This window comes from Podarcis bocagei (genome assembly GCF_964188305.1).
Source record: "Podarcis bocagei genome assembly, chromosome: 3".
Taxonomy (NCBI): domain Eukaryota; kingdom Metazoa; phylum Chordata; class Lepidosauria; order Squamata; family Lacertidae; genus Podarcis; species Podarcis bocagei.
The window spans coordinates 437,239-581,417 of NC_138127.1; the positions used below are offsets into that span (position 1 = coordinate 437,239).

General features: G+C 41.6%; 4 protein-coding genes and 1 long non-coding RNA gene across 22 annotated transcripts in view; 1 reads left to right on the forward strand and 4 right to left on the reverse strand.

The window, feature by feature from the left end:
* Window positions 1–1,706: 1,706 nt before the first annotated feature.
* LOC308584485 lies at window positions 1,707–6,198 on the reverse strand. 2 transcript variants are annotated; one of them, XR_014006822.1, is made up of 3 exons: window positions 5,316–5,496; window positions 3,245–3,351; window positions 1,707–1,817 (listed from the first exon to the last, which is right to left on the reverse strand). It is a non-coding gene; the product is annotated as an uncharacterized lncRNA (long non-coding RNA). The 2 variants fall into 2 exon arrangements; XR_014006823.1 differs by lacking the exon at window positions 1,707–1,817 and adding an exon at window positions 6,077–6,198 and having other exon boundaries at window positions 2,958–3,351; window positions 5,316–5,440.
* A 3,394-nt stretch (window positions 6,199–9,592) lies between these two features.
* TASP1 (taspase 1) lies at window positions 9,593–76,514 on the reverse strand. 6 transcript variants are annotated; one of them, XM_081189166.1, is made up of 14 exons: window positions 76,465–76,514; window positions 66,869–67,085; window positions 66,136–66,203; window positions 64,082–64,150; window positions 53,136–53,256; window positions 52,593–52,677; window positions 50,698–50,777; window positions 46,288–46,394; window positions 40,986–41,105; window positions 38,120–38,198; window positions 30,940–31,050; window positions 20,882–20,992; window positions 19,943–20,016; window positions 9,593–10,987 (listed from the first exon to the last, which is right to left on the reverse strand). In XM_081189166.1, the coding sequence occupies exons 2-14, from the start codon at window positions 67,011–67,013 to the stop codon at window positions 10,895–10,897; spliced, it is 1,263 nt and encodes a 420-aa protein (XP_081045292.1). In that variant the 5' UTR covers window positions 67,014–67,085; window positions 76,465–76,514; the 3' UTR covers window positions 9,593–10,894. The 6 variants fall into 6 exon arrangements, with proteins under 6 accessions (XP_081045292.1, XP_081045291.1, XP_081045293.1 ...); XM_081189165.1 differs by lacking the exon at window positions 76,465–76,514 and adding an exon at window positions 68,557–68,712; XM_081189167.1 differs by lacking the exon at window positions 76,465–76,514 and adding an exon at window positions 67,946–68,477 and having other exon boundaries at window positions 19,943–20,013.
* Window positions 76,515–85,037: 8,523 nt separating this feature from the next.
* Window positions 85,038–115,379, reverse strand: ESF1 (ESF1 nucleolar pre-rRNA processing protein homolog). Of its 3 annotated transcripts, none has more exons than XM_081189076.1 (14): window positions 115,282–115,379; window positions 111,711–112,353; window positions 109,373–109,776; window positions 108,523–108,636; window positions 107,709–107,809; window positions 105,374–105,526; window positions 103,605–103,713; window positions 101,665–101,803; window positions 98,266–98,427; window positions 93,782–93,903; window positions 91,132–91,222; window positions 87,382–87,449; window positions 86,508–86,654; window positions 85,038–86,052 (listed from the first exon to the last, which is right to left on the reverse strand). In XM_081189076.1, exons 2-14 carry the CDS (start codon window positions 112,321–112,323, stop codon window positions 85,771–85,773), a joined length of 2,505 nt encoding a protein of 834 aa, XP_081045202.1. In that variant the 5' UTR covers window positions 112,324–112,353; window positions 115,282–115,379; the 3' UTR covers window positions 85,038–85,770. The 3 variants fall into 3 exon arrangements, with proteins under 3 accessions (XP_081045202.1, XP_081045201.1, XP_081045203.1); XM_081189075.1 differs by having other exon boundaries at window positions 111,711–112,356; window positions 115,282–115,376; XM_081189077.1 differs by lacking the exons at window positions 85,038–86,052; window positions 115,282–115,379 and having other exon boundaries at window positions 86,619–87,066; window positions 87,359–87,449.
* A 69-nt stretch (window positions 115,380–115,448) lies between these two features.
* On the forward strand, window positions 115,449–126,295 carry NDUFAF5 (NADH:ubiquinone oxidoreductase complex assembly factor 5). Of its 4 annotated transcripts, XM_081189196.1 has the most exons (12): window positions 115,461–115,769; window positions 117,145–117,185; window positions 118,934–118,997; window positions 119,455–119,502; window positions 119,605–119,708; window positions 121,079–121,118; window positions 121,919–122,116; window positions 122,569–122,629; window positions 124,957–125,040; window positions 125,801–125,883; window positions 126,047–126,136; window positions 126,170–126,295. In XM_081189196.1, the coding sequence occupies exons 1-11, from the start codon at window positions 115,560–115,562 to the stop codon at window positions 126,134–126,136; spliced, it is 1,023 nt and encodes a 340-aa protein (XP_081045322.1). In that variant the 5' UTR covers window positions 115,461–115,559; the 3' UTR covers window positions 126,170–126,295. The 4 variants fall into 4 exon arrangements, 3 of the variants coding, with proteins under 3 accessions (XP_081045323.1, XP_081045322.1, XP_081045321.1); XR_014006799.1 differs by lacking the exon at window positions 122,569–122,629 and having other exon boundaries at window positions 115,449–115,769; XM_081189195.1 differs by having other exon boundaries at window positions 115,462–115,769; window positions 126,047–126,295.
* A 2,760-nt stretch (window positions 126,296–129,055) lies between these two features.
* The window catches only part of SEL1L2 (SEL1L2 adaptor subunit of SYVN1 ubiquitin ligase), a 42,962-nt gene continuing 27,838 nt past the window's right edge, over window positions 129,056–144,179 (reverse strand). For 2 of the 7 annotated variants that reach the window (XM_081189112.1, XM_081189111.1), the window contains 9 exons: window positions 141,351–141,428; window positions 139,402–139,464; window positions 138,843–138,930; window positions 138,601–138,749; window positions 137,372–137,537; window positions 137,209–137,283; window positions 132,144–132,313; window positions 131,160–131,288; window positions 129,056–129,192 (listed from right to left, as the gene is read on the reverse strand). In XM_081189112.1, coding sequence (XP_081045238.1) covers window positions 129,073–129,192; window positions 131,160–131,288; window positions 132,144–132,313; window positions 137,209–137,283; window positions 137,372–137,537; window positions 138,601–138,749; window positions 138,843–138,930; window positions 139,402–139,464; window positions 141,351–141,428 — 1,038 coding nt within the window. In that variant the 3' untranslated portion in view covers window positions 129,056–129,072. Of the gene's footprint in view, window positions 129,193–131,159; window positions 131,289–132,143; window positions 132,314–137,208; window positions 137,284–137,371; window positions 137,538–138,600; window positions 138,750–138,842; window positions 138,931–139,401; window positions 139,465–141,350; window positions 141,429–143,420; window positions 143,490–144,179 lie in introns of all 7 variants that reach the window. The other 5 variants (XM_081189114.1, XM_081189113.1, XM_081189109.1 and 2 more) reach the window with 4 other exon arrangements.

Below are 144,179 nucleotides of genomic sequence, written 5' to 3' on the forward strand. Positions count from 1 at the left end.
GATAAAACCCTATGAAAGTAGATGGGAGGGAGGAATAGCCAGGGAAATCTGCGATCAAAGGCAAGGAAGGTTAGCTCCTTGCTTTCTCAGTGTTACAGCATCATTGTTCTTCCATATTTTTAAATACATATATATACACATTTTTTATAAGCAGACCTCCATGCATCAAGGACTATCTACAATGAGCTGGCAGGAAAATGATGTGTTATAAACATGAATTAAAGTGACCATTAAATTTCCTCTTCAATAGGAATTCGTTTTAAGCTTGTCTTTGCTTATGAATTATTTACAAAGAATGCTGTTTAAACTTTTGCTCTGTATGCTTTCTCATAACCTAAGGCAGATTGCCTAAAGCAATTTCTATCCTGTTCCTCTTTTTTAAAAAGCTGCCCTTAAGATGGCTACTAATTATTATTGTGGGAAGGAAGCAAGAGGGACATCAAATTTCCAGGACAGGCACATATGCCTAATCTGATTTTTACCTATAATCAAATAACCTATGATCAATTCTGAAATATATTTTATTTTTATTTTATTTTATTATTATTATATTACCATTTATTACATGCCCTTTCCCTAATGTAATAGGGTGAATTACAACAATTAAAACTCAACATTGAATTGTTTCTGCCCTGTCCCCCTTTCTACAGACACCCATTAAAGTCCTCAGGGTGCATCACTGTATTGACACTTAATTTCATCTGCCCTTTTGGAAGACCATGAAGTTGAACTGGGTCATTGTGGGACAGTCAGTTCATTCAACTCCTCAGCTAGCATCACTATTGATATTTGAAAGTGATAATAAGAAGTTACCACAGAAAGATAAGTTAACGCAAACCCAACACCTGCAGGCACCATGCACCCATGAAGACTGAACTCTCATTTAGAAAAAGTAAGTCTCTAGCCCTCCTAGGATGTTATGGGGTAAAGTGTGGAGGTAACTTTTAAGTGATTCATGTAAAATGAGTGTGGTGTGGTTCCTGGTACGTTACTGAGGAATGCTCCATGATGGTCATAGACACCAATAGGATTAGTCATAGAGTGTATGTGAAAGAGACCTTCATAATGAGGACCAGCTGGACACAGCTGATTTCCAAACTGTAAGCAAACGGTCACTTGGGGTGGTAGTCTCTCTCATTTTGGGTTCTGTCCTGCTTCCCATGGCAGCCATTTTGTGTTATGCCGCACTCTGCAGCAGCCATCTTGTGTTATGTGTGCCCCCAGGACTATCAAAATTCAAAACATGACCATTAGCCAAGAAGGTTGGTGATCCCTGGGTTAACCTTTATGATTGCCGCAAAACAATTAATTTGCAGGTCAACTTGAAAGAAGCATATGGGGTTGACCTTGACTTCAGAGAACAGTAGTATTGTTTCATTACCTTTAAAAGCAAAGGAAGACAGACTGTTGGCACCACCAGACAAGCAAGGAAAGGCTTATTGAGTTAATAAGGCATAGCATGCTTGGGACTGTGTGATTATGCACTGGGTTGTACTCAGTGTCAGAATCGGGGGGTCAAAAGGCCAGCTGGCTCGGCCCCAGCTGGTCTCCCTTCAGCCTTGCCGCTGAGGAGATCCATAGACCTCTGCTCTGACGTGCATCAGTGACTCAAGCTTGCAGACTTGAGCACACTTTACTCAGCAGTGTAAGCTGCGCTACAGAAGAGGCTTGAGGCTGTAGACACATACTAAACTATGCATTTATTATACCTAAATCAGGACAAAGAAAACATGGCATCTCTCCTTGCCGTCTTCTCAGAGAGACTGAAAAGCAAATGCAATACAGAGCGGAAGTTCCGCTAACGCCAGCAATCTGTGCTGGAATGTAAACAGGCACGTGACATGTAACAAAGGGCAGAATGGAATTCCCAACATTCAGTGCTATTTTTCTTGAAAAAGAGGTGACAGAACTCACCATGAATGCCTCCTTTCTCAATATCACCCACCTGAGAGGTGCCGGAACTGAGTTCCAGTGAGTTCTGGCTGAAAAAAGCCTTGGTTGTACTGTATGTGTTTTCTTTGGTTGGTGGTTGTAATTGAAAAAATGAATAAAGAAATGCTAAAAAAGGGAGAGGTCAGCATTATTTGACCTATAGGAGATATTAAATGTTGCACTCTCCATACTTCCTCCACCAAAATAGTTTTTTGTATCATGGCAGGAACTATTAATATTTTGAATGCTAGCATACTTAGCATGGAATACAGAAGATTCACTCAGCATTTCCAGAAGTATGAAAAAGTAGCTGGTTTTTAAGCAGCAATTCAATCCAAATTAAAGCTAAGAGCCATATCATCTATATAAAATACAAATGTGCCGAAGGAGCAGGAGTTTGCACCAGAAGAATGTTCTCAAAGTTTCGTTATAACTTACTTCGCTGAATTGGCAAGAAGAATAACTGATGACATCTAATGAGAATATGTAGAATATGGGCGTTACTGGAGGGAGTCCTATTCCAAGAAATCAGGGCTGCAATCCTGCTGAGCTGTAGCTTGGGCAAAGTCTGGGAAAGGGTGTAGGGCACAGGGAAGACATGCAGCCAGGTATGTCTTGGAAGTTTACACTAGTTAATTTATGCCTAGGTATCTCTGTGGAGGGGATGCGGGTGGCGCTGTGGGTAAAACCACAGTGCCTAGGACTTGCTGATCGTATGGTCGGTGGTTCGAATCCCCGCGGCGGGGTGAGCTCCCATCTTTCGGTCCCAGCTCCTGCCCACCTAGCAGTTCAAAAGCACCCTTAAGTGCAAGTAGATAAATAGGTACTGCTTTATAGCGGGAAGGTAAACGGCATTCCGTGTGCTGCGCTGGTGCAGGCTCGCCAAAGCAGCGATGTCACACTGGCCACGTGACCCGGAAGTGTCTCCGGACAGCGCCGGCTCCCGGCCTCTAGAGTGAGATGAGCGCACAACCCTAGAGTCTGACAAGACTGGCCCGTACGGGCAGGGCTACCTTTACCTTTATCTCTGTGGAAATAGTGCATCTCTAAAATTTATATTATGCTGATACAAAATGCATCGCAGCCCAAGCATGCTTTGGAGAGTTTGCTTATACAGTACTCATGTCTCAATATAATGTAAGGTATTTCTCTCAGCAGTGCTTTGGGCTACCATTCTACAAAAATAAATGACTTGTGTAAATGTGGCATATTGTTAAGTATTTCCTAGGGTGGCAGTTTCAGGCAACTATGTTATGCAACAGGTTGAGGAACCAAACTAGAAAATAGATCCAAGAAAGACAACCTCGCTCACCTCTCACACTGCTTTTGATGCCAAAACTGGGTGTTTTAAGGATGTGGCTCCATTATACAGCTTTAAACATGAACAAGCTGTCTGCTTGCATTGCCATTAGTCATACCCTACATGGAAATATATACATTTTTCAACACATATGAAAACTTTATGGATTTCCTCAGTATGACTTTTCAGGACTAGTGAAAAGGCTAATGGCCAACTGGCAGCCAGTCATTATTGCTCTTGGCACTTGGCTGGCAGAACAAAGCAAAGATGAGATTGCAATGGATGTAGGTTTATGAGACAAGAACTCAATTCACCGTCCAGATTAATATTTTGAGTATTGTAATACTGGTGACAATTATTTCAACATGTATGCAGCCGATCAGACATGATGAGTTTTGAAAGCTTTTAAGTCAAGGATTGTTCTGAACTCCCTGTCATGGTCAGGAATTGCCAACTTGCAGTCATCCATGTTTCTAGACAAAATGTTATTTAAATACAATAAAACCTGTAATTAATGATGTAAAGGTATTAGAAAGCAGGAGGTCAAAATGGCAAGCAGAGGGATACAACTAAACACCCATTACCCAAAGATGAGTCTCACTGAACTCAGTGGGATTTAGTTCAGAGAACACACATATAGCAAGTATTGCAGGGTAAATGCTTGACCTGTTGCAGCTGGCTATGACTAGTGATCGAGCAAAAGACAGACACATCTGCAATAGTGGGCCTATTTGCATCCTCAACAATGCCGTTCCTTAGCAAAGCCTTCCTTCTTTCTGGACAGCAGCAACAGAATGCAAACTAATGGTTGGAACAGAGATACTTTGACAGTGCTCTATGTCAGTGTTTCCCAACCACTGTTCCGCGGCACACTAGATGTTGCCTGGTGTGCCGCGAGATGTTGCCTGGAGGGAGGCGGGCGAGTCGGGCGGCGAGAGGCGGGGCGGCGGCGGTGAGGAGAGGCCGCCCAGCGCGGGGCTCTCGCCGTCTGCCTGCCTGGCTGCCTGCGAGCTCGGCGGGCAGCGCCTCTGTCCGCAGCGCCCGCCTCGCGGCTCTCATTCCCTGCCCCTGCCAAAGCTCACCCAGCCAAGCCGCGCTCTCCTTCCTGCCTCGCTTTGCTGCCTCCCCCCCCCACCCCCAAAGCTTGGAGGTTCCCCGGCAAGGGGGAGGGGAAAAAATTGAAACTTACACTTTCGTGCGTCCCTCCCGGCATGACGCTGCGCGCTGACGTCACGGGGCTGTAATGGTGGTGTGCCTCGAGATTTTTTTCATCAAACAACTGTGCCTTTGCCCAAAAAAGGTTGGGAAACACTGCTCTATGTATCTATATTCTTTCAGGGAGGGTGAATAGGAAGAGGAAGCCTTGTAGAGCTTATTTTTAAACTTTTGAGTTATAAGTTCACTCTAAAATTCAGTTAACTTCCTTGAGAGTCACAGACGTCTGCCTCTATGCAGCTCATTGTCGTTAAATGCAGTTTGAGCAATAACAGTTTTGCCAAGCTTAATGCTTTCCAGGAAAGAATTAGGTAAAAAGTCGGTGTTTCAATTTGGCTAAACTTTGCAAGCCACTTTAAGATCTCAACACACTGCAGAAGTTGGAAACTTGTAATTGTTTTACTGAATTCTGTTAAAACCAAACTGAGTATATGTTTTAGAGAGCAAGAGAAAACGGGGGAACACTGGGTTTTACCCATTGCTAGTAACACCTCAAAGTAGACCCATTAAAATTAATAGACACAACTAACTTAGGTAAATGAATTTCAATGGGATTGACTGAGAACTTAGCTGGATGCATCCCAGTGCATCTCAAATACATCTGAATCCAATAACTCATCCAGTGATTACTTAAGAAATCTAGGTCTGCATCTTTGCAACTTGCAAGACTGCTCTCAGAAAGAGGACATGATGTGCTTCAGGGGAAAGCTCAATCAAGCATAGTCAACCTTGTTTTAAAATATTAGCTTCCCCCTCCCGTTAATTTTTCTTTTGGATGTAACAAGAGCAGAACCATCTGGAACGTAGTTAGCGCTCTGTGATTTGTTTCTTACTTAGTTGTGAGCAAAAATGTTTCAAAATAACTCACACGAAAAAGGAGTTTGGACTGACATGACCAATATGCTGCAAGGAATCAAAATTTGGAGAAGGGTTATTTTCCCATCACCGGTGGGCTAAGCATATCAACACTGAACTGGTCTCAGGTTATGTCCTCTTTAATGGAAAGAAAGAAAAAAGACACAGTGTTTATAGTTTTTATTCATTAACAAAATCAATGACTACATGACTACACTAAGCAATTTCAAAACATAACATCTAAACATCATAAAACCAACAGCAATTTGAGAGGTAAATGCATATTGGTGGAATCCGTAGCTGCTGTAGATGTCAGTATTATATTGTTCTGTAGTTTATCCAAGGCCTTGTGAAATACTGCTGTCAATTACCGCCCTGAGAAAATACTCTGCTTTTTCAAGGCATAGTAAATGGCTAGCCTTCATTTAAACTGGCTTCCTTTACTATGGTTTCAGCAACTGCAGCTGGTTTCCCTCCCATTGTGGTAATTTCCCCCACAGTCATTACACACTGGTCACAGTGAACCACCCTCAGCTTGGCTTTCTAGAGTACTGCAAACACCAACATTACAATCCTTCACTGTGGCTCTTTGCCAGTTTTATATTTAATCCTTCCTCCTCTTATAGGCTTTAGAGCCTGTCCTTTTTTCATGCTGAAAAAACTGCAGGTGATCAAGTTGCAAGTTGATGGTGTATTCCAAAACGACAAACCCCATATGGCATTATAATTTTAAAGCTAATGTTCCTTACAGCATGGCACCAAGGAGCAACTCACCAGCTAGGAATATTCTGGGCAATTGTAGTCTTTCTTCTTCCAGTCAAAAGGTGTTGCATACAGCTGAAACAAGCAGGCTAGAAGAGCTGTAAAGAATACTCCCAGACCACTTGGAAGTAACTGCATTCTCTTAAAAGGTTCTCCCAAATGAATACAGTAATCTTAAAATGGGCTGAAAATAATATCAGGTCCCCTCAGACACACACCTGCATTTCCCCACAAGTAGCATACACTTATTATGCAAACCTCAAGGAAGCTCTTAACAGTAGTCTCCCTATCATTCACATGAAAGATTAATATTCATCCTAAAATTCTCTTTGCATTCTATATTACTTCCCTTTTATAACACGCTACATTATTATTGTAGATGTAATAGCAGACAGAGCATGGCCAAGCCTTGTTAAGAAAAACCAGTTGGAAATTATGGCTCCAACCTGTCTAGTGCATGACTAGTCTAATTGCGTGTTTGATTAACATAAATCAACAGTTTACAAGCAATTTGTATTTACATGCACTTCATCTATTGCCCTTCCTTTATAATTTCAACCAACAAGTGTGTAATTTCTCCTTGGACAATATCAGTTACCGCCGAGAGCCAAAATTACATGGTGCCAGGGACTCCAGAATTCATTTATGTTGGAATTCATTTATCTTTGATAATCCTTTCTTGTTCCTAAAATTAAAAGGCACACTCTGGGCCGATTTCTCAAGGGAAACGAAGCCAATAGCAATTTACCCAAGATGCTAGTAGGAGCAGTTTAGGTGAGGAACCCTGGCCCATTCATTAGGCTTTAGTTCACACCACACCCTCATTTGACATTCTAACAGTGGCAGTGAAATCAGCACTTGCAAGGCTTTGTCAGCAAGAATTTAGTGTTCAAATCTCATCGTGCTAATAATTCATTTTTATTTCTCAGAATGCTACACAGACCAAGCCTTTCAATCTGGATCACTTACTGCCATTGTTGTTGTTGTTGTTGTTTAGTTGTGTCCAACTCTTTGTGACCCCATGGACCAGAGCACGCCAGACACTCCTGTCTTCCACTGCCTCCCGCAGTTTGGTCAAACTCATGTTGGTAGCATCGAGACCACTGTCCAACCATCTCGTCCTCTGTCGTCCCCTTCTCCTTGTGCCCACAATCTTTCCCAACATCAGGGTCTTACATAAAACTAAAACATACATAAAACTAAAATCCCAGGATAAAGTAAAAAGAGAGAAGGGGTCCCTGGAATCCATAGCATAAACAATAACAAGACTCGGCACATTTAAAAAAAGGTAATCAAGGTAAATGACACCTGGATGGTTAAGTCCAGTCAAAGGCGACTATGGGGTGCGGTGCTCATCTCGCTGAGGGAGCTGGCGTTTATGCACAGACAGTTTTATGGGTCATGTGGCCAGCATAACTAAACCGCTTCTGGTGCAATGGGACACCGTGACAGAAACCAGAGCACACAGAAACACTGTTTACCTTTAAAAATAAGCATATATTTCCCTCTGTTATATTGTACATATAATGAAAGAAAACCAAACAATATTAATCAAATATCTACCTTGAGTTATTCCTTGATTAATATTGTTAGTTTGGCCTCTCTGTATCTTTATCAGTGTACAATATATGGAGTACAATATAGTACCTTATATTCTGGATCTTTGTAACTGTTCATGCTTTACATATACAGTCATACCTTGGGTTGCAGACGTTTCAGGTTGCGTTTTTTCGGGTTGCGGACCACCGAAACCCAGAAGTACCAGAATGGGTTAGTTCCAGGTTTTGGCGGGCGCGCATGCGCTGAGGCGCCAAATCACAACCCGCGCATGCGCAGACGCGCCACTGTGGGTTGTGAACGCTGCGGGTTGCAAAAGTGCATCACACGTGTCCTCCTATAAAATGCACGAGGACAAAACCTTGCTAACACTAGGTGAACTCTGTGCTATCTTCATTCATCCTCTATGTATTGAATGCAATACTTAACATGGTACCAGGGATTTTTTTCAGCTGGAACTCACCAGAACTCAGTTCTGGCACCTCTCAGGTGGGCATCATTGCCATTCTAAGAAAACGAGGGGAGCGTTCATGGTGTGTTCCGGCACCTCTTTTTCTGTAACTACATGGTACTTACTAGAAACCCATCAGATCACCTGCCACCAAATGTGCTTTGTAGACACTGAGATCATGAGATGGTAGTGCTCAGATAGAAAATAGGTAGATTGATCAGCGGTTGCTCAGTGGAATTCAAGCCACTGGTCCTTTAAACGTGGCATTATACAAAGCTACACCATCAGTTCTCTTCAAACCTATCTTGAGACAATCCCGCATGCAAGATTATTTTGTAAATAAATGTGGAGCGTGGTGGAGATTTCTGGGAGAAATGCTCTAATTGGTCCTAAAGTGCAAAGGGGGAAATTGCACCTAATTGCACTTGGATGTAATTCAAGCACCACGCCACAGGAACAGCGTTGACTGGCTGGCTACCCCAGGTGTGGGTAGTCAAACCCTCGGTGAGTTAGGGATTTACCCTGCATGTAAAGACAGGCTCTGTCAGACTGAGTGAACAAGACTGGCCCTGTGCGGGTTGGTAGCTGGCTGAAGAACAGAGAGCAAAGGGTAAACTGACAATTCTTACAATGGAGGGAAGCAAGCAGTAGTTTCCTATCTCCCACCCGTATGGATCTCTATTAGAAAACAGTCTCATGAGGTTATCGCAAGAATGAACAAAAAACGGTGCTTTGTGTATTAGAAAGTTTAACAATGGAACCAATTCCCTTTTTTCACAGGTTTGATGTGCGATCTCTGCTGCCGGGCATCTGGCTACTATGAATAAATAGTATCTGGAATCATGAGTGAGAAACAGATTGTGCTTCCTTTGTCTAGAAGCAGGAATGTTGGGGGTAAAAATTGTGAACCTGCAAACAAGACTGTGGGTTCCCCCTCCCCCCTCCCGCAGGGTGAGCTTCCCAAACATTTGCTTTTCATTGTCTATGCAATCTGGTTCCAGGCTGAAACCTGACTATCATTCCCTCTCCTTGCACCTTAGGCAGGCTGCTCACTTTGAATTTCATTTTTTTATAGTGCATTATTTTTAAATTGCGTTCCACTTCTCCTTTCATCAGGCTCCAGTGACCAACACAAAAGCCACCAATTAGCACTGTAACACAGCCCTGATTTGAAGAAGGGAAGTTAGCTGTGTGATTGACAGAAGGTTTAGCAAATCAGTGCTGTGAAAAAATGGCATCTTTTCAGACCAGACAAAAATGGTTCTCCCTATGCCTGTTTCTGGATGAGAAGATAAATGTGTGGCATTGCTGCATTGAGCCCATTTCCAGATAGGTTTAGTGCTAAAGTTTTATGCATCTAGACACACCCAAATGCAGTTATTGTGGCACAACTTGTAGTCTCCCGTGATGAAGTTTAGCAAACCAGCAGACATCATGTTCAAATACGTAACTGAAATAAAAGATCAAGAAATATTTCTTACCACTGAGATTTCATGCTTTACATATCAAATAGAATGAACCTGATTAAAATCAGTTTTTAATAATGTTTCCTTTCAGTTGTGAAGTTAAACAGTGATGGCACATCAATTTGCCAAGGAAAGTTGGTTGTGGGGTTAAGAATATGTTGGATGATACCAAGCAATTATTTCTAAAGGCTGCATATAACATCTTTCAACACAATATAAAAAATCTCCAATAAAATTCCCTTAGTCTATTTTGACAGCTCATCAAGTACTCAGTAAGATTGTTCTAAGCCATTATATCCCTGTAAACATGCAAACAATTAAACAGCTGAAGATCCTGAAACAATAAGAAAAATGAACTCATATCTAAGAATCAAGTATATAAAATGATGCAATATCATGAATTTTGGCTGTATAAATTCTTCAAAAGGCCACTTGTAACTCTATATTCATAACATGTAAATATAATTGCAGACATTTATATACCTTTACTACAAATTTGGAATTTAAAGAACTGACGAAGAAAGGTAGAATTAGGGTCCTCTTCATCATCAATTTAATACACTTTACATTATTTATCCAGTAATATCATGTTTATTTCTACACCATTCTCTTAAAAATATATTTAAACCAAAGAATAATATTGACTCTTCCAATAAACTTTGTTCTTATTTACATTCCAATATTCCATTATAAACAAAGTAACGACTTCATGACTGTACGTTATCTTTACAGAGCCTTTCATAACATATAACAGCTTGAAGTATGCAATACTTAAGCCAAAAAAGTACCATCAACTGAATAGGGAAGAACAAAAAGTCAGGCCATAGTCACCTCCAAATTGTTTCACTGAAACCAATCACTGTTTATATATATTATATGCGAAAAGAACATGTTTAAGATACCACTGGACCCACTGAAACTATTAAATAATGTAAAGAGCATTTGGTCACTTCTGTATTCCAAGTAGCTCAGAAGCCTCTAGCTTCACAATGTGAAACAACAACATTTGCTACTACTGCACAATTTTTAACCATTTCCCCTTGGAATTTTAGGGCATTATTTTCTTATAGGCTAACCGATTAACACATAAAAATGTTTCGTAACATTAAATTATCCATACATTATTTTCATTTGCACAACTGGGAACAGAGTTTCTATTCCACTGGGAGACAAATTCTCATATACATTCAAACAAAGAATATAAAGCTACAGCAGCACTTGTTTCAAGTTAGGGTGCACGTGGTTGCAATAAGGAGTATAAAATGAGAGTAAAATCCTCAACATCTGTTAAAACACCAAGGAGCTTAATATACATAATGGATTTGTGCTCTGCTTGCTGACCAGACAAGGAGCGGTTCAGCTTGCTGAGCTCTCCAGCCGACAGACTCCTCCTTCAATTGCCACCGACTGCCCCGCCACAGCTCCAGGGGGAAGTCTTGAAATGTGGGTCTGCAGAGAAATTGGTGAGAAATCAGGAAACAAGAGAGAAATTGGTGAGACTTCAGGTAGATTTTAAAAAACCACTAGACAAAAGACAAAACAATAATAGATAACAAAATTATCATTCATTAACATGAAGCCTCAGATACAGTAGTACCTTGGGTTACAAATACCGTATTTTTCGCCCTACAAGATGCACCAGACACCACAAGACGCACCTAGTTTTTGGAGGAGGTAAACAAGAAAAAAAAAATTCTGAATCTCAGAAGCCAGAACAGCAAGAGGGATCGCTGCGCAGTGAAAGCAAAGAGATCTACAGCAAACCTTTTCAGAACTAAAATACCCAGCAGATGAAGTTAGACAACAGATCAACAGAGCCAGACTGATACCCAGAGAGAACTTGCTGCAAGACAGACCCAAAAAAGAAAATAACAGAACACCACTAGTCATCACATACAGCTCCCAAGTTAAAACAGTTCAACGCATCATCAGAGATCTACAACCTCTCCTGGACTATGACAGTTCTCTTTCTCAAGCTCTGGGAGGAAGACCTTTCATTGCCTACAGACAGCCACCCAATCTTAAACAACTCCTAACCCACAATAATACTACAACCAGACTTAACACGGACACTGGCACCAGAGCCTGCAATAAACCCAGATGCCAACTTTGCTGCCACATACACCCGGACAACACCATTACTGGCCCCAACAACATCACACATACCATCTCGGGACTATTTAATTGCTCATCGTCTAACATTGTGTATGCCATCAAATGCCAACAGTGTCCTTCAGCTCTCTATATTGGACAAACAGGCCAAACCTTACGCCAAAGAATAAACGGACATAAATCTGACATCAAGAATCACAAAACAGAGAAACCAGTAGGAGAACACTTCAATCTCCCAGGACATTCTATACAAGATCTCAAAGTAGCTGTTTTACTACAAAGGAATTTCAGAAATAGACTGGAAAGAGAAGCTGCTGAATTGCAACTCATTACCAAACTTAAAACAATGGAGAGACCTGGTCTGAACAGAGACATTGGATTCTTATCTCATTATACATGACTAAACCATTTCTCACCTTCCCACCCCTTGCCTTTTCCTGTAAGACCTATTACAGTCGTTAAGAGTCGTCAACAGGCTCATCAGGCTCATCTCAGCTATCTGCCAATCTCCGATTCCCACCACCCTTCTGAGTAATACCCCTCCCCACCTTCTCTATATATAGAAGGATCTGGCAACTTCTGTTTCAGTGTATCTGAAGAAGTGTGCATGCACACGAAAGCTTATACCAAGAACTAACTGAGTTGGTCTTTAAGGTGCTACAGGAAGGAATTTTTTTATTTTGACTATGGCAGACCAACACGGCTACCCATCTGTAACTTTTCTTTCATGTTATGATACACTTATTTGAAGTACTAAACAACTTGATCCCTCTTCTCGCACACAGACTAGGATGCTTTTGGTTAAAAATCAGCAAACATGAAAGTTCAGGAGGTGGGATATCAGCAATAGCTCATTACTAATATATACTTTTGCACAAAGGGAATATTACTTTAAATGGATGATTCAGCGCTAATGTTTCAAAGGATGTCTTCCTATGAATGCACTCATGAATGAATCAAGATGGTTTTTTGAGAAGGCTTGTTGTGAGTTCTAAGAGTTGCTGGCATATATCAAACTGTCCACCTAACACTGTACACAAGTGGCAGCCAGTGTGATGTCAACACCCATTATCCCTAACCATTAGCCATGCTGAATGGAGTTGATGGGATGCAACATCTAGAGGAGACCATCTTGGTTACCTCTGGCATAGACCAACCTTTACAACCAGACATTCCACTTAATGTTGGAAAGGAATCTAATAATGTCTCAACACAATGAACATTTGGAGAATATATTACTCAGTTCCTGGAAAATTGCAGGTTTTTTTTCAGTAGCATTTTTCTGGCTACCACTGTGCTGAAAACAAGGGACTTGGAGAGAGGTGAAAATATGGGCATAAAATACATCAATGGGCTTTAGATTTATGGTCTGCTAATGGGTGAGTAAGAAGGAAAGATAATCAGAGATACAAATTATATACCAGGGAAGAGGTCACAGAAATAGGTCTGGATTGATTACGACGTTACACAGGTTTGGCTCTGCCTTCAAGAAAAGTCTGCTGAACTGAAGACAGGTGTCTGTGCTCAGCAGATATTCTCCTCAACAGATCCCTAGCTAGTCAAGCAGCCTGCTTCTGGCCAAATTCACACTATTACATCTGCACTCTTAAGAGTTGCTGCCACGGGCATCGTGTGTATGTGTCTTTTAAGGGACTGAATCGAGTGAAAGATTATGAGTCATGGAGGTGGGGAAAGTGCCTGTATGAATTCGACAGTGCTTAGTTTATTTTTTGGTTGCTATTTTGTTAACGTTGTTTTATAGATTACAAATGTACTTTCTGAATCCTATACTATGACTTTTATTGTAATTTTTCTGTTTTTTAAAAAAGTTTTTAAAAATATTGTTTTATAGATTGCTAACTGTTTTACTGATTATTTGTTAACTATTCTGTATGATTTGTGTTGCATTTGTGATTTTTTATTATGTTATTGTTATTTATTGCTTGTAAGCTGCTTTGTGATTCATGTGAATGAAAAGTGGCATAGAAATATAATCAATCAATCAATCAAAATCAATCAAGTCTAGGACCCAAGTTCAAATTTCCACTCATCCATGAAGCTCAAGGGATGGACATGGGCCAGTCATACACACAGAAAATTGTTGTGAGAATTGGGGGGGGGGAGCAGTGGGGAGAAAAGAACCGTGTATGAGCTCCTCGGAAGAAAGTAATATATTATACAAATGTTTTCATTTTATAAAACAAGTTGATAGAATTGTGAGGAACAGTGTTGAAATGAAAATCCATTTTGCTTGCTTTAAAGCTACAATAAAACTAGTCACCGGTATGTCTCAAGGCAGTCACGATCATTTTAACAGTATAACTGGGTCACAGGGTGTATCCCAAATCTTGAAATCAAAGGAACACGTGTCTCTCCCCACCCCCCACAAAAGGACATAGGAACCTTTTAATTTTTAGACAATGAAGTTTTTCATAAATGAGTATTAGCTAATTTATGGACACCATAAATAGTTTGAAACAATATGTTCATACAGAAAGCAAGCTATAAAGGAATACTGCATGAACACATTACACAGTGGTACACACATATTTCAGCAGTTCTCCTGCCATATGGCAGAAATGCAGACCCCCATTATGTACATTCACTTACGTTTGTTTACTACACACAGGCACTGGGCTTCAGTTATATATTTATAGCACAAGAACAAAACATTCTTGTATAAACTAATGCCAGTATGTTGCTAAGAGCTGGCACAGAGTTCTCAGAATAGAGAAAAGATTATAGCTTCTTATATTGTAGAGATCAGAAATGAATCACATCGACATATTTCACAAAACACATAAAAATACAAAAAAATAAGGACGGAAATGTTTTTTTTTTTTAAAAAAAGCATCTTAAGAAGTCCACTGAGGAAAATGCACATATATGAACTTTAAGGCTTGCATTTGAAGAAGCTTAAGCTATCACAGCGAAAAGAATGGCATTACTAACAGTTGTGAAAAGTATGATTTTGCCAGTTAGCATTCTCAAACCTAAGCAGGAATAACGATTGTATCCCATTTGCACACAGACACCTGCTTGCGCAACACACTCACAGTCTCCTCTCCTCCTTGCACAGCCAGAGAAAGGGGTATTAAATGCAGTACCAGTATTAAATGATATCCCAGCCTTCACCCTTTTAACCACCATGTGTACACAGTGGCTTCAGCCCTTAATACACTTGATGGCAGCCATCAAGGGAAGGGAACCAGGAGGCGATGCAAGGCTTCATTCTGAAAATTGGCAATTACTATCTGCTGAGAGGTGGCAACAAAACACTACTGGGGCCCTGACAGACGTGGGAATTCTGCCCACATCTGGCTTCTGAATGCATACTACAGCTGCTCATTGAATTGGTCAATGATATCAGGGTGCAATGATATGAGGGTGCAAAATCCTTTTGGAAGGCGGGCGGGGGTCGTCACACCAACATTCATTGAAAACACTGCAGCATACAGATTTTTGTTTGTGAGTTTGGCTTTTATTTTCCTTTGGACCAAAATTTAAATCTACCATTATTAGAAAATGGGGGGGGGGGATTTACATTTGGCAATAAAATATAGAAGCCAGGCCTAAGGGGTGATTCAAGGCTTCAAGGCACAAATTCAAAGTGTAAGGAATAGGTTTAAAATTGGCAGTTGGATTTGGAGTGTCTTCACTGACAGAATTCAAAATTTAGACTTCATACGAGACTGACTAAAAACATAAATCACCATAAATCACCATAAATCACGATTATATTCCAAATCTGAATGTATCAAAATTTCAGAGTCCTAACATCTCTGGAGAACATGCATTTGCAAAAGTGTTACTTGGATACCAGCCAATTAGCTACAGGTGGCAGGTGTTACTATGTCAAGAAGCTGTTCTATTCCACAGCATGATAAAATTACAGTTTCTTTTCAGAACACTTGCTCTGCATATTAAAGAAAGAAATGCCTCAAACCCGTGGCTTCTGACGTTTTTAGATTTTCAACAAGCACCAAGGTATTTTTTGAGGCGGGAGAAGGAAAAGGGCACCGGTACCAGTTCGACTCTTCTCATACTCATACTTTAGGGTTGCTATAAGCCCAAACCACACCACTGCTAGGTTGGCAGAGTCGTGGTAACCGCAAAATGCTTTAAAAATCCTAAAGGGGCCAATTCATTTTCCCTCCCGAACTCTCCCACCATACAGCCCTATAATAACTTAGTAGCCTGGAATACTGAGTGAGAGATTTTAAAAACTGATAACTGGGTGGGAAGGAGAGCGAGAGTAGAGTGCTGGAAGAGGAAGATGGATATATTTAATATCTACATTGATGTCAATGGAGAGCTCTCTCCCCTCTCTGGGGAATAAAAAATAAAATAAAAGTCTTGTTGATGACAACCAGGAAATGATAGCTATATGCCATCTATATAAAAATGGAAGAGAAAGAACCACCTCAGTCTGCTTCACACAGAATATATATATTCAAGAGCAGGTTGCGCTGTGGTCTAAACCACTGAGCCTCTTGGCTTGCCGATCAGTAGGTCGGTGGTTCAAATCTGTGCAACGGGGTAAGCTCCCAGCTTCTGCCAACCTAGCAGCTCAAAAGCACACCAGTGCAAGTAGATAAATAGGTATCGCTGCGGTGGGAAGGTAAGCAGCGTTTCCATGCACTCTGGCTTCTGTCACAGTGTCCCGTTGCGCCAGAAGTGGTTCAGTCATGCTGGCCACATGACCTGGAAAGCTGTCTGTGAAAAAACGCCGGCTCCCTCAGCCTGAAGCCTGATGAGTGCCGCACCCCACAGTCCCCTTTGAAGAGGGATGCCCCTTACAAGAAAAAAGCCCAATGAGAAGTAAGCCTATTTAGTGTTCTCACAATGCTGACTATTGGGGAGATGGAGAGAAAAGTAGCATTGGAAATATGTGGAACGGAGTGGATGGAAACCTGAACAGTAGCAGCCTACACTGCAACAACCTTGAGGAAGCGCCCCAACTGTACTTCCTTAAAATTGTGTTTTAGAAATCTCTGATATTTCCAAACAAACAAGAGGGCTACAGTTTAAACACAGATATATGCTACAGTCCTACGTAAACAAGCTTGGAAAGAAGCACTAAGGCAACAAGTGGAGCTTACTGCTCAGCAGATCAGATTGAAGGTGTTAAAGCATGGGTAGGCAAACTAAGGCCCGGGGGCCGGATCTGGCCCAATCGCCTTCTAAATCTGGCCTGTGGAGGGTCCGGGAACCAGCGTGTTTTTACATGAGTAGAATGTGTGCTTTTCTTTAAAATGCATCTCTGGGTTATTTGTGGGGCATAGGAATTTGTTCATCCCCCCAAAAAAAAATATAGTCCGGCCCCCCACAAGGTCTGAGGGACAGTAGACCGGCCTCCTGCTGAAAAAGTTTGCTGACCCCTGTGTTAAAGCTTAGGTGAAGCTGAGTGAGGTCCACCATCAAGCACACAAAAAAGTACAGCGAGGGATTGCATTTCTGCTATTGGCAACCACGTAGAGCATTTAACAAAAGGAACAAGAGCCCACCCCACAATAATAAGCACTTGCCTTCCTACCACCCATACATGAACCCACAGTGAAACTGCACCACGAACGCTTCCCTCAGGCACTCACTTATCCCTCTCTATAATCTCCAAGAAGATCTGAATCGGACTTCTCCAAATGCCTATTTCAATGCTGTTTTCAAAGAAACACAGCACTAATTTTAGGAAGCGTTGCCCCGAAGGACAGAAATGGCATGAAAGCGAGCTGTACTGAACTGTAGCCCAAAATAACATTTCCACAGGCAAATGGGTTGCTTCCTCCCAACCAACCATTTCCCATCTTCCTTCTCAAAAGTGTATTTTAAGACAGACTAAATACAGTTGCTGGAAAAGAGTGTGGTTACAAGCTCAGAGAGCTACTATTTTTTAATCGAAACCTTGATCATTAGCCATTTACAGCCAGGCTGCTCTTGCTGTCTACTTCTATTAAGCCAACCCAAAAAGTAACCGCAGCCAATGGACAAACTGCTGGGTCTGGTGCTATTCTATCTGGTGGTTGGTCAAAAGAGAGAGAGAGAGCAGGCCCATGGAAAAACACCTCATGATGGCAAGTGCTACTCTTGAAGGCAAACCTCCAAATAAAAGGGAAATCCATCAACAAGATCTTGTAGCACAATCTGTTGCCTATTTTCTTAAAAACAGAAGTTCCTAGAGCTTCTTTCAGATGCACTACATCTAATGCCAAAGCATTGCATACTAAGCAGGCAACATATAGAAAAGAACAGTCTTTTAGCAAACACCAAATATTATTTTAAGGTACCAGCTCTTCTTTTTTTCTCGTGTTTCGCATCTATTTTCTGCTGGCACACTCAGCACTTTTATCAATATATGAGTACCAGCACCTTGTTTTATACAAAAAAGCACTCTCTTGGTTCTACATGCCATCTTTAAGTTTGTCTCAACTCCCAAGAACACAGAAATCCATCTTTTACAAGAGCAGTTGGTTTCTTAAGCATTAGCAGTTAAGTGGTCATGACATTTGCGGTTTACTTTCTGGAAAACATTTGCAGCCATAGGCTCAAAAGAAAGAGAAGGATTAACTCTCCTAAAGGAAGGTCACAAGCATAATTTAAAAGTGAACCAAGAAGAGCAGCTGTGTCTGTCAGCCCAATCAAAATTGCCAGCTGGAGAATTTGCCAGCAGTATGATAACAATGCACACCAGATGTCCAATGGAGGTTCTGCAAGTAGGAAAAGATCTCTGGGCAAACTGAGCTATTAGCCTTGTTAGCATCAATGCCTCATAGGCTGCCTTCCAGCCACATACTACCCTAGGACTACATAAAGTTTAGGATTATAGTACTTCTAATCTAACACTGAACTTGCCTAGCAATAAAGCAGTAGTAGCACTAGCACTCCTCTCTCCCAAAATACTGACTCTCTGGGAATTAGGGAGATAAGCCATTTTTCTTGGCATAAAGACATTTGGATGCAGGAAACTGGATACTGTGAGGTGTCATAAGGAACAAGGGCGCAGAGTGCAAGCTGAAGGATTGACATGTCTTCTTTTTCTGAATCTATATCAAGTGTCATAACACAAGTCCAGAAGAGCAAGGCATCAAAGCGGCAGATTCCTTTTGATAAGGAATATTTTTATTGTATTTTTTTGTAAAATGCCATAAAATATTCACATATGGCTAAATCAGCAACTGAACTGTACTAGTTTGGCTTGCAATATGACTTGTTAAAATAAAAGCTTGAAAGGAAAACCTGTCTCTTTAACTTTACTTCCTCACTGAAAACACCTGATTAAAAAGCAACCCAGACATAGTTGTGTTGCTTGTATCTAGACCATCCAATGGGCAGGCTTATTGTTCCTTAGCTTTCTCAGAGGCAGGCTTAACTTTCCACCCACCACTTCCATCTACTTACAAGCCATTGAAACTTATTTACATTAGTTTCACTTCATCAGTGCATCTACTTTTGCTTTATTCCATAACTCTGATCCCAAAAGTATTTAGAGGTCAAAGATCTGAATGCAACTTTCAACTTGACAAAGCAGAAGGAGCAAAAGGAAATGCTCTTGCCATTTTTTTAAAAAGTGGATTTGCTGAAGAACACTATTCATTCTCTATTGCTTATAGTCACTATTTCAGGTATGCTAAGCCGGAAAGAAGCCCACTCAAGAAATCATGGCCAAGCATAATTTGGTAATTGGGAGCACCCTGTGGCCTATGGTATGAGCAACTTAGGAAAAGGGGATGGTGCATAAGCACAAATAAGCACCTGTGATCATTGAACAAATAGCATGGCCATGATATCTGAACTGGGCCAAAGCTTGGTATGGACATGGGAAGATTAAATCCAAATTCAACCAGGAAATTTACAACACTTCAGCATCCTTTATTTTTGTTTTGGTACAAGAAAATGATAGGGAGAAAACACACCCTAAGATAACCACAATTTTTTACACACTAAGTCAGGGGTCAGCAAACTTTTTCAGCAGGGGGCCAGTTCACTGTCCCTCAGACCTTGTGGAGGGCTGGACTATATTTTGGAAAAAAAAAATATGAACGAATTCCTATGCCCCACAAATAACCCAGAGACGCATTTTAAAGAAAAGCACACATTCTACTCATGTAAAAACACCAGGCAGACCCCACAAATAACCCAGAGATGCATTTTAAATAAAAGGACACATTCTACTCCTGTAAAAACACGCTGATTCCGCGGACCATCCGTGGGCCGGATTTAGAAGACAATTGGGCCAGATCCGGCCCCCAGGCCTTAGTTTGCCTACCCATGCGCTAAGTATTATTTGTGACTTACCTTAGCTTTGCCATCTTGTGCTGACATATACCCGACACACATGCTCTCTGTTGTATGACTCCACAGGAACTCTACTATGGGTTTAAACACAACAGTAATGCTTTACTTATTAAGTGTAAAAGATGAAGAAGACCTGCAGAAGGGACATGGAAAAGACTTAAGAGCCTCGGATAGAAGGTCACCAGGTTAATGGACTAGATGGAAGGGATAGAATGACTGACAAAACCCGAGACCAGGAAGAAGAGACGATGGATGAAGATTGGAAGAAAGTTTAAAAATTCATTTAGAGAATTAGTGTAAAATTAACGAGTGTTAGAAAAATGCTGGAATGAAACTATTTGGGCTTTAATAGAAATACTATAAGGAATTATGTATAAATAAGTTTTAAGTTTTAAGCTCTAGGGCTTTTTATGGTAAGATAAGGTTAAAATAAATTAAGGTAATTTAATGATAGAATATAGTGAAAGATGGAAAGGATTTCCTGAGATAATTAATAATAATAATAATAATAATAATAATAATAATAATAATAATAATAATAAATTTTATTTATATCCCGCCCTCCCCAGCCGAAGCCGGGCTCAGGGCGGCTAACAACAATCAAATAATCAGTCAAATAATCACACAATCTAAAAATATTTCATTATAAAAATTAATTAAATCAAATTGATGGCAACCAATTAAGCAAAATTCTGAGCAGGTTGCCAGAGGAGGGAGTCAGGCTGCGCCCTGACCAAAATAATTAGAATACAAAAAAGGGAGGTGTGAGGAGGTCGATGAAACAAGTTAACGAAAGATAAACATTTGGGAATATTGGATTGTAATTTGTTGACATCCATTCATTTTCCCCCAGCTCTCACAAGCTGTAGTTAATGTAATAGATCTAAATTAAAGAACTTAAAAATAAGATATTCAGTAGGGCTTTCTTTGCACACTTACCTAGTAGAGACTGCTTATCCTGTGGAGAGTTCGACTCTGCAGAACACCGACAAGATCGAAGAACTATCACACCTCCGAGAACACCATCCTCATTGGCTAGAAAAGGTGAACCTGGGTAGAAATTTGGGGGGGGGGGGAGAGAACCATGAAAACAGATTTTTTTAAAGCGCACTATATAGTACGAATTACATTAATGTCCTCAGTTCCAGAACTTCAGAACTTTTCAGGCATTTGCCTCCATATGCTTTAAAACAAGTAGCATTTTTCTGCGTATCTGAGGGGGAAAAAAATCTCCCTTGTCTGCTGGTGGTCCCATTTCTCTGTCCTTCAAATCAAATTAGACCCATTACATTTCTCATTAGAGGAAATGATAAAAGATACACTTCATGTTCAACCAGGAGCCTTTACTGCAAGGCGCATGCTAATGCATGTGGTCATTACCTTCCCCAAGAGGCCAACATGTGTCTCCCATATGTAGAATCAACCACCTCACTCCTGTCCAAGATTGTGCAGTGCAGGTTACTCAGTACACGTGCAAAGTTAAGAGCTTGTTTGTGTTCCGGTGTACCCTGCACCATATAGGAAAGGGAGGAAGGATCCAATTAAGCCCTATAGCAGAGGTGGGGAATCTTTTCCAGCTCAAGGGTTACATTTCCTCCTGGGCAAACTTCTGGAGGCTGCAGGCAAGTGGTGGGCGAAGCCAGAGACAAAAAGTGGGTGGAGATTCTTAACCTCTGTACACCAAGGAGTACTATATAGCACATTCGAGCCATAGAGAAGTCAGAGGTTTCTGCACACACATCTCTCCACCCAGGCAAGCAATAGGCAGTAACACACTTCAAATACACATTCCAGCCATCTGAGTGGGTTGCCCTAGGGCCATGGAGCAGGGCCATTGGTGGGTATGGCCTCAGACAGAGGAGTGGCCTAGACGACAAAATTAGGCCCAGGGGCTCCCTACAGAATCCCATCCCGTACTGGCAGAGGCATGGATCACTCACTCAGATTGAAGCATTTCAGCCACTCTTCAAAGCATTTGGAAACATTCTGTTCTTGTGTTTTCAAAGAAGAATAAGCACGCTACCACTGAAGTGACAATAAACAGCAGTTCCTAAAATACTGGGACTTCTACGAGTTGCAGTACCCACTACTAAAGAAAGCTGGCCAAAGTCATCCTGTGCTTTCCGTGCTGAGAAGCCCGTCAGAAACGTTGGCAAGAGAGCAGAAAACAACTGTCTGACAAATGTTTCCTTTCAAATTCAAAAAATGCTTTTTTGAAAAAAAGGTGCTATACCAGAAGCTGTAATTATTTTTAAATTAGCCAAATAAAACTTATGCATTCCCCTTTTGTGTGACTTGAAATTAATGTCATACGCTTTCAGAACGTGGAAAGTATTTTATGGTTTAAATATGACCTAAACATCTTAAGCCACAAGATTAAATGCAAATGTAACAAGTTAGTTAAGGCCAAAAAGTCTTTGATCACACATTTGCTAAATGTTTATTGCCCTAAATATTGAGCAACAACAGTGAAAGACAACCATTTCATTTATTTTTACTTGAGAAAAACGTACGTTTTTGACAAATTTTTTTAACCTCAGACAAAGATGTGTTCTTTTATCATAAGGTCTTTGAGTACTTTGCACAAAGATGGTACAAAACACTGAATGTGGATCCTGTGCAAAAGCTACTGGAGGCCAAGAGACCTTGAGCAGCAGCACTGCCTGAAACAGAGTTCAGTCTCTACACCCATCCCAAAGGAAGGGCTCAAGGATTGTGGTATCCATTCCACAGACTGTCACACTCTAGCAGAAAAGTTCCTGAGATTCCACAAATCAATTAGCAATTAGTCAAGTAAATATTAACACTATAATTTTTTGTGGGGTGGGGTGAGGCTAGAAACATCAATCTAGGTGGCAGCCCAATCAAGTTGTTTAACTAGCTCAGGGGTCTGCAACCTTTAAGACAAAAAGAGCCACTTGGACCCGTTTCCGAAGGAAAAAAAAAACTGGGAGCCGCAAAACTCGTCATTATAAAAATAACTTTTTTGTCACTTTTTATTATTATTTCTTTGTTTGACCCCTCAGAATTACTCCTCCTCATAGAAATAAACGTTAAATTAACAAGTTACCTTTTCTTGTGTGTGTGTTCTTCACTCCCCTTCAAAACAGTGACCAGCGTACATGCCCCCTTTTAATGCAGTGACCAGCGTACATGCCCCTTACAATGTAGCGGGCGGGCGGGAAGGTGACGTCGGGACGGTGTGTGACTAACGCACACACCGCCCCCATGCGACGTCACAGCCAGTACAGCGCCCACCACAGTGGGGAGTGTCGGGGCGCACAATGCGCCTCCTCCCCTCGCTAGTATCCGCCCCGGAGCCGCGGCAAAGGTGTAAAAGAGCCACATGCGGCTCCGGAGCCACGGGTTGCAGAGCCCTGAACTAGCTTGTCCCACTGATTTCTATGGGACTTTAAGTGCAACTAACTTTACTTGCTTTATGGACCACTATCAACAGATGTCCTTCCGCTCATGGAAAGATTGCTTTACACCACACCAAAAAAAGTGAAAACTTAGGGCCACACTACAAGTGAGTGTCATATGGTTAGCCTGGGAGTGCAAGCACTTGGAGGTGGGCATTAACCTTTTGCTCCCTGCTGCAACTCTAATCTGGAGCAGCCCCCCAACCTCTGCTATTTGCATGGGCAACAGTGCTTGTACTGGAGCCAATCTCTTCACCATGCGGGAGGAATGAGAGATTTTAAACTTCAAGCCTCTAGCTAGAACAACCAAAATGTGACAAAGCACTGTTTGTTTCATGATTGCTGCAAGATATGTCTGCAGTACATAGCTGGGTAGCTAAGGATATGAAGCATTAATCTTAGGGATATAGTTCAATCTATTTCAGAAAGCCATGAGCTAATTACTACTCCAAGTAACATCTACAATTAGTTTCTCCAATACTGGTGCTTAACTTTTGAAGAGCACAGTAATCGAAGTCAGTTGAAGGCAAAATGTTTAACTGATAAGCTACCTTTCACAGATAAAAACTCAGCCGCTGAACAGAACCTAGGAACCAATGTGAGCCTAGCTCACAAACAGGAACTTTGAGGCCGGGCCTGACAAATAAGGAGTACTCCAGGCTCCGGGACCTTAAAAATGGGTGGGAAATATGACCTATCAAATGAACACAAAGACCCCAGGAACCCCCTAACCTTCCCTAAGAGTATCTGAGAGACCTAGGAGATTTACAGTAATAGAATCATAGAACTGTAGAGTTGGAAGTGATCCTGAGGATCATCTATGTATCCATCCCATACGGGGATTGAACCTGCAACCTTGGTGTTATCAGAACCACACTCTAACCAACTGAACTACCCAGGCATGTCTGACTTTTTCAAGGGAGGTGTTCTGCACAATTTTTTATGGCCAGCTTTATGAATCAATATACCTGCCCACCCCTCCTCAAAAGCCAAAGAGGGAACTTACTCTGGTTACAACAATTTCGAGAAGGCTGCAGCAACCTGCTCATGGGCTTTCCCTTCATTCTGGATTTCTGAAGATTTAAATTTATCTAAACAGATTGCAGGTTCCGCCCACCTTCAAAAACGAATTTTTGAATAATGCCCAGCTGCCCCAGCATGACCATTGGTCAGAATGGATGGATATTGTAGTCCAACAAAGTCTGGAGGGCATCAGGTTGGGGAAAGCTTTAAATACTAAAAACAAGAAGACTTCAAATACAACTTTTAACGTTAATTAACAATTCCGACATATAAATGGATAACATAACCAAGCTATCATGCTCTTTGCCATCTATCATGTTACTAGTCCTTTGTTTATGCTCCAGGCTGCAATGAATTTTCAACATGTTCTTCCCAATTCTTTTTTAAAAGCAACATTTCCCCTCCGTAACTATTTAATAACTAACATAGCTGAGTAACGTTAATTACTACGTGAATTTTATTAGGTTCATATTCAATAAAGAAATTCCTGGGTCCTAACCTCATTCTTACTTTTTCTAGTGCAATAAAGGAAACTTTGCAACATGTCATTTTCATACCAAAGCATCTTTACTGTGTAAGGGGAAAACATGTACCGCGTGATGTGCGCCTACACGCATGTGAAATTACTTGAGACGCACCATCTCTTTCCTGGGAAGGAAAGGGGGTGTCAATAAAGGAAAATCCATTTGTGAAACATCTTGACACTTTCTGAATTTGGGTATTTGCTAATATAAATTGTGACTAGGAAGGTCTTGTAGCCAGGACCATCAAGTAAAAGAAGTAGCATAGTACTATGCGGAAAGTGAACAGCAGTTCAAGAATACTTGTCACTCCATTTTTCGAATTCACTGAAGTTTTTACTAGCAGTATTTTGAGACTTTGAAGTTTGAAATATAAATATTTCTACTACATTTCAAGCTGCATAGTAACATCTAAGCCTGTTCATAAATAAAGATTTACTCAAAAATACACACACATAGTAAACAGCAACCATGATTTGCATCAACAGGGTGGTCAGAGGGGAAATGTTACCCAGATTTGTGTTGGGGGGGGGACACACCCAACTCTAAACTTTTATTGAGAAGATTACATTATTTTCTGGAGGAAGGGATGCAGTAGATCTAGGCTCCGATCCAAAAAGGAACCTCATAAACATGGAAGGGCAAGAGTTTTTACTTTCTGTACACTTTTCATAATAGCAGCTAATGCTGCTGAAGAGATAGGCCAGTGTTCAGTTTAAAAGGCAGCCACCCTCCTCAGTAGTGAGTACCACTGTTGCTTTTTGTAACTGCGAATCATCTGTGTATGCTTTCAGTCTGGGGACAGGAGAAATGACCTGGAAGAGGGAGAAGAGAAGCAAGAGATGCTGATGCCCACAGCATTCTCAAAATTTCTGATGTGCCCAAAGGTTCAAAAAGATGCAACATCTCTTGGGGACTCATTTGAGCCAAAAAGCAGGGTAGAAAATTGACGGCAAAAAAGCAAAACAAACCAGTAGTCCTAATGGCATCTCCAAGTCCTAAAGGAGCTCTAAAGGATAGCAGGCAAAATAATCCCCCCACCCCAATGGATCAGCACAGCTGTCGAAACAAGATCAGAATTTTGTTTCACCTGACTAGTTTCCACTTCATATTAACAGAAAATGAGTTCTTAGGTTTGATGCTGGTCTACATGTATCAATCAGTGCACACATAAAACCAGTTAATTTATTGTACTATTTGACTCCTTGGTATCTACCACCAAGAACAGACTGCATGCCATCCCATTTAGTTTTATTATTCTCACACACAGATAAATACAGGCGTCTCCTCACTTATGCACATTTTGACTCATGTGCGACCGCCTATATGCACAGTGCTGGGAAATAAAGCAAACAATTTAAACTGTAAAAAGGCACAAAAACGGCAAAAATGGTCCGAAAAGAGCAGGGAAACTGCAAAAATGACCCACAGCCAAGCACTAGGAAGTCTACCTCTGAATCAGAGCCAGGCCTTTCAGGGTACCAGTCTACCCCACCCTCCTTGCCGTTGTTTCCACATTGTCCTCTCCAGCGATGAGGACGATTGAGAGCCTCCATTCACGCCAGTCTGGTAAGTGCTGCTGCTTTTTAAAGGTTTTTTTTCATGAGGTTCCAGGCTTTTAGAGGGTGTTTACAGGCTTTTTAGATGGTGTTCCCCACTATTTAACATATACACGCAGTACCTAGGAACGTAACCCCTGCATAAGTGGGGAGACACCTGTATTCACATACAAATTGAGTTTTCTGTCATAACTTTATGAAACATGAATGTGGATCAACATACTGCAATATTAAATTGGGTAAGTAAGAAAAAGTGTTTTTCTTCTCTGCAGTGTCTGTTGTCAGTCTTAAAGGCTATACGTTATATTGTATGTGCACAGGTGCAAATATAACATCCGCAAAGCAGTATTTGTGCTAGAAACTGTTCGAAAATGTTTTCAACAGCCTCTACAGTGTCTGTAATGCAACAAATGCCAAAAGTAAGTCTAATAAATTTATACGGATCACCAGTTTAGTTTTCATCCTACAGAACTGTGTACACAAATACTTTCTTTTAAAGAAAAATGGTTGGCTAAATGTTATCAATTATCACACAAAAATATTGCCTTTATGCAACAGCAATATTTAGTTGGGACAACGCACTGTTTAGATGGCATATGCTCAAGGGAGAAAGAGGATCATGCCAATAATTCTTTGGTACCAATCAGATTCCAAGGTTTTGTTTTGTTTGTTTTTTAGAACAGCTTTAAAACCAAGTTAGATGGAAACAATCCAAAAATTCAATAGACCTTTGGCTCTGCTTGCATGGCAACAAGCAATGGGGTACAGCAAGGAAGCTTTCAGTGGGTTTTGAGACCTACTTAACAGTACGCTTTGGCGAGGTGGGGGCTGGAACAGCCAGGTCTCCACTCAAAGGTTTTTCCTTTCCATGTTAATGATGTGAATGCATGTGTTACTGTTTCTAGGTCAGAACTGAAAACAAAGTGTACTTTTTAAACTAGACTTTATAGGGTTCTAAAGTTCCATAATCAAAAGGCTTCAAGCTAGCTAATGAGTTTCATGGAGAAAAATGATGAAGGAATTTCCATTTTCCTTTTTAAAAAACAATTCGCTTGCGTGCCCATGATAATGTTGGAAAGGATGCTTGGTTCTGCATGCATGTTTCAGTATGCCTGAAGTTCCATACTTACAATTTAAAAATCATTTTGTACTTTCAGAGTATATTGAAGAAATGAAAGCATTTTCTTCAACAAAAACAAACTCACATGTTAGCTACTGTTAATTAGGCGTCCTGCACAGAAACAAATAATAATAACTTTCCCTGCCACTGGTTAACATTTCCCCCTTTTTTATATCATCAAGGAGGTGGTACAAGAAAGGAAACAGGGTGAGCACTTCAGGACAGCAGAGAAAGCCAGTAAGAAGGTTTTGATTGACAGACCTAGACTAACACCCACACCATATAGTTAAAGCAATCTTTTACCACTTTAAGATTTGTAGCTTCACCCAAAGAACTGTAGGAACTGTAGCTTAAAAGTGCTGGGAACTGTAGTTCTGTGAGAGGGTGTCCTGGCTAGGCGTCATCAACCAAAAGGAAAGGCTGCTACCCAAAAACTATATGGACCTTTGATAGGTCTGTTGCTCTCCTCAACGCTTCTCTAGGGCAATTTGGATTCTCCCCACACAGAATTACAGGGTGGGGCATCAACAATCAGCTAGCTGATAGGACCTCCTTCCTTCTCTTGGTTAAAAAAAAGTATATCTGAAGGTAAAGGACTATTTAGAACGCTTCCATCTGTCTATGCCTGATGAATGATGATACCATGGGGACAGCAAGACAGCTGTTTCATTCTGGGGTTGGGGCAGCCTTTTTTGGCCACAGAAGCAGCCACCACAAAATGATGAAACTGCAAGGAGAAGATTCAAATAAATACTCCCTTTGCAAAACAATGCAAGCATTAAAAAAAAAAAACCACACGAAAAAACACCACTATCAGGTTTCCAAAGGTTTAAAAGTACTTTACATGCAATTCTACACATATTTCCATTGTTAGCTTCCCAATCTGCCTGCCTGCAAAACAGGATAAACATTCCACAAGCTGCATTCCACAAACTTGGCTGAATTTGAAAGGACTAGACGAGTTATAAAATCCACTGTTCTTTATGAAATATGCTTATGTATACAGAATACCATTTCCACTCTGCATCAGACCATTGTGTACATCATCCTACATCTTCATTAAACTATCTGTATAAAAAAATAAACAAACCAGGTATTCTACTGTTAATCATCATTTGTGTCCTCTGCAGTGCTTGCTATAAATATCAGATGACAAAAGGCCATCTGCCACTAATTCTGCCCATCACCTTAAAAAAAAAAAAATCCAGATGTTTAAGTCAGGTATTCCTAAGTGGGAAGAAATATTCCCAAGCCTCTGTGGATATCTGAATTATGAAAAAAAAGTTGGGGGGAGAAGGAGCATCAGCAGAAGTGTGGTGGAAAAAAGCTGTATTCAGCTGCCCTTGAGGCCAATATTTTCAGTTCTGACTATCCTTTTCAGTTATTTCTTGCCGAGCTATTATTTCTCTAAATATCTGTACTGTTATAGTAGACGTTTTAATGTTACCATAAAGCATGCTACTTTTTTAAAAAAAATAAAATTTGAGAACAAGTCATACTGTCATAAGAAGGCTATTAGCCTATTTTATTCACAGTTATTTCATAGGAGAGGGAAAACCTGCATCATACATTACACCTCAAGCAAACTTTTGTATCATTTAAAATCAACAGCAGGAAAGTTTTTAAGAAAAGAGCTATTCAGCATATGCCCAGTATTTTTGCATAACCTCTTAGGTGTACTTTTGCAAAAAGTTAGCTGTGCCGATTCCAAGAAACGGCAGCGTTTAGCAAACCATATGCTGGGGTTTCAGAATTCTTTGGACCCAACACTGAAATATTCTGTCTCTAAAAAGTTCCCTTTCAACATTTCAGCTAAAACACAGTAGGGCTCCCCCCACCTTCACACAAGGTTATCAGCACAGAAAGGCATGTGTTGTACTTTAAAAGGCTCTAAACATCTCTTTCATAAACATTCTTATAAAAATACAGTAGTGTTTTGTGAAGTAGTTACTGGGGAGGGAAACTATTCAGGATGTTGTTAAAATTACATCAAGGTCTTAATCAAGTTAAAGAGCCATTCACTTTTCCATTGTTTGTTTTGGTGACTAATGTGACAGAAGATAAACTAGAGGTTAGGACTATCTTAGATTTTGCAAAGAAGGCAGTTTTCTTTTTTAGGAGCCCTCATATAAAACAAGAGCATTAATGTCCTTTTAATCATAAATAAAACACTTATTTCCAGGAATAATGAGAGCCAAGCCAAAACAAGATCATTCTAATTCAAACACTGCTACTATGACAAGAAATCTACTCACTAATCCTCATTCGGTCAATTCTTGAAAGGGCTTTTCTTGCCTAAAAACTAACGGCAAACTTTCAACAGCAAAAGTTGCCCATATTTAGCAAGCTATCCCAAATTGAAAATAGAAGTACTGGTAGTCATAATAGTTCAAATCAACGAGAAGTTGGTTGAAATGGTTTCATAGAAACATTCTTCATCCATATTTTCAACACATGCACACATCCCTTCAACATAATCCGTTACAACTTTTGAGTAAAATTTCATTTCTATTAAGGGCTTAGGATTTTGTTGCGAACCTCTTACACATTCAACCACCTACACATTTTCATTTTCAAACATCCACACAACAAAGCAGGTGGGATCAAAGAATCAGAAGCATAGCACAGAAGAAAAGGTATTGAAGTAAAAAAAGTAGGAAACACAAAAGCCACCAAGATGTTCCTCAATATTGCCTATTTATATCTCTCTTTTATACTCTGAATTATTTCATGTATGCATTATACACACTATAACTATCAGCTTGTGTCACAAGACCCCCTAACATACCAAAACCATTTCTGCTGCAACAGGCTTACGACAAAAACAACAGAGTCTTCTGGAACTCTGGAGTTCAACCTTCCCCCGCCCCCAATAGACTAGACTGCACTGCATTGAACAGGTATTAGTCCCCAAAAGCTAAAGCTCTAATCAATGTGTTACTCTTCCTGGTGTCACAAGCCTCATTGTTTTTTGCTGCAACAACAGAACAACATGGCTACACCTCTGGCAAGACTCACCTCACTTGATCTATAAAACATTTACTAAAAACTGCCTGTGCACAGTGAAAGGTTTAAGTGAAACTGCTTGCTCTGCAGATGTGAAGCAACACCTGTCTCCATCTAACACAGAAGGTGAGCTCCATTAATGCCAATAACCAGCACTATGAAATACTGGCTTCTTGGTGTTTAAGGGAGCATGGGGACATTCTAAGAATACCCACTTGAAGCAACGCTAGGAAGTTTGTGAAGTGGAACACTGGTACAAGTGTCACTTTAGGGAGGATCAGAAGAAAAGTAGACAGACAGCAGTTCTTAGCCTCTTCAGAGATCTGCTAACAAATCTTGTACTTACTAATAAACTTGTTTTGCATAGTTTCTAGTAGAGCCTGATGAGCATCTTCATTTTGCAAAGCACACGAACATTCTCTGGCCAATAAGGTCCGTACAAGGTGCTCCCCACAACCTACACAAAACATTAACAAGCATGGTTAACCTATATCTGTACGATTGGGGAAAGCACTAAACACAAATTTTGGGGGCAAATCATTGCAATCTTGTCTCTGCGCAAATCCCAAGAAAGATTTCGAAAAGTTAAGACATATGAACAAAGCAGGAAAATAATGCAAAGGAAAAGAAAACATTTAAAAAGTGAAGGCATCAGTTTTATTCTATATTAACTCATATTTCACAATGACTTAGGATTCTACAGCACAGTGAAGGCTGTTGTGTCAAGTACAACCCAACAGGCTTACTTTCAAGAAAACGTCTACTTATTAAAGTGTTTGATAATCCTTCTCTCATCCATGCCTCCCCTAACCTCAAGTTAAGACCTTTTTTTATCGATTAACTGTCAAGTCCAATTTATACAGACACTCAAGGAAGCACATAGTTGTGCATCAGTTAAAGATATACCAGTTTTAGAAATACAGAAATCCTTTTGATGTCAGAATTTTCACAGATTGGTTAGGGGGATTGGTTAAGAGCCAGTATAACTAAGTTTAAGGCAACATTTCTCTTCTCACTCACCTCAACCAGATGCCATGAAAGCCATTAACTGGAAAACCCTCCTATTCCCATTTTAAAGGGTTAAAAAGCTACACCCTAGGTCTGTACAGTGGAAACTCGGGTTTCGAATGTAATCCGTGACGGAGGCATGTTTGCAACCCGCAGTGTTCATAACCTGCAGCACCGCGCCTGCGCGTGACACGATTTAACACTTATGCGCATGCACGAGTGCGAAACCCGGAAGTAACCCTTTCTGGTACTTCCGGGTTTCCTGCGGTCCACAACCTGAAAACGCATAACCCGAAGCGTTTGTAACCCGAGGTACCACTGTACTTTTAATGAAAGTAGGGCAGAACATTTTCCAGAATGGTGTCTGACTCAAGCACACCAGCAAGCACCTTTGCTTTGTCATTTCAATATATTTAGTTATGATTTCTGTGATTTTTAAGACCACAGATGCTCCTAATCAACTTTATTCCCAATGCCATTCTTAGGACAGAGGCTTCATTCAAGGTGGCAGATATTTTTCAGCATGAATGCTGGTAACAACAATGATAGCTGACTAACATAGTGCTTGTGGGGGATAACTGTGCAACAATGGGCTCAGACAGAGTAAAGGTGAACCTGTTTCTCAAACTGAATGGAACAGACAGGATCCCAGAAATTTAGTCAGCCGCAAACCTTGGATTCAGCAGTAAGAGTTTGCCAGCTGTAATACACCCAGTCATCTCCAAGTTTGTTGGCAGACTTCAAGGAATTCCAGAGCACAGCCGGGCAGCAAAGACACACCCTCTGACTTTACCAGCTGATGGCAGATGAGCAGAAAGATATTTTATGCTGATCATTTTTGCGCATTCTATCCATAAATGTACGGCTGGTAAAAAAAAAAAACCTCTGTATGCCACAGAAAACATGTGTGTTATGGCTTCCTCCCTTGTAAATGCTCTACCTGAGCTATGACTAACTTATATGCTTTAAAAACAAAATAAACCTTGCATGACGACTTATTTCTACCACATATGCAACACAGGAGTGTCTCTAAATACTGGCCTCGCTCTCAGATTGCACCAAACCTGTGTCTGAACTATACCACTTCAGACTCCAAGTGCTCACGTAACTGAACTCTCTCTCCACACATAAAACTAGGGTCTAGACTTCCCGGACATCATTTTTGAATGGAGAATAATTCAGTTGTGTGAGCCGCCACCGGTATCCCAAAGTGTCTGCAGAACTGGATTGTCTACTTTCAATACAGTACTGCACTAATATGTTAGGAAAATATTTTTATTTGGCAAGGGACAAAAGAGAGAGAAAAGAAACACGCCTTTAAGTTAATTTGGCTCATAATATACTGGGCTAAAAGGAGAACACACACCAAGATTGTTTAATCCCCATAAATTCAGCCAAAAATTCACTGTTCCAACTGACTTCTAGCCATTAAAATGGATTCAATGTGAAGGACTTGCACAACCCCAGAGAAAGACTCTGGAAGTCCTTCCAGATATGACCATAAGGTATACATAAAGGATAAGAAACCACCAGGAGAAGTTACCCAGATTTGAAAATGATGCTTTTGGAATGGTACCTGAATGAGATGTATTCAGGTCGCTCAAAACAGTTTATTTTTACCTGGCTTTCTTTCCTCTCCTCCCCTCTAGATTTCAAGTGCTCTGGGTTGGTTTACACCATATATTTCCTCTCACTTCAATCCTTTCAGCAAAACCTGTGAATTCAGAATTTGGCCTGTCAACTTGCCAGTGTTAGGACTGTTTGGCAAAGGCTGCAATCCTAGACACACATACCATAATGGGATTTTCTTTTAAAAAATGGTTAGGATTGTGCTGAAAGTTGCATTACCTTCAAAGAGGATAGCCATATGAAAAAGAGGACAGGCCTGCTGCATCTTTAATGGTTGTGTAGAAAAGGGAATTTCAGCAGGTGAATCATGTCATGCAGTTGCCATGTCTGTTTTCATCTGAACATCCTACCTCCAAGTAATATGGAAGGTTTTGCTTGGATTTTATTTCTCTGCACTGCAAATGAATAATTTTGCTGTGAGGTGTTTCTGTGCACTATGTGCAATGTCTATACCTGAAGGATTGTCTCACATAAATCCAGTTGGTCACTGCACTCTGCAGGCAAGGGAGGATCTTCTACAGATACCATATTGTCAGGAGATCCATTTCACACCATGTAAGGATCAGGCATTTAATATCATCGCAACTACCCTTTGGAAATTCTTCCCTTTTCAATTTTAGACAGGCACCGTTTGTTGTCTTTTCAGCACCTACTGAAGACCTTCCTCTTCTAGCAAGCCATTTAAGGCAACACCTTTCTCAGTCTGGATCTGTACTGGAATTTTAATGATTTTACAGTTGTACCTCGGCTCTCAAACGCCTTGGGAGTCGAACATTCCAGCTCCCGAACAGCACAAACCCAGAAGTGAGTGTTCTGGTTTTTGAACGTTCTTTTGGAAGCTGAACGTCCGGCGGGGCTTCTGATTGGCTGCAGGAGCTTCCTGCAGCCAATCAGAAGCCGCACTTTGGAAGTCGAACGTTTCGGAAGTCGAACGGACTTCCGGAACGGATTCTGTTCAACTTCCAAGATACGACTGTATTTGCTTGTTGTTCACTGCCCTGGGCTCCTTTGATAGGGATATAAAATTGAATTATTATTTCAGTACATAATCTATGCCGCACCAGCCCAGCAAAGTATCATTGGAAAGCCCATGACACACAGCCTTAGATCAGGGCAATGCCACCTCTTCTACTATCTGCCTCTGAACTTTATTTACTTGAGGCGTCCCACAAATGTAGAACATTTTATGCTACAATTGTGTTTTTTTAATCTGTTGGATTTATTGGCCACTTTACTGTTTTTATTTTTTTATTTTAGCTGTTGCTGGTTTGACTGCTTTATCTGCTGTATTATCTGACTATTTTATGCTGTTCTAAGCTTTGTTTGTTCTTGTCACTTTTTATTGTTATTTGATAATTTTATTCTGTCATAAGGTGCTTTAAACAGCAATTAGACAAAAAAAATAGGTAGAGGGTGTACATTTCAGAAAACAAGTAACTATTAGGTATATTCAAACTTCCCCAGATGATTTCGTATTTCCCTCACGGGGCAAGCAGCAGATAAGTGTGTGTGTGTGTGTGTGTGTGTGTGCACATTCAACACCTCGTCCCCCAGCCACCACTTTAATCAAACTGGCAGCCCCGTGTGGTTTCAACCCGAGGAAAGAAAACCTTGTGGATCTCCTGCATAATGTGGAGTTTGGTTCTCATTTACTCATTATAATGAGTTGCTTCCAAAGTTGGAGGAAGCATTTACAGGCACAGTGTACATTACAGTAGTCCTCAAAATGTATCTAACATCTTTTGCTTTGCCATTATTAAGCCAGGAAATCATTTATAGAGGGCACACCATTCAGTTCTGGCAGTATTTCAGGTATTTTACAATGAAACACTGAAAACATGCAAAGTTTAACTGTTAACAGTGTAACCCGCTTTATCAGTTTCCATGACCATTTACTACCACATGTATTGTTTCTCGTTTGAGCTTGTCACAAAGCCCAGCACCTACACCATGCTCTCCCCCAAGCAGATTTCTGCACTTTAAAGTAACCACAACAAGAGCCTTAAAAAAACCTCAGCATAGGATAAAGTAAAACATTACTTATTATTCCAGCCCTGCACCTCAGAGTCCTCTAGCAATGGAATAAAGATGGCATAGCAAAGAACTTCTGTAAAGCAAAAGGGTTTCAGAGCAGCATGTCACAGAAACTGTTTTCTGCTTCTTTTGATGGGCTTTCCTTTCAAGTCAGGAAATTAGAAGCAGGTGTGTCAGAGGGCACCCACATTCATACACCACACTGAAACACACACGTTTTCAATTTTCAAACATGAAAGCAACTCCTATTGAACGGAGGGAGAAATGAAAACCCAAGCCCTCTTTCTGCAAGCCATATGCAAAAGGCTATGGGGGAGAAAGTCAGGCAGGGCAGCATGTTAATAGCTCGTGAGCTATTGTTAGATACTCTTGCCGCAATAGCAAAACAGCTCTGGAATCTAAACAAAAACAGAACTGCACACAAAGACATTAAAATTGTTATCTGCTATGCAACACTATTAAAAAAAACAATCAGCATTGTATACTACTTCAGAGGTGGCACTCATTAGTATATCAAAGCTTGCTATGTAGTATTTTGAAAAGAGTTTCTCAACGTAGCATTTTAAGTCACAATGATAAATAGTAAATAATAAATAAATAAAACCACACACGTGTACATACTATAGTATCTCCCTATTCTCCCTGCTGTTTTCAAGGAACAATTCTTGTTAAAACTCTCTTCTCCTCTCTCTCTATATATACATATGATACTGTAGATGCAAACCAATTTTGAAAAGATTTCAACATTGTTGAAAGATAATTTTTGGAATAATGCAATTAGGAACAAGCATGCTGCTTAAAAACTCTGGTAGGTAGGAAGAAACTCTGGTAGCATGATTTAGATAAATCAATTGTTATTTTACTTGGTTGTCAGGAGCTAACAGAAGGGTTATACCGATCATTATGATTTACAGTGGTGCCCCGCAAGACGAATGCCTCGCAAGGCGAAAAACTCGCTAGACGAAAGGGTTTTCCGTTTTTGCGTTGCTTCGCTAGACGAATTTCCCTATGGGCTTGCTTTGCAAGACGAAAACGTCTTGCGCTTTTTTTTTAAAGCCGCTTGAAGAGGCGCAGTTGCGACGGACCGTGCTCCGCAAGACGAAAAACATCGCAAGACGAAAAGACTCGCGGAATGAATTCTTTTTGTCTTGCGAGGCACCACTGTATGCAACATAGAGCAGCAGGGGGGAAAGACAGGTCACTGTCTTGACAAGTTTAAACTCTACAATATGACAGTAAGGAGTGAAGAAAAGGAAGCAAGAGAGAGGCAAGATATTTAGAGTATGAGATGGTGTTACTACAGTAGTGGAAAGAAAGCACAATTTGCATTCTAACCCCCCCCCCAAAGAAAACCTCTACTAGAACTACATTTTAAATGAAAATCTATGACTAGCCTTGTTCAGGATTCCTAACAATATAGACTGCATTATCCCTCATATGCAAAGCAGACTGCTGCAACCTACAGGGCAGTTTCTCCTGCAAATTCCAAAGATCTCAGAAGCTCACTCTGCAGTAACTTGGAACAGGGTTTTTAGTGTGGCTGCCCCTATTCTACAGAATAGAATTCCCATCGAGATACGACAAGCACTCACCCCTTTCTTCGCATAAGTATTAATGGTTACATAAAGAATACACATTCCACGTGGCTCCTTAAAACAAGTTACGGTACTTCTCAATAGCAAGGAAGATAAAGCCAAAGTTAATTTTCCATTACAGCACCTCCAAATTTTGAAATGAGTTTATTAGGAACCATTGGTATAGTCAGTGCCTCTCCCCACTTTTTGTGTGTGTAAAATACGAGCTGTTGGTACTCATATCTTGATAAAGCCACCTTCAAACCATGGTTTAAAATTACAATTAAATCAAGGCTAACTAAATTGGGGTTCAGAAATAAGCGATATACAGAAAAGGTAAGCTTCCAATCTCCTTCTCATGGCTGCACTGGAAAAGAAGCAAAGGGGGAGCACAAAAGTCCAAGGTTTGCTCATGCAGTACTAATCATTTAGTTTTGCGTCGTTAAATGCACAGATAAATGTTTCATAACTATTTGTTCTTTAATCTGGATCAAGCATGATTTTTGCTGCATTTTGCATGTACCGTATTTTTCGCCCTATAGGACGAAATCTGGGTGCGTCCTATGGGGCGAATGCAGGCTTTCGCTGAAGCTTGGGGAGCGAGAGGGGTCGGTGCGCACTGACCCCTCTCGCTCTCCAGGCTTCAGGAAGACATCCGCAGCCTAGGCAGCCCTGTGGGAGGTCCCGCAGGGATGTCTAGGCTGCGGATAGCAGCCTGCTTCCCGGAGCGTCGGGCGCCCTGAAAGCAGAGCGCCCGGCGCTTTGGGAACACATCCGCAGCCTAGGCAGCCCTGCGGGAGGTCCCCGCAGGGCCCCCCACGCTGCGGATAGCAGCATGTCGCCCGGCGGGTGGGGCGCCCTGAAGCAAAGCGCCCCTCGCGCCGGGCAGACATCGGCCAGCCCCACAAGCTCGGGGGACAGCAGGGAGGCGCAGCGCCACCATCCCGCTGTTCCTCGACCTGGTTCGGTTTCCCCGACCTGCTTTTGGGGGGGGGGGGGAAATAAAGGAAAAGTTTTTCCCTTTATTTTCCCCCCAAAAAAACTAGGTGCGTCCTATGGGACGAAAAATACGGTATCTGTATATCAAAGTTTATCTGCACATTTATGATTATGGTAACAGCATCATCTTCCCATTAATGTGAATCTGAATAAGTAAGATAATGGAAACAGTAGAATCTATTCCAATACTTCATATAGGTTCATCCATAAGAATATACTTCAAATAGCTGTATATAGAAGGAAAATATGTTCCGGTGAAATATTTGTAAGAACAGCAAATACCTGAGGTACTCACAGCTGTAGAGTAAGGATTCTGAATTCCCAAGTTTTCAGCCCAGCACCCACATCCGTAAAGAGCTGCCTGACAGAAGAAGAAAGAGAGAGAACTATTTGCCCATTTACACCAAGTAAAACGTTTGGGTAAAGAATCATTTCCTTTGTTTATCTGCAAAAGGTGCCATATACCTCTATTTTGGTAAGAATTGTATAGTCAGGTCTTTCATCCATGTGATTCAAATGGATGGCCCATTTTAGATATAATAATCTCAGTCCAATGCAAGCAAGTGGTGGATGATTCTATGTTAGGTCCATAGAATACAGATGAGAACCCATTACCAAGCCTACATGGTAACAGTGGTGAAGACAGTGTATAAACCATACTTCCCTGTCATCACTGCATCTTCAGCATGCCATCTTGTGGTGCTTTTTCCAGGAAGTCTGGGGGTTTCTCCAGCTTGGCCTACATAGAAATGTGAAAGTACCCTCAAGGGCACGCTGTAACATGTTCGCTAAGTACTTTGAATTCAACTTGACATGGATGCCACTAGTTTTGCACTTCAATCCAGGGAGGTATCCAGAACACTTAGCTGGCCCTTCCCTCCTCATGCAGCTAGCAGAGGGGGATTAACTAGTTGGATCCAGGCAGTGTTAGAAACTGAGATACGAAAGCTAGGAGCTAAATGGCACCTTAAACCTAGGTTATGGGAAAAACAACGGAATGTCTAGGCATGCTTTTTTATAACAAGAATACAAAGCTGAAAATGAATGAACTGCAGCTAAATTATTATTTTCACATGTTCTAGTCCTTCCCCTGCCCACCTGCCCAATTTTTAAAAGAGGGCCTCTTCTCCAGTCTTCAGAGAGTAGCTGGAAGTGGGGAGGCAGAAAAGGGTCCTCTTTCCTTGCACTCTACAGTTTTAATCTGAAATCTTAGGTGCAGTACTGCGCCCAGAGCTCAGAAACTGCTCACGCTAATGAAATTCCTTGTCGCAAAATGTGCCTAGAACAATGGGAATTGCAAACACTGGATCCAGGGAGTGATAAATATCTTAGAGAGAAAGAGGGTGATCCCTGGCACCCTGAAATAAGCAGTTAAGAGACCACTCCTAAAGGAGGTCTCTCCAAACCTTGAAAAATGTGATCATTGTAGGGCGATCACAAACACCCTTTTTGAGCAAGAGGCTCAAGCAGTTGGTTGCTGGACAGCTCCAGGAACTCTAAAAATGGTACTGATTATCTAGACCCATTTAAATGTGGTTTCAGGTGTCACACTCTGCAATAAGTCAGTTATGATTTTGCAAAATCAGAATCTGAAAATTTTGTGAATATACTCAAGTCTTTTTATGAAGGTTTCGACCTACGTTGTACTATTAGTATTTTAAATGTAATGAATTATAAACTGTATGAATGAGAAAGGCAAATGATTTCAAACAAAAGTGGGCTCTGCAAGAGCCAAAGAGGGGAAGTAAGTTGTAGCTGCTAATGGCGCTTCAAATAAATAGGACTTTGCCTTTAAGCAAAACAATCAGATCAAAGGAAAAGAACATTCCTTGGACGATGAAATGGCATGTTCTAGGGTGCATGTGTCCATTTGCCTAGAGGCACTCTGATCAGGCCAAAAGTTTATGACCTGTAGTTACATATCAACAAAAAGTCTTCCAGTCCAAGATAATGTCTGCAATCAAGATATCAGTCTAATGCCACATATCAAGAGACTAAGCAAAGTGTAAGAACTCTTGGCACTTGGTCACTCCTAGGATAAAAGCCTGTGAAGTAGCTGAAGGAGCAGTGGGAAGCTTCCATCACCATCACCCAGCTGCCTTCACTTCTCTGTGCTGCTAGTCTGGACATCTAGTTAGATAAAGCAATGACCTAACACGTGGAAGATTGGGAGCCCTGGAATACTATTACCAATAATGTGTTTAAGGTGTTTTTGCTGCTTTTTTTAAAAAAAATACACAAATTGGTACAATTGCTGCTGGTCTCTCTGATTTCCTATTCTGCAAGACCTGCCCCCTGCTTTGCTGGCCTATTTCCAGCTTCCTGGGCAGGTGGGGCCCTGACTTACTCTAATTACAAAAGACAATGCTGAAGGGCCCAGAGACCATCTTAACTGCGCGTTCTGCTATCAGGATACTTTCCAGAAGAGGAACTCTGGGTGTTATGGTCAAGAAAGCCCTGTCCCATGTAGCTACCAACAATACTTCAGACAGCAGTGGAATGTGGAACATCTCAATCAGCAAATCAGCAGTATTTTATGTACCCTAGACCCATACCCTCGGATTGCGGGTGGTACTGTAGTCTAAACCACTGAGCCTAGGGCTTGCCAATCCAAAGGTCCGCAGTTTGAATCTCTGCAACAGGGTGAGCTCCCGTTGCTTGGTCCCAGCTCCTGCCAACCTAGCAGTTTGAAAGCACGTCAAAGTGCAAGTAGATAAATAGGAACCACTCCAGCGGGAAGGTAAACAGTGTTTCCGTGCGCTGCTCTGGTTTTGCCAGAAGCGGCTTAGTCATGCTGACCACATGACCCGGAAAAACTGTCTGCGGACAAACGTCAGCTCCCTCGGCCAGTAAAGTGAGATGAGTGCCACAACCCCAAAGTCATTCGCAACTGGACTTAACTGCCAGGGGTCCTTTACCTTTTCTTTTTTTTTACATAGACCCATACCCAAAATTATGATTCTGCTTATGATATCGAGCTTTTGGCTGATTCCCACTTACAATGATTTATCATGTAGAACACAGCTTTCTCATAAACACTACTTTTCCTAAGTTGTAGAGAATGTCACCCAGCCAGTTTTCTCTTTCACAGCAAGTTGGGAACACAGGGTAAAATGCAACTCAACATGAAAGCCCTACTAAGACCTACCTGACCAACTCGTCCAGGGTGCTTCAAGGCTAAGCCTCCACTGGACACTGCAGCAGCGACATTTCCTTCCTGGTCAACAACAACTGCTCCAACGGTATCCAGTGTTCCTGAGTCATTCTCCTATGTGACAGGGAAACAAAGACACTGAAAACATACAGACTTGACAGTATTTTGATGCCTCCACATGACTGGTTCACAGAGCCAGCAACACAGCGTGGGACCATTTATATCTCTTCACTCAGCCTGGATCCATTCCATATCCATTCTTTAAAATCATATGCCAATGTAATTACTATGTAGCGCTTCTATCCAAGGTATAAAAATATACAAGGGAGCAGGCTTTTTCAGCAGTGGGACCACAGTTAGGGAATAGCTGCCTTTACATCCCTGCCCAATCGTCAAGGTCTTTGGGGGAGTCACTCCTAGTGGCAACCCATGGCTTAGATGCAGACATTCAGCTTCTTCCCTATCGCACTTCCAGTACCTGAAGACTTCTTCTTTTTTCTTTCAGCAAGCATGTTAATCATAGAATTATAAAAACATAGAATCATAAGAATCATCTAGTCCAACACTCTAGAATGCAGGAGTTTCAACCAAAACATTCATGACAGATGGACTGTCACAAAGTTCTTCCTGATACTTAGTCAGCATCTCTTTTTTATCTCTATTGTATTTGTGGAGTTTGATGTACATGTCTTAGAGACAGCTAATTAAGAAGTATATAAATTGTTGAAATAAAATAAATAAAATAAGGAGGTTCACCTGGGGCTATCATTGCTATTATTTTTCTTTACCTAGGCATTAACAGATTTTACTAATTTAAAATGAGAAAAAATCTGACATTTTATTGTTCTTTTATATTTATTTTGTGCTGTATACCGGCACCATATCTTAAATATGAACGGTAGTGTAAAATGTGTAAAAAAATAAAGCAAATATCCAATAGCTGTTGTCTGTACTCAGGGGCTAAAGGAAACTTATCCATTAAAGTTATTTCCCTTTACTTGTCAACCAGACTTCCTGTCTGATCTTCCCACTGAAAGACAATGCCAAGTTGCCCATTCAAATTCATGCACAGAGAAGAGCAAGGCATACCTCCCTCACTGCTGAATAATGTTAGAGGTGGAAAGTCTGTGGTTCTCCAGATGTTGTCTGGCTACAGCTCTCATCAGCCCCAGCCAGCATGGTCAATGGTCAAGGATGATGAGAGTCCAGCAACCTCCTGAGGACCAAAGGTTCCTCATCCTTGTGTTAAAGAATCAAGCAGGCAAATCCCTGGACTTGGTAGACTTTAAGTTCAGTACAACAAAAATACAGTGGTACCTCACAAGACGAATGCCTCGCAAGACGAAAGGGCTTTTGGTTTTTTTAGTTGCTTCGCAAGACGATTTTCCCTGTAGGCTTGCTTCGCAAGACGGAAACGTCTTGCAAGTTTGTTTCCTTTTTCTTAACACCGTTAATACAGTTGCGACTTGACTTCAAGGAGCAACTCATAGAACGCGGTGTGGTAGCCTTTTTTGAGGTTTTTAAAGACTTTGGTGATTTTTGAAGCTTTTCCAAAACTTTCCCGACACCGTGCTTCGCAAGACGGAAAAAATCGCAAGACGACAAAACTCGCGGAACGAATTAATTTTGTCTTGCGAGGCACCACTGTACTCCAAAAGGGCTCACCACAGTTCTTCCTTTGATCTGAATGACATTAATGCCAAGTGAGAATAAAAAACAGTAAAACTAAGCTGTTCTATTTTGCCAGAGGGAGGCTCAAACTGGTTTTTAAAAGTTAGAAGGTTTATTACGAAAACATTTGAGAACCATTAACTGAGATTAAAGCTCTTGTAGCTTGTGGGCATAATCGCATTCCATTCAAAAGAATACACCCATTGCCAATTAATTAACCCTAATCACCCACAAGCTCTGTCTTCACAATCAATAGCAAAAAAGTCAGGATCACACACTCACTCACCTTTATTGGACTGAAAGCATGGAGAGAGGAGGTCTCTCCTTTTAGAATTCTTTAATCACACAGACTTGCATAATTTTCAGAATGTGCCCAAAGCAGTAATTGTTACTAAACGTTATTCAGCCTCTCTATTAAAGTTAATGAGGCTAATGGAGGAGTCTTTAGATCAACTCTACAGATGGCTAATCTAGTGTATGCCAAAACAGAGCAAAAGACACACTCTTGAACATCATACTTATCTCTCTCCCACACAGGAAGTAAAAATAATAATAATGGGTTAAATAACAAGGTGCCTAGCATGAGTGGAAGGGGACCTGGATTCCAGTGGCAACTCCATTTGCCCATGCCTGCAATGGTCCCAGTTTGCCCCAACTCTCAGGAGCTGCTTTTTTGGGGGGGGGAGGAGGCACAGAGAGGAGGGCTAAGAAAGTCCTATTACACAAACAGAATTTTGTTAACAGTTGTTAAGATGTGGGTTAAACCACAGAACCTAGGGCTTGCCGATCAGAAGGTCGGTGGTTCGAATCCCCACGACGGGGTGAGCTCCCATTGCTCGGTCCCTGCTCCTACCAACCTAGCAGTTTCAAAGCAGCTTCGAAGTGCAAGTAGATAAATAGGTACCGCTCCTGCGGCAAGGTAAACGGCGTTTCCGTGCGCTGCTCTGGTTTTACCAGAAGTGGCTTAGTCATGATGGCCACATGACCCGGAAGCTGTATGCCGGCTCCCTCGGCCAATAAAGCAAGATGAGCGCCGCAACCCCAGAGTCGGCCACGACTGGACCTAATGGTCAGGGGTGCCTTTACCTTTAAGATAATATAACGTTTCCATTTTAATATTACAAAGATAGGAAATGCAACACAACTTTATAATTTTATTATTAATTGATTGATTATGTATACCACCCTTCTTTGCCTGAAGATCCTTGGGGACTTCACAGCAGAAAATCAAGCTACAGTAATCAAGCAAAACAATCTTACCTTCACCCTTAAAAGTCAAATAAAAGAGGCAGATTTAAAAGGCAAACTACCATGCTCCCCCCCCCATCAGCTATTTCACATGCATGACCACCTCTCTCTCATTCTTGTCATGTGAACAAAACATACAAAATACTGTGGCTTGAATTCTGAGTTCTCATGAGCTGAATACCGTTCATGGGACACTTCCAGTGAAGTAAGAGGGGGCAAGAGACTTTACTGATTTGTCATCGCCTCTGCAGCCCACCCACCCCACTCCCCACCCCGGAAACCTGCTCTGGAGGGTAAAGGTAAAGGTAAAGGTAAAGGTACCCCTGCCCGTACGGGCCAGTTTTACCAGACTCTAGGGTTGTGCGCTCATCTCACTCTAGAGGCCGGGAGCCAGCGCTGTCCGCAGACACTTCCGGGTCACGTGGCCAGCGTGACAAGCTGCCTCTGGCGAGCCAGCGCAGCACACGGAACGCCGTTTACCTTCCCACTGGTAAGCGGTCCCTATTTATCTACTTGCACCCGGGGGTGCTTTCGAACTGCTAGGTTGGCAGGCGCTGGGACCGAGCGACGGGAGCGCACCCTGCCGCGGGGATTCGAACCGCCGACCATGCGATCGGCAAGTCCTAGGCGCTGAGGTTTTACCCACAGCGCCACCCGCGTCCCTCTGGAGGGTAGGGGGACCCAACAGAACAGGAAGGAAGGTGGGATACTTGACTACAAAGAGAAATATCCTTCCTTCCCCAACTGGCAGCCTCTACCGGATTATAGTTCCTTCTGTGAACAGAAGGAGTCATTCCATTTGCAGAAGAGTAACTGTGGATCAAATCCTGCACCAGTGTCATAAGGCAGGGGGAGAGGAAGGGGAAATTCCATTGGTCAAAGAAATCTCAAATATTTAAGAAGACAATGTAAGTCTAACACAATAATTAAACAATTCATTTTTTAAAAAATGAGCTGTTCAGTCTGTTAACAAAAGACATTTGGAATCCAGTTACTTATTTATTCAATTATCTAAATCACAGCTTGCGTTAGAGTACATATACTACTATGGAGTTCACAAGGCAATTTTAAAACCTGGCTTCAATTTCCAAATTATAACTGGAACATAATTATCTCACTATGTAAAAATGAATTTACGTACACTCAAAATTATTAAGCACTAAAGAAGCTATAGTACAATGCAACAGAAGTTATTTCATGCTCTGCTAGAAACTGGTCCCATTTGCATGTAATGGTAAGCCAAGACTCACCCAGGAAATTTCAAGTGGTCAGTGGGGACAGGGACACGGGTTTGGAACTGCTGCCTTAAAGTATTGTCAAAGTTCCCTCCAAATCTCAAATAGCAGGTTGGTAAGTCCATGTACTGGCATATGTAAGCATTGACTTGACCTTTAATATATAAATTGTACTGAAATCCCTCTTTCCTTAGTTTTATGTTTTCAAGGCTCCTAGTCTTTTTGGATATAAAACGTAAGCAATACTCCAAAGACATGAATTTTTACATATGCTACTGTAACTTGAATAGTTTTTTGTTTTGTTTGCTTTTGTTTCTCCATAAAGAGAGAAACAGAGCAAGATGTTCTACAGTACACCTCATTTTTCCTTTTTAATTACTGACAGCAAAACTATATTCAAAATATAGTTGGCAGCAGGTAAAAACTACAGTGCTCAAATGACCACTTAGTGAAGATAAAAACCCAGCTATGATTTTTCTATAGAGGACCATTCTGGGCCAGGTCAATGCTGGGTAAATGTCCAGACATGTTTACCTACCTGGTATTACAGATTTCATCCCCTTCCAGATCCACAGAAAATGCTTTAAAGTGAGAAACGTTCACCAAAATCTTAAACTGGAGAAAATTTTTCAACAGATATTTATCTTTTCATGTTTGTATTTGTCATGCACATTCTGAAAAAGTGAAAATGAATAGTAAAATATATAAACAAATCATAATGGTAAGGCACACTTATTTGTTCTGCAAACAATAGTAGATTCCTTTGATAGTTCTGTTTTCATATTCCCCTAAGACGAGGGGGCAATTACTTATGACATATTGGCTATGAGTACAAGTGGTTTATCCTTTGTACATAGGTTATGTTCACACAGAGATACACCATAAAGCTGCTCCCAAAGGCCATGGAACTCTCCAGAGCAGCCTTCAATGAGCCAGAAGGGGAAACTGCTGGAAGGACAAATCAAACACAAGCAAGCATGCCTGCATGCACACCTCTGTTTCCATTAAAATATAATGATAAATAATACTGCAACATAGTGTTGACTATCAATTCACAATAGCAACAAGAACTCCCAGAAACTTCAGTCCTTGTCACTGTAGTGATTTAAGGTTGACCAATAGTTTTCTGAACAGATACCAACCTTTTCACTTGATTGTCTTCTTTTCTTCAACTGAAAAATATCGGTTTCCACCTTTTCCGCCAATTCCAGTTTCCTCTTGTTCCTCTTAAAAGCTGCTAAACTAAGTCCTATAAAATATTTAATGGCATTTTAATTACTTAAGAATTAAACCAAGGACACCTTCTTTAAACACTACACTTTGGTACTGGCAACAATAGCCCCTACTCAGATCTATGTACAGATTATATTTCATCATGTCCACTGAATAAGCATGGATTTATGAACATCAAAAACACAAATTACTCAAAACTTGGCCTAGCTGGCATGTTGCACTAAACCACAGCTTATTTTAAACTAAGGTTTAAAGCAAATGAGCAGGGTGCACACTGCTCTGAACTCCCTGCTTCACTCTTCCCTCTGCTAATCATTTGCTGCAACAGGGAAAACTAGAGACTAGCCTCATGTTATGTGCAAAACCAGTGTTTTTAGTTTGCTTCTTGGCTTCTCAATCATGGTTTGTGTAGGGAAAACAAATCACAAGTGCTGGATCCCACATAACCCAAAGCCTGTCCAATTCCTCCCCAGTGTGAACAAAGGTTAGCAGGGGGAGCAGTGAAGCAGGAACTGTGGAACAGCATGAACTAGTGTGCTGTTCATTCACATTAAATCACAGTGAAAATGTGTAAACTAGGTCATTGATGAAATGCATATAAAAGCATTCACTAATTTTATTCTCAAGGAGCCGAGGCTTGCTATCTGCCATGTTGCTGGCTTCCTGCATAAGGCCAGAGGAGCTGGTGTCGAGTACCTCAGCTTGTCTACTGGGTTCAACCTCACTATTGCTGTTGTTGTTTAGTCGTTTAGTCGTGTCCGACTCTTCGTGACCCCATGGACCAGAGCACGCCAGGCACTCCTGTCTTCCACTGCCTCCCGCAGTTTGGTCAAACTCATGCTGATAGCTTTGAGAACACTATCCAAGCATCTCGTCCTCTGTTGTCCCCTTCTCCTTGTGCCCTCCATCTTTCCCAACATCAGGGTCTTTTCCAGGGAGCCTTCTCTTCTCATGAGGTGGCCAAAGTATTGGAGCCTCAACTTCAGGATCTGTCCTTCCAGTGAGTACTCAGGGCTGATTTCCTTCAGAATGGAGAGGTTTGATCTTCTTGCAGTCCATGGGACTCTCAAGAGTCTCCTCCAGCACCATAATTCAAAAGCATCAATTCTTCGGCGATCAGCCTTCTTTATGGTCCAGCTCTCACTTCCATACATCACTACTGGGAATATCATAGCTTTTCGTATACGGACCTAAACTTACCCAAAGTAAGCCACTTCCTCTATTGGAAGTATTGAGCAGCATGGCTCTCCTTAAAATGTGATCAACTCTAAAATTTGTGTTGAATATAATTGTTCTTAATTTCTCTATCTTATAAATAAAAATGCAATACAGGCAACTCCCCGTTTGCACAGGTGCTGCATTCTGGGTCATTTCGCGCTTGTGTGAATTTGGAAACTTGTTGAAAAAGCCTGCAAGCACCCCATTCGACTCTCACTGCCCCACATCCGTTCTGCACTTTTAGTGACATTTCAGTGAATTTTTTATGATACTTCCGGGTCACTTCCAGGGGCAGCACTGTGAGCATGTGCATGACCGTGCACATATCGTTTCCGCCTAAAACGGGAGTTGCCTGTATAAAAAGAATGCTAGCCAATATAGAGGGCAAGGGTCTGCAAAACTGCTCTGCTTTGCACAGAGGATTCACAGAGAAAAATCTCAAGAGGATTCAAGCAGTCACTCCTACATTTATGTATCTAGCTTACTTATTTCATTTCTTTATTTCATAATGGAACTCACAGAAACATACAGGTCTCCCATCAAGATACTGACCAGGCCCCTGCCTTGCTAGCTTCATCATGTGCCTTCAGAACATGCACTGGGATCATGGCTGTGGCCTTACATTAAAAGGAAAGGTTGCCACCTTTCAAACTCTTCTAATCATCTTCATCGGTTGGGTAGCCAAAATAGTGCCCTCCAGGTGCTATAGGATTACAACTCGCATCATCCCTGACCATTGGGATTGATGGGAGGTAGTCAACAGCTGGAGGGTACTGCATTGGCCATCTATGGCATTTTGACCTTTTATCTCAACACAAACTCAACTTTATTCTAACAAAAGTGGGGTCAGCAATCATGGTTACACTGTCTAAAGATGATTAAAAGACTCTTAGATGGAATTTACTCACAGGGAATTTAAACATTATGTAAATGAATACACACTTGTTTATTTTAAATTATATTTTACCCTACCTTCCCTGCAGATAATCAAGGCAACTTACAGCCTATCAACATTTGCAGCAGCATTAATAAAACGTACATGCATGAAACAGTGAAAACTTCAAAGGATGCTGAGGATATTTCTCCCCATGAGCAATGGGATGTCACTCCATCTTCAAAGGAACGCTTTTCTTGATAATAGACCTGTTTGAAGTTAGGTGTTGACTGGCTGCTTTGTGGACACACACTGCTTGCGATGACATTTGCCAAGATCGGGAGGGCAATCCTTTTGCTCTCTACGATGGACAGGGTGCCTATCAATTCTCTATTAGTATGTCACCCTAATCTATGGCACTTAATGTTTATGTGAAAGAAACATTATAAGACTGAACACTCCTTTTGTGTTTCCTTTGATAAGCTTGAAACTGCTAGCTCCTCTAAAGAAATCTCTTTGGTTCAATTGTTCTTTGTCTCCAAATGGTTCAGATCTGTCAGATTCATCACTTGATAGCTGGTATCTGCTGCAGATCACGTAACACAGGACAGAAGTAGACGGTGGAAAAGCTTACCTACATAGTGCATGTACACTCATGTGAGCTGTATCCTGACCTTTGTGAATAGTCAGGAATCAGCTATCTGTCTGGATACCTGTGGAGGGAGAATGGCAACTACCAGCAGCAGGCCCTGAAGTGTAAGCTGGCTGGCCTGTGTGTCAATCACAGATATTATAAATTCTTCCCATGAGGGGTCTGAAGAAATAAAGCACAGGGAGTCACACAGAGTATATCTGTGCATTTAAAACAATTATATTTGTTTTAAATAATCCGAATATTTTTCTGAACTAGATGAGCAAAATTTATTGATGCACAATGATGGTCACTGGTTTGTTCCAATGACTTATTTTATATGTAAAAATCAGTATGCTTCTGCTTGTTTGAACTTTAAAAAAAGACTTATCTTCAATTAATGTATCAACCCATTCTTTTTTTTAAGAGGAAGATTTTTTGGCCACCTGTTGGAGACATGGTCTTTTCAACTGGTGATTATGCAAGTTTTGTGAAATTACCCTCTCAAATTCAGATTGGTCAAAAATTTATTATTAAGTCAATTCCCCCACCACCCTCAGCCATGTACAGTGGTACCTCGGGTTAAGTACTTAATTCATTCTGGAGGTCTGTTCTTAACCTGAAACTGTTCTTAACCTGAAGCACCACTTTAGCTAATGGGGCCTCCTGTTGCCGCTGTGCGGCCACTGCACGATTTCTGTATTTATCCTGAAGCAAAGTTCTTAACCCGAGGTAATATTTCTGGGTTAGTGGAGTCTGTAACCTGAAGCGTATGTAACCTGAAGTGTATGTAACCCAAGGTACTACTGTATTCAGTTTAATTATACTCTAAATTTTCAGAAACATTATTCAGATTCATTCTAATTGCAGTGAACTGAAATTAAGCAGGATAGGCTTCACTAGATATCCGACAATTTCACAGGCCATGAGCAATCACCATGTCTATTTCACCACCAGCATTAAAGCAACAATATTGTCTGGAATCACCAAAACAAATTTAGAAACATGATAAGCCCTAGAAATAGTTTTAAGTGCAATCACAGCAACAACAAAAGAGTATGTTCCTAATCCTCAGAAAAGCAATCTGGCCAATCATACAGCACCCTCTAGCAGTCATTTAATGGAGTGTACCAAAAATGCACTGAAGTGGCTGAAGCGGTACTGTAGCTTCCCTTCTAAAGCTGGCTGGGGGTAAAATGATTGGCAAAAGAAAGATTACAAAGCACAATAACTAGAGAGTCAGCGAGAGTAAGCTTGTTTAGCAAAGCTTTTAGGTCAGCAGCTTATAAACTGCGTAACCAAGGAGAGGCAGAGATGAAAATAATTAAGAGTAAGTAACTGAAAGTGAGACTGACAACATACTGAAGCTGCTGAAGCTTTTCAAATGCTACAGCACCAATTACACTATTTAAAACCTCCTTAGCTCCAGAGATGATATTTTGGCTGTTATGCAGATAAAAATCCAGTGTGACTACGATTCTTTAATCTGAACACTATCCAAGTGTTTAGCGGCCTAGATCCCACTGATTTGATTGTTTTCTTGATTGTGTGCCTTAAGTTTCTCAGAAGAAGAATTCCTAGGAACAGTTTACTCACTTGTTGCCAGGACACCTGGAGGGCAGGCAGGTATCCCGTGATCCACTGCCCATCTGAAAGCTCCTTCGCCAACTAAAAAACTAGCAATGAGGAAAACAAAAGGGGTGGGGAAGACAAACTTTGACTAGGGATGTACTTCAGGTAAGGTTAGCTGCAGCTTAATTACATGTTTATCATGTCAGGAAACTTCACAAACGTAATTCAATTTACAGGTTTAAATGAAGTGAATAACCCCATACGTGATTACTCAGAACTCTGCCCCTCTAACCTCATTGAGGCTGACTCTCTAATAATACAGCCTTCCCCAGGCTGGTGTCTTCCTGCTGATGCCAAACCCTCATCACCAGCACCTAGCCAGCATAGCCAGGGGTCAGGAATGATGGGAGTTATAGTCCAACATCATCTGCAGAAAACCAGGCTGAGGAAAGCTAGTCTAATGTTTTGGGTTACAGCCTAATCCACCTCTTCAAGTTAAGAGGCGCTGGTCTTTAGCCTTTATTTCTGGAACGTTTAAAACGAGGTGGAAACTAGGAATTAACAGTAAAAAAATGAACACAGAATTATTATGAGAACTTCTGTTGTTACAATAGGCATAACACAGTCCTAAGTAATGAAACAATGAGACGTTCCACTCCCCCCCCCACACATATTCAGATCAGTTGCTCCCTACAAGTTGCTGCATTTCTTATTTTTGTAAAATGAAACAGCAACAGTTGTCCTCCTGTTTGTTATTGACTGCACAAGGCTCCAAAGATGGGTGTTGTGATTCTTGTTCGCATGACTAGCAACAACGAATAGGTAGCCAATTATTTAGGCCAGCTACTATTGCAACTTGGTTAATCATTGGTTATTAACACAGCACACAAAAATGTATCCTGTCTATCTTAAAACCTGCCACATACCAATTACCCTGGAAAAGCCCAGATTTTTGTATTCTGAGAAAAAGTAAAAACCATTTCATAATACCCCCTGCATCTTTTTGCCACTTGGTTGTTGCCTCTTCAAGAGAGAAAAACCCAACTATTTCTAGCCCTCTGTGAAGAGAAGTATGACTGAACATGATCCCTGTTGAAAATAGCATTGGGATATGACATTGTTTTACCCCTAAGGGTCAGGGGCTTCAAGCACTTTAGGCTCTATACTCTATCATGTCCTGTCTGCTAAGCTGAAAAGATCTTCTCCTTTGTCAACATTCTATATAGACTGTTGAAAAACTTATTTCAACCTGATTTCTCTGGCAAGATTTTTCACCTATTTTTACATTTATAGGTGTATAATATAGCATGTAAGCTAATCAGCTTGAACAGGATATTCAGACCATAGTTAGGCTATTATTATTATTAAAAAATTATAATAAACTTCCTTATTCTTTCACACTTGAAAATTATTACAATTGTAGCGAATGTGAATAATTATAGTTCACCTTCAAATCTATACAAAAATTAAATCAATGTGAAACCATTTTCTCCTCAACAAAAATGAGAGCATATGCTGAAAGTTTAAAACTCTGGAAGCAAAAGGAGAGCACAAATGTAACATTTCACAACAACAAGCTATGTTTAGCTTTGAGGTCTGATTTATTGGATTTTTAATATTTTGAACCCGAAACATCAGAAATAAAAGCTTAGCAGTGTAAATATCTGCATAAACAACCACAGAGGAAGAAGTTCAGACTTACAACAGAATATTAAAGATAAAAGGCAAAGTTATGCTATTTACAGCTGTAATAAGCGTGCAAGATGTTCCAAGATCAACAACAAAGCCAGTCCTCATCTTAAAAGCACGCTATTACTGATGCACACTAAAAAGCATCAGCCTTCTTTTAATAAGAGTAACTTTCAAATATTGTATGCATTACTGCCCCAAATAAGAAACAAACAGAACAAAGTAATTACCAAGGTGGAATTCTGCCAGCAGACAGCTTTCCTTTCTGCCCTTCACACAACAATCTATTTGCCACGGAAACAGGATTTTTGATTCCTAGGAACAGGAAGAAAAGACATTTAAGGAAATGGTCATGCAGTACTCCAGATAGTTTTAATTACCTTGTATTTAAACAAGTTATTCGGGGGGGGGGGAGTTCATTTATTCCTTGGCTTTGCAATTAACATCTCAAAAATAAGCCTTATTTTAGCACCCCAAACACCAGAGATGTCAAATTAAAAACAGAACAGAGACTGGATAGATGAAGGCAAAAACCTTAAACTAATAACACAGAAAGGGTGAAAACAAAACATGGCTAATAGCCATCAAACGATTATTTTGCACAATGCCTAAAAACATATGGTGCTTGCTCTTCGTCACAAGCAATACTATCCATGTAATAGGATTTGAAGTAACATTATGCACCATGTTTATAGCGTATTAGGGCTCCAACTACATACTCAAATATCTTTTTGAATCTAAACATTCCGTCTTCTAGAGCTTGCTCAACATACCACTGAGAGCTCCAACTGCTCCAAAATTGAGTGATTTTCCATCCATGATACTGGCATCACATTCTATTTCACCCAAAAGGTTTAGGTTAGACCCCATTCCTGCATTAGTAAAGGGTGAATCCTGTAAAGAAATGTAAAGAAAGAATGCATGAAGGCAAACCATCCATAATTATGCAGATTATCAAAGGAGTTAAATGATGAGTACTGGGGCCAATTGGCCTCCCAGCACATGCTGTTCATCCCATCAACTGAAACTCAAGTTTCCTTACAGGAGAGAAGCCAATGAAGGGTGCAGAGTGAAGAAGAAGATGAAAAGAAATGGCAGGTGGAGAAAAAAAGCAACTGTGCTTTCTGCCTTAAAGAGGGCTAGGATGGGAAGTATTCGAGACACTTTCTGCAACAACTGAATTATGAGACCAGAGAAACAATTTCAATGGATTCCAAACATGAAAATTGGCAGAGCATACGAAGAGTGTGAACTTGGGGGCGGGGGGGGGAGAGACTCTGGTAACAAATGCTAAAACTGCATCATTATTTTAGTGTCAGACTTCATCCAATATACTGGAAGTAGTTCTAACACATAAACATGCATCCCTGCATTATCCACCAGAGATTTCGTCTCTCTCTCCGGGCAACAGTATGCCAAATATAACCTAAATAAATATGGGAAACAAAATGTGTCTGTACCTGTGCCTGTAGAGAAAGACAAAGATAACCATGTATAGGCAACTCCGTTAACATGCACTGTGACCCAGAACGCAACCCCCGTGCAAACGGGGAGTTGCCAGTGTACAGTTTACCATAGATAAAAATAATTCTATTGTTCCAGATAAAAATGAAGAAAAAGACAACTGCTTCTCAGTATAGCAAGAATAAGTCTTGTTCATGCAGTTTCATTTAGACTTTTATGAATAAATTTAAGCTTTACATATATGCGTGGAAAGTAATATAGGACCTCACACACCGTGCAAACATGTGAAGCATGTTAGAAAAGAGGCTCCAAAGTAAACTGTCTATATATAGTTGTGCAACCAGAAAACCAAGGATGTAGCCAGAAATTAGCCAAATCTGTGCATATTGTCCAGGATCCTAACTGTTGCATTTATAGTGGGGGCTTCTCAGCCACTACTCTTCCAGTAGGAGGAGGTAGTTGGGGGTTAATAAAGCTGCCACCACAAGGAAATTTGCAATTATGGACATTTTGCATCATGGTGAAGAGATATGGCCACCAGATATGAATTGCCTAGAAGAATTTGAATAAGGGTCAGTAAGGTACACAGCTGAACACAGGGCTGTGTGAAACATTTGGGGCCTTGCAAGCTGGATGATAAAGTTATGCGCTTAATACCTCTAAAATAAAGGATAAAGTGGTTTCTCCCAACTCCACAAATTTGCCACCCTATTGTTTTCTTTCTTAACTAGCCATTTTATTATCACATTTACACATCTCATAAAGGCGGTGTGGCTTAAGAAACAAGTCTGTCAAACTACTCATATGGAAGAAATTCTCATTTCCCCAAAACTACAAAGCAAGTAACATCTTTGAAGTGTGGAAATAAAGAGTATTTGTCATCATAACCCTTACGTAGGCCAGCAGGAATCAGATAATCCACAGCTATGATTAAAGTACTTTGGGTTAGATCCAGAGCAAGTTAGTCAAACTCTGTCCCTATTGAAATCAGTTGGACTTCTCTTAGCCATGCCTAACTTTTCACACATATTTCAGTGGAACCTTATTGCAACAAACTTAACTGGTATCCCTTTTACTAGAAAATAAACCATATAACACAGAACAGTCAGAGGATGTTAATTATTCCAGCTACAAACATTCAGTTCCATAAAAGACCAAACAAAGCCTTGAAAGCAATGCCATTTTTAAGATGAGGCCATTAATCTGCCCAAGTTGCACTGTCATTTCTCCTCCTCCTTCCATCCCAGCCTCCAAATTAGGGAGTAACATTTAAGGACACAATTGATTTCATTTCTTAAAAAAAACACACAACAACTTTGCATTCCCTAAGCAGTATGCAAAACACACACAATCCTCCCAAACAGAATGATCATGGGTTTGTTCTGGTGTATAAGCAAGATCAATCCATCACAACGAGAGAATAAAGATTAAAAACATCAGCCAAAGCATTTGTCAACCAAGTCTTCAGAGCTTAAGGCATAGCTTATCACACTGAGAATGAGAATTATGTCATCACTGACTTATTCCCATAACAACTGCAGTTGATAATTCTAATCATATAGTGTCAAAATAAATTTCCCTCGTCACATGTACTATCGCTTACATTTCTTCAATATTTTCTATCCAATATTTATTTGCAAATATATCGGCAGTTTCATAACTGGGCTCAGTGCTGTAACACCTCAAGAAGTTTCTGAATTCTGAGATTCCAGCACAGCTTTTCTTTGCGTGTACGTATCATGGTAAGACATAGCTAATTGTTGACTGGGGACATGGGGCTTCCCTTCCCTTGTGCAACTGGAAGTAACCATCAACAATCCCTAGCTTAGTGTTCTGTCTAAACTGGAGATATTGGTTTGGTTTGCTTCAAACCAACTACAAAGAGTAGGCAAGGCTTGTTCCTGCCTTCATGTTGTGGTTTGTTTGGAGCAAAACAAAACCACAATCCATGGTGCAGACAGAACGCTAAGCCAGTGTTTTTCAACCACTGTTCCGCGGCACACTAGTGTGCCGCGAGATGTTGCCTGGTGTGCCGCGAGATGTTGCCTGGAGGGAGGCGGGCGAGTCGGGCGGCGAGAGGCGGGGCAGCGGCGGCGAGGAGAGGCCGCCCAGCACGGGGCTCTCGCCGTCTGCCTGCCTGGCTGCCTGCGAGCTCGGCGGGCAGCGCCTCCGTCCGCAGCGCCCGCCTCGCGGCTCTCATTCCCTGCCCCTGCCAAAGCTCACCCAGCCAAGCCGCGCTCTCCTTCCTGCCTCGCTTTGCTGCCTCCTCCCCCCCCACCCCCAAAGCTTGGAGGTTCCCCGGCAAGGGGGAGGGAAAAAAATTGAAACTTACACTTTCGTGCGTCCCTCCCGGCGTCACGCTGCGCGCTGACGTCACGGGGCTGTAATGGTGGTGTGCCTCGAGATTTTTTTCATCAAACAAGTGTGCCTTTGCCCAAAAAAGGTTGGGAAACACTGCGCTAAGCCACAGATCATCAATGCTCCCACATGCACTACGGAAGGAACGAAGCAGCAGCAGCAGCAATCTCCACACTCACAGAACCATTAACTAGGTTTACCATGATATGGAAACTGGGCCACTATGTGCTAAACGTTGTTTCAGTGGCCAGTTTGATTAACACCTGCTTGCTCATGCACAGGGCTAATATTACATATACTGCCTAAAGACCAATCATTAAATAATTACAGTTATCTATCTCTCTATGAACTGTCAAAAACAAAATCTCAGGCCTCTGGGACATATGAAGTTGTTGGTTTTAGATATATTTACATACATTCATACAGAGAGAGAGCTTCTGCGAAAACAAATCCTTACTGTTGCATTTATGAGACTGTGTACAAACCTATTGTAATCACAGTAATAGCTAGCTAGCTGTGTCCACTGAGCACTTCAGCCTCCTTCAGGAAAGACAAAGCTACAAAAGGCTCTAGAATACAACCTACTACATTCCCAAACACCTAATAGTGTGGCTGAACTAGGAGCCAGAGGCACTTTGTGGTACAATACAGAGACTCTATCACTATAAGCAAGCACTCTCTCATTTACTTATTGTCAGCTCTTTCTCAAGCACTCAACTGGCTACTTACAATTATATGAAAAGAAGCCAAAGGGGGGCAGAGATCAATAAACTGTATTTGTTTTGGAAGTATATATAAATACTAACTTTTAAAAATGTGGTTACGTAATTGGTCTCCCCAGTTTGGAGAACATGTTTCCTAAAAGTGTCAATAGGCAATGATCATTAAGACCTGCAGCATTAATCTTCAAAAGTTGTCAAGTGTCAATGGAAGGAAATGACAACTAAAAGGAGAGAGTTTCTGCGAGCAAAACAGACAAGAGGAATGCGATGACAGAGATAATGAAAGCACATGCATAAAAGCATAGATGTTGTGGAGAAGACTTATGTTAAGATACTGAAAATATAAGAATTCTGTGTACAATGACTACTTGTTTTAGATATTATTTTCCATAAGCAAATATATATTTATGTTTTAACTGTCTATGATCTGGTCTGGCTGGATTCCAAGGTGAATGTATCTCACTCCATGTGTCTTGCGTAGATGTACTAGAGGAAGAATATAAAGAGAGAAACCTACTGCTGTCAGTACATGATGGCAGACAGTACTTTAAGGAAAGTCTGGACTCAGCAGAGCAGCTGAGGGACTGACCTGGAGACAGGCCCTGGGAACATCACAGGATTGTAGAGTTGGAAGGGACCACAAGGGCCATCTAGTCCAACCCCCTGCAATGCAATAATCTTTTTGCCCAACATGGGGCTCAAACTCACAATCCTGAGATTAAGAGCCTCTTGCTCTACTGACTGAGCTATCCCACAACATCAGTAAATTACAGCACCATATGAATTTCTGTTCTCTTCCCATTTCTGTTCTGCACAACCCAAATTACAACTTTTATTTATCTCTCTACTCTTGCTAGAAGTGAAACATTCCTCAAAACCAAACTGCAGGTGGTATTTTACATCTGTGAAGAAACACTGAAATGGTTCAATAAATTAAAGTTACACAAATAACTGGCAACTAATTAACAAGCAAAATAAGCAGATCAAAGGTCTGTGGCCAATGCAACGAGGCAACTTCTTAAATTAGCACATTTCCTCAGATGTTCCAAAAAAACAAAGATATTCTTTTTATGAAGATCAGTATGGAAGCCTTGATCACAGTGCTGGAAACAAACTCATAATGGCAATTCAAAGACTCAGTGGGTTACAATATGCCATGATTAATGGTATACTGGATTGAGCTGGAGGAGTGTCTCTGGTAAGGGATATATTCTCTGTCCCAGAAATATCTCTGTATTGTTTGAATTAAGCCTTTGAATAAATTATGGCATTGATGTAAAACAATTTTCAGATATCTTCCCTTACCAAAAAAAAAAACACAAAAACCTTTGTAAATTCACGTGGCTTAAAAACATCAGTTAACTAAACTGTGGAAGATTGTAAGTTATTTGGAAGATAACTCAGTTCATACAAAAGCAACCTCTGCAAGAGGGTACTACCCTGCTTGTTGATGTAAGCTCATGTCAAAGTGTTGTCAGTACAAATCACAGGCGCATTCCATAAAGAACAAAAAAGGCACCCAAAGCCTGTTTAACTGTGGTCCCGCTTGATGAGGTGGTAAATGTAGGACTCACCAAGGGTAAAATCAACACTAGCTGCCTATCTCTGGGAAGACAATAATATCACTTGGTGGGGTAAATGCGGGACCTACTGCAATTGCCACTGAGGAGTGAAGGAGTTCATTTTCACGATAATGGTGGTCTTCCTTGATGGAGTAATGCAGGACCCTGCCAGATCCACCAAGCAATAAGGGTGCTCAGTGTCCAACAGTGGTAGTCCTGCTTGATGTAGTAATGCGGGACTCACCAGGAGGCCAAAAAAGAACCAGGAGAAAATGACTAGGGAAACCACCACCACTCCGGGAAGTAAAAACAAAGAAAGGCAACACACAAGGTGTGGGTGGGTGTTTGTGGGGAAACACAAACATAAAAAACCAAGAAGTAAACAACAAACCTGACAAACACAGCAAGGGAAGAGGAGGAAATAGAAGGAATGAACTCACAGCAAACAGAGGGAAAAAGGGAATTTTCGCCAGATAGGCAAAAGACCTGTCCTATTCCATCTAAGGCAGGAAGATCTGGAAGGCATGACGACTCCTCCCTGCTGGAATAGGAGGCATAAGGAGAATGTCCTCCAACACAACAGAAATTCACAGTAAATAACATTTTCGCTACAAACACACAGCGTGCTCCTACTTCCTCTTTTCCCTGATAACAAGCAGGGGCAACAAACCAGGATTCTTAGATTAACATTATATTCAAATGAGGAATCATGGTCTGTTTCACTTCAAACAAGCCATCCTCTGAAGCCAAGGCTCACTGCTTCTGGTTTGAGAAAAGCACAGCACAATTCCCAAGTGTGTTTCTAAGCCTTTGATTGTGGTTGTTGCTCTAACTTATTAGCACGGTGCATCAAAGTTGATCTCCATGTTCACAGTGAACCACTGACCATGCCTTACTAGGATGAGCGAATGTAGTCTATGTCACATAACTGGGCACTCAAGTCATTATTATCTGAATTTATTAGATGCCTTCTCTTGCCACGGCCAACTCAAGCTATCCTGTCTTGATCATGTCCACGAAAGTTGCCATAGTCTTCCACTTTTGCTCCAACCAGTCCTTACATCATCATGGTGATTGACCCTTTCCAGTGCTTTTTTTCTGGGGGTACACAGGGGTATGAATGCCCCTAAACATTTTGTGCATCTTTGTACTTTTGTCCATTTACTGTATTTATTTTTCCCAATTTGAACTATAAAATGGTGATTTTCTTGAGTCAAAATGAGAGTACTCTTAAACATTTTTTTAGAAAAAAGCACTGACCTTTCTATTGATAGTCACCACAGGACAAGCAACTTGGGGGAGGGAGTAGATGCCTTACTAGAAAGGGTCCTTGTTGGAAAATGGGAGTGGCAAACTGATGAATTCAACAAAAAAGAATCTTTTGGTATGTTAAATTTTAGGCTATGCTTTGAAGCCACTGTGTTTTAATCACAGATAAAACGTTAGGGCATCATAGGGAAAATGTCACTCACACCACCCAAAATAGTCAGAAAAAGAATAACGCCTAGGGAAAATGGTCTTTTCTCTACACCTTGTCAATTACCATCAGAAGAATGAACTCAAATATATCATTTAAATACCAATGGTACTAGCCCAGTGATGTAAGACTACCCATGCTTGTGAAAGAAGGTAGGGAATGATTTGAAAATCTCATTTTATGAGCTGCAATCATTAAAATAAAGTCACATTTAAAATGTGAAAGATCTGCTAGGAATTTTTATCACTCTTTTATAGCAGCAATGCATGTCACTGCCGTCTCTAGTATTCTTCAGCTTAGACTTTCCAGTCCTCCAAAACGTGTCAATACAATATTCATCTGTTAAGAAAACAGATGAGTTCTCTTTCACTCGGAAAAAAGGAGCGAGAAAAAGCTAAGAGAAATGGCCACCCACCCACAAAGCTCAGCACAAAACATTTTTCAAATAAAAATAAAAAATAAAAAATTAGGCTAAGCAACGACCAAAGCAACACACTCTGCAATAGAGCAGGCGTAAAAAAAAAATCAAAAGTACTCCAATAGAGAAACTGTCTCAGCGCTACTTTCTTGAAAGATAATAGCATGCACTTGACTTGATACTATATTTTATTTCAACTGAAATTATTCACAAGTCCTCCCTTTATTTCTACAACAACAAGAACAATCTTGTTGTGTTTAAACAACAGCAGATAACTGCAGAACAGTGATCAAATTTATCTTCTCTGACCAATCTACAAAATATCATGAGCAAGGCAAAACTTTGTATGTGATGTCTCTGGGAATGCCAAGAAAACTGACCAATTATGCAGGCTGTCCTGGGCATTCCAACTCCAGAAACAATACAGAGAAATTCACATCTGAGTAAGGTCCACATAAAAAGGGGGGGGGGTGGCTTTTCAGTTTCTCAGGCCAGATCCTTATTAAGATTGGCCTTGTGGGTCAAATTTGACAGATGGGCCAGGTCACTCACTTATATATCACACAGCATTATGACATCATATGATTGACAGGTGGTTGGAGCCACCCACCTGTTAAATACACAGCTGTGCAAGTCTTCCACATCCCTTTTAAAACTCCTGATCTCAGAAGTTAAAGAGGGGAGTGCAGGGAGACTTGCACATGCTATAAGACAAACCCCATGCTTCCATTTCAGCCTGAATTATGAACACAGGGACTGTCTTAAAGCCTTTTGCAGAAGTGCTGTTGGAAGTAGTCACCCCCTTTTCTTTTAAATGGAGAGGAGAGCTGCTTCAAACTGCGTTTTTGAGACGTGCTTTAAGGCAGCCCGTGTTATCCCATTTCAGCTGAAACAAGAGCAGCAGGGCTGCTTTACATCACTTCTCAAAAATGCTGCTTGAAATTTCTCCTGTGAGCAGGCGGCAGCAGCAGCAGCTGCCACCCACCCACCCTCCCTCCCTCCCTGTTACAGGAGAAGTGCACAAGGTGCTTCAAGCATGCTTTGAGAAGCACCTTACTCCCCGCAGAGAACAGGCACGTAGCCAGTACAGGATTAAGCTCTGTCCTCCTGCCTGGCTGACATCACCAGACACATCAGCTGATGCACGGGTGAGTGTGGTTTGCGGGAAATGGCCTTGCAGGCCACAACTGGCCCATGGACCTTCCCCACACCTGACATAGGTCTAATAGCTAATACTTCCATTTCATCTTAACTAGAATTAAGCCCTTACTTACTGCCCAGTACTGAGGAACTTTCCTGGGAAACAATCTAGAAAAATAATAATCAGAAAGTGAGTGAGTGAGTGAGTATGTGTGCTGGGTGTGCATCCTTAAGGAACTTCCTTAGAAAAGAAGCAGATTTCACAGAACTGATGAAGAAAAGCATGTTCCAGTTCTCCGTCCACCCAAATATCTGGAACTCTGGATTTGCACATTGGTCGGGATGCAGGGGAGTTCCCACCCACAGCATTAATATTTGCAGCTTGTGCTGTCCCGTTAAGTACCCATCGCTGATGTTCTAGATTCCTTCGTGCTATATTTACAAATATTCATCACACTTTCTGCTCGCACTGAAGGAATATAAAAACACTTAATTATGTCCTCATCTGGCAAGCACCTGCAATCAACATCAGCCACTTTAATATTAGGAAATACAGCGGTCACTGACAACTAAATCACAGCAGATTATCTTCTCAACATGCAAACTGCTATGTCCAATTCACAGAGTAGCTGGCTGCATTTCTGTGAAGTCACATCGTCTGGCACAAGGAGCTTGCACAGAAAGTGAGCAAAAATCAGCCAGCATACCACAAGCAAACTGTCTACTAGCTCATAAAAGATCAATAGAAACTCCTGCTCCTTGACAAGTCTTTGAAGTGATGCCTCTTGGACTGGCTGGAATCCTGTGTAATCGACAATATGTAAACTCAGCAGAACTGAGTGGGGAGCAGATGGGAGGAGACAACTGCCTGAAAAGGCACATCATCTTTCCCCCTCTTTCTCACATTCAAACAAAATCAGATGATTTGTAGTCTACTCTGTAGAAGTCTCTGTAAAAAAAGGGTGTAAAAATAAAAAAGGTAACCTCAGTCAGGAGCTCCTTATGCATTCCACTACATTCAGAGACTTTCCTATCAATATTACAGGTACTGGTAGCAACATTGATAAAGGCCCTGATCTGCTATCGAGGGAAAGTTCCTTCCCAATTCAACTCCATTAAGAGCTCATATGTTTTCCTCCTACCAGTTGTAAACCCTTGTTTATTCACAGTTTCCAAGATTCCCTTGGAACAGAGAAATAAAGACGAACTATCAAGAATTGAAAGAACTCAAGCCAGATCTTTCCAAATATGTTTTCCCCCCAGCAACATCTGGGAGAGCCAAAGGTTCCCCACAGCTGGACTAAGGAGCAAGGTGGGGCACCATGCATATTCTAACTGATATACTTCAGCATCCAATTAAGATTTAAAAGGCAGAGAAAGACATGCAAGGGAGGAAAGGTAACCAAGTTAAAGAAAGTGGATTCTATGGGGAAGTTGTGGCAAAGCCATTCTCATAGTAATGCTTATTGCTAGGCCTACAAATATATTTGGGAGAAGACTTAAGATTGCTTCCCACCATTGCCAACATGGTCACAGGTATGGACTACCACTGAATAAGACCAAAGGGAAGGAAGAGCATATAGAAAAGAGCAGGTAAGGTGAAGCAGGACCACCAAGGGACAGAGAGAGGGAAGAAGCAGAGACCAAGGAAAAGAAAGCAGACAAAGCTGGCTCGGAAAGGAAAGCTCTGTCTGGCATTCACCCATCTATTCAGAAATAACCCATCTCATCTGCAGTATCAATTTCCATGCACATGCCAACCATTTGATGGCATATTCATAATAATAGCTAAAGGTTTAAAGCTTAATATTTCAAATCATAGTTAAGAGACAGTGAAGTACCTATACCTCCTACAAAACCAAAGCTGAGTGGCCAAGAGCTGATATCAGAAATCATTCGATTAGGAGCTAATTCGCTCTATGTAATTACCCTGCACAACCGCAGGGACTCAGAACATTTTCACTTTCAAACACAATAACCTGACCTATGGGACAACTGTAATTCCAGTACTGTTATCCGTTTAGTTATTCATGCTTTTTAAGTTCCTCAGAAATACCAAATGATATTCTACTGCACTTTTTAAATTTAACTAAAAAAAATGTTTGTTTAAATCATACCACATATTTAGGGTAGCAAGATTAGTTGTTCAAGGTCTTACCTAGGGAATTAATGTGTTGTTTTGTTATGGCATTGTCCCTCATCTTATGAAAACAGATGCATGTCTTTATTGAAAGCACATTAGGAATTACTAGTTGCTCCCCACAACGATTAAAGCAGACATTAAGGAAGCAAACCCTAACTGCCAAAGAGAAAACAACAAAAAGCTGAAATGCACCCAGAGTGATAAGCTCAGCCACCTTCCTTTCCACAAAAGGAATGACACCTGCAGCAATAAAAAGCAGAAGCAGACAGAAAAATGAGGAGGGAAATCATAATTATATTAAAATTGCCCTTTTACATATGAAAGACTTCTAGCATTGGTTGCAAAGTTAATGCATTTAATATAGGGCAGCTGAACAGAAAAACGTGGTCAACAAACTGAAACCAAAAGAGTGAATGCCTGAATAAAGAGAAGTACCTCTAGTTCAACTAGCGCTGCAGTCACTGCATCTGTTACAAGAGCCCCAGCCTGTAGCTTTTCAATTGCCTAGAAGACAGAATTTTTAGGATATAAAGTTTTGCCTTTTATTTTTTACGTACTAAATCTTCTATACAGAAAAGGCCAAAGAGTCACTTGGTCCCGAGACAGACATTGCAAAACATAATTATAATCAAGAAGGGTGCAGGGCAGGGATGGGGAACCGGTGGTCCTCCAAAGTTGCTAGACTTCATCAGCACCAGCCAGCTTGGCCAATGGTCTGGGAATATGGGAGCTGCAAACCACTAGCATCTAGGGGTTCCCCATTCCTGGTGTATGGAGTACTCTGAGAGGGGAAAGAAAGGATCTAAACACTTATTTCACTATTATTAAATAAAGGCACCACATAATACCAGTAACTCTGACTACATTGTACTTCACATATTAAGATAACACTAGGACATTAAAATACCAACATTACCATTTACACAGATAAAAATGGAATTTCCCCCCAGTTTCACTGCATGAAATAGGAAACAAACCAGTCAATAATGAGAAAATAATTTTCAAATTATGGATTTGTAAAGAAAGCATACTTCTGTTCTGAAACAGATTTCCACCACACACACACTGCATTAACCTAATGCCACACTGTGGGCAAAAAAGATGTTATAAGGCTTGCTTTCAGATTAGACATTTGTTGGTTTTCTGCCCAGAAAGTAGAGTGAAGTGAAATTCCAAACACAGCAACTAAAAGCAACCCAAACATCTAATGGACTGGGAAGGGGAGAGGATCTACAGGGAACATCTTCCATTGATGTTCTAACATTTGCACTGGCTTACTACAGTCATACCTCGGGTTGAATGTGCTTCGGGATGAGCGCATTTGAGTTGTGCTCCGCAGCAACCCAGAAGTAACGGAGCGCGTTACTTCCGGGTTTCGCCGCTTGCACATGCGCAGACGTTCAAAATGACATCGAACGCATGTGCAGAAGCGGCGAAACGCGACACGTCTGTGCGCAGACGTGCCATCGCTGGTTACGTTTGCTTCTAGATGTGAACAGGGCTCCGGAACGGATCCTGTTCGCATCTAGAGGTACCACTGTATAACACTGAAGACACATCTGAAGATTTTTTATCCAACAGGGCTCCAATTGACAGAGATTACCTCTGGCCCTTCCTCACTTCCTATCATGATTTCTACAGGCTGTTGAGCTTGGGTTCCTAACAATGACACAAGGAGATATTCCCAATTGTTATTCCCCAATTTGAGAATTCCTTCCCTCCAAGGGGTTCAAGAAAGCCCAAGTGAGAAGAAATACAAAATCCCACTTCAACTCAGAAAAATATTTTTATGGTTGTTTCTAAGCAAGTTCTAAATATGTAACTATATAAATAAGGTTGAGATTTTAAAACTCTAAAAACATATTAAATAGTGATAAAGCTGAAGTTAAAATATAAGAGGCAAGGAAGCTGGTTACTCTTTAGTCAGTGCAACGCCATCTAGGTCAGATACTATACCAAGCGTAGTAAGAGAAAAAATGGAAATAAAATAGTTAACAGTGTAACCATATGCATGGCTACTCAGAAGTAAGTCTCACTGACTTCAACAGGACTTACTCCTATGTACATATGTATAAGATTACAGCCTATGTAGAGCTAATAAAAAGACAATTTGTGAAGATCCAAAGTTCATCAAAAGCATCTTGCAAAATGAGAAAATTAAGAAGAGCAGAAAGATCAAGGCATTTCAAGGTGTTGAAGCAGCTGAAACACTACACAAGTAACATAAGCATTCAATTTTTTTCCTTGCACAAGATGATGACTTTCTCAAGTATTGTGCAGAAAATTAAATTTAAAAATTAATTTTAAACGTTCAAAGTTGCTATCAGGCAGATGACATTTTTGAATTTATAAGTTATATATTTATGGGAGGGGACATCCTTGTGTATACATACAGAAAAGAGTAGCATTTCAATTCTGTACTTCATGAAGAAATACAGCAACATGTTCCAAAAGATTAAACACTTGCTCCAAAACTAGCAAACTCTTACCTTCCTACATGCTCTTTTGCACACATGCTTATATTCTTTGGCTTTGGATTCAGAATGATACCCTGCACCTAATATCAAGGAAGATTTGAAGGGAAGAGGGGAGAGAAGGGATTAATTCAATTAGTTAGACCCTCCCACTTTATCTAAAATTAACGGAACTAACCTTTTCTCACCAATATAAAATACAGCCCAGCTGCTTCCTAAAGCAAACAAGCATCCATCCCATTGAAAGTTCATTCATACACACTGCCATCAGTGGGGGAACTGCCTCCACCTAGTGCAATCCAGCAGTATAAGGACATGCATGTGCACAGTGCAACCTCAAGAACAGGGACTGAACATGTAGGTCTTCAGCACTCAGTCAGCACCCGGCCTTCTAGCAGAGTGCCAGCTGCATCAGAAATACCCACACACACACCTAACGCTAAAGTGTGAAACTGCACCACCAGGCAGAAGCAGCTCCCACACTGGGCCACAAATGTAAAAGGGGCCCAATACAGTTTTTGTTTTCAAATGAGAAAGTGCAGAAGAATATGACGTTAAACATAAAATGAGATGTCTCCAGCTCAAATGAGAAGTGCAAAGATATATGCATCGTACTTCCTATCTTAAATGAGATGAAGCATAGCCCTGAATGAGAGCAAATTCCTGCATATCAATTTCTTCTCTACCCCCCATCTTCCCCCAAAATATTATACACAAATTTCCTATAGGACACTGCACATGCCTTCACCTGCATGGACAAGTACAAATCCCACTCGTCTCCCTTTCTGAGCTTGCTTTGCTTCGTGTTCTTTCACCATCTCCCCTACTGCAGTGGTGTGTGAAGATCTGGAGGGTAGAACTTCTACTGAGCTTATCCCCTTTTCCATGCTCATACTTCAAGGTTACCATCTTCTGTGGAGAACAGCATACTTCCATCCAAGAGAAAACACAGCTGAGGACTCTCCCTGAAAACAAATGAATAAGCATACAGTATAGCATTTTTCTGTCCATGGGAGATTTCATGCAGTATATTTTTGTGAAGGAACTACCATTCCATGTAGGATGACCACCCCTCTCACTACAAAAACAATTATAGGAAACACCAGACAGTAGCCTACATATGTGACAACACAGTATGATACAGTCGTATCACATATCTGACTTTTCTATTGTGCTAATAGGCTGGCCTTTAAATAAAAACAGAAATAAATATAGAGAGCAGTTAGTTTTTTAAAACTGCCACAGAAAACTTTTAGGTGCCTTTTTAGTTTGATAATTCTAATGGGAATGTTTTACAAATGGAACATCACGATTCTCTCAAATAAAAAACTCAGGTGACCTATCAATTTGAAAATAAAACTGAGGCACCCCAAAATAAGGGGCTCCCTTCCCCTTCTGAAACTCCACCTCTGCCACAAAACCCGAGTATTAGAATGTTAACTATTTCAGCATGTCCTTTTAGGATCTCAAAACCTACCACCACATTTTGTCAGTGAAGTGCAGCAGAACATTATTAATGCAAAAATCATAGCATATTTTATTGAAAAGAATCATAGAATTAGAGAGTTGGACGGGACCTCAGAGGTCATCTACGCAGGAATCTGTCTCCCATCCAATTTGAAACCATACCAGAGCCTGCTTAGCTTTGCAAATGTAGCGGTAGCTTTATTGCTGGACCACATATATTCCTTTTTACATTAAGCCTCCCCTCTCTCGCACACACACTGGGAAAGGTGGGAATAAACGCAGCACCATCCCCATCTCATCACACCCAGAGGCGACTTCAACACAGGCCAGGAAACCTTCTCAAGCAACTTGGTCTTACTTAAGCTCAGGAGAGCTGCCGGGCGCAGCTGGGCTCTAAGCAACCAACAGAGACGAAGGTGGTGATGGATGGTCCACATGAATGGCCACAAATCGGGGGGGGGGGGCTGGGAAGTTCCTCAGTCACATGGCAGGAGAAATGTCAACCGCCATCTCTACTCTGAGAGGGGTGTAGCGGGAAAGGGCTCATCCACGCGTCGCTATGGCAACGGGAGCCCCTGCCTGGGACCCGAAGGGAGCAGCAGCGCCAGGACACGGGGCGAAGAGTCGCGGCTTCGGCGCCTCACGTCCCCCAGGAGAGGACCCGCTGAGGCCCTGAGTTCAAGGCGCTCGGCTCGAAGGCTCCAGCCTCGCTTCCACCCCTCAGGGACCGCGGACGAGGTTCCCGCGCAGCCCCGGGGCCCGGCGCGCCCTCCTAAGCTCCGCCCTCCAGCTCCCCAAGCGCTGCCCTCCTCCGTCAGCGTCTGGAGACTGGGGAGCGAGCGACCCAGCCGCCGGCGCGACGAGGCCGGGCTGGACCTAGCGTCGCTCACACGCGCGCGCGCGGCCTTGCGTCGGCGCGTGGCGGGAACGCTGGCGCTGCCTGAGGCTGCGTTGGGAACACTCACTCACCCGCCCGCCCGTTAGCGCGGGCTTGCGGTTCTCTCCCCGGCGCGCGCATGCGCACCCGCGCCGCCGCATGTTTGTCGTCAGCCGGGCGCTTGTGCCTCGGCGAGAAGGGGAAACGCTAAGAGATGCGGCGGTTGGAGGTTGGAAGAGAAAGCCCGACAAGCAAGGTTTTTTTCGGGCGTCACCTTGACTTCCGGTTCCTGCTACAGTGCCTCCACCATATGCGGGGCCAAGAGTGGCGGAAGTGCTGCTGGAGAGAAATCGACGTTAGTTTAACAAGATGGTAGTGAGCATCTTGCTATATGTATATTTATTTATATCTCGCCTCCCCCCTCCGACAGGACTCAAGGCTGCTTGCAAATGAAAACAAGAATCATTTTTTTAAAGGAAAAAAATCCCACGGTTTAAAAACAATACAAAACTATACACATACTGTTGTGAATTAACAAAATAAATCCTGGCAAACTGGGAATATCTCCTCACTCACCCAAGTTTAAGGTATTCCATTTCAGCTGAGTTTCTTTTTCTTTGAGAAAATAAGTGGCTCACGTAAATGTAAACTTAAGTTTTAATCATATGTCCTTTTAAAATGTGGGGTTTTATTGGGGGGCGTTATTAGGTTGTTTTTCATGTTGATTATATATTTTGTGGTTTTATATTTTGATTTTGTTCTGTGAACCTCCCTGAAACCTTCGGGTATAGGACAGTATATAAATTCAATTAATAATATAAATAATGAAGAAAACTGACAAAATAACATAATTGGAGAAACTAAATACAATAACATGAGGCAAGAAACAAGAGGAGGCAGTTGGTCCCTCTTAAATGACATTCTCAAATGAACAGAACAGAACAGAACACACACTGAAGGGAGAGGCCGATTCCGGGGCAAAACACACAAGTCCCACCCACCAAATATCAAACATTCTATTCAAATTAGGCCCCAGTGTTTTCCTTACACATACTGTATAAAATCTGTTTTAAAACATACAAATAATTACTGTTAAAAAAGCAGCCAGTTCCCAAAAACCTGTTGGAACTCTGGAGTTCCAGAGTCTGGGAGCAGCCACCACTGAGAAGGCCCTGTCCCTCATCCGCACAAAGCATGCCTGTGTGAGAGCAGCAGGCCCTTCCTGAATATATACATTTTTGAGCAGGCTCTGGAACAAACATTCCTTCCTTTTCCTTTTTTATTATTTATGATTTTCAGTTATATACATTTCAATAGTTTTACAATCATTTTAACATTTCAAAACTCGACTTCCTCCTCTTTCTGTGGTTCCTTAAATTTAGTTTTTATCATTTCCTGTATATTCTAAATTACCTTAACTTATACTTTTATTCATCTACTTTAATTATATACTCTTATGAAACTGCAGGTTATTACAATAATCCGGCCAATGTCCTTATCTGTTTACAATTTGTTTATAAATATTCAACAAACCATTTCCATTCTTTTATATAAAAAAACCTTTGTTATCTTGATTTCTTATTCTTCTGGCAAGTTTCGCCATTTCTGCATAGTCCATAAGTCTTTGTATTCATTCTTCTCTCGTCGGGACTTCTTTCCATTTTGGGGCAAATAACATTCTTGCCGCTGTAGTCACATACATGAATAAATTTCTATATTGTTTAGGTAATTCTTCCCCTATAATTCCCAAAGGAAAGCTTCTGGGTTGTTGTTTTTTACAAATCTTATTTTAAACATCTTTTTCAATTCATTATATATCATCTCCCAGTAAGTTTTAACCTTACAAGACCACCACATGTGATAGAAAGTACCTTCTTTCTCTTTGCACTTCCAACACTTATTTGATTTTGATTTATACATTTTTGCCAATTACTCATTCCTTTTTCAAAAGAGCGGAAAGGGGACTTTCCTTCACTGGATAAACTTGTCGTACCATCCAACAACGTTCCTCAGATGAAAATAGGGACATTTCTTACTCCCTGCCCCCCACTCAACTGACCCTCCTCAACCTCCAGCATGGTGATAACAGCAGTAGAGAGCAGTGCAAGTTTGTTTTATGCTTCTCTCTCAGCCACAGCCTAACACCCAATAATGCTATATGGATATAATACCACTAGGCAGGACTGGAGAGAGAGAGAGAGTATCTCAAGCCAATGTGAGGGTAGGTGAAGTCATTTATTCTTACAGCATTATCTCCTTTGACTATTTCTTGCTTTAGCTGCACACACAACATACATTTAAAGCACATCCCACCCTGAGGGCCTCGGACGTGAGATCTCCAGGCTGATAGTTGACAGACTGAGGGACATTTTTGGGGGATCGAAACCGGGAAAGGGGGGGTGAGAGTTTTGGAATCCAAAGGGTGTATAATTATATGTTGTCTCTCTGTTATTTTGTTTTGTAATTAATATAAAAATTGGGAAATTTGTGGAAGGGAATTTGGGTCGACCTTAGAAAAGGGTGTAAAGAATGAGTATTGTTGTTTAAATTGAGGTCTATAAGTTAACATTGGTTAATTAAGATGAATAATAATAAGGCAAAAGTTGGGGATAAGAACTTGCTGAGCTAACTATTGGAATTGGAATACAAGAAGGGGAGGTGTGGGGAAGTCAGGGAAAGATGTTAAGAAAATAAGGATCCGAAACTATACTTGTTATTTGTGTTGTGTTAGTTTGTGTTTTTTGTGTTTGTTTAAAAATTTGTGAAACTTTAATAAAAATGTATATAAAAAATAAAAAAATAAAGCACATCCCACCCTAAGGATTCCTAGGAACCATGGTTTACCCAACACAGAGCTTCAGTTCCAGGAACCCTTATCAAATACAGCTTATGAAGATCACCCTCAGCATTTGGTCAATGAAGTGACAGTATGGCTCCATAGTGTCTTATTTTAGGGTCTTTCTTTTATTTTATTTTAACATTAATTACCGGGGGCTTCATTACCAATTTATTACATTTATTTCCCACCCTGGCAATGATTCTAAGAAGAAAATTTGAAATATACTCGGAGTCGAGAGTGGATTTCATGCTCTTTATTCAGCTCATAGTGGTGAGGAGGAATGAAAGTTCCCCCCAGAATGTCTGTTTTATATACATTATTTACACAATGGGCCCCGCATGATTGGCTAATTCCGGAATTCTCCTGTAGGCCAATCAGGTTGTGGATTCACTTCCACCTGGAGCTGGATTGGGTGGCTCCTGTGGACCAATCAGACTGCTGCATTCTGGGTCCTGTTGTTCTAGGACCAATCAGACTGCTGCATTCTGAATCCTATTGTTCTAGGACCAATCAGACTGCTGCATTTTGGATCCTATTCAACTCAGTACATAACAAAATTATTCCCGTCAATTTTTCTTCTTTGCTCTGGAATACATTACTACAGCTATTGTCATGACCATAGTACTTGTAAGAGGTGGAATCAAATGACTGTATCAAAAAATTGGTTGTGTACAGTTGCCATGTTCTGAAGAGGACACATTTTCTGACTTCTACTTTTAACCATGGAGCACTATGACGACTCTACCCATGAAAAAGAGGATGCGTCCTGGAAAAAGAGGACATAATGTCTGCCTGCTGCTTGCATGTCAGAGAGAGAAAGAGAGGTACGGTATGTCCTTGCTACAACCCCCACTTCATCTCAAGACCTATTTGTGATATGCACTGTATTTCTGGGTTCCTTTGCAGAGCGATTAAGGTCAGTTGCCTTTCTCTAATGCAAACTTTCCACAGTCGCCCTCTCAAATGTTTGGACAGGCCCTATGAAGGGCATTGCTGCATCAGCTCATTAAGTCTTTTGCTCACAAGAAGCTACGACAATGTGGTGCTCTAAGCAGCACAGCTGTCTACGATGGCCATATGTCCTACTTAACAGAAGACAGACCTCTGTTTGAAGAACTGCCAGGTCCAAGTCTAGTGGAAAGATAAGCAAGTAGAGCAGAAGCCTTGAAGTTGCCCATCAACACCAGACTGAGCAGGCGTACGCGGCTGAGTTTTTAAAGAGTCCACATGACATTATCCAAAATGTGTGTGTATCCTTTTGTTACAATATACCACTGTCCGATGCATTGTTTCTCAAACTAGCTTCACACAGACTGTACAGTGGGACCTCGGGTTAAGTACTTAATTCGTTCCGGAGGTCCGTTCTTAACCTGAAACTGTTCTTAACCTGAAGCACCACTTTAGCTAATGGGGCCTCCTGCTGCCGCCGCGCCGCCGGAGCACGATTTCTGTTCCCATCCTGAAGCAAAGTTCTTCACCCGAGGTACTATTTCTGGGTTAGCAGAGTCTGTAACCTGAAGCGTATGTAACCTGAGGTACCACTGTAGTTCCTAGTTTGTCCTTAGCCACATGGCCTTTGCATGGGGTTGAGATAATCCCTGTCAGGTCAACACCCTCTGCTGTGTGCACAAACCAAAATGAATTGAATCTGTGCAGATGTGAACAGCTGGAGGGAATAGAAATAACTCCATACAAAAACTTGTTCTTCCATACAAAAACATAATCTCACCTTGGGAAACTACCTCTGAAAGAGACAGGTTCTAGCCCTTCCCTCTCCTTGGCATATGCTTGTTGTCTATGCGTAAAGGATTAATTTCTTATATTTCTGTGGAGGAGCACTAACTCCTGTGAGCCTCCATCTTCAGTCCAAAGATGCTATGACCCAGACACAGGTCGATCACCTCCCTGCATATACAGGATGTTGGAAGATAGCGGTGCTACCTCAAACAATGAGAAATAACACAAGGGGTGCTGGTGATGCCATATTTGGTTGGCCTTGGGATGAGTGTGAGGTTCATGTGTTTTTGTTAAACATCTGGTTTAGCTCCCTCAAATTTTGTTGGATACTTTTTGCATTAATTTTAAATTGGAACTCACTGGAGACAGGGCAGGCTAGAAAGACAATGAAATGAAGAGAGCAAAACCAGCAGTGGGGGCAGGCAGAGTCCCTCACTTGTTACCAAAAGCAAAAAATTTGATCCTTCCCAGCAGCTTTAAAAGGCCTGGAGGACATGTCTGTTCGGAGCTGCTCCTTCTCTACATGAAAGGGTCCCTTGCCTGATATCCTGCCAGCACAAAATGCTTTCTTCAGCTAGTCGCCTTCTCAACATGACCAAAACGTTTCAGCTTGCTTCCCTGGATCAGCCAGAATCGCATTCTTTATAGTTCCCAGTTGTCTTAACACCCACTCGCTAGTCCTTCCAGTGCACGAACCGCAGCATGGCAATGTAAAATGTGATCTTGCTCTGCCCCTTGCTTTCGCAACTCTAGCTCTGTACTAGGGCCAAGCCAGAAAAGGGGGGGGGGGAGATGAAAATGCTTGAGGCTGGAGTTCTCCTTTATTTCCACCCACTGACATTAGCAAGAACGGCTGCATGTATGAAACATCTAACCGCAGGACGTCTGGCAGTCCAGCGCTCAATTTTCATGCTACTATATTTGTTGCTGAGAATGCCCCTACAAATCACCTCCCCTCAAGAGAGCTGCGGTGAGGGAAGGATTTGTGGTCTCATGCATCAGATACAGGTACCCCAAGCCGCCCTCTGATTCTCAGCATGCCCACAAGATGATTCTTGGTTTTGGGAATGTGTAGGAGTAGGAAGGGAGATGCTGTGACTAGCCCTTGCAACAGGGATGGGGAACTTGTGGCTCTCCAGATGTTGCTGGCCTCCGTTGATCACCCATGGCCATTGGCTATGCTGACTGGGGCTGATGGGAGTTGGAGTCCCAAAACGTTTGGAAGACTGCACATTTTCAACTCCTGCTGTATACCCTGCTCATTGCATACAGATAGTGTTATGTACTGAGTTGAATAGGATCCAAAATGCTGCAGTCTGATTGGTCCTAGAACAATAGGATTCAGAATGCAGCAGTCTGATTGGTCTGCAGGAGCCACCCAATCCAGCTCCAAATGGAAGTGAATCCACAACCTGATTGGCCTACAGGAGAATTCCGGAATTAGCCAATCATGTGCAGCCCATTGTGTAAATAATGTATATAAAGCAGATACTTTGGCGGAACTTTCATTCCTCCTCACCACTATGAGCTGAATAAAGTTCATGAAATCCACTCTCGACTCTGAGTATATTTCAGATAACATATGAAATGGATATACCAGCACAATTCCTGAAGGAAAAGCAAAAATCAATGGAGGGCTTGGGGGCATTCTGCCTTCTACAGTACAATAGTTTGGGGGCAAAGTTTTGGGGGACTATTATATTATTCTCCTGGCTCAGTCAAAGCACAAGAGGGAAGAGGCCAAAGACGCAGCTCATATCTTTCCTGATAATGGATGGTACTTAGTAGACTAACTTCTGTACAGTAGTACCTCGGGTTAAGAACTTAATTCATTCTGGAGGTCCGTTCTTAACCTGAAACTGTTCTTAACCTGAGGTACCATTTTAGATAATGGGGCCTCCCGCTGCCGCTGCATGATTTCTGTTCTCATCCTGAAGCAAAGTTCTTAACCCAAGGTACTATTTCTGGGTTAGCGGAGTCTGTAACCTGAAGCGTCTGTAACCTGAAGTGTCTGTAACCTGAGGTACCACAGTAGGGAAATCGACCTCACATGGGGCCCACCTATGTGATGCCCCTGCACAGATCACTTTGCCAGATTCCCATCCCCTTTTGTGCCTGTAGTCTATTTATTTATTTGCATTTATATCCTGCCTCTTTCTCGAAGGAGCTCAAGATGGCCTGCCTGGTTCTCTAGCTCTTCATTTCTTCCCCAAAATGACCCTGTGAGGTAGGTCAGGCTGAGAAGCCCAGGGTCACCCATTGAGCTTCATAGCCAAGTAGGGATTTGAACCCTGTTCTCCCAAGTCCTAGTCCAACACTCTAATCACTGCACCACACTGGGTCTCTGTACAGATGCCATTGGCTGCACATACATCAGGGCAACAGCATTCACTGAATGAATGTACGGTTTTTCTGAAGAGGCCCATAGTATTCATTCTCTTGTCACAGCATGAAAAGCAGCTTGGAAAGAACCAAGAGGATTCAGAGATACATGACCCAGTACCCCAGCTGTGCAAATTATTAAGAAATCTTAATTATATTCCATCAACAAAGCGACAACTACATGTATGGTTGGTATCTGTCCATTGACAAATTTCTCCTACGGTCTTGTGGCTTCATAGGGAAACATCAACATACAAGAGTTTACTAGGACAAAAGGTTTAAGTTCAACTTACCATATTATCAAATCTTTTGAAAACCATTTGGCTGTTATAGTAGGGATTCTGATTACAATCACAGTTATATAACAAGTATTAAATAATAATAATTAAATGAAGTGTGAACATTTAAAGTGAACATAAAACACAATTATTGTAATTTAAAGTAAAACTATAATATAACTAAAGATAAAATTCAAGTTGACAGGTACTGTAACATTTTCAGCTGCTCGTTTTCTTGTTTTGTTTTTTAAAGAAAAAATCTTCAATAGCACTGTTTATTTAAACTATGTGTCAGCATGGCTTAGCTATGTTATTTTTGGAGGCTACAGGAATATGAAAGGGAATAAAAACCAACTGTCGCTGTTGATTGGAAATAATAAATTTAATTCTGGAGGGCAGAAATAATAAAAAACATGCATGCCTGTTTATCTCTGCTCGTCTGATCTTTTTCTTTGTGTTATTAAATAAATCAAAACCTCTTGTGGTTCCAACCTGTAACATAAGATCTTTAAGTGCCTGACTTACACATTCAGCAATCACCACTATGGCTGCCAACCTTGGAAATGGCTTGATACTAATTCACCTTTTAAATGTGTGCACGCACAGGGTTACTTTTTACTGAGCTTTAAACAAATTCATTAATAGAGTTATGTAGCCACTACTTTTCTCTGTTTCCTGACTTAACAATGAAACAAGAATCTGCCTCTTTATGGTTGGGGATGAAGGTCTGTGTGGGGGTACATGTTCAATAAAATGTTACCTACCATGCTGAATCTTTGCTGACCTGATGGCCACAATTCTCATCTAAGTCTTGTGTGTGTGCGTTTCTTTGTGGCTGATTAGCTGCTCTCCCTGTGCAAAGGTCAGAGGGGGCAGGGTTTCTGTTGAGGCAGGTGATTAGCTGTGGGAGGAGCTTATCAGAGCTTGCAGGGCAGTGGCGCACGCCTAGTGGTGCGCGCAGTTCGATCCATCTTTTAGATTTAGGGGAGCTAGTCTCAAACGTTTGTTGGGGGAGACCTAGGTTTATTTGTGGGGGGAGTTACCGTATTTTTTGCACCATAACACTCACTTTTTTCCTCCTAAAAAGTAAGGGGAAATGTCTGTGCGTGTTATGGAGGGAATGCCTACGGGTGGCATGCCTACGGATTTTCCTCCTCTAGAAACTACGTGCGTGTTATGGTCGGGTGCGTGTTATAGAGCGAAAAATACGGTATTTGTCCTGTCTTCACGCTTTTTATGATGGAGGACCGATGTAGCCACCCCCAATGACACATTCTCAAGATAGAGGGGAAGGAAACAGCTGCAGTCGCCTGCGGTTCCTGCGCAATGTTTGCCATCTTGCCAAAGGTTGCAGGCAGCTTTACCTGCAGCAATTGCATATTGATTGCCCTCTTAAAAAACAAAGTCCAGCAACTGGAGGAACGTGTAGCTACACTCCAAAGAATTAGAGAGCTAGAGCTCTTCTTGGAAGCAACAGAGCACACAGTCTCCACCAAGGAGGAGACAGGGGACTCCCCTGAGAAGGAGGCTAGTTCACCAACACAGGAGCCAGATATATGGAGAAACGTGACTCAAAGAAGTAGGAGGCCCAGGGTTCGCTCTGATTGTTTAGAAATACACAATCGCTTTGAGGTCCTCTCCCCTAGCATGGAAGACGAAGAGCAGACTCCATTTGAGGATCTCTCCCTCATTACAGTCGATCAGGTATGTGAAGACGAGCAGCAAAGTCAGTCCTCAGGGAATGTGTAGGCGACCTTGGAACGGACAGCTCACGGAAGAACCCCGACCAAACCTAAAAGGAGGCGTGTAGTGGTGATAGGGGATTCCCTACTGAGGGGAACAGAAGCAGTGATCTGTGGGCCTGACAAGATGTCTCGGGAAGTGTGCTGTCTCCCTGGGACTAAGATCCAAGATGTAACTGAACGACTGCAAGGAATCATAAAACCCACTGACAAATACCCCCTCCTCTTGGTTCATGTGGGAACCAATGACACTGCAAGCAATAGCCTCCAGAAGATCAAAAGGGACTACGAGGCTCTGGGCAGGAAATTGAAGCAATTAAATGCACAAATTGTCATCTCATCTGTCCCCCCAGTTGAACGACGTGGCCCAGGGAGAGAGGGAAAAATTGTGGAAGTGAGCAGCTGGCTTCACAAATGGTGTAAACAGGAACGGTTTGGATTCTTAGATCACGGACTGCAGTTTCTTGAAGATGGACTTCTGGCAAGCGATGGGCTGCACCTCACAACGGTTGGGAGAAATGTTTTTGCCAAAAATCTCAGAAACCTCATCAGGAGGGCTTTAAACTGACTAATGTGGGGGAGGGAGACAGTGCTCCTGAAGGTAGGAGTCTATCAATTGATGAAGATGATCATCCAAATATCATAGACCAAATGGAGCAAACAGCACGCAGACCTAGTGGTGGGAGGAAAAAATCCTTAAATAAGAGACACGGGGGAATGATTAATGGACTTCAATGTCTGTACACTAATGCGCAAAGCATGGGAAATAAACAAGGTGAGCTTGAGCTCTTGGTACAGCAAACTAAATATGACATAATAGGCATCACTGAAACCTGGTGGGATAAGTCCCACGATTGGAATGTAATAATGGAGGGATACAATCTATTTCAGAGAAACAGACCAGACAAGAAAGGAGGAGGAGTGGCGTTGTATGTCAGGGATGTGTATACCTGTGAAGAGATCCAAGATTTAGAACCTCAAAGCCAAAGTGAGAGCATTTGGGTCAAAATTAAGGGAGAGAAGAATAACAGTGACCTCATTGTGGGAGTTTACTATAGATCCCCAAGCCAAATGGAGGACATAGATGATGCCTTCCTGGAACAGATGGCCAAGCATGCAAAAGGAAGGGAGATAGTAGTAATGGGGGACTTCAATTACCCGGATATTTGTTGGATGTCAAACTCAGCCAAGAGCATAAGGTCAAACAGATTCCTCACTGGCCTTGCAGACAACTTCATTGTCCAGAAAGTGGGAGAAGCAACAAGAGGAACAGCCATTTTAGATCTGGTCCTAACCAATGTTGATGACCTGGTTAGTGGGGTAGAAGTGGAAGGATCATTAGGCGTGAGTGATCATGCTCTTCTGAAGTTTACTATACAGCGGAAAGGAGCAGCCAAGCATACTAGGACTCAATTTCTTGACTTTAAGAAAGCCGACTTCATAAAACTTAGGGAAGTGCTGGGTGAGATCCCATGGACAGTAATACTAAAAGGAAAGGGAGTTCATGATGGCTGGGAGTTTGTTAAGAGGGAGATAGTAAAAGCACAACTTCAGGCAATACCAATGAGACGGAAACATGGAAGGTGCCTAAAGAAGCCAGGGTGGCTATCTAAAGAACTTTTAACTGAGTTAAGATTAAAAAAGGATGTGTACAAAAAATGGAAAAGGGGGGAAACCACCAAAGAGGAATTCAAACAAATAGCCAGCACATGTAGACACAAAGTCAGAAAAGCTAAAGCACAGAATGAACTCAGGCTTGCTAGAGAGGTTAAAAGCAACAAAAAAGGCTTTTATGGGTATGTCTGTAGCAAAAGGAAGAACAAAGAAACAGTGGGGTCACTCAGAGGAGAAGATGGTGAAATGCAAACAGGGGACACAGAAAGGGCTGAACTCCTCAATGCCTTCTTTGCCTCAGTCTTCTCCGATAAAGAAAACAATGCCCGACTTGAAGAATTTGGAGCAAATGATTCAGCAGAGGAAACACAGCCCAGAATAACTAAGGAGACAGTACAAGTATACTTGGCTAGTTTAGATGTATTCAAGTCTCCAGGGCCAGATGAACTGCATCCAAGAGTATTAAAAGAACTGGCAGATGTGATCTCAGAACCACTGGCAGTCATCTTTGAGAATTCCTGGAGAACAGGCGAAGTCCCGGCAGACTGGAGGAGGGCAAATGTTGTCCCTATTCAAAAAGGGGGAAAGAGAGGACCCAAATAATTACCGCCCAGTCAGTCTGACATCAATACCAGGGAAGATTCTGGAGCAGATCATTAAGCAAACAGTCTGTGAGCACCTAGAAAGGAATGCTGTGATCACCAATAGTCAGCATGGATTTCTGAAAAATAAGTCATGTCAGACTTACCTGATCTCGTTTTTTTGCCAGAATTACAAGCCTGGTAGATGAAGGGAACGCAGTGGATGTAGCCTACCTTGATTTCAGCAAGGCATTCGACAAGGTGCCCCATGATATTCTTGTAAAGAAGCTGGTAAAATGCGGTCTTGACTATGCTACCACTCAGTGGATTTGTAACTGGCTGACTGACCGAACCCAAAGGGTGCTCATCAATGGTTCCTCTTCATCCTGGAGAAGAGTGACTAGTGGGGTGCCACAGGGTTCTGTCTTGGGCCCGGTCTTATTCAACATCTTTATCAACGACTTGGATGATGGACTCAAGGGCATCCTGATCAAATTTGCAGATGACACCAAACTGGGAGGGGTGGCTAACACCCCAGAGGACAGGATCACACTTCAAAACGACCTTGACAGATTAGAGAACTGGGCAAAAACAAACAAGATGAATTTTAACAGGGAGAAATGTAAAGTATTGCACTTGGGCAAAAAAAATGAGAGGCACAAATACAAGATGGGTGACACCTGGCTTGAGAGCAGTACATGTGAAAAGGATCTAGGAGTCTTGGTTGACCACAAACTTGACATGAGCCAACAGTGTGACGCGGCAGCTAAAAAAGCCAATGCAATTCTAGGCTGCATCAATAGGAGTATAGCATCTATATCAAGGGAAGTAATAGTGCCACTGTATTCTGCTTTGGTCAGACCTCACCTGGAGTACCGTGTCCAGTTCTGGGCACCACAGTTCAAGAAGGACACTGACAAACTGGAACGTGTCCAGAGGAGGGCAACCAAAATGGTCAAAGGCCTGGAAACGATGCCTTATGAGGAACGGCTAAGGGAGCTGGGCATGTTTAGCCTGGAGAAGAGGAGGTTAAGGGGTGATATGATAGCCATGTTCAAATATATAAAAGGATGTCACATAGAGGAGGGAGAAAGGTTGTTTTCTGCTGCTCCAGAGAAGCGGACACGGAGCAATGGATCCAAACTACAAGAAAGAAGATTCCACCTAAACATTAGGAAGAACTTCCTGACAGTAAGAGCTGTTCGACAGTGGAATTTGCTGCCAAGGAGTGTGGTGGAGTCTCCTTCTTTGGAGGTCTTTAAGCAGAGGCTTGACAACCATATGTCAGGAGTGCTCTGATGGTGTTTCCTGCTTGGCAGGGGGTTGGACTCGATGGCCCTTGTGGTCTCTTCCAACTCTATGATTCTAAGTCAGGGTTGATAGGACTTTGAGGCTGTAAACATAGCTCCTGAAGAATAACAAGGAATCTGAAGAACAGCAGATCTCCCATCTATGGAAGACAACAGTTCCCGAGCCCAAATGGCCTAAGAACCACTTTCCTTCTCACCTGCTACTTGGTCTCCTTGCACTTAATCAGACCTCCTTGGATGCTGTTTGATGTGTTACATCACAATGGGTGTATCCATACTGCAAACTTACATCACAATGGATGTATTCATACTGCAAACTGACATTAAATCATTGTGATGTAAGACACATGTGATATGCTGAGATATCTTTAGAGAGCATTAAACCCAACAAGATCCCTTGCTTTGGGCCTCTGGGGAGAGGGGAGGAAGAGACTGTCATGTAGATACAACCCAAGAATCTATTCAGTTGGCTACATGTGAGCAAACACAGAACTTATAAACAAATACAAGCTGTCCATATAAAGTGAGGATAGAATAAGCACGCACAGAGAATGAAAGTTGGCTGAATTTTGGAATAATTTAAAATAATACCAAAAAACCCCCACATCCACATACCTAGGGGAATTAATTAACAGGCCCAGTACACAGAGAAACAGAAGTAGAGAGAGAGGTAGCACGTCATCCTTCTCCCAAACTTTATTTCCCCTGTGACAGTTCAAACCACAACTGGCAACTTTTGATTTTCTGTTGGACTAAGCATATGCATACCACACTAACAATAACAGGGCAATTTTAAAACCAATTTGCTGCTTCTTTGTGGTAGACAGTTCTCTTCCAAATCTATCTAATTTATTTACTACAGGGATGAAGATGCTCTTTAAAGTGGGTGAACCAAATTTGAACAGCCCCCCCCAATAATGTTGATACGAGGATCCTTAACCTCAGTGAAGTGAACCCCAAACCCAACATAGTAAAGGCAAAGGACCCCTGACAGTTAAGTTCAGTCGCGAACGACTCTGGAGTTGCGGCGCTCATCTCGCTTTACTGGCCGAGGGAGCCAACGCTTGTCCCCAGTTTTTCCGGGTCATGTGGCCAGCATGACTAAGCTGCTTCTGGCGAAACCAGAGCAGCACACGGGAACACCGTTTACCTTCCCGCCGGAGTGGTACCTATTTATCTACTTGCACTTCATGCTTTTGAACTGCTAGGTTGGCAGGAGCTGGGACTGAGCAACAGAAGCTCACCCCATCGTGGGGATTTAAACCGCCGACCTTCTGATCAGCAAGCCCTAGGCTCAGTGGTTTAGACCACAGCGCCACCCATGTCCCCCAAACCCAACATACCTGCCTTCAATTTGAAGGAATCAAATCCCCAAATACACACAAAAACAATAACCAGTCCAAAATAAGCTGCTCACAAGTCCTCCAGCTCTAGAGATGAGCAAAACTGCTGTAGACTGCCTCTTGCAGTGATTTGACACCAGGTTATAAACTTTTACTAATTTCTCCTGATCTCCTTTAAAGTTTGTTGTTGTTTAGTCGTTTAGTTGTGTCCGACTCTTCATGACCCCATGTTAATAGAGGCTAAACACAAAACGAGGACAACCACCCAGCTAACATTTTGAAAGATGAGAAAGTTGCCGGTTTTGACCTCCAAAGCCCCAAATGGCCTGGGAGCAGAATATTTCAATAACCACTTCGCCTAGCTGAGGATGCCAAAGAATTTCACTCCCACCTCGGAGACTCTTTTCTAGCATCCAGCTGTAGTGTGTGGGGTGGGGGCCTGTGTCTGAGAGACATGTTATGCCTGCAATAAAAACTCCCCTCTCTGGGTGTGGCTCCTTCTATAGCTCAGTAGGAACTAGTTGAAACCTTAGCATTACCTATGTTAGCAAATCCTAGCTGCTATGCAAAGTTCTTGATTGGTTGTTCGCAAATGACATTTTCCTGACTCCTGCTGCTTCCTGGTATTATTGCAAAGTTTCCTCAGAGTGTATAGGCTTCTGAAATCCACCTGATAACTATACCTGCCATCAGAAATATCAGTTGTCAAACTTTTTGAAATCTTCAGAGTGCACTGTGGGTGCTATAACAAAATGGTTACTATGAAGGGAGCATTCATGACTGCTATTTGGTGGATGAGTACTAAAGATTAAGCATTTGGGGCTGTTTTATCCAAAATATAGAACACCTAAGCCTGGCCCAATCACTGTTCACTAGTAAAGCAAAGATGGCTTTATTTTAGCAGGTCTTTCAATAATATTGCTTTTCTTAACTCCTGCTGTGTAGTAAATTGTTACAGATCATTTGAACTCTTATTCTATTGTTGATTGCTTTATTCTTTTAAAACCACCTCAACTATATGTGTAATGCAGAAAAAAGAAGAGAGAAGTGGCAAAAACCAATAGTGAAAGGCAGCCTGAGCTCTTCAAATTCCCATGAGGACAAGGACTTTTTACGGTGCATGGAATGTAAATCAAGTGTGTTTTATGCATTTCCTCAGAATAAAGTTTCTTCCGATAGCTTTGCCATGAAAATGTTCCAAATAAATTCTAAGTTAGCCAAGTCCAAATATCTGTGGCTGCTCCAACATGCTCGTATTTCAGATACAAATGATTAAACCTTGCCCAGGAGTTTCCATAAGCCAATGCTTTTTAAAATGAAATCTTCCAAGCACTCCACTGTGAGCTGTAAAAGGTGTGATTTCAGAGCACACTTGAAACCAAATCATGTCATATATGGCTATTTGCCCTGCCTACACCCCCCCCCCCACCATTCCGAACATGCCAAAAGAGATATACTGTACCATGGACAGAAGATTCAGCTCCAGTTGGGATGTCCAACTGGGCAATGTTAGTACAAGTTAGGTAATGAAGAAAACATGAGTGCTAGTAACTCTGCCATTTTTCATTAATAATAATGCAGCACAGCAGCTTACCTGTACATACACGAGCAGTAGTCTTGGAAGTGTGAGCTGGGCCTCTGTAGGAAAGCAAGGATAATGGCTCTTTTCTACCTGGTAGCATCACTAAGGGCAGGAGAATGAGGCTCTGCCCCTTTCATTCTTTCTAAATGCAAATTATTCCTAACCACAAATTGCTTTGAAGCATTCTCTGCTACACACCTTCACTTTCCCTTTGACACTTGTAGCCTGAGGATAAGAACAAGCATTGCCATTCCAGTAAAGGAAAAAGTTGGGAGGAACTTGTGCTCTCCAAAATCTGCTCGGGATGAGCACCAAGAATGAACTCCTGAAAATCTGCTAACAGGTTCCTTCCTGGGTATCATCTTAAATAAATAAATAATCTAGCATGGTCCTAAGCACTGTACTGAACTGAACCCTTACGTGTTGTTTTGGAGAAGATCCAGGGGAAAAAACAAATGGGGGGGGGGGGGATTCAGCCTTATTAACTAAATCGTTGTGTAGCTCCATTACAAAAGCACTTTCCTATGATGACCGTGGCATGATTCGGGTGAGAGAACATTGCAGCAATGGAGACCTGTCATGACCCAAGAATGGCAGCTGCCATTTATTTGAAGAGGTGAAAGTAGCAAGCAGAATAGTCAGGAGAGTAGTAGGGCCTCCATCTTTGGGCTGGCTGCCAAGCCTGCTAAGGGGGTTAGGGGGAATCAATTAGATGTTCCAATTTCACCAATGGATTCATTGCTCAATTACATGCAGTAAGAAAATGAAGTCTCTTCAGTGGAGATGAGCACCTGGTTATTTCAAGCAAAGGGAACATATAATGGTCTAAGCGCAGAAGGCGTCTTCTTTTTATTTCATTCTGTGTCATGACACAGTCATGTACCCCTGTAGAATTGCACGGCAGCACCTGCCCTGCAGATCTGTATATTGAAAGGAGATGGCCTTCCCTGAATGCCAAATCCTTCTATTCTCATACAGTTATCTGGCACTACCATGGCATTAAAGGTCTTTAAATTGCTTTTAAAAAAAAACCTGAATCAAAATGTGTCAAAGCACGTATTTCCCCAATTTTAGCCTAAGTTTCATGTTTACAAACATCAAAAATGACATAGCACTATAAATTTTGCAACTATCGTAAATCTTTAAGAACAGACGAGCACAAGCGTTATTAAAATGAACTAATAATCGTGTTTTTATTTACAGTTGTACAAATCATACATTCAAGGCAGTCATACCATGTTTTCAGTTAATCCATTTTGCTAACAAGTTTGCAACTGCAAAATATTCAGTACACCATTATTGGGGGGGGGGGAGCGAACCCTTGTCTAACAAGGACGAGGAACCATTTGGTTGCTGAACTAAATCCAACTCCCATCAGCCCATGCAAGCATGGCCAATGGCCAGGAGTGGTGGGACTTGCAGTTCAGCAACATAAGTAGGGCCAAAGGCTCCCCATACTGGGCTTATACCACCTCTCAAACACCAGTTACCAGCTGCATATTATAAAATTGGCAAAGACTTGAGTCCTATCGGGAGAATTCTGTCTGAATGCACGGCAAACAATCACATGAAAGAGAGCAGGAGTACACTGCCAAGCCCTCCCACCATGTCGCTGTCTTCTGATGGCAAGTTGGAGAGTGACTTAAAACCTTGCTCTCCCTTGCATCTATGGACAGAATTAAAGGTCTGGTTTTTTTTTATGAAACTGAATTGTCTGAACTATATTTGGCTATGTTACATGTATATTTTAAGGTTACCTTGTCCGAAAATCATTTGGCAGATATTTTTGCTAGAATTTAAACTTGAATTAGCAGAAAAGTTTGGTCTTCACCTGTAAATTAACATCAACTCTGATTTCTTCAGAAGTCCAGTTTCCATCTTCAATGTTTGAGCTCTGCTTATTTCACTTTCTGTTTCTTCCTTGCTTGAAACTGTTCTGTTTTATTCTTGACGGACTTGATTAGCCTTGACAATGCAGGATCTATGGATTTCTTGGCTGCAGGCTCTGCCATATTGTTCCCTCCCCCAGCTGCCTCAGCAAAACCTTGCTCTCTTCGACGAGCTTTCTCCTCCAAAATCTTTTCCACTGCTTTTGTTTTCTTAAAGTTTGGATCCGAAGGATCCAAATTAAACAAATGAGAGGTATACATGGCTTGGAATCTGGCATCAGCAACATTAACCTGCGAAGAGCAAGAGAGGATGCTTTAACTGCAATAGCTAAAAAAAAGTAGGAGAAAAATGTGCCCTGCAGGATAGTTGTTAATCAAGAATCTAGATCTTAAGGAAATGTGAAAATGCAACAGCCTGTTTTAAATATTAATTTTGACCCATACAAAAATAGGTTTATTTCATTCCAGGAAGGCGGCATTATTTGGGCCTCAGGAAAGTCCTAGGAATTTTTCTTCTAGATAGCATATCCGCCCCCCCCCCGCCATAAACACAAAAAAGGATGTAAAACTTTTTTGATTTCTGACACCAAGCTCAAGATCTGCAACTCAATCCTTTAACTGTCCCTTTGGATAGAATGATATAAAATGTGTTTTTGCATAAATCGTAATATAGTTATTGATCTACTTTAACACAAAATGACTAGCACTGTTATTAGACTTCAATAGGGGGAAGCCCGTAGTGTTACCTGGAAGTCATCTGTCAGCAGTTCCTTCTTTTTCACCAATAGTTTCTTTTTCTTTTTGCTCAGGTTCTGCTGCTCCACTATCTTGTCATAATTGAAGTGTCTCCTTTCATCTTCCTCATCATCCATCACCAGCAGAGCCATTTCAGCCTGTTACAATCAAAACAGATAGGATCTGTTTGCACAACATTTCACCGGATATGGGCTGCAGATGTTTCTGTGCCTCATCTAAAGGTTTGGGTTGCTAATGCATAATAGCAAGAGTTATAATTGCCTCATCGGTGCCTGAATGACAGCCTACCAGCAAGATACTCTGATCTTTCTAACGGAATACCAATATATAAGCATCATTAATAAATGTGAACAATAAAAGAAAAACTTCAAAACTAGATCATCCATCTCATGGTTTGTTTTTGCAACTCATTACTTTTTGCAGATTTATTACCATGTAGTTTCCATTTTTAAGGTAAATGCAACAAATCATTCCGTCACCCAATGCAACTTTGCGGTAATGTTAACACTCCTAACCCCAGGACCTCATTCCGATGTCTAATCTTTTTTTCTTTTTCTTTTTGAAGGGTTAGGGTTTATTTCTCTTCATAATTTTGCAGTCCAGTCTTAGCCCAGAAATGAAGATCTGATGATTTCAATGTGACAAACACCTTCGATTTACACATACAAAATGTTAATGATTCCACGGAAATAAATATTTTTAAATGTACTGAAAACATTTTAAAATGTGTGCTACTGGTGTAATTATCAAATAAACCCTAACCCTTTTCTTTTATATTCATCTTTTTTTTGTATGAGCAAGAAAGCAATTACAGCTGTTAACCGATGTCTAATCTTAATACTACTTCAGCATGTAATCTACTACCTTCTGCTTTTCCATGTCATCTTCATTTTCTTGGGCATTTTCTTCTTTCTTGGACTTCTTATTTGAACCTAATTATAAGCACAACACAAATAAACAGCAAGTTTTTAAATATCCAAGCGTAACCAGATTGGCGACACTGCAAGAATGTATGCTCACTCTCCTGAATGCACGCTGCAGAAGACAGTTACATTTCTTTGAGGAACGTCAGCTGGAAATCAACACGAAGATGCCCACAGAAAATGGCCAGAGCCTTTTCCAGCTATGAGCAAGTAGAGGGAGTTGTTAGAGCAGGGGTTGCCAACCTGGTGCCTACAGGCACCATGGGGCCCGTGAAGGTTTTCAGAGGTGCCCCTGTGCAGGTGCTCCAGATCCGAGCTTTCATTTTTTAAAGAAGTAAGTCTCTAGCCCTCTTAGAAAGAAAGTTATAGGGAGAAATGTGCAGGTACCTTCAAAAGGATTTCTTTGCAACGAGAGTGGTGTAGCTACCTTTTATATTTTTCTTGGTATTGAGGAATGTTCCCTGTTGTTAGTAGGCAGCAACAGCATCAGTGTGTGTGATCTTCATAGTCAGGGACAGCAGGACATTCCCAAGGGTGGTTCTCTCTCTTATTTTGTGTTCTGCCACCCTCCTCATGACAGCCATTTTGTGTTATGCCATGCCTCACAGCAGCCATATCAGGACCAGGACCTCCAGCATTTTCTCAAAACTGAAAATGTGTTAACAAGTCCAAAAATCTGCATTGATTTATTTCTAGAATCTAAATTCAAAATCCATCTTCAAAAGGATGTATTGTTTTACAGGTTCCCAATAGGTGCTTGTTAGGGGAAAGGAAAGAGTTTCCTTCTGAAAGAATCAAGCTTTTAAAATATGAAGTTAAGTGTGTGCCACATACAAGCTGCATTCACACAGCAATAAGTGAAACTTTCTGGCTTAATGTAGTTTATCTGAAACAAGCAGCGTGCATGCTGCCTGATTGTTCCAGTTTCTCTCCTCCCCTAGTGCGAGCAGGATAAACAATAAAGCTACAAGTTTTAAGAAACCCTGGCTCCCTGTTATCTCTGAACCAAGCAATGGGGTTTACTGTTCCCTAGCAAGTCATGATTACCAAGTCCACAACGAAGTATGGTTTCAGGTTGGCTAGTGATCATGCTTTGTTAGGGAGTAACAACACATCCATCATCCTTTGATCAGACAGAACAGGAATCAAAGGATTCCTGGTTTCTTTATGTTACTCATGCCAGGTAAAGTGAGAGTGACTGGGCAGTGAGCACAAGGAAGTCTGACTAATTGTTACAGGTGAACACACATCATACGATGAAGAAGAACCCAAATCATGCTCCAGGCAGCATATGAAAGGGGCACCCCTCTAAAATTATGTGCAGTATACATTACGTAAAAGCTGCTCTTTTTCTGCCCCATGTACAGAACTCATTCTAACCAATTCCCCAAAGAAATATGTTTTTCTGTTGAAGTGCAAAATTGCCTGTGGCATGAGACATTTTGAAACAAGCAAACCACAATGCTGCATGTGTCTCCAGACTTGGTTTCCAGGAATCAAAAGAGAACAACAATCAAATCAATCATCTTATAAAAAACTGTTCAGGTATGATAAAACACAGAATATATTATGTGTTCGTAACAGTAACAATCCCCTGCAGTTTGAACTTTGTTTTATAGGCCAATCAGGCCCAATTGCTCTCAATTTGTTTTCCATCATCGGCCAGTAGGAAATATGCATTTTGTCTTTTGCTGAAAAAATAAATTCACTACTGAAAAGTTAATAATCAGGTTGGAACAGTCATGAAAGTATTTTACAGCAATGCCTTGGAGCCAGGCTCAGTTGTAGCAATTTGCTATTTTACTTGATGTTCCACAGCCAGCAGATTGCTTTTTCAAACCTTAAAACACATTTGAACATTAAATGAAACCTTTAAAACATTGTTAGAGAGAAACACAAAATGCATTACTTGAATTATTAGCTGAATATATGTGCTCAAATTCCAGCTACAACACTTAGTTTTATAAAACTCAATGGGTGTGGGTTAGGGCATTTAAGAACCTACTAAGGAAAAGATCTGTGGTTGCCCCAAAACTTTCAGCGACAATCTGGAGAGCTGTCTGAGTTAACTTGGCTGTTTAATAGGGATTCGACTTGTTTTAAATTGTAAGCCACCCCCTGGGAAAACTGCTTTAGAACCTTGGAGGCATTTTCCAAAGAAGCTTATGGAAGCAGCATGGAGGAATGCTTTTCAAAAGGAATTTATAAATCTTGCTAGGGACTCCAGAAATAGCTATTTGAAATATGGTGGCTTTCATTGTCAGGAACTATTTCAGTAAGGATCAGTTCTACAATGGTTACTTTAATGTAACATAGTACAACCACCTATCAACTGCAGAAGGGTATATATAGTTTATTTTTCTCAACGTTGAAGGAACATAAGAATTTACTTAGCTGTGAATTCTCCTCCTGTTTTATTTCCCTAGACGGTGGTCTAGAATTCAGGGGTGGGGTCTTTAGAAGAGAGGTGGACTAGGAGGTATTTCCCATATTGCCATTATATCATGCGCTATTTTTACAAAGCAGAAGTCAAAATCCCATAACCCAGCTCGCTTGACAGAAGACACATAAGTAGGCTAACAGGTGGGAGCTGATCAAATCATAAAGGAAACTCAAGCAACACAATTTAGCCGTGGGCGTGGGGGAGAGAAGCCATTTCACTCACTAAGGAAAATTATACTGAATTTTGATGCTAGGGTGGGAGAAATATCGGGGCCCTCCTTGTGTGATGTTTTAGCTTCCTAAAAATAGTATTTTATCAGTTTGCCAGATGACCTGGAGGCTACATTCTTCCCTAACATCTCCCCTTCAAAAGAACTAAAATTCTCCCACTATTGGCAAATGACAACTACTCCGTGTTCCTGCTCCTCCCATCCTGGTGGTATTCCTTCTCTCATGCTTCACTGGGCAGCCACTCTAGCAGGACACATTACAAAGGAAGTAGCTTCTAAGTATTATTTTTGTTTGTACCTGTCCTACTAATGCTGCCTGACTCTCAAGGATTTCCTCTGCCTAATTTCTCTAGCTCTTCTCAGTTTAGAATTTCCTATAAATGCCTTGATTTCTTAACCACCACCTAAGCAAAAATACAACCCATCCACTGATCGTTTTAGTTGCTCTTTCCTATAACTTTTTCTGTTTTCAATATTCTTTCTGACACCAAAAGTGTGGCAAAAACTTATTATATATAGTGGTACGTCTGGTTAAGAACTTAATTCGTTCTGGAGGTCCGTTCTTAACCTGAAACTGTTCTTAACCTGAGGTACTACTTTAGCTAATAGGGCCTCCCACTGCTGCTGCGCCGCCGGCATGCGATTTCTGTTCTCATCCTGAAGCAAAGTTCTTAACCCGAGGTACTATTTCTGAGTTAGTGGAGTCTGTAACCTGACGCGTCTGTAACCTGAAGCATCTGTAACCCGAGGTACCACAGTACTGGAAAATGCATTTGCCACTTTTTCCCCATGACATGCTGATCTGACATTCTAAAATGAACCAAAAGTATTCTGCTGCATAGCTGCAATCCATTTAGAGCCTCATCAGCAAGCATGGTTAGATTCCTAAGGGTTCATCATCACATCTTATGACTGAAGGATCTTTAGGAGCCTTTGGAAAGGGAATTTGTCAACATTTCTATGAAAATCTTAGTACGTGATATCTACTTGACCACCTTTCACAATAAATGACATCTAACCTGCTTTCCCAAGTTCCTCAGCAAAGTATGGGTCGTTCAAATCAACATCAGATGGGCATTCATCTTCCGTTAGTGTTTCGTCAGCAGCCGCCTGAAACAAAACACATTGCATTTCAGTTACTAAACACCAGCAGTGCATTAGTAATACAAGTAAATATAATATACAAACACAAAGTTTCCAAATAAAAGTTTCAAGGAGTAACCTCAGGGTGGATATTTGCAACACAGGAGGAAAGTGATTTAAGATGGCTGCTTTCACCGAAATCAAAGCCACTATAGGACTGTAGGCATCAATATGGGCTTCATTAACGATTACATGAACACATACACAAATTTCAATGCTTTATTGACTTTTGAGTGATTGGTTTCATGGAGAATAGCTCTTTCTCCCTTCCTCAGAACCCTTCAACAGTGAGCAGCTGCCGTGCAGTAGACAAGCAACTACAGTGGTACCTCTGGTTACGTACTTAATTCGTTCCGGAGGTCCGTTCTTAACCTGAAACTGTTCTTAACCTGAAGACCACTTTAGCTAATGGGGCCTCCCGCTGCTGCCGCGCAATTTCTGTTCTCATCCTGAAGCAAAGTTCTTAACCTGAGGTACTATTTCTGGGTTAGCAGAGTCTGTAACCTGAAGCGGATGTAACCTGAAGCATATGTAACCCGAGGTACCACTGTAATGTGTTTGCAAGAACACATCTATCTTTCAGCTGTCTCATACAAGAGGTACCATTTGTTACTAACCTTCTCCTAGTGATCAACAATTGTTCCTAAACAAATAGCACCCGCTGTACCTTTCTGTATAGAAGCCACTGCTAGCTGGATAGAGCTGGAAGGTAAGTATTACCAAAGCCGGGACCTTCAGCAATATTTCCCTGCAGAAAGCATTTGTAGCAGAAGTCTTCTTTGCCCTCCAGATGTTGCTGAACTACAACTCCAAACAGCCCAGCAAGCATGGCTAATAGTTCAGCAACATCTGGAAGGCCAAAGATTCCCAGACCACTCTTTAGAGACATACATCATTTGACTTACGTTTAGGATAATTACGAAAAGAATATATGGAAGAGTAAAGCAATACAGTGCAGTGGGTGTGTTATCAAGTGTAGATATGAGAAATTCGGGTGCAATTTCACACTTGATCTTAAAGGAAATCACAATCTCTTAGCCTAACCTCTCTTCCAAGATAAGTTATGAGGATAATATGATGCAATCTCTCTATAATGCCTTGTTCTTCCTTGCAGGAAGTGCAGGTTATTAATGCGATAAAGCAAATAATTAGGATTCAATGAGGCAAACAAGAAAAAGAATCAATGAACCAATCAATGAATCAAGACATTGAACCCAAGGTCATAACCATGTGAGCAATGTCTTGGGCAAATGCTACATTTTCAACAATCGCTGATCCAACACAGAAACATCTTACCAAAAAATAACCTATTAGAATTGTGAGATCATCATCTCCAGAATAAATGTACTCCGAAGCACAGTTGTCTGTTCAACAGAATTCCTTGGCTGACATATTCAGAAATAATGGACATCCATATGGAGTCAACACTCTCAGAGTAATAAAAGGCCAGCCTCAAAATTAAGCAATGTCTGGCACCCCTCTTGTTGACTTTAGAGGAACAATGAAGAAAATTCTATCATCATGGGGACACTGCCATTAGTTTTCCAAAAGAAACCCAAAATGTATATTTCTTTGAAGACTTTCCCAGCATTAGAGATACGCTTTTAAAATTCTGCAGGCAAAATTTGCTCACCACTTAAGACTTTGGACAAAGCTACAATTCTCATCCAAGGCTTGGCAGCTCCAACATGACATTTCAGCAAGAATGACCATTCCCTTTAGCAATGCAGAACTTATCAAGGACACAGGATCAAAGGAGGATTTTCTGGATAGGCTAATACACTTATTTTCCTTTAATCACAACTTAAAAAAAAAATAAAAATCCCATGGCTGCCAAAGGCAATGAAAAGCGCTCAGGCCTGTTATGACTTAGTGCTACCTTGATCAATCACTTGCCTACTCTCAAGCTTTCTGTTAAAGCACTTTGAAAATAATGTATCTAAGAGGAATAGAACACAAGTTGTAAAGCTGTGTTCCAGGGAACTCATGGTTCCTTTGAGGCTTTTATCAGGGGTTCCTCAGCAACAGTGGGAAAGATTCCACATGAACCTGCCAGTACAGCAAGACAGCACCAGACGCTCTCCTCAACATGCCTGCCTCCGCTAGCTGAGATGTAGTGAATGGCAATGGAGCCGAGCCTTTTCAGCGATGCCAACTTGCTTGTGAAATGCCCTCTCTGAGAGGCTCACACTGAGTTGAACTGGCATATAAGTTTGCTTTTTAAGCTGCTGCTTTTACTTTTGTTATTTTATAACATTAGTTTTTTGCTGTAAAATGTCTGCAGCTGCTCTGGAAATCATTTTTTGAAGGCTATGGTAGAAAAATTATAAATTAATTAATATCAAGTTTCTCGGAAGACAAGATCGCGTCCACTGTTACTAATCTCCTCTTGCATTGAGCAGCCCCAAGGGTGTGCTGGCTTTCCAAGCTATATCTGCAGGCATTCCTTGACAGATGAGTTACCCTGGAAAAGGATTCCCCTAAAGAAAATAAATTTGTCAGGCACTTGATTAAAGTTTTTACTACCTTCTGTTTTTTCTTCAGTTTCCTTTTCTCTTTCTTCTTATCCAAAAACTGTTCCCATGGTGTCAGCGCATCCTTCCCTTCCAACTTGTTTCTTACCATTTCTTCAGCGCTTTCTTTAAGTCCTGAGGTCAACCAGAAAAATACATGTAGCCAAGTTAGCTCAATACCTGTATCTGAAAATCTGGAGGCAGATAAACATCACACCCGCATGAAGCTACTGTCTGAATAGCAAATCAGAAAATACTACTGGTGAACCAACTGAGGGATTAGAGAGAAGGGGCTTCATTCTTACTTAGCGGCAATGTCTCAGTGGGTAGTGACAAGAAACATTTCTCCGTCTCTCCAGGACGTTCCTTTGTGGAATTCTGCAAAATGCCATCTCAGCACCTTATCTATTCTATCTAGCTTTCTGTCTAGATATATATATATGTGTGTGTGGTGCCATTATGAAAGGCTGGAGTCTCTAATATGGAGTTAACACCTAGTGTGCACACTTTCTGCCTCCCCCAGTTCTAGCAGTTTTTGTACTGTAGAAAAATGGACAATGAATATGGCAAGGACAGGGGCATCCCTAACAACTGAGATGGAGCTTTTCTTGTCCTCCATCAATAGTCTTGAAGTGCTCCTGGATGTGCAGTTGAATCTGGAAGCTCCAACTGCAACTGTAGCCAAGATTGGCCTTCCTCTACTCCAGCTGGGAAGAACTGCAATCCTTTTTGCTTGTTCGAGATCTAGAAATTGTAATTCACATTATATTTCATTTCAAGGCCAGCTGGTTGGCTCTACTTGGGGCTGTGCTCAGAAACGGTGGAAGCCCACTTCTGATTGGCTTGGCAAAAATGCAAGTGCTCTAGATAAGAGACTAACAACTTGAAAAATACAGTTAGGTGAAAACAGCAAAAAATCCACATAAGGGTGGATGGCACCCTTCATAAGGGTGGCATAAGGGTGATTATAGTGCTCCATACTAATTTTTTTCTTGAAAAATGCTCTGCCACCCAAAAAGTTTGAGAAACCATGGCTCTGGAGACTGCACTGATGGACACCTACCCCTTGTCATCCAGGCACAAATTAAAGAGCTGCTCTTGACAATTAACAACAGATCTATATGCAGGCTGCTAAAATTATTTAATCTGCTTTGTTGTTTTTAATTTATCCATTTGCTTGATGGTGCATTAGTATGCATTTATCACACTTTGAAGGTTAGGTCTATTTGTTTATTATACTTTTACAGTTACTTGGGCTAGACTGGACAATAGATAAATGAGAGACAGAAGGCTTCTGGTATAACAGGAAATCCAAGATTCAAAGCACTAATTCAGTTATTTAAGAATTAGTTTAGAAAAATCAGAGAAATTTAAACAAAGTGGCTATTACTAAAATCAAGTGCAAATTAGTCAGAATAGATAGGCAGACAGAATTTATCAAGTTCTTCGTATATTAATTTTCATTAGCAGCTGCAAGAACAGAAAGATCAAAAGAAGATGATGTTGCTATCGTCTACCAGTGTATACTCCCAGAGGGAGCTGAAATCATCAGCCCACTAACTTAAGATTGTCATCTCTCTAGTTCCCTTTCGTCATCTTTGTGCACAAGAAGAAATCTTTAAGGGTAGCATTCCCAGACCTGTCAACAGCTAGAAAAAGTTGCATATCATATTGAAATGTTTGATTGAAAGAAACATCCTCTTCCCCCAGCCCCATCCAATGACGACTTCATAAGGCCAAAAAAACAAAAAACCCACATCCCATGGGAAAGCATACTACTTGAGTTACAAGAGACTAGAAAAGAGCATAAATCAATTTCTTCTAAAATTCAAGTTACCTATCATTAAATGTATTCTCTTCTACAGACACTCTTGGGCTTTCTTGTCCAGCTTCCTGCAAGCCCCTTGTACCCCTGAGAATCTGCTCCCGAAGGCTGAGCGCCTCCAAAATGGAGAGCTGAAGCTGGTAGTGTGTAGCAACTTTCAATCCAAGAGTGCACTATTTTACATTTACACACATGCACATTCTGTTTGGACATAATGCCAAACCATGGTTTGATACTAAACATAGTTTAGTGCAAACCAGTTTGCTGTTACACCTGAACTGACAAACTATGGTTTGCAATGACCCTGCAAACCAAGACTTCAAACCAGCAAGGTTTGGTGTTACATATGAACCAACACACACAGTTCTTTATAATGGCCATTAAACAGAGGGCCAGATCTCCATTTCTAAGGTTTAGCTTAGAAACAAGTAATTTTTTTAAAATCTTAAAAGAGGTTCGAAGAGATCATTTACCCATAAATGATGGAACTGCATGCACAGCCAAAACTTTCTTTTCCAGGTTTAACTGCTACAGCTACAATTCCTGTTTTTCTAAACAGAACCTTAAACGCGGCGTGTTGTGATGTGCTAGCAGTGTAATGCTTTTTCCAGCACAGGGAAAAATAATAATTCTGTCATCCAGGAGGACACACTGCCTTTTCACCTAAGACCAAAACTATCATGTCCCTTTAATTATATTTTTTACTGAATGGACATGATGGGAGAAAGAGCTCCGTTGAGATCATGTACTATCCCTATATAAGACATATTCTGGTAACTGCAAATATACTAAAATATTATTGTTGTTATTATTATTAGCAGTACTAATGTTATTAGTAGTACTAATATTTCCCACCCTTCATCATATGGTCCTACAGAAGGTTACAACAATTTTTTAAATGCAATATCAAAATCAGCTAAAAGAAATTACAGCCAAGAGAATGAAGTGGCTCCCATAAGAAGATATCCGAGATGTCAAAGGCCAGGGGAAAGATAGCTGTTAATAATTTTGGAAACAGTCTGATATGTTTGTTCATGTGAGATATATGCAAATAGTGGTTTTTTAAAAATGTACTATTGTGATCTTTATCACCTTGCTGTGGTTGTTTTATTGAGTGACTACTACCCAGAATGAGATCGCTTGATTGACGGACAGATATAAATACTTCAAATGAAAATAAATAAACTGAATGAGTTTTCCAGATTTCTTAATCAACTGCCTAGAAAATGAAATCAATTGCTCCATCTGGTAAAGTTGGAGTGGAAGGAACTGCCTTTTCATGAAACCAGAAAGGGATTGAACTTCCTCCACAGATTAGATTGTCTTAGAAACAGCCAGCCAAATAACTTTCCAAGAACAAATGTGATTGTCTAAGGGGTGACAATATACAAAGCGTAAGCAATAAAATGAGCTGTTTAGAGCAAACAGAACATATACTTAGAGGCTGAAGGAGGCACAATATATCCCTACGTTCATCAATTTAAAAATGTACACATACAGTCACAAAACTTTCTTATTTAACACTTAATACTGAAAATTCAGTGGAACTGTTGAAGATAATGAACTGCAGAGCCTCCCCACGGCAAACCACCACTGCAGAGAAGCACACTGTGGACCATGTTTTCATGGTTTGTGAACCACTGCAAAGACAGAAATACCTTTGATGAAGGGTAAGATATAAATCTCTTAATAAGTAAACAAGAACAGAACCCAGACATGGAGTGTGGAGAACTAACAGGCACTGTTCATTCCCCTTCCTTCTTTTTCTCCATATGAGACTGGCTGTGAAAGTCCTTGTGTTAAGATGTTCCCAACTCACATGGAAACTGCCCTTGTCTAAAAACCGGTTTCGACAGATGCCACAGAGGAGTGGCTGCTTCATAATGCAAGACATTTATTGCATTAGCATCCCATAGGATTTGGAGACTGGAGAGGACAGATCGGGGGGGGCGGGGGGAGCAGGGCGGGCGGGGAGAACAAGGAGATTTTATTCACCCTGTTGCAAACTTTCTGCCTGGAGGTTTGCAGAGGGACCTTTCTTCATTTCAATATGCAGTGTAAGAACACCGTACTTTTTAGAAGCAACAGTCAAAAGAGAGCAGCTGAAAGTGACCTGTGCATGGTTTTCAATCAGAAGACATGGATTAACATTGGGTGTGCATGCTACACTCAGGACTCAACTCCTACCTTCAACAGGGGTGGAGTGACGAATACTAAGGAGGTAGAGGAAGCAAAGGGCTGCATTTGTATGTGGAGACATTTGGCAGCTGCCATTTTGAAAAATGAAACACCATCGTGCCTCCATGGCAACTCTCTCCCATTTGCATATTAAAGGCACAAAGCCCCACTTTGGGTCATAGCTGGCAACTCCGTCTTTCTTGTGGGGTGGGGAAAACCTCAAGGCCACAAATATAATAGTCAAGGAGTATTTTTCAGCAGCTCACCAACCCCTAATATTATTTCCCCTAAACAGTGGTTCGAAGCTCAGCCAAAAATAAGCCCCAAAAGACAGAGAAAAAGAGTGAAAGAAATGTGAGCTTTGAAAAAATATTTCAGTACCTTTTGAAAGAGTAACTTGGAACTTACATATTTCTATTGCTGAATTTAAGCTGGTCAGTATTAAAAAAGAGAAAGGGGATTAAAGAACACTGCAAATAGTATAAGCCATCTACCTGGAACCCATTTGATTTCCATTTCCATATCAGTTTCTTGATGTTTCTTTTCTTTTTCCTGGATACTCTTAAGTAGTTCTCTGTACTTTGCTATTTGCTCTTCATCATCTTTGGAGTGTTGCTTATGTTTATCGCTGTCTGTTGTGTGCTTTACACCAAAATCTTTAAAAGAAAAGAGAAAAAGAGGAACTTCCAATAAATAGGTATAGAAGTCTAAAAAGGAGAGACAGCTCATCTTAAGCATAATACACCAGGGATGTGGAATCTGAGGCCTTCCAGATGTTGTTGGACTCCAATTTCCATCAACCCCAGCCAGAATGGTCAGGGATGATAGATGATGTAGTTCGTCAACATCTGGAGAGCCACAGGTTCCCCAGCCATAGTCTGTACTGACAGAATGGCTCTTCCGGATTTTATACTGGGACTTTTTGCACGCAGAGCATACCATATCACTGAGCTACTGTCAATTATCCTGAATTTAAATAGGTATTGTATTTGGAAATGAATAGTAGTCAGAAACACTTTTCACCAGCTCCACCTTGTGGAAAGCTAACACAGATTTTCCTCAATAATTGCATTCTTAAATTTAATCAAAATTCAGTTTATCCTTTGGAAAAAAAATATTTATAAAGCACAGCAAACCAAGATGAAATGGAATGACTGCATAAACATCTTAATAAATATATAGAAGAGAGTAAGAAGCACAGAATATTCTTCTCATCTGATCACAGTTTTTACATTTCTATTCTAACAGCTGAAATTCATTTCCCCCCGTTTGTGCTTAATGCCACAATAAACACACTGGCTAGAATTCTGTCATGTACCCAGTAAATCAATGAATAAAACATCAGGATCATGTTAAGGAAATGGCTGTGTATTTTTCTATTAAAAGCTTCTTTCTGAAAACATAATTAAATTCAAGAACTTTCCAAACTGGAAATACACCAAAAAGTCTTTGGTCTGGTGACACAGCTTAAACCACCTTTTTTAACTACAGTGTACTTTCATGTAGCCTGGAGATCACAATGAATACATAATGCAATAAAAATAAGACATTTTCTGGAGCAATAATCAACAATAGTAGATTAAAAGTATTCTTTCTGCATTGTGATGCAGCTGTGATAAATTGTACGGAATAAATAGAAAACGGAAGTATTGCTGGCTTATATGTTCACTGAGTAACTGGGATGTTACTCTATCAATTTCCAAGTGATATCCCATTTGCTTGTTTATTTCATGCGTGCACACACTCCACATAATACAATTAGTTCCCTCTGTATACCATATAGATCAGTACATCAAAAACTCACTGAAACAACTGGGGGGGAAATATATGGGAATATCAAAGTCCCATTACAATGCTTAAAAAAGTTATATGGGCAATCAAACTAAGTACCTTTCAACTATATTTTGGATTTCTCTGTATTAAAAATCAAAGTGACAGCCCTTTGGTGTAATGGTGTGTGCCACTGTGAAATTTTTACATGCCTGACTTCCACAGATCGTGGCATCAGTATAGATGACATAACTGGATATAAAAAGAGAACCCCATTATGGGGTACTAGTCCTTATCCTAATGTGACCTGGAAGTTCTAAGTAAATATTCTGCTCTCCTAACACTTAATGTAAAGATCGGAACACTAGTTCTTTGTTACCAGCAAAGATTAATTATCACCTCCTGTAGGAAAGAAGGGTTTCTACATAGACAACAGAATCTTCCTTTGAAGGTAAACTTAGGGTTCAGGAAGCATGCAAGATAACCAATTTAGTCATTTATCCCTAGGGCCATGCCTTTTGAACCGCAAACTAGGCAAGGTAAACAAACAGCAAACAGACAGGAACTTGTAGGAAATAAACAGTGGCACACAGGAATGAAGATGTTAAAATCATCTCTTCCCCATAAGTATATATTAGCTTAGTACGTAAAAACGCCAGCTTTTCAATGGCCGGGTAGCTCAAAAGCTCAACAGGGACCCTCTTTTCACTCCACACTCTCAAATATAAGCCCTATCCTTCATGGGTCCCCAGACCAAGGAATCGGTGAGAGAGACATTGGAGCCTTCCTGGTACAGGATATTGATGGGGAAAGCAGAACTGTCACAGCCCTCTGATTCCATGACTTGGGTTCCACCCTCTCCAGGGCAGGTATACCCTTCCCCGCTTTTACTTTTCATGTGGGCACTGTGGCAAATTGTCACACTCACTATCTCTAGGCTGCTGATAGGGATCCTGTTACTCTTTGAAAGAGTGTTGTGTGATTTGCTGCCCACTTTTATCTGTAACTTCGCTGTTTGAAAGCAGCATCCATGCACGCTTGTCACTTTTATTCCAAGTAATAAATCTATCCTTATTTATTTCCTACTGCATGAACTTCTTCTAGGCATTTGGTTAAGGTTAGAAATGCATATTCATAATGGATGCATGTTTTAACTGCCGCAAAAGTCCCTAAATCTATTGGGAGTGTGCACAAGAGTACATGTGAGTGCTGGATACACATGCGGGTCCAGACACACACTTTGTAAAAATGGCAGAAGATTTAAAGTTCTCACCACACTTTCTCTATCATCCCTGAGGAAGTAGAGAAAGATGGATCACTAATGCACCAGTAAAGGGCTCAAGCCTGTAAGATGCATACCAAATGTTATCCACAAATGCACACATGAGCTGGCAAGGCTCAGTCTTCACAACCCACAGAATATTAAGTTTCTCTACAACTGCACGATTTCAGGAACCCAATTCCAAGAAACAGAAACATTTCCATGAACGGTAACACTAGCCAGAGCTGCAGCAATTCAATTGTTCCCAAGGATCAAAGAAAACATATTCCAACCACACACAAAACTCCAAAACCTTGTTTACAGAATGATGGTTAATACAAATTGTTCGGTCTCAGCTACCTGTCAAATTTGCCCCTCCAGGGGTGGGGAAATAAGGATCTGGTTCCCTATCCATGCTTAACTTGCTTGGTTCCCAGTATGTTTCTGAGCACAATTCAAAGTGTTGGTGCTGACCTTTAAAGCCCTAAACAGCCTTGGCGTGTCTCCACCCCCATCGTTCAGCCCAGACACTGAGGTCCAGCTCCGAGGGCCTTCTGGTGGTTCCCCCTCACTGCGAGAAGCAAAGTTACAGGGAACCAGGCTTCTCGGTAGTGGCTCCCGCCCTGTGGAAAGCCCTCCGATCAGATGTCAAAGGAATAAACAACTATGTGATGTTTAGAATACATCTGAAGGCAGCCCTGTTTAGGGACGTTTTTTAACGACTGATGTTTTAATGTATTTTTAATCTCCTGTTGGAAGCTGCCCAGAGTGGCTGGGTATAAGTAATAAATTATTATTATTATTATTATTATTATTATTATTATTATTATTATTGACACTGAACCTTCACAAATGCAAGTACCTTGCTGTTCTTCCTCCTCTTCCTCACTTGATGAAGCCAAGTATGCTTGGAAGTCCATGTCCAGAAGTTCATCTTTTTTAAATGTTCGGCTGAGGGAAGTCACTCTCTCATGATCTGTCTCATCCCACGTGATGTCTACCTTAAGACGGGAAAAAATATTGTGCTTTACCTTCAAGTCACACACGTGTATGCATATACATATAAAGACTGGCTTAAAACAAACTCAATCCTCACGCTAGACCACAACAAAGACTCAACCTTCATATTCAGAATTAAAATTTATGGCTGTCAGCATTTCTTGCTGCACTCTGAAGGGATTTCAGAACAGCCCCATTCCCCAGTATGTCCATGATTTTACACAAGTGAAAAGCGGCAGTGACGAGACTGGGGAAAAAAGAAAATATGTAAAGACAAATGAGCAAGGGCTGGAGAGAAACCCCCAGAAATTTAGTTCCAACTGCAAATGAAATATTAAAAACTGAAGAGCTAGTGGTTTCTAAGTGTTGTTTTATGACCTGGTCAGCACTCTGTGCATGGATTAAGTGTTTACTGCCTTGCCAAAGAAACTTCCTTTGAAAGAAAGAAGAAGTAATTTGAATTCTAAAAATATATTTTATTCTTGGATATTGTCCTGATTGGCAGTAGTGGTGGACACTATCATTATCACCATCATCCTGTCCTACGGTTTTAGCAGGGTGTAGAGTAGGGCTCAGTTTACTACTTTTGCATTTATTCACATGGTTCCTGCTAGAGTGTCTAAATTCCTGACACAGTCCTGTTTAAATTCAGAGACCGTCTATGCTATTCTTTTCATGTATTGCATTTGAAGTCCTTTATGCCAGTACCAGAACTTATTATGTTGATATATTGGTATTTTTTGTTTGACATGTTCCCTGTTCAGAGTTAAGAGTTACTTATGTTTTTGTTCAATTATACTGGAATGCAGTGGTTTATGGAAATACACAGCAAATACCATAAACCACAGGTGACGGGGTGAAAACGGGGTCATAAAACATGAAATGGGTATATCAGAGGTGAAGCAAAAGATGTATTCTCATGCTATTTGGTATATGTAAAATGAAGTTTAGAAGTGAGATTTCTCTCCTAGAATGTTCTGGTTGATTGTGAAACAAAACAGATCACTTTTAAGTCAACACAGAATCCATAAGGCTCTGTGATTTTAGCAACAGCCAATGTGGCAACAGGGTTAGAGCACTGGACTTAAGATTCTGAGTTCCTAACCCTGAGCTCCTAACATACAAATGCAATTGTATTCAGAACATGCTTTGCAACAAGCATCAGCTATGTGTCACCTTTGTTCCAGGATTTACAAAATTTCAAATGCAAACTTTCCAGCAATGAAAGGTATTTTTTTCCACTTGTACTACACACACAATTTTAAATATATATATGTGGAGCCTGATGTGTGCAACAAATGATTGGTTACAAAGAGAGAAAAACAGAGTGCTTAGAAAAAATGACTCTGTAAACAAATTTACACAAATTCTTTGAAAAAAAATGTCTGTATCCATTTTTTTCCTGAAGTGGAAGAACATGTTAATCAGATGTTTAAAAGATGTGACTAACATGTTTGGAGTAATACAAATTCAACAGACACATTCAAAACAGCTAGCACAAGAGAAAAAAAAAGGCTATACAGAATGTATTTTAAGCTTTTTTAAAAAGAAAACTCCCAATCAACACTGCCAAAAGCACACACACACACCGAGCAAGGTCATGAACCCACAGAAATCCAGTGCACAAGTCCCCAGGAAGATAATACATGAGAACTCCGCGTTTGAGAACTACATCAACACAATATGGATCATTCCTGTCTTTCTATCTACAGTGTGATCACTGCTGTATTTACAATCTTTACAAATTAAGAACTCGGAAAACTAAACAAGTTCCAAAGGGCTACAAAAACACTGTTAAGGTACCTTTGAAGTCGACACAGCAGCAGATGTGAAGTACTTTGGTTTATAAGAGTCCACTTCTGAGGCCACATCCTTTGGCTCGTCATCAAATGTCACATCATCTGGAATGAATCTTAAAAGCCGAAAAGAAAAGGAATTGTTATTAAAACAGATACAAGGAGGCTTCAAAGGAACAAATGTTGATAGGCCCAGCCTCTCTCTTAATTAGTATTAGCTGTTATTAGATATATTAGAAAACAGTTGTTGTTCAGTCCATGGTTTGGGTGAAGAGGTCAGACAAAAGTGTTACATTTCACTCAGCACAGGGAATGTCTGGTCAGCTCCAGTTTAACCCCACTGAAAAAATGGTGACACCCCAATTACTGTTGCTGAAGGGGAGGAACCTGTAACTCACAAGGCCTCGAAGGGTAGGAAGCCAGCAAAGAGGCAATAGCTTAGTGGACGAGCACAGATGTTGGATGTGAAAAATCCCAAATTCAATCCCCGGGACCTCCAGACTCTTGGGAAGCAGAGCTGGAAAAGACCTGTCAATGAGACCCTGGAGGCACACGGCCAGACAGAATAGCAGACTATACAGTGGTGCCCCGCAAGACGAATGCCTCGCAAGACGGAAAACCCGCTAGACGAAAGGGTTTTCCATTTTTGAGCTGCTTCGCAAGACGATTTTCCCTATGGGCTTGCTTTGCAAGATGAAAACGTCTTGCAAGTGTTCCGATTTTTCCCCCGCTCCCCCCCTTTTTCTAAGCCGCTAATAGCCTTTTAGCCACTAATCCTTTAATAGCCACTAAGCCTTTAATAGCCGCTAAACCGCTAATAGCGCTAATCCGCTAATCCGCTAATAGGGTTGCTTCGCAAGACGAAAAAAACGCTAGACGAAGAGACTCGCGGAACGGATTAATTTCGTCTTGCGAGGCACCACTGTACTGAGTTACAACAGACCATTGGTGTGACTCTTTTTAAAAGGTAGCTAAGTATGTTTAAGGTGAAGTTCAGTTTATTTTATTTATTAGTTAACTTTATATATCACCCTTCATCCAAGGATCACAGGGTGGTAGCTGTATTGCTGGTTAAATGTTTAATGATTATTCTATTTGTTTAAAAACCAATTAAAATTTGTATTTAAAAAAGGATCACAGGGTAGTTTACAGTATAAAAACTACAAAAATACCTAAAATAACAAACAAAACCATAGCTCCACCTCTCTGCAGTTGTCACAGAAAGGACCAGTTATCATCATCAGCACTGAGAGTTGTGAATTAACCATCCTCTGGTCAAACTGTTCAGCATTTCAGTCGCTTTCAAAGCAATTACTCTCCCCGATATCCAGTAAAACATCACCAACTCCAGTGATGAGTGTGAGAAACTTAGGAGGGACATACTTCATGGCTCTCTGCTTATAGCACTGACACTGACAGTGAAGGAGCATGACACTCTAAAAAAGTAAATTCAATTTTGTATGCAACATTAAAACACAATTTTAACTGTGTTAAAAAGCACCCTAATATTCAAAAGATGCAAGCCACAGTCTGCTGTGGGAAAGGTAGCTTCAGTGCTTTAAAACAAGATATAAGGGAGACAGAGTATATCAGGCATTTGAATGTTTCAGCTGGAATTGAGAAATTTGAGTTCAGATTCAGCTTGGCCGTAAACTACTGGGATGCTAGGGAAAAGTTAACAACTTCTGTTTCAGGAACCCTCTCTCAAAAAGAATAACAACAATTAACCATCTTCACGAAGCTGTCGCAGGAGGAAAAGAAAACCCTCCACAATACCTCAGGTCCACGAAAGAACAACTGCTTTCAAATTCCAATCCATCACATTCTTCATAAATTTTGTTGGCTGTTTCAGGAGTGTCACACTCTACAACCGCATAGAAATACTTCAGTCGCTTGAACTGATAGTCTCTCAGTTTTTCCTTATAAATGCTTTAAAGGAGAGAGAGAGAGAAATCAAGTAAGGCTAAAAAAATGAAGGAACAATGAAGCAATTATACTGCAATCCAGTTCTCACAGCTGTGTGGCATAAGAGTATACAACAACATATGAAACTCTTCATGATTATGACCAAATATCAGACACTAGTGCCACAATGCCGGACTCAGTGAGGACCCTAGGAATATGTTCTGATGTACTTTAGAATCCGAGTTCCTTCACAACTATGGATACTCCAGAGCAGCCTTCACTAGCCTGGTGCCTCCTGATATTGTTGGACTCCCACCAGTCCCAGCCAGCATGGGAAATGGTCAGGGATGATGGGAGTTGGAATCCACCAGCATCTGGAGGGCACCAGGTTGGGCAAGGTTACTCGAGAGGCTTCCTCGAACTCGGCCCTCCAGATGTTTTGAGACTACAATTCCATCATCCCTGACCACTGGTCCTGCTAGCTAGGGATCATGGGAGTTGCAGGCCAAAAACATCTGGAGGGCCGAGTTTGAGGAAGCCTGCTCTAGAGTCATGCCAGGATATAAAGAGAGTTACTTTTGCTGTACCCAAGGGATTGCATTCGCACATAAATGGTTGTTGTTACATTTTTTCCTTTGAACAGCAGCTTTCATGCTATATCTCTTGAAACTCCCTTGATTTGCAAAAGCATCTTGCTTTGTGGCATCAGGAGCTTTCGTTTGAGACAAAGAAGTTCAAAGGTACTCTGAACACAGCCAACTATTGGTGAAAAACTTTGAATCCCGTCCCCCGTTTGCCAATCCCTCCTAATGAATAGTTACCCAAACCATGGTAAGAAATCAATGCATGAGTGGCCCTATGCAGAAGTGAGCATGATCTTAAATTCATCGGCTGGTCAGGAACTTAGCGCTAATACAGCCTTCTTCAGCCTTGGATCCCTGGATATTGTTGAACTACAACTCTCATTAATCCCTGATGGCTAGGCTGGATGGGAATGATGGAAGTTGTTAAGTCCAGCAACATCTGAGGAACCAAGACTGAAGCCTTCTGGACTAAAAGAACTGAAAAAAAGAAAAAGAAAAATGAACATGCAATAGTTTAGGTCTCCCCATACAATTCTACCGGCCATTGTTTATAGAGAAAGCCAGATATATCTCTGCTATAAGAAACATGTGCATTTACATCCCCTAACTTTCCCCAATTACTTATCAGCATTATTATAATATCACCGTATATCTATCTACATGGCACTTGTTCCAAGGGCCCTATGCTCTGAGAACAGAAGGCAATGAATGAACAAAAGTGGCCATGCTGTTTGTGTTCTCTGAAGCACCAAATGTGTTGAAAATGCTAAACAAAGGTAAAGCTGCATTATGGTAACAATTAAACTAGCAATTTTTTCCTTTTCAGACTTTTAGAACTGATGGCATGTTTATAGAAGAAAACTGGCAGTGTTCACCCAGAGGGAGAAAGGTTCCATCTAGTGGTGGAAATCCATTGTGCAGTATCATGTCAATACTTGTCACTTTGATACCCGAGGGTCATTCTGCTCATCCTCCACCATCACAAATCCAACATGCAGCTGTAATGTTCAAATTGCTCAGCTGGTCAGCCTTGCCTGCCTCCACAAGAAGCAAACAATGAGGCTTAGTGTTACCTGCAAACCAGAACTTGTGTTTGTTTCTCTATACAAACCATGAGTGGAAGCCAAGGAGCAAAACAAACTTTGAGTGCTGATTCACATGTAGCACCAAGCTCAGCCTCTTGGCTTGTTTCTCCCAGATGTAAGCAAGATGTAGCAGAGTAGGAGCAACTGGGCAGTATGCACAGTGAACCATGGTTTATACCCAACCATTGCTTACTGTTACATGCGAACCAAACTAATGTTAGGTCCACTACATCCCAAATGCTTTGGTGTGAAGACAAAGTTTTTGGAATGAGATACCAATAGAAAAAAAGTATGTTAAACTAGAATCATTATGATATTGATTACTAACTTTAATGCTTCCTAGGATTTCAAAGGGGTTTATTTATTATTTAGTATATTTATTAAAAGTATATACTGCCCTTCATTTGAGGATCACAGGGCGGTTTAAAATATAAAAACACAGTACATAATACAAAAACAATAACCCTTCCCAATTTATTGGATTTCAATAGCAAAATTTTATATATATGGGAATTATTGTATGTCAGGGTTAAACACCTGTCATTCTCTGTGACATCTTCAGGAAGGCTTAATAGCTCAGTTGGACCATTCACTTCCTCCTCTTTCATTCTCTCTTTCCCAAACTCTGAAGGATAGATCTAGAAACAATAAAAAGGGTGCGTGACATAGTATTAAGTGGCTTGAGAACAGCTTGGGCTTAGATTTTAAATAATAAATTTCCCCATCTTTCCCTTCTGCCTTAACTATGATTTATACAATGAAATCCACTACTCACATTGCACTATGAATAGGTCTTTATGCATGAGGCTCAGCTGACACGGACAGAAGTTCATGGTAGACTGCTTTAACAGCAGAAATGTCTTAACTTTTGGTGTTCTGTTTTCATGCCTCACCAGTATACATTTTCCACAGAGTTCTATACTAAAGGATTCCTTATGGATTCCAGAGGGGGGGGGGATTGCATTTACTGTCCAGTTAAAAGAGCATTCAGTGAACCTAACTGTGCTGCAGAATTGTAATCTTACTCTAATATAGGAGTGGCAAACTTATAGACCTCCTGGTGTGGTTGGAATTCAAAGTCCCATCAGCCTCAGCCAACATGGGCAGTAGTGAGAGATAATAGGAGTTGTAGTCTAATAACATACGGAGGGCCACAGTTTTGACACCTCTTCCCACACCTTCAGCGCAAGTCTAACCAAGTATTTAAACTGAAACACCACAATTTACAATTTCTCCAGCACAACCCATGCTAGTCTCACAGTTGCAACTATTTGCAAAAAGATAGGTGGATTCCTTCGCACTTCCCCAAATATGCATTATTTGCAGGCTGCTATTGAAAACAAGTGCTTACCTTTACAGAAAAGATAAAACCACCTTTAGGTGTAAATGAATTAAGTAAAGCCAGTAGGTCCTTAGCTTTCAGTCGATCCCAGTCCATGTTGCAAACTGCCAATCTACGTGTGATCTGTGTGTAAGAAAATAATTTCACAACAGCTACCTAGACCTTTAAGGTAACACAACAGACTGCATATATCACCCTAAGTAAACAAAAATGCAGTTATGAAATTAGATTTGTGCACAAGAGGACTCACAGTAGAGTATGAGCACAGCTACAGAGCTTTCTGCCTTGGAGAAGAACCAGAAAATGTGATCAACAAATTACATACTGACTTTCCTCCTCCAGTAAAGATCATATACCTTTGGCTGGCTGTTTCTTCTTCATATACATACATATACACATCAGGCCAGACAGACAGTTAACCATTCTTGCTTAATCCAAGGAAGGATAAGAACCCAGGACAGCAAGGATAAACTGCTAAATCCACAAAGACAAAACTAAGGGCAGAAGATACAGAACCAGAATTTCAACTATTTTGAGTGGCTCCTGCTTTAGTTTTAACCTGGTTGACAGTTGCAAAAACTGCTGCTAGAAGCACTGAAATTTTAAATGTGTTATATAGAAATACTAGAAAAACTCTTGTTCCATATATGTTAGGCCTTCCCTCCACCCCTAATGAAAAAGTGATCTGTAAACTTGCTGGGAGTGTGGGAGGCTGCAATCCTATAAATCACTTACTTATGGACTTGCTTTTTATGAGGACTGGCCTTGAAGGAAGGCAAGAAACGAAAAACACTCTATAGAAAGAGCTACTTAAAAGATAATTATGTAGTTAGGTCTTTCAAGATTCCTTGAGCCTTACCGCATCTGCACGAGGGGCATCTTTAGCCAATTCTCCCCATCCATGTTCAACTTCAGGCTCCTTTGGATATATCTCAGCCAAATCCTCCTCCTCTTCATCTTCATCAGAGCTGGTTTCTATATTGCCTTTCCCCCTTGCCAAATCTGGCCCACTGTCGCTTTCATCAATCTCACTTTCATTTCCTGTTTCTTCTTCATCTTCTGAACCACTTTCTTCTCTCATTTCTCCCTCCTCTCCCAAGGCGCTTTCCTCTTCCAGATCCCCGCTATCCTCTGACTCACTTTCCTCTTCAGTCTTTTCACTACCTTCCAATTCATCAAGATCAAAGTGCTCCACATTTTCACAAGTTTCCTTTTGCAAGCAATGTTCATTAATGTGCTTGCTGAAAGAATTATCTTCCTTTCCTAAATGAAGGAAAAGCAATACATTTAAACATACATATGTACAATATAGTATTTTCCAAATCTGAATTACGTCCAGTTATCCCTCAAAAAAAGATGGCACCTCAGACATGCAGAGTGTGAAGGAGAATGGTATATTGTTAAGATTTTCAGTGGTGATTGAGATGTTCATTGACCAAATTGTAGCTTACAATAGCATGCAGCTAACTATCTGGGAAACCAAATGTCCAAGACTACCTGTCAAGTGGCAAAAATAATTTTCTATCACACATGAAAGTGGACAAATTCAGTAAGAAACTGTTTTTTAAAATGTAAATGTTTTTGATAGCACATTTAGGGAGGAAAATAAACTACTCACTTTGGTGAAAATAGTTTTCATAACACTGTGTTTTCACGGTTTCTATTTAAAAGAGAGATTCTTGGGGGGGCGGGTCCATGGATGGGCTTAGGCCGGGAAATTAGGCAAGTGCACACACAGACGTGTGTGCGCACGCACACAAACCCAACACAATAAAATAAATTCTAAGCAGAGAGCTTGTGTGTTTATGTGCATTTTTCCCTGGAGGGGGTTCATAGCTTTCATCAGATTTTCAAAGGGGTCTGTCACCCAAGAAGGCTAAGTGCCACTGCTCTAAGTCACAGGTAAGAAACCACGACATGCTGTCCTCAGCCCTTGACCTAAATTCTTGTGGGTGATGAGGGGGGAAACTGGGTAGCAGAAAGAGAGAAATGGCAGTGGCAGGAGAGACAGAAAAGGTGGCAGCCACTAATATGAAACCCCTGGCATAGTACCTCCCCACTGGGATGGCAGCCACTCATAATGAAGGGTTCTCTGCAACTCACTTTAGGGCTCCCAAAGCCAGCCTTTTGTCCTTGTACTGGGAGCCAAAAGTCTGGGGGACATGCAGGCTCCTGGATGGCATAAAATGAGGTATAAGTATGATGGCATAGGATCCTGTTTATAGGGATAGGCTAACCATGATGCTGTGGTACTCTGGTGGTGGAGAGATTCTAACTCTTTGCAAAAGACTGCACTACAACCAGTTCCACTGACACTTGGTGCATTGTACAGCCCTAATCCCCAACTAGATTCCGCCATCTATTTCAGGAGTTGAGAATCTGAGGCCCTATAATTACTATTAGTCCCAGCCAGCATGGCCAATCATCAGGAATACTGCAAGCTGTAGTCTAGCAACATCGAGAAGATGACAGATTCCCCATCCCAACCAATTTAAAGTACAGCTCTAGGACAGTTTTCCTCCTCAAGTTTAACCTATTTTACCTCCACAGAGTTTACCACTAAGTGCACTTCTTTCCAAATCATGTTTGGAAAACTTACTGATCTTCTGCGACACCACAAAAGCCATTATTGTGCTAGTTTTGGCAAAAGTAAGCAGTCTCCAATAAAAGAAGTGTTGCATGCAGAAAAAAGAGGCATAGAGAATTATTATTCATTTAGGCTATGCTTCTATGCACTTACTTGGAAGTTCCATTGAAACCCACATAGGGGTTTGGATGGGCAAATCTCAGTATATTAAACCAGGAAACACGAGCCTTTTTTTTTGCTCCTCCCTTCATGGCAAGGCATTTTATGTAAATTGGGAAACTGCAGGTACCAGTTTCAACACAAGCCAGGGTCTTAAAGTACATTTCAAACCATGGTTTAGGACAATGGCTTGTTTCAAAGCTGATGACCATAACTTACCAGTTCAAATGAAATGGAAAGGGGTTCATTAGCTACTTCCTAGTTTCACTGCTGCACCCCACAAAGGGTAAATCAAGGGGGCTTGTGTGCATAAGCAAAAGACTCATGATTATCTCAGTTTGATAAACTGAGGTAGGATTATCCAAACTGGCTAATAAAATATTACATCCAAGAAAAGCTGAGTAAGATTGAGAGACAGGTGACAAATTTCAATTAATTACATTCAACCAACCTAATTCATTTTTCTTATGGTTTACATAACTGTCTATGCTGCTATTCTTCACTGCTTTTTCTTTTACAGTCTTCAGGTTCTCAGGATACTTTCTGCCTTGCTTGTTCTGCTTTTTTGGTGTAAGTTCCTTTACTTGTTGCAATTCAATCACTTGTGTGTCTTTTACAGTCTTTTTGGACTTTAACGATTTGCTTTTCTGGCCTTCATTTTTTAAAATACCCAGTTTTGACAATGGGGAACTTTTATCTGTCCCTTTGCTTTCTTTCCCAGAGTTACTCTCAACAGGAGACTTCTCAGATACTCTCTTTTCTTTAGTCTTGGCCTTCTCTCCCTGAGACTTCTTCTTAGTTAATTTTTGGTCAGACTCTGAAAGATCCGAATCTGAATCAGAAAGGTCATAAAAGCGTCTCAGGTCCTCTGTAGAGCTGTGTTGAACAGGCCGCCCTCGCTTATCCACAGTGTACTTCAACTTGAATTTTTTATCATGAAACATGGCCTGAAATCTTTTATCAATTTTGATTTTGCGATCTTTTTCTGGCATTTCCCAAAATCTTGGGTCTTTTGTAATGCGGGAAAACCGCTGGTCACTAATGAGCTCCTTTTTAGACTCCATTTTCACACTTTTAAAAAAGCCAAACTTGAACTACTAAAAAAGAAAGAAAGAAAGGTTACATCCATAAAGCAATTCTATCACAATGCATCACTCTGAAATTACTGACAGTTTTTATTAAGGAGCAAGACAGCACCAAGCATTACAGTAGTTTCACAAGACTTACAGATTAGTAAAGTAGGAGTAGCAAACATAGTGCCTTCCAGACGTTGTTGAACTCCAACTCCCATCATTCCCAGCTAGTGGTCTTGCTGGTTGCAGTTCATGGGAGTCCAACAGCATCTGCATGACATGGTGTTGGCTACCCCTAAGCAAAGGAAGAAAGTTATACACCAAAAGAAGCATATGGCACAATCTGGACAAACAGTGAGACCTATGCAACCTTCTTCCTCACTTTTCAAGTTCCATTAAATGTAGCCTGATCTGGATAGGATTACGGCTTTTGTGAATCTAGTGGCCTGCTCTATCTTCCCCAGAAAAAGGTGCAACTGGAGCACCAGCTATAGCTGGTGGAATCCCATCCAAAACAGGAGGCATGTACCTCTAACCTCATCAGCTTTTTTTAGTGGCTCAAAGTACTTCTCCCTTGTCTGGATCTAGTGACAGTCTGTTTGTACACAACCTGTTCATCACTGTTTTCAGGCACCAGTTCAGGACTTCCACTGCCTTCCTGGAATCTGATGCAAAAGACAGCTGAGTGCAATATTATCAGCATACTGTTGATACTCTTTTCTGGAGATTTCGAGTACCTTACCCACAGGTTTCATGTAGAGGTGAAACAACATAGGAAACAAGCCAATGACGGAGCATAACAGTCATTCCCGGACACTATCTTCTGATATTTGCCCTCCAGGTTCAACTGGAACCAGTGCAAAATGTTTTCTCAGAATGTCAAGAAGTACAGTGGTGCCCCGCAAGACGAATGCCTCACAAGACAAAAAACTCGCTAGACGAAAGGTTTTTTTTGTTTTTTGAGCTGCTTCGCAAGACGAATTTCCCTATGGGCTTGCTTCGCAAGACGAAAACGTCTTGCGTTTTTTGCAAGTTTGTTTCCTTTTTCTTAACACCGTTAATACAGTTGCGACTTGACTTCGAGGAGCAACTCATAGAACGCGGTGTGGTAGCCTTTTTTGAGGGTTTTGGCGATTTTTGAAGCTTTTCCAAAACTTTTCCGACACTGTGCTTCGCAAGATGAAAAATTCGCTAGACGAAAAAACTCGCGGAACGAATTAATTTCGTCTTGCGAGGCACCACTGTATAGGCAAGGCACTGTGAGGTTCAGCAGAACCAACAGAAATGCACCCCACCCCAGTTCCCAACACAGGTTATCAATGAGGAAAATCAATCCCAAAACCAGGTGAGAAGCCAAACTGGGAAGAATCAAGATAATCAGCATCATCCAGGAATTACTGGATATGAGAAAACAGCACATACATGAACTCTGCCTAGAAATGTTTGATACATACAATTATACTGAATAGCAGTGACTAAGGAGGGTTTCTTACAACAGCTTTTTCCAGGGCAGCTGGCATATTGCCATTATTTGAAAGGAGAACTCATTATAATCTGCTCCATTCACGAGTCACTCCTCTCTGACTATATTAATCAACCATAGCATGCAAGGATTTAGAAGGCAGGTAGTAGCAGTGGACAACTTCACAGTTCCAGGGATCCCATTAACATCTCAAGATAAGCAGGACAAGCAGGTGCCATGGGCATATCAACACAACATGTAAATCCAGGTCAGACTTGAGGAAAAAGACCCTAAGATCTTCTTCAGATACTTTAGTCTAGGAGCCCCTAGCAAATAAGGCTGGACAGATGGCTACCAGAGGGAGGATCTTTACAGTGGTGGCATCCCAGGAGTAGAATGCTCTTGCCAGAATGACTTGTCTGGTGCCAACACTGAAATCTTTCCAGCACCAGATGATTACCTTTTTTATTTTTGAAAAGCTTCCATCTTTCTTGCTTTTTATTAAAAAAAGTATGTTTTAGATCATTTGCAGTGTTTCCATATTCTGCCACTGGATTTCTTTTGCTCTTGATTTCATTTAAATGTTATGTTTTATATTCTATTTTATACCTTATGATCTTTACTTAAAAACTGCTCAATTTTAGCTGCAGTTGTAGCGACTGCACACTGGGTACAACAGAGTACAAAACATACATGTATGCTTTGAAATGAAATACAGTGGTACCTCGGTTTAAGAACAGTCCAGTTTAAGAACGATTTGGTTTACAAACTTCATAAAACCGGAAATATTGTCTTGGTTTGAGAACTTTGCCTCGGTCTAAGAACAGAATCTGAACGGTGGAAGGGCACCGGTGGCAGAAGGCCTCGTTTGGGAAAGTGTGCCTCGGTTTAAGAACAGTTTCAGTTTAAGAACAGACTTCCAGAACGGATGAAGTTCATAAACCAAGGTACCACTGTATTTCCCCGACTGAAAAGTGCAGAAACCAATGGCTTCAAGTTGCAAGAAAGGAGATTCCGACTCAACATCAGGAAGAACCTTCTGACATTAAGATTTCTGTCTGACAGTAAAACAGGCTTCCTCGGAAAGTGGTGAACTCTGCTTTTCTGGAGGTTTTTAAGCATCTGCCATGTATGAGCTAGCTGAGATTCCTTGACCCTCGGAGTCCCCTTTCCAACTCTACGATTCTATGAAGGGAGGTATACAAATATAATAATAATAATAATAATAATAATAATAATAATAATAATAATAATAATATACAACAATAATAAACCCTCTCCTGAGGAGGAAACAGTTGTTAACCCTGGCTAGCTAACACGGAGCAGAAAAGCGTGGTATACGCACAGGGGGAAAGAACAGCAGCAGTGAAATAAAGCCGAGAAAAGCGCCTCCTACGAACATTTACGAAGAAGGTGCCGCTGCCTCCCTCATAAGAGGCGCAACCGCTCCACGGGGCCCACGACACCCGCGTGCTTCCCATACTCACCGCAGCTTCTCCTCAGGATACTCAGGCGCGAGGAACTTCCGGTCTCGGCGGGAGGAGGGGGGGGAAAAGCACACAACCTCTCGTCACTTCCGAAAGACTGCGCGCCACTGCGCATGCGCAGCGAGCGCTTCCTGGTAAGGCCGGCCTCCGGCGACTTCCAATTGGAAGGCGCGGTCAGCTGAGCGGGACGACGGTTAAGCTTCCCAGCGAATGCGAATATAAACTGAAACAGAAGCAATCCGTGGAGAGTGTGGCGCGCGGGTTCGAGGCAGGAGCGCATGCGCATCGCTTTCTCGGCGATGGGCGCGAGGGCGCTGCTGAGGGGGCCGCGCCGCCGCCTCCTCTTCCTCCTGGGCGGCAGTTCGGGGCGCCGCTCCGCCGCGGGCCCCGGCGCCCTCAGCCCCTTCGACCGGCAGCTGAAGAGGAAGCAGAAGGAGTGGGCGGCGGCGCGGCCGGAGATGCAGCGCTGCGAGTACCTGAGGGAAGAGGTGAGCGCCGCTGGGGAGGCGAGGGCGGAGAGCCCCCGGGCCGGGTTCCTGGATGCGGCCCCCTCGGCCCCCGCCACCCAATGCCGAGAACGTAGAAGGGACCCTTTTCGTGTACAGTGTTCGGGCCAGCAGCTTTAGCGTCCGGTTTTGCGCACTGGGATCCACGAAGGTTGCGCACTGGGATCCACGAAGGTCTCAATGTCATTCGGATAGAGTAGCTGAGGATCATTCGACCCACCAAAGGTGGTTGGAGGGGCGGGGCATAACTCTTCAAACCAAGTAAATAAATAATCCTGCCTCCAGGAAAATAATAATAATAAATAATGCCTTATTTATCTGCTGCTAACCACACTGCCAGCCTTCCAGCAATATGAGTCTAAGTGCATGTGGCTGATCGCTAGCAAATGGGAAAACGTCAGTATAAAAATATATAGTCCCAGATTTACTTTGTCGTTCCTGTTCTCTTTTTTGCTGCCTGGATTAAGACAACACCTAGCGTGAACCATGGTTTGGCTGTTGGGCACACCTTGGCAGGATCCTGCACTCTTCCCTCTGTGCCTTTGACATTGAGACTATGGCTAGTGCAAACCCTGCAAACTTTACAAATATGTTTCGGACTACAGTGGTGCCTCGCAAGACGAAATTAATCCGTTCCGCGAGTCTCTTTGTCTTGCGGTTTTTTCATCTTGCAAAGCACGGCTATTAATGGCTTAGCGGCTATTAACGGCTTAGCGGCTTTAAGAAAAAGGAAATGAACTCGCAAGACGTTTCGTCTTGCGAAGCAAGCCCACAGGGAAATTCGTCTCGCGGAACGACTAAAAAAACGGAAAACTCTTTCGTCTACCGAGTTTTTTGTCTTGCGAAGCATTCGTCTTGCGGGGCACCACTGTATCAGGTCAAAGTGAGTTTTGTGTCTGGTACGAAAATATTCAACTGAGTTTTATACAGAGGTGATCTTTTGAAATTAATGACCATGAGTAACTGCTCCAGTCGTTTCAATGGCTCTGTTGAGTAAAGGTTAGCTGGTTGCAATCCATAACTTAACCAGCCTTACTGTACATTGTGCCTTGATTTGGGGAGGCAGGGGAGAAAAATTGCTGTTCTGCACCAGCAAATGTCTTACAACAGTTCCAGGAAGGGAGGGAGAGTAATAGCCTGCAGGAGCTTTCATGATCACCAAATAATGGTTTGACATTCTGTCTGAATTAAGCCACTGATTGAGCATCACTTTTCAGTTAAATGTGGAAAAAGTTAAGTTTTTCCTAAAATCAAAATTGGTAGTGATACTAGTTAATCTGTAGTGGTGGTTAATTTATTCTCTGGAAGTGCTGAACCCATATAGTGAGAACCAACTGTTCCTTCTTCTGTTTCACAGGTTGGTGGTAGGATAGCTGACCGTGTGTTTGACATAACTAGGTAAGATATTAGCCTATCCAATTTGTATGTCTAGCTGTTTTCACAAAATCCATGCTATTTCAACTATACTGTAAAGTTTAAAGAAAGTTGGGTATGGGGAATTATAAAAGCTTCCTGGTATCATTGACAGTAAATTCAGGTAGGTAGCCGTGTTAGTCTGACGCAGGGTTAAACCACAGAGCCTAGGACTTGCCGATCAGAAGGTCGGCGGTTCAAATCCCCACGACGGAGTGAACTCCCGTTGCTCGATCCCTGCTCCTGCCAACCTAGCAGTTCGAAAGCACGTCAAAGTACAAGCAGATAAATAGGTACCGCTCCGGCGGGAAGGTAAACGGTGTTTCTGTGCACTGCTCTGATTCACCAGAAGCGGCTTAATCATGCTGGCTCCCTCGGCCAATAAAGCGAGATGAGCGCCGCAACCCCAGAGTCGGCCACGACTGGACCTAATGGTCAGGGGTCCTTTTATCTAAGGTGTTACTGGACAATTTTTTAATTTTTTTATTAGACAGTAAAACGGTAATGTTTCCATTCAGTGGAAGGTGTGTAATTGGGAGTTGGATTTGGATCAAAACAAATATTGTACTGTTTTGTTTCTTGAAAGTTTCATTCTTTGTTTTTGCTTTAAAAACGTTTAAAAATTATATTTCCCCAATATGAATTATAACGATAACAAACAGAAATGTATTGCATAGAAAATACAGCATGTCACATATGAGAAGTTTAAGAAGTTTGCACTGGTATAATTTAATAACATCTATTAAAAGAGAGCAATCTAGTAACCAAGATTTGAGAGCATACGTTACCTGGCTGTGGGTCAGTGATAAAGAAGAAAACGTAAATTGAGATATTTTGAGGTAACAGAAGGAAGACTGATAGTTATTCACCTGCCTGTTTAAAGGTATAGTTAAGAACAAGAGACCAAAATTGGCAGCCATAAATGACACTGAATCTAGATTTGTGCATAAGCTGAATGAACCAAATGTCCATGCGCTTATACATTTGTATATGAAATAAAATAAAATGACTTTGGGAGTACAGTGTTGTGTGCTGCTGTAACAGCAACTTGTGTAACTAAGCAACACCTTGTAAAATATGATTAATGAGAAATAGCAGCAGACATAATAGCAAAAATTGAACATGTGCCTAAATGTAATCACGTTTAGAAATAGTGGTTTTTAGTGAAACTTTAAGTGAGGTACATAGGGTTGCAGTATTCTTTCCACAGATCTGACATCATAATGAAACTTGTCAGAGAAACCTTCCCATCAACCAATTGCAAGTGGAGGTTGCATACATTTTGCATGTTTTAACTTACAAAATTTTGAGGTGACATCTTTGAAGACATGAACTCATGGGTATAATAAAGAAAGCCTTTGCAATTACTATTAAGGCATTTGCTCTCCTGGCTGAAGCTGTTACGTTAACGGCATTGAACACGAAGGGACTAACTTATGAGTAAATTTATGAGTAAACATGCAAAGAATTGTACTTCAGGTAAAATGAAAGGGCACAGCCCTTCAGAGGAATGAGACTTCAGAGGAAGAGACTTGATCAGATCAGGCCTATACATCAAGCCAGATATTCTCTCTAAATGCCACTTAGTTCAGAGGGACTTACTCTCAAGTAAGTGTACACAACATTGCAGCCTGTGTCTAACTTAGAGAGTAAGAATTGCACCAAAGCATTATATATTAGGAGTCTTACTGAGCTGCATCTTTGCAAATAATTTGCATTTATTTTTCCTAAAGGACTTTCCCCCTTGCATTGGATCTTGGCTGTGGACGAAGCTACATAGCTCAGCATTTAAATAAGGTATGATTTCCTCTGGATCTTTGGCTTAGATTTGAATTACACAGAGAGAACTGAACAGTAGATCTACCTTGGGCTTTTCTCTTATGCATAATAAAAATCGATCTAGCCACAGTGGGTTGGATCCAGACTTGCCAATGTCAAATCTGTTTTGAGCCTGTTGTCAGCAAAATTCTGAGTGCTGTCACAGACAATGCCATATTAATAGCTTAACCCTGTGATTGATAACTTGGATGTAAATCACATTGGCCTCTGATAGGATTTACACCCATGTGGATAGGATTGCACTTTATGGTGTACATTACACAATATTGTTGCCCTGCAGAATAAAGCTTTTAGATACGGACCAGGATATTCTTCTTTTTGTCTGTCTTCACCCAAACTAACTCTCCCATCTCACTCGCCCCTAGATAAAATCGGGTAAACGGTTGGAGACAATTTATGGTCATTTTTGTTTCAGGATGTCATTGAACAGCTTTTTCAAGCAGATATTGCAGAAAACGCTTTGGTAGGTAGCTGTCTTGTACTTGCTAGCTGTTTAATCCATGATATTGAAAAGTAAAGCACCTTAACTACAGTCCTAAGCCATTTCTATTCTAATCTAATTTAGAAAAACGCAATAGAATCTGAAATACCCAGAGTCAGTGTTATAGCTGATGAAGAGTTCCTTCCTTTCAAGGAGAATACATTTGATCTTGTTGTCAGTGGATTGAGGTAATTAATAAGTGAACTAAAGGTAAACAAAATAGTTTCTAGTGATTGCGGCTTGGCTCTGAAAAGGCTTGTGGGTGTGAATTAAAGCATTTCCATGCATGGGGTGAGGTTGAGGAAGAGCTATCTTCAAAATTCAGTCCCTAGCACTGTAACAGTTGCTTCTTTGGCGGTGGGGCTTCTGAGCTACCAAGATCTACAAATTATTGTTATGTGAAGGGGAAGGGGTCTGAAAAGCTCTAAAGCACAAATAGAACACTGCATATGTTCCTTTGGATCCTGGCCTCTCTATCTTAAAAACACGTGGAAGCTAACACTTCTGTTGGATACCAAGCCATTACACACTCACCTGGAAATAAGTCCTATTGAACTCAATGGGGCCTACTTCTAAGTAGATATGTATGGTAGTACAAAGTTGGTCTCCAAAACCAGTATGTGGTGCTTTTACCATTAAGGCTTTCTGGCTGGTTTCAGAAATTATTTCATCCAAACTGGGAGTGGTTGTTACCACTAACTACAACTAGTTTCAAAAGCAAGCCAACATCAAACCATGGCTTATGAAGCTGGCTTGTTTACACTGCCATAGCTCAAGCAGAATGACAAGCTGAGTTTAATACTGCTGATCATCCAAACACACGAAATGAGGTGGTGGGTGGTGGTGTGTGGAACAAAAGAATCCATGGCTTAACTTGGTTCCCTCCAGATGTTGGACTTCAACTCCCAACAGCATGACCAACAGTCAGGGATGAGTAGTGTTGTAGTCCAAAAGGCCTATAGGGCACCAGGTTGAGGAAGGCTGTACTAAGCCGTAGTTCTGTGTTGCACATATGCATGGCTGCATTTGGATGCATCTGGATTGTTTAGCAGCAAATACAACAGCAGCCTGCTTTAACGTGGCAAGATTCCCAGTGTATTTGAAAACCTCAGCCAGTTTCAATCCTAGACCTGTAGAGTTGGAATGGACCCTGAGGATCATCTAGTCCAACCCCCTGCAATGTTGGACTATATAGCTGTCCCATACAGGAATTAAACCTGCAACCTTGGCATTATCAGCACCACGCTCTAAACAACTGAACTGGATATTTGGAGTCGTGTAGAAAATAAGATTCCAAGGCTGCAGTCCTATGCATGCTTACCAAGAAGTAAGCCCCACTGAACTCACTGGGACCTATTTCTGAGTAACTATGCATAGGATTGCACAGCAAGTGTGGCTCATAGCTCTTGTCTTAGCCTTTTCTTACTCTGTCATATTTTATATCCAATACAGTTACCTTTGTGCCAGTAATCCACAACCTGTGCTGCCTGAAACTTGCATTGCTGAGAGAGCTCTATACCTTTTATTAATCAATTTTTCATTTAATTGTTTTTTTTAGCTTGCATTGGGTAAATGATCTTCCCAAAACATTGCACGAGGTAAGTACAAGTATTATGGTTCCTGTAAAGTTGATAGATAGGAATTTGGCTGAGTATAACTACTGGTGAGAGTAATATTTAATCATAGAGTTTTTCCAATATTGTGCTGGCCATGTCTTTACATTTTCCAGTTGGAAACTGGGAACTATCTCTCTCCCCCCGTCTCTATACACACACACACACATTGAGGGGGTGTCTTTTTAATTGCTACCCCTCCCCAAAAAAACCCACTGTTAAAACATTCAGGTACTGGAAATGTGAATATATATCTTAATCAGATGCTTTGTTTATGTTCTCCAGTCAACCTATATTCTAAATCATTTATCCTTGTGCCATTAATTATGTACCTTGTAAAAGTAGGAGGCATTGGCATGCACAGAGTAGTATAAAAATACTGGGATGAGGATGATCAGGGACCCTGAAAATAGACCAATGAGGACTGAGCACTCCTAGTGAGCAAAGAATGCTGACTTGGGAGGAGGAACACAGGGGAGGGAATGGTATGGCTGGGGGGTGGGGTAGTATATTGTGGTTTACTGCAATGGGAAGTGTTCTTGTGCATGCTACCTGATCACTCATGCTTCCCTCCTCACCTGACGCAAGTGGGGGAAGCAAACAAGGAAGCCACAGTGAAAACCGGGCTGTGCTGTCCAAACCAGGGATTGTGGTTTGTTTCTCCCTAACAAGCTTTAATAAACCATAGTTGGTTTGGCTTGTTTTGGGAGCGGAGTTTGAACTATACATATCACCACAAAACAACTTTTGTTCATGCATTACTTAATTGCAGTGACTTGTTTCAGATACATCGAATCCTTAAACCAGATGGAGTATTTATTGGTGCCATGTTTGGGGGAGACACGCTCTATGAGCTTCGTTGCTCTTTACAGCTGGCCGAACTGGAAAGGGAAGGTGGATTTTCCCCACACGTATCTCCATTTACTGCTGTCAGTGATTTAGGACATCTACTGGGAGGAGCTGGCTTCAACACATTGACTGTGGTAATTATCAGTTACAAGAAAGGAAGCCCTGAAAACAGTTGCTTATTGAAAATGTCTGAATAAAGTTGTGTGCTTTTGTTTCTCTATATTCATACCTCAATTCTTCTTGGCCAGTCTTTCTTAAGAAGCTTCCCATTCTGTTGGCTGGCCCTGTTCTCTTCCTTTTTCCTTCAGAGGCTCTGCCTCTTGGTCATCTTACTAATTAGGTTTCTAATTATCACCTACTCTGTTTTCCCATTTCTCTATTTGCTGTAAGTGGCACAAAGCTTTCCTGTTGCTGGCTTGGTGTAACGTGCTTTATCTTACCAAACTCCTCCTCTTCTATTGTGTATGGAATCAAGTTTAATTTAAACAAAAGAGCTGTGTTTAGTCTTGCTTGTGTCCCACTATTGGGCCTTTTTGAAGTGCATTATTTTGAATATGTTTAAAAACCTAAACCTTCCTATTTTTAGGATACTGATGAAATCCAAGTTAATTATCCAGGGATGTTTGAGATTATGGATGATCTGCAAGGCAAGTCTACTTTTTCTCATTAGCAAATTAGCAGTATAGCATACTATTCTGTATATCATGGTTAAATGCCCTAGGCTTTGTAGAGGGGCATTCCAGGTGGCTAATCCATGACACCTATGTACCCTATACGTATATTCTACGGGTGGCACGGGGATCCTGTGTGGTCCCCCAGATGTTGAGCTACAGCTTCCATCATCACTGACTATTGGCCATGCTGGCTGGCGCTGATGATAGCTGATGATGGGAGCCCAGGATCCCTATCCCAGTCCTACAGATTGGTTAAACAGAGTAGGGTTGGTTTTTGTTGTTGTTGTTGTTTTTTTCTACAATTGAGGCTGATGTTTGAACAAGAAAACATTGTCTGCTAGCCTTTGAAGGTAAGGGGGAGCACTAATGTACTGTATTTTTCGTCCCATAGGACGAACCTGGTTTTTTTGGGGGGAAATAAAGGAAATTTTTTTCCCTTTATTTCCCCCCCCCCCCCAAAAGCAGGTCGGGGAAACAGAACCAGGTCGAGGAACAGCGGGATGGCGGTGCTGTGCCTCCCTGCTGTCCCCCGAGCTTGTGGGGCTAGCCAATGTCTGCCCGGCGCAAGGCTATCCGCAGCGTGGGGAGCCCTGCGGAGAACTCCTGCAAGGCTCCCCACGCTGCGGATTTCTGCCTGGCGCGGGGGGTGCTCTGCTTCAGGGCGCCCCTCGCGCTGGGCAGCAGGCTGCTATCCGCAGCGTGGGGAGCCTTGCAGGGAACTCCTCCAGGGCTCCCCACGCTGCGGATGTCTGCCCAGCACGAGGGGCGCTCTGCTTCAGGGAGCTTCTCGCACCAGGCGGCAGGCTGCTATCCGCAACATGGGGAGCCCTGCGGGGAACTCCTGCAGGGCTCCAACAGGCTGCAGATGTCTGCCCGGCGCGGGGGGCGCTCTGCTTTCAGGGCGCCCGACGCTCCGGGAAGCAGGCTGCTATCCGCAGCCTAGACATCCCTACGGGACCTCCCACAGGGCTGCCTAGGCTGCAGATGTCTTCCTGAAGCCTGGAGAGCGAGATGGGGTCGGTGCGCACCGACCCCTCTCGCTCTCCAAGCTTCAGCAAAAGCCTGCATTCGCCCCATAGGACGCACCCAGATTTTCCCTTCATTTTTGGAGGGGAAAAAGTGCGTCCTATAGGGCGAAAAATACGGTATGTTACTAGTAGCGTGCATCTTGAGTAGGTAGCATGCCACCTCTGATCAGTTGTGAATCTCCAGTCTAATTTTAGATCAAGCTGAATAGCCATTTCTATTCTTGCCTTAATGCAAAAAATAAATAAAGGAACCACTTGTACAATTGGGGCAGGTAGATATTGCTGTCAAAGGGCAAAATACTTGTTTTAAATCATCCTTGACTAAATTTTACCCAAAAAAATGGAGCTACAGTCCTACACACACTTACCTGGAAGTAAATCCTATTGTATTCGATGGTGCTTGCTTCTGAGTAAACATAATATTGTGTTTTAGAAAACAATACTTCTAGAAAGTTTTCCTCATGCTGTTTAGAAGATGTTTCCATCTAAAGTGGTTAAACCACCTATCTGTAATAGTCTGCATTACTATATACTGCTTTGTAAGGTGTCTCTAGGACAGTGTTTCCCAACCGGTGTTCCCCGGCACACGAGTGTGCCGTGAGACACCGGCTGGTGTGCCGCGAGATGCCTGGAGGGAGGCGGGCGAGTCGGGCGGCGAGAGGCGGGGCGGGGGCGGCGAGGAGAGGCCGCGCCTCCTGCTGCTGCCTGGCGCTCCTCCTCGCAGCCGGCAGCGCTGCCTGGGCGCCTCCGCGCGACTCTGTCTCGCTGGGTTTGGTCTCCCAGCAGAGACGGGTCACACGCGCCCCTCCCTCCCTCCCTCAGCCTGCGCGGAGGGAGAGCCAGAGAGAGGCATCGCTCCTGCGCTCCGAGGCGGATTGAGCGCAGCTGAGAGGAGCTGCCGAGGGAAAAAACGTTCACTTTTGTGCGTCCCTCCCGGCGTGACGCTGCGCGCTGACGTCACGGGGCGGGGCTTTAATGGTGGTGTGCCGCGAGATTTTTTTTTAGTACACAGGTGTGCCGTTGCCCAAAAACGTTTGGGAAACACTGCTCTAGGATTTGTTACCATGACTGCAGTCCTATGCACACGTCTCTGAGTGGAAGTTTGTTTGAACACTGAACACCTCTAAGTAAATATGTATATGATCAGTTGGCAGATAGGATTTTTGAATTGCATATCTCGTCCCATATTGTCATATTATTGATCTGAAATGCAGAGTGTGAAACTCATCGTGTGTGCTGTATCTTCTTTTAAAGCCTGAAAACTATTTTTAGGTATGGGAGAAAGCAATTGCTCTTGGAGCAGAAAACCTATGCTACACAGGGCAACCATGTTGGCGGCGGCAGCTGTGTACAGAGGTGAGTTTGGTGTTTGAACTGGAATGTCTTAACTTGATGGGATGGGTACCTTTGATAGACCTGTATTGGCTTAAATAGATTAAATTTTACTATATGGTGAAAAGTTGAGCCATAGCTGTCTCTGAATAGGTTTGTGCCATATCATTTCACCAGCCTTCCCTGCAAACAAGTGTTTTCAAGGCTGGTTGCCCATCCTTTTCTGTTTTCTCACATCTTCCTCCTCCCCACCAGAATGCACACAGCTTTCCAATGCTGGAACATATTTTGGTTCCCTTAATGCCAAGAAAGAGTGGGAGCTCACAGCTGCTTCATTTAGCTGGGCAAAGAACCATGATATGAAAGTTGTCGTTCTTTGCTCTCTTCTGCCAAAAGGACCAGCAGAAGTGGAGGTTCATGCAGTCACCATAGCAAAAGAAAAGCCGCGCACTAGCATAACAGTTGGATGACTGTTCTTTTCCCTAGTCCTTAAAGAATTTAAAGGGCAGAAGCTGGCCAGAAAGGCTTCTGGTACAGAAAGTGGGTGGATAGTTGGCTGCCTGGATTCCTGACTAGCACTGCTCATCTTAGTCAAGTGGCTCATTTCATGCCTGAGTTGCGCATCCAATGACTTAAGTAGCTCCTCAGTATCTAAAAATAATATAAAAATAAATATTTATATATTATGCAAATAAAATTATGACTACCTGCTTAGGCAATTAGGTCTGTGTCCTATTCTGCAGTATTTCTCTGGCATTATGTATAATACATGTTTCTTCCATAGAAATGTATGGAAATGATGATGGGACCGTACCTGCAACATTTCAGATATATTACATGATAGGTTGGAAATTCCATGAAACCCAGGTAACGTGCATCCCTTTGATTACAACTAGAGTGTCTAAATAAGCATATATTTACATATATTGTGTTAAGCTTTTTCAGTGGAATTCCTTTACCAGCTTTTATTTAATTTTATTAAATTCCATGCTCTTCATACATAACATGATTCCTTCTGTCTTCTTTTCAGGCAAGACCAGCACAGAGAGGTTCTGCAACGGCGTCATTTGGCGATCTGAGAAAAATTAATGAGCTAATTCCAGGAGGGAAAAAGCTTTGAGATGTGGTGGTGTTAGCGGACTTTTCCACTGTGGATATTCACACTGCCATGTGCTTTTTAAAACTGACGTGCCACTGACATTATTTATGTATGTAAATAGAAACAGCATAGGTGTATGGATTTTTATTGTATAATGCCAAATAAAATCATGGTATTTCATGTTTCTGTATATAGAATTCAACTGACAAAACATGAGAGAATGTAACAGAAAAGTTCCATATATATTAGGACTAGGGTAAGGTCTAAAGCAGGGGGTGGTTAAGGATCAGGCCCCCAGCAACTTTCTTTGGACCCCCAAGGCCCCATTAAGTTTGGCAGTGCTCAGCACCTGCTGAGGCTGCAGCTTGCCCCCTCTTCACTCATTAGATTGAGTGGAAGGGAACAGTAGCCCTTGGTCCAAAAAACAACCACCAAGTTTAGGCACCCCTAGTCTAAATCCATATGAGACGTCCACTTTGCTGAAGCCGAGCAAATGTGGGTCTGGTCACTAGATAGATACTAAGTAGGGCTTTATTTCAACTTTCAAAGCTGTCAGCCTTCAAATCACCACTTGACTCCTTGATCGGTCTTGCTACCCCTTTCCTTCTCTATTCTGTGATTCACGCAGAGCTATGTTTCTCCCTACCTCTTGGATATGCTTCCAGTCCATTGAGCAGTCTGTGAGCTGGAAATCATGGGAAAAGCTGAGCAAGAAAGAAATGTAGCTGTATGTAAATCATGGGCATTTACCTAGGGAAGACATTGGCCTCTATTAAGAGACTGGAAATGTGATAAAACATTAAGCTTGATCAGTTAAATGCATAAAAATTATCCTATCCTGCTTCCACAGAGCTCAGAATAACATTTGCTTTCTTCCTCTGTCCTTTTGTTCAACTGACTGGCCCAAATTTACCCACTGTGCTAACTCAGATTTGAATCTCCACTCAACCATGTTATTGGTCTCGATTCAGACCAGTCTGCTACACTAACACTGCCTTCTTCCAACTTTGCTTATGGGTACTGATAAACAATAGTTCGTGTAGAGAAAGAAATTAGCATTTTGTCACCTTAGCAAATAAGTCAAGCAAAGGCACAATTAATCCCAGCCTCAGTTCTTATAGCCATTTAAAGTAATCTGAGAACTGTGTACAGTATATCACAGACTAAAATTAAAATTCTGGGGCAAGAAACGTAGGATTTTGACCCATATATTCACACTGAACGAATTTACATAATTTTGTCTCTGCTAGTCATGGAGGACATATTGGCATTTGCTTAGAATCAAATTATTAATTCAATTCTCAGTTTCACACACAAGCCCAGTGCTAGTGGCACCTCCACATTGTATGAAACAGTACTCTGGAAGAGGACCCAGGAAATCCCAAGAGCACATGTATGGAACACTGTGTGACCTTTTGCAAGCTTGCTCAGAAGTCATGCCAACATAAGTTGCTCCCACACATTTATTACAGTTAATACCAGGTTTCTTCACCTATGCACGGAGAAAGCAAAATGAAGACTACACATCCCTTATTTAACACGCATTACTTTAACCAAACCACCCACCCTCACTAATACTACTAAAGAAGCTCAGACACGGAACATTAAAGCCCAGACCTATGCCTAGATATGCAGCGCAAAAGGAAGTCTGGATGAGTGGAGTTGAGGTTAGATTTGAACTCAGCGCTTCTGAATCCTGAGTAATAATCTTAAAGATACGTTCTACCCAGCCATAAATGCTGAAAGGTGATAAATGCTATTTACAACAGGGATGGGGAACCCTTGGCAATTTGGCTCACCTTGAGACCCAGTTTGGCCCATGAAGCAATTTCCCCCCAACCACCACCCCATGTCAGGTATGGGGCATGTAGAAACAGCTTGATGGGCTGTGTGACCCAAGTTCCCCACGGGGAACTGGATGACACAGCTGATCTCTGCAGAAGGCAGGCTTCACCAATACTAACCAATAGCCATCTCAACAGTACAGTCTCATTAACTTGAATTCCACACCTTCACCCATCTTTAAAGCTGCAGGCTTACACTTTCCTGGGAATAAGCTCCACGGAACTCAACGAGAACAAACTTCTCAACAGACATGCATAGGATTCCACTGTAAGTTTTGCAAGTTTCTTTCGAAGCTTGCAGGGGAGTGTAGTGACAGGCTGCCTTCAAGAGGAAATGATTTCAGTACACTATGGCCATAAGAAATTTAACTTAAGAAGCTGAGGGGACCTCCACCTTAACTGAAGCTTTCAAAGGTTGGGTTCATGCAGAGAAACAACCTCAAAGAAACAGCCCAGGAAAATAAGACAAATATTTGATGACCGGAAGAAAATAAGCTAAATATACTTGAGCTCATCCAGACTTCTTTTTGCACCACGTTCTGCAGCTCCAGGTCCATGCTTTAAAGATCTGTGTCCAAGTGGGTTTGAGGTTTTTTCCACCTGGCACTTCCCCTGGAAAACCCGCATGTTACCACTGAATCGGAGCAAATGGTAAATTGTAGAAAACCCAGTTGCCATATGCTCTGATTCAGTGGTAAAATGCAGATTTTCCTGGGGAAAGCATTTGGGGGAAAAACAACACTGAGCTTTAAAGCCCAGACCTGTGCCTAGAAACGAGGCATGAAAGGAAATCTGGATGAGCGCTGAGTGACATTAGAAAATACTATTTCCAGGCAAGATTGGTACAAATATGCTATTTATACATGTTTTTTAAGGCACAGCTTGCAAGGTTATGAGTCAGGTGGCTTTTGGTTTCAGTTAAAAGTGTTTTGTTTACACTTCAACCCGAATGGTGGTATGGGGAGGTGGCACTACTAATGTATTTTATTCGGTTTTGACTTGTTGCTTTTTAATGCTGAATAGAGACTAAAGTAATATTTGTGCTGAAAACTATGTTAAAACCATAAGAAAAAAATGAGCAGGACTTTCATAGAACTTTCATACCCCTCCTGTTTAATTTTGCCTACTGCTTATCAACAGTATAAGCAACAAAACAATGACTATCATCACAATCAGATCCCAATGTAGTTTTAGCATGTGGTCCAAGTCCGGCAGTTTCCAGTTTCCCGTTTGCTATAGAAGAGAAGAAGAAGAAAGTATTTTCAAGGTGAAAAGCTTTGCTTTGCAAATACGACTTGCACAATAGGTATGAGCAACACCTTTCTGTATTATCCACTTTCCTCCCGGGTTACTGCTTGGTCTCAGGTTCGTGGCATGTATGCTTCATTCCTGGTGCTGTAACTATAATGTAACTATAACATCCTGATCCTATGTTGCAGGTCCTCCCCTCATCAGCTTTGCTCAGCTCCATAAGGGTGACTTTGACAGAAGGACCTACAACAGGCATAGGCAAACTCGGCCCTCCATATGTTTTTGGGACTACAACTCCCATCATCCCTAGCTAACAGGACCAGTGGTCAGGGATGATGGGAATTGTAGTCTCAAAACATCTGGAGGGCCGAGTTTGCCTATGCCTGACCTACAACATGGACAAATCCTCATGTGGCTCAGGATTTGGGTTCTTACCCCAAAGAGCAGAGAAAAGAGTTGAGCTACAACGGCATTCACCGAATGATCTTAATTTTAGACTGCGTCCTTTCTTCAAGTGAAGGACAGTTTAAGAATAAAAGAGGCATACACGCCTTACCAAATAAAGGACCCTATGCCATTTGTAGTCAGGTTCTAGAGTTCTATCAACACAGAGCATTTTCACGACATCATGGTTTCAATATACACTGCAAAAAATGCTGAGATACGATTCTGCCCACCAGTTTGTTTTGGTACCCGGGAATAACCTGAACAAGTGTGCATCCACAAAAAAAGAAGAAGAAAAGGCTTCTGTTCATGGGGGTGGACATGGAGGACTGTTTAAATGCCAAACTATTTTGCTATGTGGGAGGGAGTCCCTGGCATTCGTACAGTATACACCGCCTTCCATTTTTGTCCTCTTCCTCCAGATTTGGGTGCGGGGGGGAATCTGTACACCAATAGATAGGTGGAAGGCTCCAGTTTTTCTGGGAGAAGTTCCTCTCATGACAGCTGAAAGTTTCTTCAAGTAACACCTCCTCCTCCAAAATGGTGGAAGTTAAAAGAACTGCTACCTAACCATAACCCCTAACACTAACCACTAACCCTCAGCCTCACCCTAACTGCTGATCTTAACCCCCTAAACCCTAACACACTAACCCCAACACCAGCCCTAATCCTCACCCTAACCAACCTCTAAACTTAAACCTAACCCTTACCCTAAAACTTCTTAATCCTAACCCCCTAACCCAAACCCCAAACTTGAACCCCTAAACACAACCCTAATCCTAACCCACAGCCCTAATGACCTAACCTGTACCCCTAACCCTAACCACTAATCCTAATGCTAACCCTTACCCCTAACCAAACCCTAAACCTAACTGTAACTGTAACCCCAACACACTAATCCAACCCTCTAACCCTACCCCAACCCAACTGTAACCCCAACCCTCACCCTAAACCTAACCCTACCCAATCCTAAACCTAACAATAAGCCTAAGCCAATCCTAACCCTAGTTTAGGAATTTGGTTTAGGGGTTCAGGGGTTTGGTTTAGGGGTTTGGGGTTCAGGTTTTGAGCATTAGATTTAGGGCTTCAGGGCTGGGGTTTAGGGTTTGGGAAGAAAGTATGAAAAGTTAGAGTCCCACTCAAGGAATGGCAAAGATTGCCATTAGGCTTAGTAGAAATACATTTAGATTTGCACATCTAGCCCCACTTTCAAGATTTGATACTTAAAATCACACTTCTGTGAATTATACAGGAGGATTTCAGTTTCGTATGGATTCTGCATCTGAGGAAGTCGCTCCAGTGTGAAATTTCAATTAGCAACAACATTTGCATGTTGGGAGCACGTTAGGTGCCCTGAATCTTAAAAACTGGTCTAAGAGCATTCTAGGTTTGACAACTACAATGACTACAAATAAGAGTGAAGTGCAATTTCACAAAGAGGGTATCTTGGAATAGCAGACCCTAATCAAATTACAAGAGGTTAAGTTTGTGTAAATCACACTTACCTGGAGAAGCTGAAGATCTGTGAACAAGTGCATCACTTCTAGTCTTATATATGCTAGGAACACTGGTATGAAAGCATCTGTGCTTGTCTCAGCTGCCAGGTCATACCACCTTCTAGCTAAGTGTATATCCTAAAGATAGAAAGTCATTTCTAAAATTTGCAAGGGCTTTATGAAATATCCATGGTTAAGGCACCTTCCAGTAGCAATGTCATTGTGGCGCTCTCAAAATCATTTTGATTATCATGGTAAGGGCCAATCAAGATTGTCAAATTCTATTGACTGAATCAGAATTCTTGCTTGTATGCATAGATTGCATGCTTTAGCATAAAGCCTTGGGGTGATTTACTATATTGTAAGCAGCAGTCAGCCTAGAAAACTAGCGAGGAAAAGAATCACTATTTCCTCAAAGGTAGTTTAAAAGCATATCTCAAGATCCAAAGAACTGCAGGTAGTGACCCCTTTTTGCATAGATGTTTGTCAGCAACCCCTTCCAACAGCATCTCTGAGCAAAACCAAACACTGTCTTCTGGGGGGAAATATTTTTGCATTCAGGGTGCAGAACCACTTTACACTTGTGCATGGCATGAATAATGTGGAGCTAAGCCACTGGGTCATTTGTAGTTCCACTTGTTAAATAAGACTAACATATTCCACCAATTGTAGTGTTATAGTCCATTAATAATGGTGGAAATTCTCATAATCTACTGACTTCTCAATTATTTAGCTTTTCTGAGCTGTGCTGGTTATCCTGCTGTCGCAGTAGAAGAACATATTCAGTGTCTTCATTGTTCCTAATATACTGATGTGTTGGTCAATATTTAGTCAATACTTGCATCAACTGACCACATTTTTGGACAGGTCAAGTACCCTGCCCAAATGAAAATTCTGTGTCCCACCTTGGTTCTTTAACTAGAATATTCACAATAACCAAAGTTTACTTGCAGAGCTAATGTTTGATGCAGCACCAGACATAGATTATGTTACCTTAGGAATGCCTAAACCATATTCATACATATATGCCAGATTGAACATGGCTTGAGCACTCTGTTGATTAGCAGCAAGGTTGTAATGAACCGCAGCTGTCAAGTAATCTCTCTTTATTCCGAAACCATAGAAGTGATAATCTCCCGTTTTAACTCTGGCAAATATATTGCCTGCAAGACAAATAGGTGAAAAAATGTTATGATTATGATTGCTTTTGTGACTGTTATTTATAATATCCCGCACCTATCAATCCAAGGTGGTAGAGGAAGAATTATTGGTCATTGTCATTTGTGCCACCAGTTCTGAAGGTGGTTCTGAAAAGCGCAATTCAAACAAAGTGGCCTCCCTCCGAAAGAGGTTTCTGTGCATGTGTACAAAGACACTGGACCACATATGATACCTGCTTCTCCATCACTAGTGTTGACTTACTCTGTTTTCAGGCTCTTGGCTGGATCCCAGCTATTATGATCACAAGCATTTATTAGAAATGTTTCTTAGGCTACCTGCCAATAAAACTTGTGAGCCAGCTTACAATGCAGTAATCCAATTAGATAAGACAGAGAGACTGTGATACATAGATAAAACAGCACTTGAAAACTAACCATAACAGAACAGTTATAACAAGCCTACACTCACCTTGAGACAAAAAATAAAAGTCTGGAACTGCAATTATTTGAGAATCGGTGCCAGATTACTAGCTCTCAGAGCCCATGTTGCAATAAATACAAATGGTGCTATATTCTCACCTCTTTGTAACTGGGGTAGTTCTGAAGAAGAGGCCTCATAAAGGAAGCTCTTCTAGGGACTTCCCCTGCATGCAAAGACAGGCTCTGGCAGATTGATCGGATGTGACCATTAGTGGGTCCAACAGTCAAGAAAGCAGTTTCTGCACGAGCTGTAGAGGCGCAGGCGGGGCTCATCCACCTGGGGAGGTAGCCCATCTCGGAGAAGGAAAACTCTGAACCAAACCTCCATTGTCTTGCAGGTGTACTTGTCTATGAGAAAGACTTCAGGAGTAAACCTCAAGGAACAATCCATATCCACTGCTTTATGAGACTTCTTTGGGAGAAGTCCAAAAAGTACCATTTTTTCGCTCTATAGGACACACTATACCCCCTCCAAAAATTAAGGGGAAGTGTGTGTGCGTCCTATGGAGCGAATGCAGGTTCCTTGGCTTCAGTGATAGCAACGCGAAGCCTCCGAAGCGCAGAGGGAGCGCTCCCACCGCGCTCTGGTGGCTGCGTGTTGCTTTCGCTGAAGCCTGGAGAGCGAGAGGGGTCAGTGCACACCGACCCCTCTCGCTCTCCAGGCTTCAGGGATAGCTGCCTGAAGCCTTTGGAGTGCAGCGGGAAGTCGCGCTGCACTCCGAAGGCTTTGGGTTCCTTTTGCTGAAGCCGGGAGAGCAAGACTCTCCTGGCTTCAGCAGAGAGGGAGAGCTGCGCAGCGCCCCTTCAGCGAAGCAGGAGGAGAAATGGAAGGAGCTCCGTTTCTCCTGCCGCTTTGCTGTAGGGGCGCTGAGCAGAGAGGGGGAGATTTTTTCCCCTCCTTTTCTCCCTCTCTAAAACTGTTGGCCCGGTCTTATTCAACATCTTTATCAACGACTTGGATGATGGACTCAAGGGCATCCTGATCAAATTTGCAGATGACACCAAACTGGGAGGGGTGGCTAACACCCCAGAGGACAGGATCACACTTCAAAACGACCTTGACAGATTAGAGAACTGGGCCAAAACAAACAAGATGAATTTTAACAGGGAGAAATGTAAAGTATTGCACTTGGGCAAAAAAAAATGAGAGGCACAAATACAAGATGGGTGACACCTGGCTTGAGAGTAGTACATGTGAAAAGGATCTAGGAGTCTTGGTTGACCACAAACTTGACATGAGCCAACAGTGTGACGCGGCAGCTAAAAAAGCCAATGCAATTCTGGGCTGCATCAATAGGAGTATAGCATCTAGATCAAGGGAAGTAATAGTGCCACTGTATTCTGCTCTGGTCAGACCTCACCTGGAGTACTGTGTCCAGTTCTGGGCACCACAGTTCAAGAAGGACACTGACAAACTGGAACGTGTCCAGAGGAGGGCAACCAAAATGGTCAAAGGCCTGGAAACGATGCCTTATGAGGAACGGCTAAGGGAGCTGGGCATGTTTAGCCTGGAGAAGAGGAGGTTAAGGGGTGATATGATAGCCATGTTCAAATATATAAAAGGATGTCACATAGAGGAGGGAGAAAGGTTGTTTTCTGCTGCTCCAGAGAAGCGGACACGGAGCAATGGATCCAAACTACAAGAAAGAAGATTCCACCTAAACATTAGGAAGAACTTCCTGACAGTAAGAGCTGTTCGACAGTGGAATTTGCTGCCAAGGAGTGTGGTGGAGTCTCCTACTTTGGAGGTCTTTAAGCAGAGGCTTGACAACCATATGTCAGGAGTGCTCTGATGGTGTTTCCTGCTTGGCAGGGGGTTGGACTCGATGGCCCTTGTGGTCTATTCCAACTCTATGATTCTATGATTCTATGATTCTAAAACAAGGTGCGTCCTATGTTCGGGTGCGAAAATATAGAGCGAAAAATACGGTATACCCTAAACAAATCCAGAGTAGAATGGCATCTTGTATGTTTCCTTCTGGCAGCTCCTGGAGCCAAGCTAGTGCCAGATGTATTGCTTTCCTTTCCTTTGGATCACATCAGTGAGGCCAAGAGAGGAGTCTTGTCATTTGGACAGCACAGGACCTCCACACACACTGCCCAGGTTTGGCAGAACAACAGTACTCAAGACTTTACAGCACTGAAGTGTGAATGAAGTACATATTTTAATTCTTTTCCCTCTCCTGCTTCCTATAAAATCTTATAAATTGTAATTATTATTGATACAAAATACCTTTTCCTTATGGTCACCAATTTAAGCAATACATGTTATTACACATCATTTGACACAACTTTGTTAATATATTCTGAAACTTTTATCTCAGTATTTATTGTTATGAACATGAAATTTATTACGGTCAGAGTCCAGCTTGAGAAACACATTTATTGTTATGTAATTGTTGCATGTCAAATGCTCTAATAAAGATAGGTAAAGGTAAAGGATCCCTGGACAGTTAAGTCCAGTCAAAGGCGACTACAGGGTTGTGGCGCTCATCTCGCTTCAGGCCAAGGGAGCCGGTGTTTGTCCACAGAAGATTTCCGGATCATGTGACCAGCATGACTAAACTGCTTCTGGCTGTGCCACAAACCAGAGCGCACAGAAATGCCGTTGACCTTCCCGCCACAGCGGTACCTATTTATTGATTTGCACGGGTGTGTTTTCAAACTGCTAAGTTGGCAGAAACTGGGACAGAGCAACGTGAGCTCACCCCGCTGTGCGGATTCGAACTGCCGACCTTCCAATCAGCAAGCCCAAGAGGCTCGGTGGTTTAGACCACAGTGCCACCCGCTCCCAAAGATATATCCCAATGCAAACTAACAGTTTAAAGAGGAAAATGAGTAAAAACTATATTGCCAAGAATTGACGCCAGATGAATCTCCCTGTAAATGGCATAAGACACTCTAGGCAGTCACTCAGTCACCACCTGCTTATCTTTAGGCAGAGGAGGAGGACATGGGAAAGGGTCTGTGGTCATTCCTAGGTCTGCTTAAGGACTAGTGGAGGACAGACTGCTGCTTTTCTATAGTGCAGTGGAGACTCTGGTCAATGCAAAGATCTAGTGGTCTTTAGGATTGCGGAATCAGAATGATGCTGGCAGTGTGACAGTAAACTGCATTTGTTCTGAAAATGTTCCTCTTTTGTTTTAACAGGATTGTTTGCACACTTTGAATCCCCAAACCGCAGGGATCGAGTAGGTTACAAATTTTAGTCAAATGAAAATGGCAATTGGCTTTGGGAATACTTTGCCCTTCTATTAAAATATTTGATGGTAATTCAGGTATGTCATTTGGTGACATGGTTCTAGGACCTGGAACGAGGATGCCCTTGTTCAGATTTGCTGGCTAGTCTTTAATAGAATTGTCAAGGCTAAAGCATTATTCTATCATTAAACCTACCCGTCCTGGTTAAGGAAGTACTCTAAAGAAAAACCGAGATCAAAGAAATGCTGAAATCTAAGTTCCCCATTGTGAGTCTCAAGAAATGGACAGGCTGGGATGAATTATGTCCAAGGAAGTGAGGCAAGCTGAGAGCACTCTTCATTCTGACATCTTAGAAAATTCAGTCACCTTCAGGGCATGGAGGACAAGGCATAGCTAGTTGATTTGCTTGAGCAGAAATTAAAGGTTCATGGTAGCTAAGTCTTTACTGCTCAGTGAGTTTACTTCTGTGCCCCAAACATCACGTAGAGACTTTGATAGGCATGTCAAAGAACTGAAAAAATAATTAGCTTGAACGAGCATGAGGTTGCATTTTTCAAATTATCCTTCCTTTTCTCTGACAGAATGTATGGCTCATATGAAATAGCAATGAAGCGAAATTGTTTAAACCATTCATTGCTTCTTTATATGTAACAAAATTAAGTAGAGGGTAATAAAAAAAAGTGAGATTGGTTGGGAATAAAGATAGCTAGGTTGGTGGGGGGATGCCTATTCTTGAAGATCACTTAACGTTCTATCGTCATAGGAATTATATTTGTTATTATTAATTATTAAATTTGTATACCACCCTTCATCCAAAAATCACAGGGAGGTTCACAACATAAAAATACAAAATGAGAACACAAAATACATAATAAAAGCAAAAACAAAGCAATAACCCCACTATAGAGATTGATGTAGCAAGGCCATGTAAAAGGAACAAGGTAACAATTAATATGCACATCATTCATTTTTTTACATTTTGTTATTCAGTACTTTATAAGAAATGCCTGTGGGATTGCCATCTCAATGAATTAAGTGGAGGGGAAGGAAAATAATATTTAAATATTTTGTAACAGTGATTTTTGTTGCAACAGTCGGTATTGTTGCATGAATGTAATATTTTCTTCCTATTTAACTGCAAGAGCCAAAATGGGGGGAAATATCATACTAATAAGAGTGGACAGCTAGGCACAGGTTATTTTTAACTCTGTTCATACCTTGATTTGCAGCCCGCTTCCATAAAAGAAGAGCCAATGGATATATCTGCTCTCGGTGGAGAAGTTTAACGTTTTCTGTAACAAAATATTAGCATCATTTGTCTTAACACAATCACCGTGTTAAAGAATGCAAGTAGGCAGCATAAGATAAAGTTTCCCTTACCAGATTCCATAATGTGAGCTGAATTGCACTGAGCTACTTCATAGCCCATTTCTGCTAGAAGTGCATATTGAACAAGAGATGAATCAACATTGCCAGTCTGGTAAGCAAAGTGTGCTGTCAGGAATTTGTCTGACCATCTCCCCAATTCACATACGGTTCTGTAAAGCTAAATAGCAAAAAAAGGACAGACATTAAACACATACAAAGAACACCAGAAGTTTGTAATTAACTTTGCCTTAACAGCAGGCTTAATGGAAGAAAAGAAGATTAAATGGAGACAGTAGACAGGGCAGTGGTTTTAAACGGATGCCACCAATGTGGGCACAACGCTTCAGGTGGCAGTCCTAGGCATACTTACCTGGGAGTAAGCCCCCTGAAAACAATGGGACTTCTGAGTTTCTGAGGAAAAAAATCCATAGGTTTGCACTATAAAACAAGTTCAGCATGTGTTGTGCTTAAATCTCCTTTGAAATCAATGCAATGTGCATAGCTTTGGCTGGATTGTGTCTCATGTGTGTAATGTTTGCAAAACATTTCTTCACGCTAAGGACACAAATGCCATGAGGAGATGCAAAAAAAAAAAAAAAAGTAGAATTAATTCATCTACAGACTAGCAACTACCCAAAATCTTAATATTTTGTAGCCTCTTTGATAGAAACCTAACTTTGGAAGGTGGGGGTAATAGATGCCAGTGGAAGATTTTTTTGCTAAGTCTAAGCGCAAAGAGTCTCATGAGAAGAGAAGACTCGCTGGAAAAGACCCTGATGTTGGGAAAGATTGAGGGCACAAGGAGAAGGGGACGACAGAGGATGGGATGGTTGGACAGTGTTCTCAAAGCTACCAACATGAGTTTGACCAAACTGCGGGAGGCAGTGGAAGACAGGAGTGCCTGGCATGCTCTGGTCCATGGGGTCCCAAAGAGTCGGACACGACTAAACAACAAGCGTAAGAGAACATGTTTGCCATGGTTGTGGTTGGGCAGAAAAAAACATAAACTTTTCCTCCCCACACACTGTAGTCCTGATGCAATTTTGGCCCCCATGTCTGAATTTCAAGAAAGAAAACTCCTGGAATGTTTTTGAGCTATTCATTTGACATAAAGTGTAGTTTGACTCTGTATCTATTGCTACTGGGTGGTTGTTGTCTTTGGACAGCTGTTGATATTGGATGAGAACAACCATCAACATTAATATCTCAAAGGGCAGACTCTCAAACAGGGCATTACTTACTTTAACAGCATTTTGGCATGACCTGAAAGCTCCCATTCCCGTAGCGTACATTTCAGCCAAGTGATAAACAGCAAGGGGTTGCCCGTTTTGAGATGCCAAGTAAAAATATTGGAAGGCAAGTTTGTAATCTCTCTTGACTCCAGAGCCATCTGCAATGAAATATGATTTGGATTTTCATCGAAAATTAGGTAACTGAACCATGGGAGCCTTGACAAAAGGAAGAACTGTGCCCAGGGACTTACTGTGATACATAAGGCCCAGCTGAAATTGGGCCTGGGCATATCCCTTCTCTGCTGCTTTATGAAAGTATTTAAAAGCTTCACTGTGATTCTGAAAGGGAAACAAACTTATTGAGAGGTCAAGAAATTAGTTTCTGGTTTTGTGGAACACTGATCGTGGACCGCAGCTCAGAAGAAGTTGCAGCTGCATTATGAGAAGCGGTACTGATAACTTGCGGCACAATCCTGTACTTGAGATCTGTCGGCTGAGGGGTCATGAGACGTAGCACTAAGTCCCACTATGACAACAGAGCACAAGGTACACAAAGACCCTGGCGGAACAGCCCCTGTGGTAAGCCATTTATTGGTCTGTGCAATGCGCCTCCTCATTGGCTCAGAGGTGCTTGAAGGTAGAAACCCCTCCCCACCTTGACTACTGTGTGGTGGTATCCTAGGACCCCTTGCATGGAAAACATAAAACCTATGTTTTAATTTTGGGGTGTTAAAACCACATTAGGCCAAGCGTCCTATGGTTTTATTGGCTTTTTTATTATGAAAAAGCTCTGATACACTGAAGACTTACCCGTGGAAGACCTTTACCACGTAAATAAATAAGTCCAAGCCCCCATAGTCCAATGGAATTGCCCTAAATAACATATTGAGAATGTTTCATTTAGACATAAGAATAAGTTGCCCACTCTATGAAAAGAACCTATAAAGAATCACTGTAATTGTGTGCCTTAGTGTCAATTATAATTATTTACTGATTATATTTCTTGCTTGTTAACCAAGAGACAAATGTCTCCTTCGCCATATCTCCTCTGGACATTGTGTCACACCAAGTTATTCACATAACCCTGGTATGAGCAATAAATGATTTAAAGGTAAAGGGAACCCTGACCATTAGGTCCAGTAGCGGATGACTCTGGGGTTGCGGCACTCATCTCACTTTATTGGCTGAGGGAGCCGGCGTACAGCTTCTGGGTCATGTGGCTAGCATGACTAAGCTGCTTCTGGCGAACCAGAGTAGCACATGGAAATACCATTTACCTTCCTGCCAGAGCGGTACCTATTTATCTACTTGCACTTTGATGTGCTTTCAAACTGCTAGGTTGGCAGAAGCAGGGACCGGGCAACAGGAGCTCGGACGACCTAAATGAAGCATTTTGTTACACAGTTGTGATTATTAATGCAATCTTATGCAACTCTACTCATTTAATTCAATTGGAACTATTTCAATTGAGTTCAATGAGTTTAATTAAGAGTAAAATCCTGCCTCCCTCCCCAAAAGAAGTTCTGATAGGTTTGCTCTGGAGGTAGTTGAAATGTTCATAAACATCAGTGTCATTATATCAACCCAGGTTGGTGTCAAAGACTTCACCAGACCCAAGTACAATACAGTATAGACAAAGAGAATATTCATTTTGTAGGACAAATGCAGTCTGAGCAAGTGTAATTTGAAGCCTACAAGTTTAATGGAAGTTTTATGGAAAAGTTCCCCTCTCCCCCAATGTTGTTCATCACGTAACCATTTTTCTATACGGCCTTTTCAGTTGCTCCTACTTATCTATTACAGTCCTTAGTGTTGAACAAGTTAGTCACCTCTTACATAGCACCAATGCATCTGGTGTTTTAAAAGATTAAATTAAAGAGGCAGATGTGAGATGCCAGCAGTCTAAAAATACAGGCAAAATGAACAGTAGGAGAGGAATGAAGGGACAATGTACTTTGACACATGACACCCTCAATATATCTACAACTTGATTCCCAATTCAATATTGATGTGATGAAATCACCATGAAGCAACACTTTCCTATAACACTTGTGGGGTCATTCTCTCTTTCAAATATAACCTTGAGTTGTTAGATCTGAAATTTACTTCATTAGTTATAACAATTCGTAATGTTTTGCACTTTTAGCACTGAAATATTTTGTTTGTTTTATATATTAGCTGCTTGATTTTTCATTTTAAAAAGGCAACCCACCTCTAAGCAGTTTACATAAAGCTGTGCAAAATATTCCATTGACTGATCCTGTTGATGTCTAAATAACAACAGGGGGCATTCCTCAGTACCAGGAAAAATATGCAAGAGATTTTTTAAATGAAAGTTCAGAGTTTAGAGCACCAGTCATGGGCACCACTGGGAGCTTCCACAGGCAGAAGGTTGACAAACCTAGTATAATAGGTTAAGGACATTTTAAAGAGCAAGTACAGAAGGTTAATCATGGTGTGGTTTGATTTAGTGCTTGGAATATATAAAGTTAAAAGTTGATTTGAAGCAGTTATTGTTGTGATCTTTAATTGTCAGATTTAACTGTATTCCTAAGAAAGGTACCCCTGCCCGTACGGGCCAGTCGTGTCCGACTCTAGGGTTGCGCGCTCATCTCGCTCAAGAGGCCGGGAGCCAGCGCTGTCTGAAGACACTTCTGGGTCACGTGGCCAGCGTGACGAGCGTATTCCTAAGAACAATGTATTAATTATAATTAATTAAAGCTGCTACTTTTTTTAGAAAAAGAAAGAAAATACAATACCTTCTCTGCCGCCATTTTGAAATACTTCAAAGCTGCAATGTTACTCTGAGGCACTGTAGCACTTCCTTCTAAATACATCTAGACAGGATTAAGAGGGGATATTTCTTCAGATGATGGTGACCATCCATGGAAATGCCTCCTCTTGCCATTAAAAATTTGCAAAACAAACGGATGTTTTCTGTTTGACTCTATGTTATGTATAGTGCTGGGCTTTCATGAGTCATTTTAAGGAAGATTTGAGGAATCTTTAGCCCTCCAATGTTACTGAACATTAACTCACAATATCTATTAGCCATGTTTGACAGGGCTGATGAGAGTTATCTATCAGCAACATCTAGAGAGCTGAAGGCTCTCTAGGTTAAGGGACCCCTGACCATTAGGTCCAGTTGTGACCGACTCTGGGGTTGCGGCGCTCATCTCGCTTTATTGGCCAAGGGAGCTGGCATACAGCTTCCGGGTCATGTGGCCAGCATGACTAAGCCACTTCTGGAGAACCAGAGCAGCGCACAGAAACGCTGTTTACCTTCCTGCCGGAGTGGTACCTATTTATCTACTTGCACGGGTGTGCTTTCGAACTGCTAGGTTGGCAGAAGCAGGGACTGAGCAACGGGCGCTCACCCCGTCACGGGGATTCGAACCGCTGACCTTCTGATCGTCAAGTCCTAGGCTCTGTGGTTTAACCCACAGTGCCACCCAGGTCCCTTGAAGGCTCTGTACTCCTGCTTTAAATATACAACTATAACACAAGCAGCTGAACACATTGTGTATTTGTTTCCAAAAGGAATACCCACAGCTTACAGTAACATAACAATTCTCTTTTTTAAAAAATACCAATACCCACTTAATAATAATTAATATTAAATTTATTACCTGCCCTTCACCTTAAGGTTCCAGGGCAGATTACAACATTACAACACACATTACAACACAATATAAAACACACTTTAAAACGACTTACAAGTAGAGAAAAAAAGTGGGTGCTAAAAATATACATCTCAAGTGTCAAAAGCAAGGACAAAGAGGTGCGTCTTGAGGAATCGCCAGAAGCTGTGGAATGAAGGTATCAGGCACAGCTCTCCGGGGAGGGAGCTCCACAACTTACAACCAGCAATGGCATGAATTTTCCATTTGCAAATTGAAAGACTCCTTCTATGCATGGAAGGCCTTTCAATCCAGTGTAGGCCCCCATTGGCAGAATGAACAGAGTGTTTTTTCTGATCCCCCTTTCCCCTCCAGTCCTCTGTGTCAAATCTTGAACTGTTCCAGTTGGTCTCTTAAGCCCTCCAGAACAGATTTTCAGGGTGCTGCAAAGGAGAAATAAGCCAAAATTGCCCCCCCCCCCCATTCTGCCAGCAGCATCTTATGGAAATTTGGAGTCCACACCACTGATTAGAAGAGAAGCACTTTTTTGTGTGTCTTGTTCTTAAGCTGACCAGGAAATGTCAAGAAATGGAAGGAGAAAAGAAATGTCAAGCTCTCCCCTCAAAAGTGTTCATGCCTCTTGAAAGTCCTCCTTAAGTTTGCCATTCTACTTTGAAGCACAACACTTCAAAGTCAATCATGATATGCCTTTGATTTTGCATGCAGAGATACAAGACAGTCAGATCCCTTTGGCCATGATCATACAGCAGAGCTTTCCAAACTGTGCGTCATGAGACGTTAGTGTGTCAGCTGCAGTGTGTAGGTGTATCACACAAATGCTCCCTGCATTCCTCCTGGGACTGGAAAGGGGTTAGTTTAACCTCCGGTTTGCTAGCTAAACTGAATTAACTGTGTTGCGAAATGATGCATGTCTAAAAAGCGCGTCTCCAACATGAAAAGTTTGGAAAGCTCTGTCATACAAGATAGGTGAGAACTGTAGTTTAATGTGGTCTTAAATGTACAACTGAAGATTGCCTCTTCCCTCCTCCAGTCTCCTCCACTCTGCTTTGACCACATCGCAAGTAGCTTGTATGTGAGAATGGCCCCAATCCACTGCAGCTGGACTCTGCTTGAATGTGAGGAAACTACAAAGGATCATAGATGGGGTCTCAAGCTAGCAAATTAATCCGAAGAAGCAAACATAGGTACCTTTCCCAGGAATGCCATACCATGTGTATTCCCTGCATTCGCTGCCTTTAGGAAATAGTAGAAGGCTTTCTAAAGAAAAAGAGCAGAATAAAGTGATGACTGATATAACAAAGTTTCCAAATCAAGGTATGCATTCTCCTGCCTTGACAACTGTTCATAGTTAGACAGGCCATATTGGATAACAATAATTCAACCTGGCATCTTTATGTTCTAGTAGTCTGTACAAACTTAGATCATATGCCCCAAATGGTATTGGGGTTCAATCCATAATGTCTCCAGGCAGGGCTGCAAATGTCAAATCTGAAACCCCTGGAGAGACACCATCCACTAGGGATGGAAGAATCTGCCCATTTGGATCTCTTAGTTGCTTATTAGCTTTTCCATCTTAAAATAATTTTTTGTCATATGAGCAGCAATTTGCAGTTTGTTTTCAAATCCCCATGAAAATTCTTCTGCATTTTAGTGTGACGTTTTTATGAAGTTTTGACTATATGTGCATTTTTGCAAGCAATTTTCCTTAATGTGATATGTTTTTGTATGTTATTTTAATGCACATTTCACCCTAATATATGCATTTTTTAAAGCACTGCTTGATTGGTGAGCTGCATTACAACTCAGATGTGTGTGAATTTCAAAGGCTGGCTGTGTGCGGGGTTTTTTTGTTTTGTTTTTAATTGTATCAGAAAGTGTGAATCTGATTAATTCAGCTTTACATGCTAGCTGAACTGAAATTTTTCCACATCCCTAGAGCTCCGAAGA

Excerpts from the sequence above, each read along its gene's own strand:
- TASP1 (XM_081189166.1), bottom strand. The coding sequence starts at position 67,013 with ATGAGCATGGAAAAGGGGATAAGCTCAGTAGAAGTTCTACCCTCCAGA. Across the intron at positions 66,204-66,868 it reads ATTTGTACTTGTCCATGCAG|GTGCAGGGTATCATTCTGAA; the intron begins GTGAAGGCATGT and ends CCTTGATATTAG. Across the intron at positions 50,778-52,592 it reads GCTGGCAGAATTCCACCTTG|TTTTTTAGTTGGCGAAGGAG; the intron begins GTAATTACTTTG and ends CCTCATTGCTAG.
- ESF1 (XM_081189076.1), bottom strand. The coding sequence starts at position 112,323 with ATGGAGTCTAAAAAGGAGCTCATTAGTGACCAGCGGTTTTCCCGCATT. Across the intron at positions 87,450-91,131 it reads TGAGGAACTTGGGAAAGCAG|GTTCAAATAAGAAGTCCAAG; the intron begins GTTAGATGTCAT and ends GCTTATAATTAG. Across the intron at positions 86,655-87,381 it reads ATGACATGGAAAAGCAGAAG|GCTGAAATGGCTCTGCTGGT; the intron begins GTAGTAGATTAC and ends TGATTGTAACAG.
- NDUFAF5 (XM_081189196.1), top strand. The coding sequence starts at position 115,560 with ATGCGCATCGCTTTCTCGGCGATGGGCGCGAGGGCGCTGCTGAGGGGG. Across the intron at positions 119,709-121,078 it reads CTTGTTGTCAGTGGATTGAG|CTTGCATTGGGTAAATGATC; the intron begins GTAATTAATAAG and ends TGTTTTTTTTAG. Across the intron at positions 122,117-122,568 it reads GCTTCAACACATTGACTGTG|GATACTGATGAAATCCAAGT; the intron begins GTAATTATCAGT and ends TCCTATTTTTAG.